The 144,179-nt window shown below is 42.7% G+C and overlaps 1 protein-coding gene and 1 long non-coding RNA gene across 3 annotated transcripts; one reads left to right on the forward strand and one right to left on the reverse strand.

Annotated features, from left to right (window-relative positions):
• Positions 1-3,135: 3,135 nt before the first annotated feature.
• CCDC3 (coiled-coil domain containing 3) lies at positions 3,136-87,404 on the reverse strand. Its single transcript, XM_019717470.3, has 3 exons — positions 86,659-87,404; positions 84,110-84,284; positions 3,136-5,333 (listed from the first exon to the last, which is right to left on the reverse strand). Exons 1-3 carry the CDS (start codon positions 87,030-87,032, stop codon positions 5,058-5,060), a joined length of 825 nt encoding a protein of 274 aa, XP_019573029.3. The 5' UTR covers positions 87,033-87,404; the 3' UTR covers positions 3,136-5,057.
• Positions 85,926-95,047, forward strand: LOC141570036 (uncharacterized). Of its 2 annotated transcripts, none has more exons than XR_012493779.2 (3): positions 85,926-86,515; positions 90,869-91,001; positions 92,221-95,047. It is a non-coding gene; the product is annotated as an uncharacterized LOC141570036 (long non-coding RNA). The 2 variants fall into 2 exon arrangements; XR_016022996.1 differs by having other exon boundaries at positions 86,328-86,515; positions 89,223-91,001.
• The last annotated feature ends 49,132 nt before the right edge of the window (positions 95,048-144,179 follow it).

Genomic DNA, 144,179 nt, shown 5'->3' on the forward strand with positions numbered 1-144,179 from the left:
GAGTTTCATCTTGTTCTTTGTTTAGAACATATTTCTTCATTTTTCCTTGAGTCTCTGTGCTGCTTTTTGTGCATTAAGCAGCCACCTCTCCCAGTCTGGACTGTGCTGTTGTGTAGGAGATAAACCTCACCCACCAGATCAACCTGGCTCATGCTCCTGGTTGTCTCTCTAACCTTTGTGACTGTCCAAGCCACCTACTTTCTTCCTAGTGGCTCCCAGTAGTAGCAGGCGTACCAAGACCTGTCATTGTCCATAAAGCAAAGATCACAATCATTAGCTACATGCAGGCTGGTTGGAAACTGCACCTTCAGGCACCAGCTGAAAAAGTATGTAGTTAGGCGTCGTTCAGGGAGAAACTGGGCAGTGGGCATCTTTGCCTGCTCCTTCTGCCCTGGGCCCCAGTATGGAGTTGCAGATGGTGCTCCTGAGCCTGCTAAGAACCTTTTCTTTGTTTGCTACATCCTGAGGGACTCATGAATGCGAGCCCCATTAACTGTCACAGCCAGGCAGTTCGGGGGCTTGTCCCTCAGGTGGCATCCATGAGAGCCGGGGCACCAGACATGTACAAGCTCCTTTCAGGGAGAAACCGGTGACTTGGAGCAGACTAGTGGGAGACGGCAGGGGAGGTGTATGACGGTTTCCCTGTCTTCGGGGAGGAATGCAGTCAGCCTCCAGATGCATGCTAAATTAGAAGGCAGCAGCTTGTGAGCAATGTGAATCAGGAGACTGGGAGATGGGCATTTCTGTTGGCTCCCTCTGCACTGGGCCCTGGGATGGGGAGAACTTACTAAGAGCGTCTTTGCTACAGTCCTGTGGGACTCCTGAGTGGGAGCCCCATTGGCTATCAGAGTCAGGTGATCTGGGGACCCGTCTGAGTCACAGATGTTTGTACAAGTTCCTTCCAGGGAGATACTGGTAACTTGGAGCTGTCTAGAGGGAGACGGCAGGGAGATGCCCACTGGCTCCTAGATGTGTGCAAAATTAGAAGCCTGGCCCTTGGGCAGCAGCTGCTAAAGTATGCTCACAGACCCCATTCGGGGAACGACAGAGATGGTTGTATTCAGCCTGCTCCCTGGGCACTGGTCCTGGGGTGACAGCCAAAGTGAATGCTGTGCCCCTTCATAACTGCTTCATGGTTTGCTGTATAGTCCTGTGGTCTAGGTATGGGGTCCAAACCCTTCACTCCATGGATGCGGTTGATGGCAAGTGTGTGTCTCAGTCTTTCCTGCTCGTTTTGGTGTGGGTATATTCTTGTTCGCCAATGTATGAGAGTCACTCAGCTCGTTTCTGGATTTCTTTCAGAAAACTGCCCCATGTAGCTGTTCAGTTGGTGTGTCTGTGTTCAGGAGCCTTCTTTGTCACCGTCTGTAAAGACCACCTCAAAATACTTCCTATAAACTATGTTTGTTCTTTTTTTCCTGGGATGGTTCAATCTGAACATGACTGGGGGATAAGGGCAGTAGTGCCCAACAAAGAAAATGTTTATGAGGGGAACCTTGGCGGAGGCAGTTTTCGAGAGGAGTGATATGAACTCAAGATAACAGGGAAAAGGTTTGACCTTGGGCGGCAGGGATGTCCCTTCCTCTGAGTGGGGAGGAAGGAGACGAGGCTGGGCAAAACCAGACAGTGCAATGACAGACACGCTAGGAAGCTGAGCAAGCACATTTCTGATGGACTACATATTCTCCATAACTCGGGAGGAATAAATTACTGATTGTGAAAGAAAAGGAGGTGGCTCAGAAATAAGGGACATGAGAAAGAGCTGGGATGGGAATGCTGTCTGGTGACTGGAAGAGGCAAAAGTTAAAGGTAAAGATTAACAAGAAAATTATATAGAATCTCACCAGATATTCTCTTATTTCTGACATGTGTTGGGCCTTTCTGGTGAGCATTTATGATAAAAATTATTACTGTAAGCAATATCTGTTGAGTGCTTGTGGAGTGTCAGGCACCATGCTAAGCATTTACATGAATAATTTTGTTCGATCCTCTTAATAGTTTTTGAGGTAGGAGAGATAATTACCTTCATTTTACAGACGACCAGGTTTGAACGGAAGCAAAGTTGGAGTTGAATCCTTGATTGGCCTAGTTATGTACATTGGACAATTTACTTAATTTCTTGAAGCCCCAGATTCCTCTTGGAGAATGAGGATCAAGAGAACTATTTTATAACATTATTAGGAATATTAAATGAGAGAATACGAGAGAAAGAGCCTAATACATGTTGGGTGCTTGATTGTTTTTAAACCATCACAGAATGTGGACTGTTGCTGAGCCGACAGCTGAGCAGACATTGTGGTCTGAGTTCGTGTTCTCTCTCGCTAAAGGGAGATGGGGTTTTGTACCACAGCAGAGAGGATCCCTGTTAACTTTTGCTGCCATACATACGTGACACATCCTGGTGTTAAAAAATAAAACACAGGAAGCTATAGCAATAGAGATGGTGGCCCAAACTGAAGTCAGCAAAGGTGTTCGCAGTCAAACACAACGTGGCAACCCAAGAAACCTCTTCCCACCCGGGGCGTGGCCCTCCCACTAGCAGCCTGTGACTCCTGGGGACTGTACTGAGAGTGTAGATTGTATCTGCCTCTTGCTTATTATGTGGCTTTGGATAAGTCACTTGACCTCCTGGAAGCACAAAGTGGAACGAAACAATGGCCTGCATTCAGAAGTAGTGCTCGAACAGGTTGGCTAACGTGTCACGTTCCGGTGAGCATTTATAATTGCAGTTTTCCTGCATAAAAAATTCCCACTAGGACAATAAGCAGGTGGTAAGGGCTATGGTAAGATGACAGCACAGCAGATAATAGGGACCCGGGGCATTCCCTTTGGCCACAGATTCGAGTGTATGTTTGAAGACATTGATTAATGAAGCTGCTTGCCCCTCAGGAGAAGGCCAGGATGACTGCTTTTCTGCAGACGCCTTGAAAAGGTTTCTTGGGAATGCTGGGAGAGACAGGGTTAGGCCACATCCCAGCGGGAAGGCAGAGGGAGACTTGAGCTCAGTGTCCTCAATGGCGCAGGTGTTGCCCACACACGCTTTCCCCACAGGATCTAAATTGCTTTTCCAGGCCAAAGCTGGAAATCTTGAAATCCCCCTGACCCCAAAGAAATGCATCGCTTTACTGTTGTGGCTGAAATATTGCTCATATTTATTGAAAAGGCAGAACATAAGGCATCTGTAGAGACCGAGCTTCCACAATTCTTCAAACACTGGCTGTAAATCACCCTTAGGCTTGTCATTCCCTTGGGTAGAAGCAAAACTGCTCTAAGGAAATGTCCCAGGAAGAATAAACTAGAAGAGGCACTTTCTACTACTGTACCCCACATACAGCGAATAAAGTGGTGGCAGAAGTGGGAAAATGAAGTGCCCTTGAGCAAAAAGGTCCAATGTCATCCAGTCCCGGCCATAGAGTTCTCCCCTGAGGCCACTGACACGCAAGTGACGCAAGGTTCAGCCCCCACACTGGCTGCCAGTGGAATGGAAATCTGACAGTAACTGCCATTTCCTATGGCAAAGGCAGCATACTCAGGCCCTGCAGTGTCTTGGGTGGTCTATGGTCGGCAGATCCCCTAGGGAGGGGCCAGAAGCTTCTATATGAAATAGCAGGGGAGGGAAACTTAATTCCATCAGCAGAAGATAACCAAGAGATGGGCACTCAACCGACTTAATAATACAACTGGGACTTGATCCAATGTGCCTAAGTCAAGAGCTCAAGTGTCAGGTATAGTGAATACTCCACTCTTTACTTGTAGTGCTGTCTTTAAAGGTTTCTTTTCAAAGCAGAGGAAATGTTTTGCTTGCATACAGGTGTTTTGCTTGCATACAGGTGCGTTCCTGACACGTGGGCAGATATGCAAACATTACCCTAGGGCAAGGTCAGTCCTCGTGGGGGAAAGCATTTGCATAAAATGGAAAGCAGCGGAGAGTGGAACAGCTAGAACAAGCTGTTTGGGAGCCTACATAGGAATGAGGTAAGGTCCCTGATCCCAATTGGTAAGGAGGTGTCTTTAAAGAACAGAAGTCCACGGCGTACTGGGGCAGCTCACCTTGAATTTGGAAAAGTTGCAATACGTGACTTGCCAAACAAGAAGTTAGAATTTAGCAATGGCTGAGATATTGCTCGGGGTTTTCCAACTTAGGACCATGGTGTGATGAATTAGGATGGGCCCATAAAGGCCATGCCCCACTTGATTACAGTGACCGTGGGTATCACGTTCAGCTCTGGGGAGCTGGTGCTGGAAATCAGGTGTAATTTATCTTTTGAATGACCTGCCCCCCAACTCAATTCCCTTACCTGTGATGAGCTCATTAAGTCCTAATATGCCTCAGCTGTGAGGAAATGCGGGCCAGAGTAGGGACACCCTGCGCATGTTTACTGACAGGCGTCCTTGGTGGCTTTGCAAGGCCACCATCCTCCTTCCAAAGGTCTGGAAAACAAGACCCCGAAGGTTGCGTGACTTGGTTCAGATCACTTCTCCCAACTAGCAAGTTGTTCCAGAGCACGAGCTGAGGCCACACTGCCCCCCTTTTGAGATCAAGGCGTCTTACAGCTGGAGTCTAAGGCAGGGGTGTCCAAACTGCGGCCAACTGCAGCCCGCAATCCATTGTTAATTGGCCTGCAGCAAATTCCAAAAATATATTTAGTTTACTTAAATAAACCAGGTGAGACAATACATACTTCACCTCGAGTGAGTGGCCCGGCTGCTTGTGTATTTTACCGCATGTGGCGCTTGGTGAAAAACGTTGAAAAAAGTTTGGACACCCCTGGTCTAAGGTGTTCTTTGCCCAGTCTGTGCACTTTGCAGGCCACCCCGGAAGCTGAGGACAGGCCCTCCGGGATGCTGCTGCCTCTGGGCTCCGAGCGCTGTGTGGACCAGGCCAGGAGGGGACAGCAGGGACCCTTCAAACCAGCCAGACGCTACCACCAAACGCATAGGAAAAATATCTTTGACAAGACGTGAACTATGGCATGTCCAACTACGCCCCCACTTGCCCTTCCCGGGGAGCGGCAACGCACCCCTGCGGTGCAGGGTGAGGTGCCCTGGGGTGCCCGCTACCCCCGCAGGTAGGTGCTGCCTGCGGGCTCCCGCCCCAGGGCGTTGATGTGCGAGACGGCTCCTGCTGTGGCCGCCAGCTTCTCACTGAGCTTCTGGTTCACCAGTTCCAGGTGGCGGCCGTTTTTCCGCGCCTGCCGCAGCGACCTTTTGACCTTCTTCACGCGATCGCGGAGCTGCCTGTTCCGCTTCTCGAGGGTGGCCACCTTCCGCTGCAGCTTCTTGACATGGTCCTCCTCCTCAAACAGGGCCTTCTGCACCGAGGAGCACATGAGCTGCGGACAGAGGTAGGTGAGGTTCACAAAACTGGCCAGGTGAGCGTCCCTGCGCGCTGCTCAGCGACACAGACGCCCCTCATGAGCGCTCATCACTTTCACCCTGTGCGTGACCCCCGACCTCAAACAGACACGCAGCCCCTCTTGTGCTTTCTCTAGTTGGGTTCCTTGGATGATTTCAAAAGATATTCTAAATATATCACTCCTGTCTAAAAGGAAAGAGCTCCAGTGAATCAAGAAATAGAGAACCAAAACCTGGGACAGAAAACTGCACAAAGAATATGGGTAGTTCACAGGAGATGTAAAGTAAATCTCTCTTACACATAGGAAAAGCTCAGCCTGACTCCTAGTAAGATAAATACAAACTAGAGCCCCAGTGGATTGCAACGTTTCACAGGTCAGTAAAATGACCTGTCGGGATGTGGGGAGACAGGCATTCTCCTCTACTGTAGGTGGAGTGTAAACTGCTGTAAAGAGTAATAGATCGTATCTATCAAAATGAAAGTTTCATCGACCCTTTGATCTAGTCTCTCTGGGGCTTTTTCTCATAGAAATACTCCCACACATGCAGACTGCCACCTGCACAAACATGACGGTATTGTTATAGAGACAAGACTGAAAGGGATGTTAGCATCACGGTGACCTAAGTCCTCCCTCGGTTTTGTCCTGCCCTCCAACAAAAACTTGGCATCCATCCATGAACAACAGTGCCTTTATGGCACTATGAGATCCAGCGGCCATAGCAAGGGACCCAGGGGGAGTCTCGCCCACCCGTACATCAGACAGACCTCGATCCCCTACTTGTGGTCCATGAACTGGCTCCAGCCCCTCTCAGGACCTTATAGGAAACACACAGGTAGCCAACAGGTACACAAAAATATATGTGATATCACTAGTCATTAGGGACATGCAAATGAAAACCACGGTGAGGTAACACCTCACAACTATCAGAATGGCTGTCATCAAAAAGATGAGAGACAGGGTCAGGGTGCAAGAAGGTGATGGGAGATTCCTGAATTTACCTCCTTTCACAGACACACCAAATCTACAGCTACATACAGAACAGTTTCCTATGCAAGAAACCCAATAACTAGATGAGTGAGTCCGACACGTGAGGCAAATGAGAAAAAAAAAACCCACATCGAAATGGGAAAGAGGCCAAGACATACGCTTGCCATAAATTCCCTGGTGTGATGACCCACAAGCGGGAGGGAACGCATACTCCCAGCTTCTTCCTGAGGAATGAAGGGTTTGAACCACATGCTGGGGACTCCCAGCATTTAAGGCCTGGACCTGAGAGATGAAGACCCAAAGGAAGCCATCAGGGCTTGTGTCCACAAGGCTCTACTAAACCAAGAAACAGGTCTTAAAGGCTGGCACACATGGACGCACCCACACGAGGGCCCAGCACCGAGGAAACAGACTGAAAAACATCCTGTCTTTCTGTGAAGAGGCCTATTTGCTTATCTTAAAGCATCACCCTGATGGGGCTTCTAATTGAAATACACATCTGGAGGCCTACTGCAATACACTCCAAAGACCCAACTCAGCCTTGGCCTTGCTCCAGGTCATGGGTATTATCCAGAAAGGGTGTGGGCATAAAAACAAAGACACAGATCAATGGAACAGAAGAGAAAGTTCAGAAATAAACCCATGCACGTAAGGTCAAATTATTTATGATAAAGGAGCCAAGAATATACAATGGGGAAAGGAGCATCTCTTCAATAACTGGTGTTGGATAACTGGCCAACCACATGCAAAAGAATGAAACAGGACCACTATTATATACCATACATAAAAATCAGTTCAAAATGGATTGAAGATTTGAATGTAAGACCTGAAACCATAAAACTCCTAGGAGCAGTAAGCTCCTCGACATTCAGTCATGGTGATGATTTTTTGGACTTGGCAATAGAAGAAAAAAATCAGCATTTGGATTACATCAAACTTAAAAGCTGCACAGCAAAGGAAACCATCAAGTGACAAGACAATGTATGGAATAGAAAAAGATATTTGTAAGCTGTATATCTGATAAGGCATTAATATTTAAAACCTATAAAAAGAACTCCGACAACTCAATAGCAAAAACCCCAAAATAACCCAATTAACAAATGGACAAAACCTGAATAAACATTTCTCCAAAGAAGAAATATGAAAAGCCAACAGCTACACAAAAAGATGCTCAACATCACTACTTATTAGGGAAATGCAAATCAAAACCACAGTGAATTATCACCTCACACCTGTCAGAATGGCCATTATCAAAAAGACAAGAGATAACAAGTGTTGATGAGGACGTGGAGAAAAGGGAACCCTCATGTACTGTTGGTGGGAGTGTAAATTGGTGCCGCCACTGTGGAAAATAGTATGAAGGGTCCTCAAAAAATTAAAAATAGAACTACTATAAGACCCAGCAATCCCACTCCTGGGTATTTATCCAAAAGAAAAGAAAACAGGATCTCAAAGAGATACTGCATTTCCACATTCATTGCATAGCCAAGCTATGGAAACAACCTTAGTGTCTGTCAACAGAAGAATGGATAAAGGAGATGTGGAATATATGGACAATGGATTGTTATTCAACCATGAGAAAGAAGGAAATCCTGTCGTTTGAGATGCAACAACATGGATGGAGCTTGAGGGCACTATGCTAATGAAATAACTCTTACAGAGAAAGACAAGTACTGTCTCATTTATATGTACAATCTGAAAAAGCCAAACTCAGTAAACGGAGTAGAATAATGGTTGCCAGGACGTGGGAGAAATGGGGAAATGTTGGTCAAAGTTACAAACTATGAGTTATAAGATGAAAAGTCCTGGGGATCTGATGTACAACATGGTGACTATAGTTAACAATATTGTAGTGTATACTTGGACATTTCTAAGAGTAAATCATAAATGTTCTCACTGCTAAAAAAGAAACGGTAATTAAGTGACGTGATGGAAGTGTTAGCTAACGCTGTGGTGGTAATCACTTTGCAGTAGATAAATGAATCAAATCAACACACTGTATACCTTAAACTTATACAAGGTTATATGCCAGTTATCTCTCAATAAAGCTAGGGGGGAAAGATTGAAAACAATCTAAAAATGCTCATCAAGACAGGTTTGGTTCAATAAATTATAGTAAATTCTCATAGTGAAGACATCTGCCATCTTTAAAAGAACTGGGCAGTTTCATCTAAATGGCACTGTAGCAATATCTAAGTCAGGTTGTTAGTGTGAAATCAAGGTGAAGCAAGGTGAGATACGAGAGTGTAAAAATGTAGATTCCATGTCTATCTAGGTTGAAATATGCATATACTGTCTTGGAAGAATATATAAAAAAACTGGGAAGGATGACTGTGACCAGGGAGCAGAGGGGACAAGGGTGAGAAGATTTATTTTCACTACGTACCCTTCTGTATTTTCTAAATTTTGAACTATATGCTAGTATTACCTTTATTTTTTTTTTTTTAAATCTCACCTCCCATCTGTCTCCTCTCTCACCCATTCTACTTTAGAAACATCAAGAGTGATGTTTCTAAAGTAAGGTTTGAGCTGCACGTTGCCTCTACTTAGAAACGTCTGTGGATCCCTACAACATACACTGTAATGGGGTGACATAGTGAAACTGCCTTGCTTTCAAGTCTTGCACTGAGGAACAGATGACCTTGGCAAGCCTGCTAAGCTCAGGGTAGTGGGATCTGGGCTGCACCTGCCGGAACCCCCTTAGGACTAAAGGAGTCGTCCCCCAGCTTCTTGGCATGCTGTCAACCCTCCGCTGAGTCTCTCTCCAGACACTGGCCCTGACTTGAGAGCTGTCCATCCCCAGGGGCACCCACATCCAAGGACTGGTATGAAAGCCAGGACTCGGAATCTCTCTGAAGGGCCCTCCCAGCCTCAGAGCGCCCCTGAGGTAGGCTGCAGTCTTTGCTGATACTGCATGGCAGTCCAGCTTCTCCCTCAGCCTAGTCCTGCTCGCCCCTCTGCTTCCCTTCCCTCCCTCAGGTGTTGAACCCAGAAGCACTCTCAAAACAACAACAACAACAACAACAAAACCAACTTCATCTCATTCGGCTATCCAGAGAACCAACCTGTAATATTCAGTGTCCTGTGTGCAGTGGAAGAATCATGGTACCCATCTTACAGGGTTGTTTCAAGGATTTAATGATTTTTACTTGTAAAATGCTCAGAACCATACCCTGTGCTGGTGTCTGAACGTTTGTGTCCCTCCAAAATCCATTTGTTAAAATCCTAATGCCCAGTGTGATGGGATTAGGAGGTGGGGCCTCTGGGGTGATTAGGTCCTGAGGGCTGAATCCTCACGAATGGGATTGAGATCTGGATAAAAGAGACCCCAGAGAGCTCCCTCCCCTTCTGCCACGTGAAGATGTGAAGTCTGAGACCTGGAGGAAAGCCCTTACCCAACCATGCTGGCACCCTGAGCTCAGACTTCCGGCCTCTAGCACTGTGAGAAAATCAATTCTGTTGTTTATAAGACAGTTTGTGGAATTTTGCCCTGGCAGCCCAAATGGACTAAGACAACCTGGTATACAGTAAATGTTCACTAAATGTTAGTCATTATTATGGGATCTTCTAAAACCCGTAGCCTTAGTGATTGGACCTGGCCTAATCTCCAATCTTATTTTTCAACCTTCTGTTCAAACACTTTAGGCCCAAAGCAACCTGACTCTTAGCGTCCTGGCTTCTCTTTCAGGATGTATGCAGGCCTCTGCCATGCTCTTCTTCTTTCTTCCTGGAGGACTGTCTCCCCGACCTCTGTCTGGGAATCCTAGAACCATTCTGTGGGTCCCACTCCATGACACTTTCCACAGGGTCTCCAGCTGTCCATGTTTCCTGCTCCCGCGTCTCCAGAGTGCCCTTACGGTCACGTGCTAACTCCTGAAAGCCTCCTCTGCCTTGGTCTTTGTAGACTTGTTGCCCTGGTCATTTTAGGCATACAACACAAAAATCTGAGTCACGTGACCTTTTCCAAAAATACCTGTCATTTAATTAAGAGCTTTGGTCTTCTGGGGCCACCACTGTTCTGGGCAAGACAATGCGCACAACACTGCCCTCTTCTGGCCAAAATGAGCACCCGAGAAGAGAAGGTGGGCACCGGAGACTGGAGGACTCACTGCAGTGGACCCTTGAACATCACGGGGGGCTACAGGTGCTGATATGTGTGCAGTTGAAAATCTGCATATAACTTTTGATTCCCCTAAAACTTAGTTGTCCCTAGTATCTATGGGGTATTGGTTCTAGGACGCCTGCTGATACCAAAATCCAAAAATGCTCAAGTCCCCTCTATAAAATGATATAGATCAATGCATACAGTTGGCCCTCTGCATTTGTGGACTCCCACTCATGGAACACAAATAGTACAGGTAATTACTTTTTTAAAATCAGCATATAAGAGGACCCACATAATTCAAACCCATGTTGTTCAGGGGTCAATTGTATTTATATTTATTTATATGACCAAATATTGTCTATGTAACTGAGGGTTCAATACAGCCAAGTTCTAGGCTATGCACTTGGTAGCCACTCTCATTAAATCACTGCCTTTCTAAGAATTATAGTAGATTCTTCATCAAGAACAGGATGCAAGAATCCCAGCAAAGTCTATTAAAACAAGAGGACTGGGTTTTTTCATGGCTATTTGTTCAGTTTGAAAGGACCGTATGCTGGAACATCGCATCGAAGAGAAGGCTGTCATGTTTGGTGACGCTCTTCAAAAGCAGTATTTTAAGATGATAAGAGCAAAGAGTGGGCTGCGACAATGTCTGTACTCTTGGTGGGACTTCAGTGATCATTTCTAATCCATCAACGCTGTTCAGAAGCATCCCTTAGACCAAGGGGACCGCTGGTCCCCAATCGAGAGAGGCTAAAGGCAGAGGAACAGCACCTTAATGATGGCCTGAAGAAACCACCATGGAACCAGGGAACACCTGGAGTGTGTGTGTGTGGGGGTGGGGGGGGCGGCTAATAATAAGATGGGATGGATGATATGATGAGTTCCTTAGTGAATATTTCATTTGTGATCCTCACAGTCTCTCTTTGACATGGGTAGGGTTGGAATAGCAGCAGAAAGACACAGAAGGACTCAGTGTAACTTGTCCAATGTCAGCAGCAGCACAGCTTTGACTCAAGGACCCCTAACCAAGGACAAGATCTGCATCTCAGTGGAAAAGTGGGGAGTGTCTCCAAGAAGGGAGACCCTTGACCCTAGGAATAGAGGCTAACCCCATATAATAATGAAGCCACTGCCAATAGTACCTCAAGGAGGCCTCCTGAATCCTGGCCATCACCTCAAAATGAAATTCCTTTTCTTTATCAGAAAAAAAGCAGGAATTTCCCAGTGTTCATTGCAGCTTTATTTACAGTGGCCAAGAAACCAAAGTGTCCTTCAATAGATGATTGGATAAAGAAGATGTGAGATATATATATATATATATATATATATATATATATATATATATATTATATAATATATTATACAATGCAATACTACTCTGCCATAAGAAAAGATTAAATCGTGCCATTTGCGACAACATGGATGGACCTTGAGATTATTATGCTAAGCAAAAATGTCACACAGAAAAAGTCGAGAACCATATGATTTCACTGATATGTGGGATATAAAAGTGAAAGCAACAAAGGAATAAGACAAACAAATAAACAAAAATTCATAGATACAGACAAAAGTTCAGTGGTTACCAGAGGGTAAGTGGGGAGGGGGGTGGTAGATGAGGGTAAAGGGCGTCAAATATATTGTGATGAAAGGAGAACCGACTGTGTGTGGTGAACACACAATGTGATATATAGATGATGTATTACAGAAGTGTACACCTGAAACCTACATAATTTTACTATCCATTATCACCTCAGTAAACTTAAAGAAAGAAAGAAAGAAAGAAAGAAAGAAAGAAAGAAAGAAAGAAGGAAAGAAAGGAAAGAAAGGAAAGAAAGGAAAGAAAAGAAAGAAAAGAAAGAAAAGAAAGAAAAGAAAGAAAAGAAAGAAAGAAAGAAAAGAAAGAAAGAAAGAAAGAGAAAGAAAGAAAAAGAAAGAAAGAAAGAAAGAAAGAAAGAAAGAAAGAAAGAAAGAAAGAAAGAAAGAAAGAAAGAAAAAAAAAAAAATTTCTACACAAGAGCTGTGCTTTCAAATATGTGTGCTCCTCTAAGAAACTGTCCCTTCTCTGGAATACTCTTCAAAGAACATAAGTATCTTTAGAAAACGGCTTTAAAAAGATATATTTATAAAAGGTCAAGACATACCACTTGTTCATTTAGCTTTGTGGTATTTTTTTGGTAAGCTGAGGAGGCAGAAAAGCCAGGCCAAGCTGAAACAAGTAGTGTGCCATTTTCTTTGAAGGAGAACCACATGCAGCCCCTGCCTCAGGCCCAAGTTACACGAGTTCTGACTGCTAAGGAGGAGAACGCACTTGCCCAGCAGATGTCTGAGCATCCCCAGGGCAGGATTCTTTTTCTCTGGCAAGCTCCACATGGCCGAAGAGGGGCTTGCTGCAGATTGGATGAAAAGATTGTCACAGGGGAGCCTGCTGTTTTATATGCAATGAGACAAAAGGCAGACTGGCATACCCATTCTTTATCTTTTTAAATTAAGCCATTTTAAAACTGGAAAAGCCAGACATGTTTATTATGGAAAAACTAGAATTATGGGACAGAAAAAGGACAATTAAAGTCATCTACTTCTGTTGCAGAGAGATAGGCACAGTGGGCATTTTGACATATTTCTTCCTAGGATTGTGTCTATGGGTATAGATAAATAGGTAAGTATTTTAAACAGTTGGGATCATACCGTTATTAGATTTTCTGTTCTACTGTTTTCCCGTTGACATTTTATCATGACCATTTTCCAGACTTCCGTTCATACACTTCCATTGAGCTGGAAGCTGGGGGAGGCCGAGTCAGGTGGCTGTGCCGGGCCAGCACAGACTGCAAGACTGGGGCCCTGCTGTCAGTCCTCCTCTCTCCTTCTCACCACGAGCCGATGGGGGAGGACGCTTGTATCTGTGAGGCTGAGTGATCGTAGTGTGGTCTTTCGGAGGGATGGGGGTCACATGTCTCAGTGACAGGACAAACCTGTGGAGAGTGTCAACCCTGTGCCTTTACCTAAAACCTTCCTGTGTGTTCCCTGGTCTCCCCAGGAAGCTCAGGTGCTGTGGGAAGCTTCCACAATCAAGATCATGAAAGGTAAAGTCTACTATGTGTTACTATATAGACTCACCTCTAAACCATATAGAATCCAGATACCATAAGCACATACCATAGAGAATCACTAAACAGTTTCGGCTTCCATATGTTCACTCATTCCAGCAAGAAGCATTTATTATTCCATGCCTGGGACTGTAGGGTGCAGAAAATTTTCCTGAATTATTCTGCAGTATGCCAGTAATCTCTATATCTACTGTGTTTCCCCGAAAATAAGACCTAGCCAGACCATGAGCTCTAATACATCTTTTGGTGCAAAAATTAATATAAGACCCGGTCTTATATTAAAATAATATAATATTTATAATATAATATAATACAATATAATATAATATATTTATATAATATAATATTTATTTTAATATAATACTGGGTATAATATAATATAATATAATACCGGGTCTTATATTAATTTTTGTTCCAAAAGATGCATTAGAGCTGATGGTCCGGCTAGGTCTTATTTTCGGGGAAACATGGTAGCTAAACAAAAAGTGTATTAAAGTTTACTACTTTAAATGCTCACTGAGAGGATTCTTGCCTTCACAGCTGCTTTCAATTTAAATAACCATCTGTAAAGACAAGACAAAGTGGATTTTCTGAAATGTTAAAAATGAGGCAATGCGAGTCCAAAAGCAACGACACAAACAGCTTGCCTTTTTAACATTTTGTTCCTATTCTTGGGATTCAAAACAGAAAAGGAAAAAAACAAAATCTAAAGCAGGGGTCAGGCAACTATGGCCAAATCCGGCCCACCACCTGCTTTTGCAAATAAAGTTTTATTGGAGCACCACCATGTTCATTTGTTTACACATTGTCTATGGCTACTTCCATGCCACAGGGGCAGAGTTTGAGTGGTTGTGACAGGCTGATGCAAAAGGCCTGAAATACTTACTGCCTAGCACTTTACAGGAAAGAATTCCCAGACCTTAATCTTAAGAGGTGCTCAAGGCAAATGGAGAAGCAAAGGTAACAGCTGACAACTGGATGAGTTCGGAGGGAAACGGTGACAGCCAAGTAATGAAGGGAGGGCAAAGCAATAGGAAAAGTACCCCGGGACCCTCACTGGCCATACCTCACCTTTTGCACACTTTGGAAACACTGGTTTGTGATTAGCGCTTGGGCGGCCACGTCTTAGCTCAGGTTCTCAGCAAGGGCCCTTTTGACTGCATCTGCACATACTGCTGCCAACTCCAACCCTCCACACGGAAATGAACAATTAGCTCTTTCCAGAATGATGAGCCAACTGTTTCTAACATGCTTCCCCAGCGACACTGGAAAGATAAGCTTTCTAGAACCTACAAATGTGTACTCCTCACAACAGCAGTGTGGCGATCGGGGATTCCTCTGCTCACGCAGCTTGTCAGTTCAGAAGTGTTTATACTGCACCTGTTTCCTGACCCAGCTGAGGGCAGAGGCCAGGATTCCTCCACTCTGTGTGATTTAGGGACCCGTGGGGAGTTGGTGGTCAGCGCGCGGGCCTCAGCCCAAGTGCTCTACGGCTCTCGGTTCCACCATTGTTTCCAAACCCTTAGAGACAGATGTGTGAGGAGGTGGGCAGCAGAATGAAGTCAGTGCAGAATGGTGTCCTGACTGACTGGACACGAACAGGCTGGATGACACCCAGAGCGACCAAAGAAGCTTCCCTAATGCAGCAGTGACAAAAGGATGGCTCTTCTTAGGACTCTCTGGAGAAATTCCTATGACAAGTTTCCTATGACTGTGTTTGACTTGGTAGCTGGTTCTCTGCTCCACCAAAAGTCAAGTGTGGGGACAGAGCCAGGAGTGCAGTTTCCAGGCTCTCGGCCTCACGTGGAAAGGTGCTGGCTCAGGTAGTAAATGGCTATTAACTGTGATTGGATGGCCATCAGCTGTGGCTAGTTGGCCGTCAGCTGTTAACCAGTGAGCCATTGGCCACTAATATAACGGCCGTGGCTATGCTAGCAGAAAATGGGGGCTAGCAAGGGCGGATTGTGGATTGTGGATTCTAGAGAGGCGGATGCCACCAGCGAGAATACAGTGATATGATTCCCCTACCTATGGCTCCGTGGGTGTTCCTTTTTGACCTCACCATGTCCTGTGTTCTTATGTGGGGAGCGGGACCAGAGACCCTACGTTACACCCTGCATGACATCAAGAGAGTTCTTTTGCTGTGCCAGGGGCCATGCAGAAGGGAAAGCAAGTGTCTCAGACCAGCTGTGGTGGGAAGGTGAGGGGCATGAGAATGGGAGAGCAGGCCTGGGGTAGGCGGGAAGTCCGGAGGGAGCGGGGCCAGGACTGCCCCCCCTCCCACCCCCCGGGCAGCACTGGCTTCACAGCGCCCCTCCCACCACTTGGCCCAGGCAACCAGGAGGCTGTCTAGCATCTGGGGTGGGACCATGGGCAAAACCGTTAGGAATCGGGCCATGCAATTCTATCCTGGCTCCCCCAGTATCTGACAGTGGGTTCTTGCTTAACACGTTGCGTACAGATCATGAGAATCTTTGTTTTTTTCTGAGCCATGCGTTAAGGACGGATAACGAGAATTCTCGTTTTTACTGTTGACTCTTTTTACTTTGCACATTTTATTGAATTATTTGTGTTTTGTTAATAACAAAGGAAGCTGCTTTCTGCAGTATCACACCAGGAGGGATTACTAACATCATAGGTGAGTAAATCCTAAAAAATTCCATAGAAAAATAATAAATGACATAGAAGTATTTACGCTTTAAAGAGAAGAGTGCATTTTAAAGTAGTTTCTTTGAAAAACCTGCCGGAACAGAGGGGTATGAGGGATTTAAACCCCGCCGTATGCAACGTGTTAAGTCACTGAAGCTGCCTTGGCTCTGTCTCCTCATTTATACAGTGGGGAGAAACATGCCTCCGCCAGAGGTCTGCTTTGAAGAGTAAATCAGATAATGTACCTGATGTACTTGACATAGCACCTGGCATAGAGTAAACAAGAAGTGGAGCTTTCATTACTATTATTTGTCCTGAGTTTCGGCTTTCCCCATCAGTTTGCTCCTCCCCGACCACACTAAGCTCTCTCAAATGGCTGCACCTTTGCATGTGTAGTTAATTCCTTCTGCTTTGGAAATCTCCACCGACCCATACTCCTCATGCATTTACCCAAGTCATGAAATTCTACTTGTTCTCCAAATCTCAGGTCAAGGGTCGCCTCCTCTGAGGCCTTCCCTGAGTCCTCCAAGCAGAACCGTGTTGACCATTCCCTTGATTCCAGCGTCAGGTTTAATGCATCATGTTCCAACTGTTGGCAAGTCTCACTCTCTCCTACACTATAAGCCCCTCAAGTACAAGGGCTCTGTCTTTTCATCTTTGTACCAAGCACCCAGCAGACAGGAGGCACTTAATAAATGAAGGGAGGGATGCAGGTGGAAACAAACAAGTTCAATGACTTCAAAAGGGGCCACAAACGGAGAAGCAGGAGCTACTTGGAAAGTGAGTGCTGGGTGCAGCATGCTCTTTGTGAAGTCCTGCTTCCCCAGAAGAAAGTCAGTGTTGACTCCCATTCTGGGGAGATCAGGAACTGATGTCGGCTGTAAAGGTTGCTGACATTAGTGTAGTCTCCTTTCCTCTGACTCGCCCTGCGTCACGATGACTGGGTTAGTTTGTATTTCCCAAAACCAAATCCCACAAAATGTGCCGGCGATGGTGGAGATGAGAAGAGACAGCGAATTTTAGAGAGGAGATGCCAGATTATAGAAAACAGGTACATTTAGGAGATGGGATCACACTTCAGAAGTGGCCTCCAGAAAGCAGGGAGGAAAGGGACAGGACCTTAGATGGCCAAAACTTAAATCCTGAACTGACCGCGATTAAAAGCAAGTAGGAAAGACGGTGCTGCCTTGCGTCACTACCCGCCACCGTGGAATGGAAGTTTATTGGTTAACTTCAGTTACAGAGACATAAATCCATATCTTCAGAGAAATCCACTGCAGAGTGTCACCTAAAGTGGGGTCTCCATAGCTCTCATCTCATAAGATGGCAATAAAAGGGTTTTGTTGGTCCCAGTTCAGAAATGCTGTGTATTGTGTCTCCCTCTTTGATGTAACACTCATTAACATACCAGCTGTGTACATGAGTCCTGCGTGAACTACCCTCTGTAACCGCGTTTTACCCCGAACCTCATTTAATGATGGCAGAGCCTCCAACAGACAACAGGAGTTGACTACGAGCGTGCAGACAGTTTGATCATCTCAGTCTCAGAGTCACCCAGACCCCTGGCCAGTGCATTCAGCGCTAAGCAGCTTGCTGCATTCTCCCTGGGGATTTTTTTTCAATGTCCATTACAAAATCTTTTCCTGTTATGGTTGAAAATGGCGTAATGAGTCTAGGAGACTAGTAACTTTTAAAATAGATAATTTTCAAGATAATATTTTGATCACCACTCGTCTGTAAAATGAATGAGTTTCTCATTGCATCCAGCTGTTCTCTCTCTATTGTACTGTATGCACATGAACCTCACTGACGGAAACTGAACTTGTCCCGTTCTGTGACATTTCAGTCTAGGTTCTAAGCTTCTTGTGGGTGAATCTGTAGCTCCCCAAGGAGTTTTGCAAACATCCTTTCCCATTGGCTATGATGTAAAGACTGGCAAGTGAATGCAAGGCCATGGAATGCTGGATTCCAACCCCATTGCTTTTCTAGACCTACTGAGGGGAGGCAATACTGAAACACAGAACCTTGGGTACTCGGTCCCCTGGCAGCTCTCATTCAGTGCTCAGCACTTCCCATTTTGCAGTGGACAAAAGATCCCCTCCTCCCCAATAAAGTGGGAAGGAGGATGTTTTATTTTTTTAGGTTCTCAGAAATTCCCACCAGAAAATCAGCATCACAGTAGATGGCCCCTCCACTAGTCCACATCCTCCCACCTCTTGAGTTAGTGACTGCTGAGTCGTGGGCCTCTCTGAGCCGCATTCACAGGCTCTGACAGACACGTTCCAACTCCTGATGCCTCTGAAGATTGCTCAAAGCCCCCTTGGGCATCTCAGTCCCAGCTGGACAGTCACAGCCAGGACTGGGAGACCCTCCCATGAAAACAGCAGGCAGGAATCAGGCCTGCTACAGACTTGCTGATGTGGGAATTCCCGTGGGAGGGATGGGGGTTCTATGTGGTCAGTGGAATCTCAGGGTTTTGTGAAGATCTGACCACTGGCATCTGGTATGTGTGTGCTCAGCCTCCAGGGTATCTCAGGCTATGGGAAAGGAAAAATGAAAAGGCTGATAAAGGAGCCTCCTACCCCAAACCCAGTAGTTGACAGATGTGCTACTGTTGGGGTTGGAGGCCAAGTTCATTCCTGCCTCTGAGTGTGCCAACCAGCCAACCACTGCTGAGGGAGGTGTGCTGAGCCACTGACTGCCTCTTTAAGCTCCATGCCTCAGGTCACTGCTGCTGCCCCAGGGAACAGTAGTCATTAGCCAAGTGGAAGCTTCTACCTGGCGCTGTGGACCTCTGAACTCGGTCCAGGGGAATCTCAAGGCAGTCTTCTCTGATCTCAGTGCACAGCCAGTGAGGCTGCTGAGCGGGAAGGCTGGACCATGGAACACTGAGTCCACCGAGGAGGGGAAGCCTGGAGGAGAAACTGGTCCAGAACCAAGGCTGGCCTGCTCCGCCCCTGCTCTCTCCCCGACAACACTGTCAGCCTGACCCCTCTCTGATCTGATGTCCATTTCACTGGGGCCGTTCACAGTCATGTGTTCCAAAGTATGTGGGGTTCAGACTCCAGCCCTTCTCCTGCAAAGGGCAGTTAAGGACCAGGCGCTACTTTTCCTCCTGGTGGCGGGTGTGTTTTCCTGGCACCATCACTACTGGCTGAAAACCCCAAAGGGCTCCTGCCACCCGCCCTACTGGGGAATGTGACAGAGATTTATGAGCTGTGAGCATACTCCTATTTACTTCCCAGGGACTGATGAGTTGTCCAGTGGCTACATCCAGGGCCTGACTCAGCTGAAATTCTGAGTTTTTCAAACCCAGACACTGGCTTTTCTGCTACTGAGTCAAGACAGTGGCCCTGTATAGGCAAAAGAACGACACTAGACTGCTTTTTGACACCCCATACAAAAATAAACTCAAAATGGATTAAAGACTTAAATATAAGACCTGAAACAATAAAATATATAGAAGAAAACAGGTACTAAACTTAAAGCTCCAAAGAGGCTTTTGTGAACTTGACCACAAAGGCAAGAGAAGTAAAAGAAAAAATAAACCGGACTATATCAAACTAAAATGCTTCTGCACAGCAAAAGAAACTAACCTAATGAGAGAAGATATTTGCAATAAATAACCTCTGATAAGGGGCTAATATCCAAAATATATAAAGAACTCATATAACTCAACAACAAAAAACCAAACAATCCAATTAAAAAATGGGCAAAGGACCTGAACAGACACTTCTCTCAAGAAGACATACAAACGGCCAACAGATATATGAAAAACTGCTCAACTTCACTATTAGGGAAATGCAAATCAAAACCACAATGAGGTTTCACCTCACCCCAGTCAGAATGGCTATCATCAACAAGACAAGCAATAACAAGTGTTGGAGAGGCTGTGGAGAAAAAGGAACCCTCATACACTGTTGGTTGGTGGGAATGCAGACTGGTGCAGCTGTTATGGAAGGCGGTGTGGAGGTTCCTCAAAAAATACAAATAGAATTACCATATGACCCAGCAATCCCTCTCCAGGGTATCAACCCAGAAAATCTGAAAACATTTATCCATAAAGACATGTGTGCTCCCATGTTCACTGCAGCTTCATTTATGATGGCCAAGACATGGAAACAACCAAAGTTTCATTCTTCACTTAACCTATAAAAGCTGGATGGATGACTAGATAAAGAAGATGTGGTATATATGCACAATGGAACATTACTCCACCATAAAAAAGATGAAATACTGCCATTTGTGACAACATGGATGGGTTTTGAGATTATCATGCTAAGCAAAATAAGTCAGACAGAAAAAGACAAAAACCATATGATTTCACTCACATGTGGGATAGAAAACTGAAAGCAACACATGAACAAACAACACAAACGAATTCATAGACATAGGTAACAGTATGGTGGTTACCAGAGGGGAGAAAGGGCGGGGGAGGATGAGAAGGATTAGAGGGGTCAAATATAAGGTGATGGACAGAGACTTGACTTTGGGTGGTGAGCATGCTGAGCACACAATGCAATATACATATGACGTATTATTGAATTGTACACTTGAAACTTATATAATTTTATTAACCAATGTAACTCCAATAAACTTAAAAAATTGGAGCTGTCTCTCAGAGTGGAGAGCTGGGGGTGGGATTCAGTGGGACCCTGCTTCAAACCTGGCTCTGCCACTTGCTGGCTAAGCAGCTGTTTCCCTTCTTTCATAAAGTAAAGATACTGATAATATTGTTCAGAATATGCAAAGTCCTTTGGAGCCTTAAAGCCACTAAATGTTGACTGTTATTCATACATACTCCTGGGCTCTGTCAATAACATCATGTCCCAGAATCAATTCTCAGTCAATATTTTATTAAGTAAAAATACTGTTGAAAAACCTTTAAACAACAGATGACAAATGGAGACTAAAGCATAGTGATGTGTTTCTGCCAACTTGCAAAGGCTGTCCTTTCTGGCTTGGTCTCTGGCACAAGTCCTTGCAAACTTGAAACTTTCAATGACATGGTCAGGGCAAAATTTACATGTGAAAGGCATTAGATTATAGAATCCTTGCCAGCACACAAGGTTATGACCACACTCGGCGACAAATGAAAAATGGATATTAGCTGTGAGAAGAAGTTTTAAATATGCCTTAATTGTTCCAATATACAAACAACCTACATTACTCTTAGCCACCTCATCAACAAGTTGCTGTTCCATTTTTCTGGGATGCTATTCGATGACTGCATGGCAGATTCATTCTCATCCTTCTGTTTCCTGTGGCATCTCCTTTCCTTACCGACCTGTGAGTGGCTTCCCCTTATGACTACCTCAGTACCCTGCTTGTGTTCCTAATTGCATCATCAGGCTTACTTATTAACGGTTGTCTTTCTTCCACTATACCGTAAAACAGGTACTTTATCTCATTGTTACTGCTATCGCCTTACCACATAATACAGTGCCTGAAATACAGTAAGTGCTCAAAAGTGTCACTGTTGAATGAAATAATGAATTATAAAACTAGCATATGCTAGTTATTTTAAAAATTGGAAACTACCAAAAAACTAGAAAAAATAAAAAGTCACCCATTTCATTCAAAGAAAGACAACCATCATTTCTTTTTTTACTGTTTTAAACTGCCTATAAACACCCTGCATTTTCAGTTTTGCTATTTTAAGCTTACATCTCATAAAAACCTTATAATCCAAGAATTTCATTATTGTACTGGCTGCAATTATTTCATTATAAGATTTTTCTTTAATTTACTTAGCTATACTCCATTTGGTGGGCACCCAGGCTGTTTCTAAATGTACAATTTTAAATAATGTTAAAGAAAATAAGATATCACAGTTTTCCTTATCAGGATTATTTCTTTAGGGTTGACACTTGGAAGTGAGATGATCAGATTATTAGAAGTAATAAACATTTCTAAGAATTTTGCTTTATGTTACCAAATTGTTTTCTAAAAGTATTATACTGATTTAAGGTTTAATTTTTCATATTTACTTCTTTAATTTAGTAGAATTTATTTGGAAATATGGTGTAAGTATATAAGTTTTTTCCAAATAGTAAGTCAATTATTCCCCCACATTTTATTAAATACCCCTCCCTTCCGCCCAGATTACATTACCTCCCTCCCGAATCTTCTGAGTTATACTGAAGTCTGACTGGACCTACTTCATCTGGTTTAGCTGTGAGTTAGTGTACCAATCCCAGGTGGCTTTTTATTAAATTAGTTTTAATAGGTGATGGGATATTCCTCTTTTTCAAAAAATTTTGGCCAAATTTTTAAAACCCAGAAGGATTCTATAAAAATAAAAAAAACCTATAGACTAATATTTGATTATTATATAATTTTAAAAATGAGCTTGAAGTATTATATATATTATATATTATATGTGTTGTTCTGATCCATTTCCCTGCCCATTTCTTTTTCTTAAATATATTCTTGATTCTATATCAGTCTTATTCCTAGTCAGGGAATAAAGCCATAAAATTTTATGTTTCATTCTTCACTTAACCTATAAAAGCTGTATTTTCCGCTCTTCTCATTACTCATCTAGGAAAATATGCACAGATGTTCCTAATGTGGACAAACAAGAATGGTCACTGCAGAATTGTTTGTAAGACTCAAAAAGGAAGGACAGCTTTCATGCCCGGCAATAAGGAATCCAGCTAAATAAACTACAGCTCGTTCACCCTATGAAAGACTATGCAGAATTAAAAGATGAGGGGAAAGATCTCCTATATACTTTATCAAGTAAAAAAAAAAAAAAAGAAAACCGCCAAGTGTTACAACCATTCATATAGCATATCATTTATGCACCCCCCCCCAAAAAAAAAAAGTCCACGAAACAATTTTTAAGTCCACGTACTGATGTATGTATATAAAGCTTGGGTCAGAGCTAGAAGGATTTTCCTGTCAGCACAGTCGCCTCTGGGGAGGGGCCTGAGACTGAGCATGCAGGAGCTGTGCTTGTATTTGTAATGCTTCCATTTTTATATGGATAATACATATATTCATGTCTGTTTGCTGTGCCATTAGAAATTAGTAAATCGTTTCAAAGTCATTCTCTTTGACGGGATGATCAGCCCTGGGGTGGCACTTCTCTCGCATACACCTGGGTGCCACAGGGCCAGGCGGTTCCTTCAGTGGGTGCTGAGTGCAAAGTTGTCCCACAGAGCCCGCTGCAGTGGCGACGGCACTCGGCCCCCAGGGAGATGTGCTGTACCGACCTATGTCCTGGCCCTGCAGAAACCACAGGGACTCTGCAGATGCCATTTTAGGTAAGAAAAGCCAAGCTTGGGGAAGAGGGGGTGCTTGACCAGGGACTGGCAGTGACTTGCAGCCCAGGCATGAGCGGAATCCAGGTTTCGCCTCACAAAGGAGCGGTTGCTAAGTATGCCGACGGCCTGGGGGCATCCAAAGTGGACCCACCGGGATCAGAGCTGGTTCACAGTTGTGGGGAGGGCTAGTCATTTACCCAGGGTGGTCAAGACCCCCTAATCTTCACTATATTGTGGCACTGGAGAAGGAACAACAACTACTGCAACTGAGCATTTACTATGTGGCAGGCTCTATACTACGCACTTTAGACACTTCCTCTTCTTACAGTCTGACATTCAAGCCACATGGTAGGTTGTACTATGTTCCCCATTTTGGAGGTTTTACAAATGAAGCTCAGAGAGCTGAGAAATAACTTGCCTGTGGCCCCATGTATGCCATGGACTTTGGACTTAAAATCAGCCATCTGTCTTAAAAGGTCACCACCCCCATGCTCTTAAGCTCTGTGATAGACTGCTGAGGACTTCCAATCAGGAGATTTCATTTGCAGTAGCTCCAGTGTTGGTGTTGCGGGCCTCAGCTTGCCTCTCTCAGCCCTTCTTTACCCCCGACAGCACACACGGCATTCTCCCCACAGAAAAACCCCCTCCGTCTACTCTGGAGAACGACCTGGGCAAACCACAATTGGTGCTATTTGTGGTTTGGGTTACCCAATGGTTTTCGTTACCAAAGAATAAAACTTAAAACCGCCATTCCAGATGACTGCCTTTTCATCCCCTTCCATAATCCCACTTGCGAGCAGTCTGGACATTCAATTGAAAATGAATTAAGGAGGCAACTTTAAGTGAGGAAGGACAGCAGGCCCAGCTTTTAAAAACTCACAGCCAATGAACATCAAATTCCACTCTGGTTCCTGAGAAAGTGACCTTTCGACTCATAAATTTTATACATCCTCTGTGGCCAGAGACACCTCTGTGCCACGATCCTGTCCCCAAGGCTGGGTACGTCTGCTGTGAGGTCAGCCCAAAGCCCAGGGCGGGCAGCTGGCCCCCCCATTTGCCCCAACAGGGCCCTCAGATTGAATTTGAAGCCAGGAAGCCCTGCTCACTGATAGACTTCACTGACCAGTGGAAAAGCCAGGCCTTATTTGTTTTTAATGATTTTTTAAAATTGTGATAGAATACACTGAACAGAAAACTAACCATTTGAACCATTTTTATGTGCACAGTTTGGTGGCATTCAGCACATTCGCACTGTCGTGCAGCTATCACCACTGTCCGTCTCAGGCCTTACCTTTGGACTCCCTGTGTGTTTCCACCCCACCCCGACTCCTTTCATGGCTTCCATTTCTGCCCTTACAAACGGACACCTACTTCTCCAGATGGTTCTCTGCATTCTGCCATGTTTTTGAAGAAAGCCTGCAGCATGACCACTCTGCACGGGCTCCTTAGTGGGCCCCACTCTGATGGCATCCTGGGTCTCCCTTCCAGGACTTAGGATCCAACACCTCTTCCTGGCCAGGCCCCACATCCAGCCTCCCTCCTCCTCCAGGCTTCTCCGTCAGGAGATAGTTTGAAACCACAGCTCTGGGTAACAACCTGGCACCTCTTTACCCACTACATGGGCATGAGCAGTTGACCAAATCTCAAGGAGCCTATTCAGCCCCCACAAAATGGGGCCACCAATCTTTAACTGCTGGGTGGCTATGAAGACAGAATATGAGGCTTGTCAGGGACCTGGGGCCTGGAAGGCCATGCCATATGCTGCTAAGTGACGCGCTCTGTCTGAGACTGTCCTGACCTGCTGTTCCCTTCCCAGCATCCCCCCTCTCCATCACTCCTTCTATCTACAACATCCGCTTTCACCCACCCTCCACACTCTGCCTTCTGTGGGAACCCAAAATGCACATTATCCCAGGAGGTGGTAGAAAGTAAGAGTCTGGTTCTCTGTTTTCTGAACCCCAACAAGTTTCTGTTTCTCCCCTCTTCCCTTGGCTGAGTCTGGCAGAAAATGCCCACTTAGATATCACAGCTCATAGTAGGGTGTTTATAAAAGGAAGACTCACTGAACACCAGTTTACAGCCTACAAGGGGAGCCCAGAGTTTGGAAAACATGCCCTGTTCTGATACTTGCCAAATGTTCAACAGACAAACGTATGATGTCCTTTCTTTTCCTCCCCCTTTGGGGAGTGAGATAAGAAAGACAACCCTTGCCAGGTTGGAAGAATAAATCACTTATTTTTAAAAGTCAGTCAGGGAAAGGAGACCATCTGGAGGCTTTGAAAATGTCAGAACACAGGAAAGAAACTGAGTAGACGAAACCAGATTGAAATGGCCTTCTCCAGACATCCCATGGCCCCTGTCTGCAACTTTAATCTTCTAGAAAGGAAAGGACTCTCCAGGGGATGTCCCCTGCTTGGGGAACACATGCCGGCACACACTTGCATTATGTCATTTCTCTGCTCAGAAACCTTCAAAGGCAGCCAGAGCCCCAGGAGAGGGTCCTCCCTTTGCTTCCTGATGTGATCTCATTGCTATTGCACAAGCACTGTATTATAGGCACCCTGCACTAGTCTCACTGTTCCCTGAACATACCCAAGCATCAATTCTGAGTCTTTGTTTCAGATGCTTCCTCCACTTGGCACAGTTCCCACCCCCAATCCTTAAACAGCCCCTCTCCAGGGCCAATCTGATGCCACCTTCACCAAGGTTGCCCTGGATCCCTGGACTGCATGGAGTCCATCCCCTCGGGACTCCCATGGTGCTTGGAGCCTCCCGTTTTGCATTTGTCTTGCATGGGCAAGCATTAAAACCAATTCTGTTTTGTTAGAAGGTACACAGATATTTACCTTTGGGGCACACATCACGGTCATGTACAGGCTTGTCTTCACCTCTGCGCTTGATGATAAGCTCTTTGAAGGCCACATGTGTATCTGCCCCCTGGCCTCCATCGCTCACCACCCTCTCTGTATGTCTGGAACTTGCTGGAACTCAATAAGTGTTCATCTGTTAAGCTTTACAAGTCTGAGCACACAGTCTGTGGACACAACTTCCTCTGCCACATGTATCTTTGCAATCGTTAATAAAGGACCTGAACTCAGCAATGCACACATCCCCCTGGAAGGACTGCCCTTTGCAGTGGAACCGGGACACAGTGCAGTGTCCTCCCTTTGAGAGACTGTAGAAACACCAGGTCTGGTGTGGCTTTCATTTGTGAGCTCAGTTTCTTGCCTTGAAGGAGACTGGTTTCGGATGCTATGGAATCGTCACAGCCTCCGTTTCTGCTTTAATTGTCGGGTATCATTAGCTGGCTATGCAAACTTCTAGATGGTGCTCTGAGTTTTTAGAGCCCTTCCCAATTTCCAAGAAAGCTGTCAAGAAGCGAAAGAGCTGGACATTTCATATTTCCCATCCTGTCTTTAAACCACCTTGCCATGCAGTGTGGCTTAAGACACAAAAAGCATTACACTGGGAGGTTGCAAAGCCTTTTGAGCAGAAATGTGCTTGTTATATAGTCTTCTGTTATGTTTTAGGAAATCCTATGCCTGTGGGTTGAAGTAGAAATCCTAGAATACCTTCCAAAATGAAAATTTGTTGCCAAAATGGAATTTATAACTGTGTTGCTATGGCAGCCAATCTGTCACGTTTCACTCAGTCTAAGAATATCTAAACCCTGATGATTCTGAGAATAAGCTAAATGAAACAGCCAGGTGTGACTTCCACAAGGGGCCTGGGTTAATACCCATTTTTCTTCTCTCAATACACTGCCTTTCTGGGGATCTCTACGAATCTCTGACATCGTCTTCTGAATGTCATTGTGCGGACCCAAGCTTTCAAACTGCAGTATCCGGGCTGAAAGTCCTACGTTGCTCTCACATCCTGTGTGTATATATGTATGTGTGTGAGACTCCAAAACACACGGTCAACTGGGGTCTCAAGAGTGTGGGAGACTGTGGAGAAGAATGGAGGACAATGTAGAGACAGTGGTTAGAGAAGTCTTCAAGGAAGACTTGCAGTTGTGGAAAGTGAGAACCAGGTGTGACCGTGGTGAGAAGCTCTCAGGTAATACTGAGTACAGGTGTAGAGGACGGAGTTAGCCTGAAGTTCTAGAAGCTTCTGTGTACTGAAAGAGAGGGAGCCACCCAAACTGTTCAGGGGAGAAGCCAGGTTTGGGAGGCAGAGATGATCTGAATAAAACACATGGTCCCAGGAGAGCTCAACTGGGGAGCAACAAACCTAGGTCAGACCAGTGGGTCTCCATCAGGAAGCAGGGAGGTGGGAAGGAGGGTCCAGAGAGAGAATAAGAAACAAAGCCTGCAGAGAGGCCTCAAGGCGCTGAGAAATCCAGCCAGTGGGAAGGCTGTTCAGGGCCTCAAAACGGGGTGTACTCTTTGCCTCTTTGGCTTACATTCAATAGGTAACTGGTTCTAGTCAAGGATCATCAAGGTCTACTCTTTCCTACTATTCATGAAGAACAATTTCAAAATCCAGCCCCACTGAATCACGTTTCGAGAGGCCACCTCTCACCCAGGAAAGGCAAACCCTCAGCAACTCCTCTGACAAGTGGCCAGTCGGCCTCCATGGAAAGACATGCCACCCACTGCCTGGCACCCAACTCTACTGTTTTGGTTATTTTTTCCTAGCACAACTACCTATCCCAAAAGGTTAATATACCGAGGTACCTTATAACACAATATAACATAAATGGTTTTAGTTCTTGCTTCTGAAATCACACAAAGTAAAGCCATCTTGTTTTTTTCAAGGTAGCATGCCAAAGGTTTGTACACAGTATCATGTCTTGTCTAAGCTTCTCTATCCCAGGGTAAATATTCCAGCTCCCTGGACCACTTCTCACATTACATTTTCCAAGACTCCTCGTGGTCTGACCTCTCCAGTCTTCATGGTCTGGAATCCTCCAATCCATCCACCTTAATGTAGTGCCCAGAGCTGAGGGCTGTGCGTTAGGGTTGGTCTGACCAGGGCCATTAAAGCTCAGAGCTTATGTATGAGGCAAGAAGGAGTCAGGAGCGGAAGAGCTGGAAAGTCCCATAAGGCCAGCTCACTAGGCGGGAGAGGGCTTGGGAGGCCTTACTGCGCTGCAGGGGGAACATCTGCAGGTATAGTGGGTATTTGAGGTGCTGTGCCAAAGAGTGGTTGGGCAGGAGCACAGAAGGACAGCTCGGCACCTGGTAACACACTTGGAGTGCAGGACAGTGTTCCAGTCCTGGGTGGGGACTAGGATACTGGGTGGGGTGGACACGGGTGGACAGTCAGGAGCAGAAACCCAAACAAGAACATCAGCCCATGCTATGGCCTGGAGAACATAGGTGGAGTGAAGACAGCTGTGATTTAGTGATGATAAGCTCGTCTCTACTCCATGCACAGAGCTGTGTGTAACAGTAGTGAATTCTGAGCCTAAAAACTGACACAACCCTAAGCTCCACCACTGAAGCCATGTATTGAAAGCATTGTATTTATTGAAGAGGCTGTCTTTGCTCCATTGTATGTTTTTAGCTTCTTTGTAAAAAATTATCTGTCCATATTTATGTGGTTTTATTTCTGGATTCTCAATTCTAGTCCATTGGTCTATGTGTCTGTTTTTCTGCCAATACCATGCTGTTTTGATTATTGTAGCCCTGTAGTACAAGCCAAAGTCAGGAAGTGTGATACCTCCATTATAGTTCTTTTTTCTTAAGATTGCTTTGGCTATTCGGGGTCTTTTGTGGTTCCAAACAAATCTGATGATTTTTTTGTTCTATTTCTTTAAAATATGCCATTGGGATTTTGATGGGGATTGCATTGAATCTATATATTGCTTTGGGTAATATGGCCATTTTAACTATGTTGATTCTTATAGATGATGTAATACAGAATTGTACACCTGAAATCTATGTAATTTTACTAACAATTGTCGCCTCAATAAATTTAATAAAAGAAAAGAAAAGCATTGTATTTATTGCCACTAATATGTTTCTCAAGTGGGCTAAGAAGTGTGGCTACATGAAACCTAAGGATGGCAGGCAGCTGTGGCCTTCGCTGTGAGGTCCAGTAAAAGGCAGGTGGCTGACACAATGCCGTGCTATAGGGTGCCTCGTTCTCGGTGTACCGGAACTGTGCTCCAGGAGCACACTTCTCAGAGAGTGTGATATGCACGATGCCGCCTGGAATTCAGCATCTGCCCATAGGGAAACGGCTGACTTTTGTTTGCTGCACAGCCCATCTTTCTATTAAGGTGGGAATGACGGTCTTATCACGGTAGGACTAATAGGAAGCAACAGCAAGATGGTGGACTTAAAACCAGTCATTAAATATGAATAGACTGAACACTAATTAAAAAGAGAGGACCAAATTGGACAGAAAAGCAAGACCCAACTATATGTTATCTACAAGAAATGGACTTTGAATACACAGATGCAAACAGACTGAAAGTAAAAGGATAGAAAAGATATACAGCTATATCGTGGAAACATCCAGCATAAGAAAGCAAGTATGTCTATGCTGACATCAAGCAAAGGAGACTTCAGGACATGGAATATTACTCAAAATAGAAGAGGACATTTTATCAAGTCAACTCATCATGAAGACCTTATAACCGTAAATGTTTTTACCCTTAAAAACTCAGGGAACGTTTATTTAGCACTGAGATATTCAAAAGGTGAAACATAGTCACTTCTCCAAAACAACTTCCATCTTGTAAAAAAAAAAAAAAAAGTAAAGATTTTCAGAATAGAGTATTAGCATCAAAGAAAGATACCCCAACATCCTGGTCTTTTTCTTATCAGCTGATGTGATGTTTGCAATATACTGTTTTCCATCTCCAACCAGAAAAGGAATCTTTTTAAAAAGATCCTTTTTTAATTATGGAAATTTCCAAACACAGTTAAAAGTGGAGAGATTAGTACAGTGAACCTCCATATCCTCATCACCACCCACCTTCAATAAACCCCAGCATTTTGCTTCTCTTGTTTCATTTATCCACTAGACTTCCCCAATTTTTTGAAACAGTATTTTAGAGGAAATCCCAGATTCACATCATCTAGGCTATAAATGCTTTCATCTGGCTTCTCTAGCTATAAGGACACTTTAAAAAAGCATAACCACCATACCCTTATCACATGTAACAAAATTAATAATAATTCTTTGATATTAGCTAATACCCAGTACAAATGCCTCACAGATTTTTTTTTAAATTTGGTTTATTCAAATCATGATCCAAATAAGGCCCTCAGTTTACATTTGGTTGTTATAGCTCACAAGTCTCTTTTACGCTATAATAATCTTTCCTTTGTTTTTTAACCCATTGATTTAAGAGAAACTGGGTCATTTATGCTACAAAATAACAAAAAAAAGCTCTTTCTGACCTAAAGACCTATTTTAGAGATGATTATTACCACCATATAAGTAAAGAATAATGTGGAAGTTCAGAAGTGACTTCTCTAATATACACGTATACTCTTTGTTTCAAACTTTCCAAAGAGATTGCTTCTCATTGCCCAAAGAATTCACAGAACCTCTTTAAACCAGTGTGAGCCCCATTAGAATCCCAGGGACCCCATTAGAATCATCAGGAACAGACACTTATTTCAATTCAACTTCAAGTGAAATTCAATCTACATTTTGAAAGCACTAACAAGACAATACAGTCTATCAATGTCAAAGGACAGGAACAATCCAGAAAAGGAACTGAAATGGAGAAAAGAGGGCCCTGAGGTCTGGAGGCCCTGAGGTCTGCCAAGTCCTAAGGAACTGACTTTTTTCCCTAACCTCACGGCCTGTTGGGGCCTTTGAGAGCCATCAAGGAACGCAGGTGTGCACACCTGGGGCCTCTGCATGTTCAAACACAGCCAAGCTAATGACATCGCCACACTGTTCACATACAACTTAATACAGACTTAGTCAGAGCTTGGAGGAAGTGCTTGTGAGGAGGGTGGCTGGAGGCACATGAGGTGAGTCAGCCAGTACCACTGGGAACCGTCTCCAACCCTTGCCCACAGCACACCCAAACTTTGCTTTTTTAGAGAACTCGGAAAGCCAAAATCTTGGGAACAAAAGTTTGAAAAACCCCAGGCACAGAAGAGAATACAATGAAACGTACAACAAAAGAAAGAGGAAGTGGGATATGATTGCCCTTTCTCAGCAATTTTCTGCTAAATCTCCCTCCAGTCCTTTTAGGAACGGCCATGCTTGCCATCCTCGGTCCAAGACGTCAGAAGTGAACCAGTACCAGCTTCTTATTAGCAATCCGTCTTCCCACCCCTCGGCAGCACTGCACTTTCCCATCACATAGAAAGTTACCTCTTCTCTAAGGGGGGTCGAATAACCTCAGTAAACTCCATCTGGAACTCCTTTTGGGGTTGTAAAATTTATACCAGCAGCCGGGTCTTAACATCTGGCCTGGAAGGACACCACCAGCTTTCCTCCAGCTTGCAGACTGAGCGACCCAATCTCTCATGAGACGTCTTTCCATATTTCTATATTCAGAAATATAGACATTTTTAGAAATGTCGAATTTAGAAATATTTTTATTTCTTTCTCTGGAGACCCTATATGGAGAACACTAATGAAGCAAGGACCCAGCCCCCCAAAAGTTGACTCTGAAGTTCAACAGGAGGATGTTGCCTAAACAAGACCCCTGCCCAACTCAGTTTTATTTTTGTGCCCTGTCATGTTAGACAAACAATTCAACTTGCCTCTGCTTTTTCTTAAGGTCACTGATTGAGTTGCAAGAGCTGTGAGGGGCTGTGTGAAGGACTGTCACAGAAACAGAGCTTGTGAGCACAAGGTGAGGCAGCTGCCTCTGCTTTAGTGGCTCTATCATTTTCTGTCATTTTCCCCATGAAGCCCAAGTCCTGGCAATGATGGGTGACACCCACATGTCCAGGTGATGGTTAAAGTCCATAGGGATTAGAGCCCACTCTGCCCCTCAGCCACCGATTTTCTCTATCACTGTCAACCATAGGGCACTGGACATCACGGGGACCCCCTCACCCTTCATGGCACCCCACTTCTGGTTTTTACCCCTTCTCCACAGGTCCATAAGACCAACATGCCTCAACACTGACCCTGTTCAGACAACCCACCACCGTTGGATCCTGAGCTGGTAACCTTTTCCTCCTGAGGCTGTTTCTTTATGTTTACAATGAAAAATAATGCTGCCAGTCTGACAGAGTTTGGGGGAATATCAAACATGAACGTGTATATGGGAGGTCTTTGAAAACTGTAAAATTATATAAAAAAGCAAGCTGAGAAATCAAAGTGGGAGGGAGTAAGGTAAATATTCTGCAGGGCACAATCAGAAAAGCTAGAATGAGAAAGAAATTTGTTTTTGAGCTGGCCACTGAAATTTATTCTTGTAATGAGTAGGTGAAAGATGGAGAGTATTAAAAAGTAGTCTGCAAATATAATATGGGAAGGTAATGATGAATAATAGTTATGTCTCATTTTCAAATAAAATTACTGTTCACATGTCTATTAATATGGGAGCAAGTTATAATGATGATTTTCTTAGTTTTCCATCATTGCACAGTTAGAATTCTGATGTCACCAAGTTTATGCTCTAAGCGGAAATTCAGCCTAATCATTTTCATCAAATAGGTCTCTAATCCTCTTAGAAAGCTTTCCAGGAGAAGAGATTGTAAATTTCTCTATGAAATGGTTTAACATTTTTCAGGTTTCTTTCTATTCAGTGATAATAGGTCATGTATTTCCAGTGTGCCCTCAGGAAGCTTATATGTCACAAAGGCAGTTTGCAGACATTTAACAGAGTGATGAGTATAACCAGATGTTACTGAAGGAAAGCATCACCTAATTTCTGATGACAAATATTGTGACAAATGGAAAACGTTCTTTTCCCATGACTGGAATGAGCATTCCCCTCGGTTTGTGAACGTCTCTCTGTATTATTAGTAAGAGGTTCATTAGTAATATGACATTAAGGGGGTGGGTGTCATTCTGATATGTGCAGATGGTCTACTTGTGTAACTGACCACTGCCTTAGCAGACAGCGGCTGCAGCAATTGGGCAAACAGCTGAAACCATATTCTAGATTAATTCTAGATTCTCAAATGGGGGTCTGTATCTCCCCAGGGGACGTCTGGCAGTATTTGGAGACATTTTTTATTTGTCACGACTTAAGGGATATCCTACTGCCATCAGTGGACAGACATCAGGGATGCCGCTAAAAATCCCACAATGCACAGGACACAGAACAACAAAGAATTCTCCATCCCCAAATGTCAATAGTGCTAATGTTGAGAAAGCCCATTCTAGAAGGAGATCTGGAGCACAGCGGCAAGGAGGCGCTTGTGAGGATGGGCTTCAGTGAGAACTCCTATGACGTGTGTGTCACATGCTCCAGTCCAAATCAAACTCTACCCAGGGAGGGACACAAGTTGATATAAAGCTCTGACAAGTATACTGTATTCACAAACTTTTATGAATGAGGCCCACCCCAAATGCAGCAGTTAGCAACTTTATTGACCTCTAACTAATTATTGACAATGCCTGGCAGATATGGTGGAATGGGAAAAGCTAGAAATCCTGTATCGCCTGCATATCAAGAATTAGGTCCCACACGTGTGTTTTCTCTCTGCAGGGGTTCTTAATCTGGGGTCCCCACCACCCAGAGGGTCTGTGAGTAGAATTCAGATGCTATGTGGATTTGAGTGGGAAAATATGACATATTTCTTTTCACTAATCTCTAACTGAAAAATAGCATTTCTCTCTATTATACATATGATCAACTAGCCACAGCAGTAATAGAAGTACCTGACATTCTGTCACCTATAGAAATCACAGATAATTTCATCTCATGTTGTATCTCAATGTATTATTTATGCTCATCATTACTTTGAAATGTTATTATTAGACCTGCTGCTAGGCCTTATTTTATAATCTATTAATCATATAATGTGGTTATAATGCATTAATAATAGCGGGTGTGTATTTCCATATCACAATTTTTTAATATTCTCATAACCTATGTAAATATAATTGGTTTCCTTTGTAATTCTGAACATTTTATCTTATGCATTTAAACATATTATTGTGAAAAGGAGTCCACAAGCTTCATGAGACTGTCAAAGAGCTCTATGGCACAGAAAAGGTTAAAAAGCCCTGTTGGGTGGGGACAGAGTGTGACTCAGAAGAAGCCCACTGATAGCTTGTTGTAGCTTGTTGCTGTCACTAAGGAAAGTGCAGTCTTGTGGGAAGCATATTCATTGGAAGGCTTACCTGGTGCCCGTGGACAACGGCCACTACCTGGGGCCTTGGCTTGCACGGAGGTCCATGCAACTTTATATTGGGGCTCTACAGGTAACCTCCAGGGGAAATTGAAGGCAAATGGTCCACCCATGTCTCAGTTATCACCCAAAATGTTGGCCCCTTCAATTCCACCCCATCCTACTCTCATTCCAATTTCCTCTATGTTTCTATGCCTTTGATCCAGGGACCCCAAATCTCCTCCCTCCCAAATCCCTGGAACTCTGGAGTATAGAAAATAAATCTCCAAACATCGTCAACTCACATGGAGAATTCTCCTTCCATTTCCCTGCTTAGCTGAAACCTGGCTCTTTCCCAATAACACAGCTTCTTAGTCCCTTAGGCTTCAGGCTTGGGAGGAGGGGTGAGTATTTTCCTCCTCCAACAATAGCACTATTCCTCCTCCACTCACATATATTATAATAATCCTGGGGCTTTGGGACACATGCCATCTGATTGTAACACCATCACCATTTTCACCTCTTCATTTTGTCATCTACTGTCCTTCTAATCACCAGCCCATACTCATGAATACTTTTCACCCCCAGCCCACTGCCTTCTCTCCCTCCAGTCTTGTCATTCCAGATGTGACACGAGTAATCACATAGATAATGCACTCATCCGTCTTGCCTCTAGTGATCTTCACCCATTTGGCTTTAGCTACTTTCCCCATTCTAATATCCCTATTCCAATAGAAAAGATATCCTCCTTTTGAGTAAGGCAGATGAATTCCTACTCCAGGGCTCAATTTCTATCCAGCCTATCCAACCTGTAGCACTTTTTTTTTCTTTTTTAAACATCACAGACAGATTTTATCTGTCACTGTGAAAAGTCTGAATTTTAAACAGATTCTTGGACTGGGGGCTCATATCCTTCAGTCCATCCAACTTTAGCACCTGTCTCATGACCAGTAGCTTTTCTAAAACCATGAAGCTCCATGGATTTTCCCAATTCAAACTTGGGTTTCTTCAGCATTTTGAATTTTCTAACAAAAACATCATGGAGCAGAGAGATAGATTGGCAGGCCTTTTCGACATCTTTTTCAGTGCTACCTAGAATCAATGTATTGACCATTTCTTTCAAAGTCATTTGTCTGTACCTCTCAGGTCATGATTTCCATCATCTTCTTCCAGATTTGGTGGACCTATTGATGCTGAGCATTCAGAGGTCTTCCGAATCTGATTGTTGCATTTTTTAGTAAAACCAACAGAGAACAGACAAAGCAAATAACCATCGGAGGTTGTGACATCAATATGCGCTTCAATCATGGTTGGCGATTTTTTGACCATGGTGCACATTTTGTCACAGGTAAGATCCACACCATGGAAATTAGTCAGGTAGTTTTTCCCCCGACATCCTCAGTGATTAACTTGAATTTTCTAAATGCAACTTCATTATTCTGCAGATCAGCTGGGCTCACTTCAAAAACACAACCCTTAAGGCCATCAGATACAATTTTGGTTTCTTGAGTTCTCGTGACAAGTGTTTTCCCAATATTTCTTATATTGACATAGCTGGTGCTTTCCCATCATACCAATTTTTCTTAGAAAATGGGTCAGCCACATTTTTCTTTGCTTCCCTCTTGCTACCTTCTGTAAGGGGCTTATTCTTGCCAACCACCATGGTGCTGCTCAGAGAGCCGAAAAGGCCCGACCTGTAGCACTTTTAAGCTGCATGAGAAAGATGCTTTATATTTTATAATGAAGATTATTAATTCACAATAAATGGTAGTAGTAGATCAAGTCTGTCCAGATATCAACTGGCCTCTAAGAATTAGGCACTTTGAGAAGGTCAGTCTCTCACATGGGAGCCATGCAAAAAAATGATTACATGACATAATAGAGATTCTGACCAAAGCATAATAATTACCTAAAAGGCTGATGAAATCAAAGCCTGGTCAATGCCAGTAAGAGTGACCAAGTACAGAGGGTGCCAAAAAAATATAATACATTATAAGAAAGGAAAAAACTATTAAAATTATTAAAACTATTACAATTATTAAAATTGTAATACTCAATATATACTGACAACAAAAGATGAATACAAGTCACGTTTGACTTCTGCAATTACAAGAGGTGCTCAAAGTAGTTACCATCAGTATAATTTAAATACAGTTTTTTCCTTTCTTAAAATGTGTATACATTTTTTGGTACCGTGTGTGTGTGTGTGTGTGTGTGTGTGTGTGTGTGTATGTATATGTGTGTGTGTGTGTGTGTGTATGTGTATAGTATGCGGTACCCACAAACCAAAAATTTACAAAAGATATATAAGAAGAGAAAGGAATCCAAACACAACACTACCAAAGTAATCAACATATAAGAGAAGAGAGCAAGAGAATAAGGAACAGAGCAAAACTTCAAAAACAATTAATAAAATGGCAACGACTACATGCCTATTTATAATTACTTTAAATGTAAATGGATTAAGTGCTCTAATCAAAAAACGAATGGATAAAGATGATGTACATATGCAGTGGAATATTACTTGGCCATAAAAAAGAATGAAATCTTAACATTTGTGACAACATGGATGGATCTAGAGGGTATTATAATAAGTGAAATAAGTCAGAGAAAGAAATACCATATGGCTTCACTTATATGTGGAATCTAGAAAACAAAATGAACAAACAAAACAGAAACAAACTCATAGATACAGAGAACAAATTGATGGTTGCCAGATGAGAAGGGAATTTGGGGAGCTGGGTGAAAAAGGTGAAGTAATTAAGAAGTACAAATTGGCAGTTAAAAAACAGTCATGGAGATGTAAAGTACAGCTTAGAGAATATAGTCAATAATGTTGTAATAACTATATATGGTATTGGTGAGTGCAAGACTTATCAAGGAATCAATGACATAACATCTTAAGTTATATAAATGTCTAACCATTATGTTGTATACCCAAAACTATATAAGCTTGAATTTCAACTGTAATTGAAAAATGGAAAAAAAATGTTTTTAAAGAGTGACCAAAATATAACTTTATATAGCCAATGATTTAATAAAAATATTAATGAATTGGCTGGTCCTATGAATTTCCTGAACATAGGTCAGTAGACAGCAGCATAGTTCATCAAAGAAGTTTGGAAGACTAAAAATAGGATAGACCTGGCCAAGATAGGTGAACTGCCCATTCCAGGGCCTCTACTGTCTAATTTTACTTCTATGTTAACATATCAGACCTAAATGTCTGAAAACGTGCTGATTTGTCTGACAATGCACAGGACCCTGTTGGCAGATGTTTTACATGGAAAAGGAAATATCTCAGAATACATCAGACTATTCAGTTACAGAAGCAACAATGCAAAAAGAGAAATAAGGCATCTGGAAAAGAGTAATTGAAATAGTCCTTTTCCTAAGGCAAGTCACAGTTTGGTGTTTCTCCTGGGAAAGAGAGTTTATAATTGGGAAATGTGATAGGGAGATAATGGCTTCATTTCAAATACATGACTGGTACTCAGGAAACTGCAATGAACTGGTCTATAAGGACTTCAAAATCACATGACCCTTTGGGAGTACACTAATAAAATCCACAAAATGAATGCACTTAGATGTCTGCAGAAGTTACCACAGGATTCGGGTGATTCCCTAGTCAAAAGGGGGAAAGCAGGGTGAGGCCTCTGATACAGCAAACATAACAGAAGGTCGGGGGTCAGGCTCATCCGAGTTTGAATCCTACTCACCCACTAACAAGTCGCATCCCTGTCCAATCACTTAACATTTGAGATCCTCAGCTTAGCACATAATCACACTGACTTCCTCTACTGGTGGTGAGGATTCAGCTAAGTAAGAATATGAATCAAGGGTACAGATGAGGTGGACAGTTTACTCCTGTCATTTGTCTCCTGCCCCTAAATCGAAACAAGGAAGAATTGAAGAATAAAGAGCCTGCAGTCTAACCTTTGGCATTACCAGTTCTGAAGAAACATGTGATCAACAACAGGGAGGAGTGATGGAATTCTGGAAAGGGAATCCATGAACATGACAGGGTTTTATCCATTGCTGTTCAGTGAGAGGACAGGGAGATGCTGCATTTAGGAAGCACTGGCCTCTGATCCCTGAGCAGGAATTATTCATCTCTGACCCCTGGTGTGCTGTGAGTGGGCTTCAGACAATGAATAAAAGTGTAGTGTATACATAAGTGTATTTTTCTGGGAGAGGGTTCATTGCTTGTACCAAATTCTCAAAGGATTCTGTGAAAAAACACAGGAAAAGCAGTGGATCAACCAACTATAAAGGTAGTACAAAAGTTAAAAGGCAAAAGGAGGAAGATCATGTGTAATTACAACAATAAATTGAGGGATACAAAAAACACACATACAAAAGAAGTAAAAAATGATGACAAAAACAAACGTGGAGGGGTTGAATAAAAACTGTAGTGATCTTAGAATGTGCTCAAACTTAAGCAACCGTCAACTTAAAATAGACTGCTATAAACATAGCTTGGTATATATAAAGCACATGGTAACCATAAACCAAAAATGTACAAGAGATATACAAGGAATAAAGAAAAACGAATCCAAACACAACACTACAAAAGTCATCAACTTATAAGAGAAGACAGCAAGAGAGTAAGAAAGGAACAGAGAAGAACTACAAAACAATCAGAAAATAATCAATAAAATGGCAAGGACTACATACCTATCAATAATTACTTTAAATGTAAATGGGTTAAATGCTCCAATCAAAGACATATGGAGGCTAAATGGATAAGAAAACAAGACTCATACATATGCTGCCTACAAAAGACCCATTTCAGCTTGAAATACAGACACAGAATAAAAGTAAAGGGATGGAAAAAAATATTTCATGCAAATGGAAATGAACAAAAATGATGGAGTAGTGATACTTATCAGACAAAATACACTTTAAAACAAGGGCTGTAACAAGAGAAAAAAGAAGGGCATTTCATAATGATAAAGGGATTAATCCAACAAGAGGATATAACTCTTGTAAACATCTACACACCTGATGTTGGAGCACCTAAATATACAAAGCAAATACTGACTGGTGTAAAAGGAGAGATTGACAGTAATATAGTAATAGTAGGAAATGTTAACACCCCCATTAACATCAATGGATAGCTCATCCAGCCAGAAAATCAACAAGGAAGTAGTGGCCTTACATGACACATTCTAGCAAATGGGCTTAGTTGAAATTTTTAGGGCATTTCACCCCAAAGCAGAAGAATATATGAGGTGTGATCAAACAATATGGTGAATGTGTAAATAAAAAAAAATGTATTACAGTAAAAGATACATTGCCATTAATCTCCCTCAGAATATTCCTTTCGCTTAGAACACACTTATCCCCTCATTCTTGCCACTTTCTGAAGCAGTTCTGGAAGTCCTCTTTTGTGAGTGTCTTTAGTTGTGCTGTCATGGCTGCCTCGATGTCCTGAATCATTTTGACTTTGGGGAAGAGCCAGAAGTTTACACAGTGCCAGATCTGGTGAATAAGGTGGCTGAGGACACACTGCAATGTTTTTATTTGACAGAAATTGCTGTGCCAGAAGTGATGTGTGGCACGGAGCACTGTCATGATGGAGGAGGATTTGAAGCACACTTTAAAACACACCTTCTCTCAACCGTAGCTCACACCCGACTGACTGCACTGCACAAGTTGAAACCTGTCACACACTGTTACTAAGGTTCAATGCGCCACTTCTCATATTGAAGATCCCTGCCTTTCCGTTAGATGGCACTCAGTAGCAGCATTCACTGTATTTTATGATCACAATGGCAAGATTCCATGTCACACATTGCTTCTCGTACAGCAATTTCTGTCAAATAAAAACATTACCGTGTGTCCTCATCCACCTTATTCACCAGATCTGGCAGCATGCGACTTCTGGCTCTTCCTCAAAGTCAAAATGACTATGAAAGGTAACACGTTTTGAATTGATTCAGGACATTGAGGCAGCCACAACAGCACAACTAAAGACACTTATATAAGAGGACTTGCAGAACTGCTTCAGAAAGTGGCAAGAATGGTGGGATAAGTGTGTCTGAAGTGAGGAGGAGTACTTTTAAGGGGGTTAATAGCAACGTGTCTTTTATTGTAATGATTTTTTTAAATTTAAAAATTCACCGTATTTTCTGATCACACCTCGTACATTCTTTTCAAGTGCACCTGGAACCTTTCCCAGGATAGACCACATGTTAGGCCACAAAACAAGTCTCAATAAATTTAAGAAGACTGAAATCATATCAAGCATCTTCTCTGATCACAATGGCATGAAACTAGAAATCAATTACAATAAGACAACTGAAACAGATACAAATATATGGAGGTTAAATAACAAGCTACTACACAATGAGTTGGTTAACAATGAGATCAAGAAACAATGAAATCAAAAGATACCTTGAGACAAATGAACATGAAAACACAGCAACCCAAAATCTGTAAAACAAAGCCAAAGGAATTCTAAGAGGGAAATTTATAGCAATACCAGCATAACTCAAGAAACAAGAAAATCTCAAATAATCTGACCTTGTACCTAAAGGAACTAGAAAAAGAACAAACAAAGTCCAAAGTAAGAGGGAGGAACTAATAAATATCAGGGTGGAAACAAACAATATAGAGTCTAAATGAAACAATGGAAAAGATCAGTGAAAGAGCTGGTTCTTTGAAAAGATAAATAAAATTGATAAACCTTTAACCAGATTCATCAAGAAAAAAACAGAAGTGCCCAAATAAATAAAATCAGAAATGAAAGAGAAGTGATAACTGACACCATGGAAATACAAAGGATTATAAGGAAATACTACGAATAATTACATGCCAACAAATTGGAGAACATGGAAGAAATAGATAAATTCCTAGAAACATACAATTTTCCAAGGCTGAATCAGGAAGAAACAGAAAAAATGAACAGACCAATAACTACTAACGAAATTGAACCAGTAATTGAAAAACTCCCAACAAACAAAAGCCCTGGACCAGATGACTTCACAGGTCAATTTTACCAAACATTCAAAGAAGAATTAATACCTATGATTCCCAAACTATTCCAAAAATTGAAGAGGAGGGGAGGCTTCCAACCTCATTTTACAAGGACAGCATTACCTGATGCCAAAACCAGACAAAGACACTACAAACAAGAAAATTATAGGCCAATATCCCTGATGAACACAGATGCAAAAATCCTCAACAAATATTAGCAAATCAAATTCAGCAATGCATGAAAAAGATCATATACCTTGATCAAGTAGGATTTATTGCTGGGATGTAAGGCTGGTTCAATATCCACAAGTCAGTTAATGTGATACACCACATAAACAAAATGAAGGATAAAAATAATATGATCATATAAATAGATAAGGAAAAAGCATTTGACAAAACTCAACATCCATTTATGATCAAAATTCTCAGTAAAATGGGGATATAGGGAACATACCTCAACATAATCAAGGCCATATATGACAAACCCACAGTTAACATCATACTCAACTGTGAAAACCTGAAAGCTTTTTCTTTAAGATGGGGACCAAGACAAGGATGTCGACTTTCACCACTTTTATTCAACATAGTACTGGAAGTTCCAGACACAGGAACCAGACAAGGAAAACAAATAAAAGTCATTCAGATTGGAAAGAAAGAAGTAAAACTGTCATTATTTAAAGATGACATACTATATATAGAGAACCCTAAAGAATCTACCAAAAACCTATTAGAATAAATGAATTCAGTCAAGAAACAGGAAACAAACTTAATGTTCAGAGATCGGTTGCATTTTGATGCACAAATAACTATTAGAAAGAGAAATTAAGAAAATAATCCCATTCACAGTTGCATCAAAAAGCATACGATACGTAGGAATACATTTAATCAAGGAGGTGTAAGACTTGTACTCAGAAAACTACAAGACACTGAAGAAAGAATTTGAAGAAGATACAAATAAATGGAAAGATATACAATGCTCATAGACAGGAAGAATTAGCATCATTAAAATGTCCATACTACCCAAAGCAATCTGCTGTTTCAATGCAATCCCTTTCAAAATACCAATGGCATTTTTCACAGAACTAAAACAAATAATACTAGAATTTATATGGAACCACCAAAGACCCCAGATAGGCAAAGCAATCTTAAGAAGAACAAAGTTGGAGGTCTCACACTACCTGATACCAAGCTATATAACAAGGCTATAGTAATCAAAACAGCATGGTACTGGCATGAAAATAGACATAGATCAACTAAACAGAATAGTGAACCCAGAAATAAACACATGCCTATTTGGTCAATTAATCTATGACAAAGAAAGCAAGAATATACAATGAGGTAAATACAGTCTTTTCAAAAAATGGTATTGGGAAAACTGGACAGACACATGCAAAAGAATGAAACTGAATCACTTTCTTACACCACATATAAGAACAAACTCAAAATCGATTAAAGACTTAAATGGAAGACACCAAAACCATAAAACTCCTAGAAGAAAACATAAGCAGTAAACTCTTTGACATTGCTCTTGGTAATAGTTTTTTTTGGATATGTCCTCTCGGGCAAGGGAAACAAAAGGAAAAATAAACATATGGGACTACATCAAACTAAAAAGGTTTTGCACAGCAAAGGAAACTTTCAACAGAATGAAAAGACAACCCACTGAATGGGAGAAGATATTCACCAATGACACATTCTAAGGGGTTAATATCCAAAGTACATAAGGAACTCATACAAGTTAACACCAAAAAAATCCAATAAAAAATGGGCAGAGGACGTAAATAGACATTTTGCCAAAGAGGACATACAGATGGCCAACAGACACATGAAAAAAATGTTCAACATCATTAATCATGAGATTAATCAGAAAAATGCAAATAAAAAGCACAATGAGATATCACCTCACCAATAAAACAACATACAAGGGTTGGCGAGGATGTGGAGAAAAGGCAACACTTGTGCACTGTTTGTGCACAAGTGTTGCACTGTGCACAGAGGACACTGTAAACTGGTACAGCTGCTGTGGAAAAAAGTATGGAGATGCCTCAAAATAAATGGAAAGATATACCTTATGACCCAACAATTCCACTCATGGGTATTTATCCAAAGAAATCCAAAACACTAATTCAAAAAAACATACGCACTCCTATGTTCACTACAGCATTATTTACAATAGCCAAGATACGGAAGTAACCTAAGTGTCCACTGAGAGACAAATGGATAAAGAGGTGGTATATACATACAGTGAATATTACTCTGCCATACAAATAGGGAAATCTTACCATTTGCAACAACATGAACGGACAGAGAAAGTCAGAGAAAGAAAAAGACCACATGATTTCACTTACATGTGGAATCTAAGAAAACAAAATAAATAAACAAACAAAACAGAAACAAACTCTTAGTTACAGAGGACAAATTGATGGTCACCAGATGGGAGGGGGGTTGAGAGGATGGGGGGAAAAGGGGAACAGACTGAAATGTTTAAATTGCCAGTTCTAAAAACAGTCATGGGGATGTAAAGTACAGCATAGAGATGACAGTTGATAATATTACAATAACTATGTATCCTGTCAGGTGGGTACTAGACTTGTTGGGGTGATCACTTAGTAAATTATATAAATGTCTACCACTATGCTGTCCACCTGAAAATAATATATTATTGTATGTGAACTCCAATTGAAAAACAGAGTTGTAGTCTGGCCCAGAAAGCACTAATCTGCTTTCACATATAGTACTACTCAAAAAAGACCTTTCCCACTTCCTTCAAATCCCTTGTACTCCAACTCTGGAGGATCAAACTTCCACTTAGTGAACTATGGGAGAAGAAAAGAATACTATGGAAAGAATAAACTAAGCATGATCAATAGAGCCTCGGGCCTGAGATTTCAAGCAAACAGAAAACTCTCTCGAAGGCACCCCAGAAGCCCCAAAACAGTATACGAGTATATTTAAGAGAAAGAGAGAATCAACCTGAGGAGTCACCAACCCCTTTTGCCCAAGGCATTGTTTCAATTGCAAATAAAGAAGGGACACCGCTCTGCTGGAATCCTAAGCAAGAATATAAAGGAAGGGATTCCTCAAACCTATGTAACTTTACTAACAATTGTCACCCCAATAAACTTTCATTAAAACAATAATGAATAAATAAATAAATAAATAAATAAATAAATAAATAAATAAAAGATCCAGCTTTCATGACTGAGATCAGCTCAGGGGCAAACAGCAGAACGAGGTGACGTGCTCTCTGTCAAAAACAAACATGAAATGCTTTAACATGTTGGTGCTGGTGAACCCCAGAAAAATGTGTATTTGATTGTCATTGTTCCCCCTCATCCTGGGTTTTCTGGCTAAATCTCCTGTATGAGATTGGAACGGAGAAGACAAACATTCCTAAACTTCCTACCAACTCACCCACATCAGAAACCCTGAGCCCATGCACCGCAACCAGGTTGACTGCACAAGCTCAGACCTGTGGTCCTCCCTGGGGAAAGGCGTCATGTCACAATTATTTATTCAGAGCTGACAGCAAGACCCTCTGAAAGGAAGGGGAGGGGAGCAGGGCCGGCTTCTCACCCACCACATCTGACTTCATTCAATGCCTAACTGGAATAATCACGACAAGGCCGCTTGGGTGAGCTCAAAGGGGGCAGAGTGCATCATGGGCACGTGTGACTGGTGTTCCTGCTATAGAGACTGAGTGATCTTTGCAATGTTGTGTGTGCACAGTGGCTTGGGTTAGAAAAGGCCAAGTAGAAGACAATCCATCAACAAGTACTTAGCGAGAACAGGAGAAATGAAGACAGTTTAAAACCCTGCCCACAAGGAATGTTCAACTTAAGGCAGCATTTCTTAGCCTGGAGGCCGCGATCCAGGTGCACTGGGCTGTGAAATCACTGTAGCAGGTCCCTACCAGCATTTGTAAATAAAGCAGGATAGAACAGAAAAGGTACCAGGGCACCACTTTCATAACTTTGTGAAACTTCTGTTTGGGTTCTAAAATGTTATTTGTGTGAGCCACAGCGAAAAATCTTTGGAGGCTACCGACTGAATAAAGGATAGATAGTTCGTGTTCCCACTGGAACATCTCTTGAATTCAACCCCCATCTGTACAATGTCTGATTCACTCTTCTGGTGTTTTCACCAAAGATGGCCATGATTATACTCATTTGACAGATAAGGAAATGCAGGTGCAAAATAGGAAACAACTTCTTGTGGCCACACAGAGAACAGAGCCAAAATGATTGTGCTAAAATCTAGTAAGACCCCAAAACAGGCCTGTGCGGTTCTTCTCCAGTCTTCTCTGTAGCCAAACAAAGTTCAGCCACAAGCAGTGAGTGGGCACCAGTTAGATTTCCAGGAGGGAAAGGCTTTGTTCAGCTCATTCCTCAGTTTCTAGAACAGTCCCCAGCCCAAAGTAGGCCCTTAATAAATATTAGTTGAATGAATAATTTAACAAAGGAATGAATTAGCACAATCCCCAAACTCAAAAAATAATTATTTATTGACACAGACATTTAGCTAACCCGATGAAGAAATCGTCTTTCCCTGAGGTGCCCTCAGCTAGACTTAAGAGAACTAGCGAGAAACAGAACCAAGGTTATTTTCTCCAGTTTTAAATGTTTTGATGGCATCCTCAACTGGCCCATGGTATCTCTTCATGCCCGAGTTCCCACCTACCTTTTAAGCTACACCTTCTTCTTCCCTCTCACCTTATCTTGAAATGTATTCTTTAGCAATAATGAACTTATGTAAATTCTCTAAATGCATGAGAGTGTTTTATGACTTGGTGCCACTATACCTTCAGTGCCCTTTGCCTGAAAAGCCAGTCCCCCTTGAGAGCCCAGCCAAATCGTACCATCCAGCTCAAGTGTGACCTCCTCAGAGCCATCCCTGGTCACGTGCTCTTAACCCCGACCTCTGCAGAGTAAACCAAGTTCCCCTCCATGCTACCCCTGCACTGTGTGCATATCCTTTGTGGTATTTCTGACATCCTGCTGTGATTTACCTGGGTATGCATTTTACTCTCCCATGGATTGGAGCTCCCTGAGAGCTACAATGAATCTTATCCAATAAATATTTATCAAAAGTATGAATGAACGAATGAATGAATGAACGAATGAATGAATAATCCAGTCAGTCCTCCTGGACGCCGTGGACCTCTGCCCCTCTCATTATATACCCATAAATTATACATGTGGGGGATACTGAGGAAATTAAATAAAAAGATTACAATATATACATGCAAATAAAATACTGATATGTCCTGAAGTGAAAACAAAATAGGGAGTAAGTGGTTGGTCACATTTTCACAGGTAGGCCATGGAGAATTTATCAGTCTGCTCCTCAGGCACCAACTGTTCAAACGTGGGCAGGGAAAACTCTCCCCAGCCTCCCTGCTATCTTGCTGAGGGACAAACGCTCAGGGTACAGCTCACTCAGGTTCAAACCCTGTGGAACTGTGACTGAAGAGCCTCAGGGAGCTCACAGGCGCCCAGCCCTAGTCCCTAGCGACTGCTCAGAAGGCTGGGCCCCAAGAGAAAGGACCTCTTATGTGGGAAGAATAGAATAACAAGTCATTGAAAGGGTCTAGTGCAGGGGTCGGCAAACGTTTTTGTAAAGGGCCTGTTAGTAAATATTTTCAGCTTTGTATGCTGCATGGCCTGTGACAATACTTATCACGGGCCACTGTAGCACAGACACAGCCACACACAATACCTAATGACCGCCCAAGGCTGTAAGCTGAGAAAGCCTTTTTTATACACACTGAAATTGGAATTTCACACAATTCTCCTGAATTGCAAAATACCTTTTTTTTCACATTTAAAATGTAAAATCCATCCTCAGCTCAGGCACCATACAAAAATAGGCAGTGGGCTGAATGTGAGTAGCTGGCAAGATAGTCTGTGGTCTACTGTGGAGAAATCACGCTATGTAATAATGTCTGAAAATCTTCACTCAGAAAACAAATGTGGTAGTAGTTTACCCAGAATGCCATTGCTGACCTAAAATACCAGTATTTCCAGCATTTGGCTATTTCTGATCCAAACAAACAAAATGTTCATAAAAGACTTCATTCAACCCAAGCGTTTTTGATTTTGAATGATCTTATGCTTCTTTTCATGCTACAGATTGAGTGGGATATATAATATATATTTGCCCAATTATAATCCAACACTCCAAAATGACTGATATAAGTGAAAACACATAAGGGACCCAGTCTTGATGCGTGTATCACCTGCGAGATTGCCATGGTAGCCCGGCAAACGTCCATTACCATCTGCCTCTCCATGTTTAGCATGTAAACTGTCCACCTAGATAGCACTACTTGTCACTCACAGCCCAATACTTTCCACAATCACCACATCCCACCCACAAAGCAAACTGTGCTTTTTTTTTTTTATGAATTATCATTATAAAAATGTTTAGAATAATTCTATTAATGTTCAGACATTTCTTGCATTTAGACTCCTTGGTATACCAAATGGAGTTAGGAGCCACCAAAATTGTTTACTTCCATTTCCATAAAGAGTCACTATAAGATTCCTTTAAATACCAAGCTCTCCTAATGCAAATAAAATATAATTAACTCTTCAAAGCTATATCTGTTAGGCAACCTGTAGTGTTTCACTGAAGAAAACTGTAGTACCCATTCTCTGATTAGGATTCCCTCCTCATTCTACTCCACCACTTGGGTTCTGATTCTTGTCTGAAAATACCACCCTTCTGAGGCAAAACCGAGTTATTTCTAGGCCTGTTGACCGTTATTACATGGCAGGAAGTTGGGAGTAAAGACAGGAGGGTAAGTTCAAGCTGAGCCCTGCGTACCATCTGGTTTGTAACTAAGCCCCGAATTCAGTAACTTCATCCTTGTTTCAGTGACTTCTGACCACTACCTTGCTGTTCTGCCAAACCACTATCACCGCAGTCAAAAATAAAAAGAGAAACTTTCTTATCCCATCATTCCATGCCTTTCAAGATATACTGGGCTGTCCCTGAGGGAACTGAGCAAATTATACTCTTCAGCCCAACCTTCCTCTATCGAGCATTTCTAAGGAGCAGGACTATGGTTAGTACAGCAGTGGACCCTCTACCATCACAGCTGGGGGTCCGCACACAGATGGGGTGGTAGACCCAAAAGCCACTCCTCATCCCCTTCTTCCTGTTCATGGAACCCTGATTTTGTTACCCTCCTCCTGGTCTTGGGCTCAGAGAAAAGGCCCTTCCCAGCTCCAGAAGGTGAATCTTGATGACTCAGCTTAGACGCTACACTAATAACAGAAATTACATTTCTTTTGCTTGGAGCTTTGGTAGCTTGGTTTATCATGGGCTGAAAATGCAATTGTGGCCAAGGAAATGAAAGGGGCTCTCTCCTTGACCAAACTTCAGCCACGCTCCTCTGAGCTCTCTTCCCAACGGGGCCGCAACCTTGGCCTATAAGAACTATGACTTTTGGCATGAACAATTCTGTCCACCCCACCACACTAGGAGACTTGAACAAACTCTAGCATTGCTTCTAGTAGCCTAAGGTCGTGTCCCTGAGACAACCAAGACTCCTTGAGTTCCTGTCTGAAAAAAACTCAAGGCTGTCAAAAGAATTTACAGTTTGCTCCAGCCAACAACCTCAGGGGCCCCAAACTTCCTTTTCTTAAAGCATTTATTTAAAAAAAATTACAATTGTGAGGAAGGCCCTCTGTCCTTTTCAGAGGCATACACATCTCCTATAACCCAGGGATGTCTTTCCCAAGGCCCTGAAAGTCATTCCTTGGAAATGTCATCATCAGGAAGGACGGGACTCCAGTCTCCCAGTCTCCATGGGATGGTAGGAGCCTCATTTCAATAAGCACCAGTGAGCAAACCCAGATGACCTAATCACACCGAGCAACATACCTGCATTTTGCAAGTTTCCATTTCTCTGTCTCTATTGGAGGCCCTACTCATTCCTCTAAATTCTCCCTTTAACATGTCAGGTCCTCTCTATATGGATCAGAGTTAAGCCCAGTTCCATAGATCCTTAAGTTTCTTTCTCCTCCTGCAATAGTACTGAATGAAATCTGTCTTTAACTACTGGTAGACTTTGTTTTTCTTTAACAGAAACACAGAGGCAATTCTGCTAAAGGGCTGCTAGCAGAATTTTTTTCCTCTCTGATCAAAAACAAAAAACGAAAAGAACAAAAGAGCCCCAAGAAACCAACACTATGAAGGAATTTGGGGAGAAATTTCCATTTGGGATATTTCAGTCATGTGAGGAGGCAATTTCTAGAGCTGTCACTTTGTACCATGAGGGGACAAAGCAAACCAGCGGGACCCTGACAACCTGAGCCTCTGGTGACACTAAATACCAATCCTGGACCCACGCTGCCCCAGGCTTGTTAGAGGAGACTGAGAAGCACCCCACTAGGTAAGCTGCTTTGGGTGTGGTCCTAAAAGTCAAATGCATCCTCACTGGTTAAAGGGCTGCTCAGAGGATGTGGCAGAAAGACAGTAGTGCCCCAAGAGTCGTGCTGACTGGGACTCAATTGCAGGTGACAGAAACTCAATCCAAAACTTCAGTAGAGAAAAAGGAATAGTATACTGGTCTACATAACTAACAAGTCCTGGCCTTGTTTTAGGTTCTGGCAGAGTTGGACTCACATGTGCTGACAATGTCACCAGAAGCCCCTCTCTGCTCTGTTCTGCTTTCCTCAGTGTCAACTTCATTCTCAGCAGGTCCGTCCCATGTCGTGGTGAAAATGGCTGCCAGCAGCATCAGGCATACATTTCTCCTGCTTGGCGACCCCCATGGGAACAGGAAGCCTCCGTCCCTGCAGTTTCAGCAAAAGCCTGATTGGCCTGGCTTACATTTCTGCCCAGTTCTCAACCACTGACCATGGCAAGGGGACGTGAGTTCTACTTGGCCAGGCCTAGATCATAGGGATGTGATCAACACAGCAGGGAAGGGTGGAGACAGCAAAGTTGGGGTGCCATTGCCAAGAGCAAGAGGCAGACAGAAACAGCAGATATCCACAAATGGGGAAATGAAGATTTAAATCTTAGACTTTAACTGACAGACTACTACAACTGCCCTACCTCACTGTAAAGTAGAGATGGCTACCACTCCCATCTCATCCACCCGCATCACTTTACAAGCTACAAAGAGAAAAAGATGCTTTATGGTTATAAGCCAGCACAATGGCTGGCTTATAATAGACACTCAAATACTAATTACCCACGTGTTCTACCATTTGCACATAGGAGGACACGGGGAGGGGGAGGGCCAAGGATCAGCCCACTTTATGGAAACCATCCTTATGCATACACTATCTCCTCTGTGCAAACAACACAATGTCAGTGCTAAAGGGTGCCTTATAAATCATCTAGTCCAAACCCCTAGACATGGTTAGTGGCATGGCCCAGATCTCAGGGCTGGTTAGGGTCAAAGACAGGGCTGGAGCCTCTTCCCAGCCCAAGCTTACTACTGTGTCATGTGGCACCCAGAATGCTTATATGTGAGACCCAAGGAAAATGAACGTTTTCTCTCCTTTCGTAAGGGCTTCCTCAGTATAACTGTGCTGTCCTTGAACGGAAAAACAATGAAAAGAATAGACATATGTCTTTTGAATATCTGTTGTTTTTGTCCTTCAGCTCTACAGACCTCTCTATTATTGTGTTGTTGTTTAGTGTTTCTTTTGTGTGTGTGTTTGAGAAGAGGAGAGGAGAAGAGCCAGAACGGAGAAAGAGCAGGACGGAGAGGTCATGGGGAGCCAGAAAGATGTGTCTGGGTCCTTGTCTCAGAGGGTGGCAGTGCCCCATCCCTGGGTTCAAGGCTCATCTGCTTATTGGCCCAGAGAAGGCAGCTGCCAGGCACTGAGGTTTATTATGGTGCCTTCCAGCCCTGATCTATGTGGAATAAGCAGACCAAAGCCCATAATGCTCAGTGTATGTCCAGTGCTTTTGTACCAGGCTCAAGAAGCTTTCCCAGCACAATGATAAACTGTGCAGAATCGAAACACGAGGTATGGCGGGGCAATTCGACAGTGGGGAGAGGTGAGAAATGTGGGAAATGGCCAGGAGGCCCTGAAGGGGTCAGGACTGCACACCCCTTCCCTAGAGCCAAGCACTTGGAAAAGTCAACACAGATCCAGAATAACTCTGCTGCCCAAGCTCCGCCCACAGACCACAAGTGTGGGCCTTCTGACCTACCACCCAGAAGGAGCCCTACTGACCAAACCGAGGAGGACAGCAAATGGGAAGGCATCGTGTAGGGTATAAAGCGCTCTGTACCAACACAAGGGAGTTTGGGGTAACCTTCTGACTTTCTTACCTGCTACAGTTTGAGTTGGTATTCTTAGAATATGGTATCTCAGTGGGAGCGAAGTGGGCAGAAGAAGGAACAGAAGTGCCAAACAGCAGGGGAGGAACCTAGAAATACACCCTCCACTTCCCGAAGTGGATACCCTGGAAGGAGTTGGCCGAGAGCACCACCATGCAGAGTCAGCTCTGTGTGGTGCTACGTACAAGCATGGGCTTGGAATACCACAGACCCACTCCCCAGCCCAGCTTCTGCCCTCATTCAGTGTCTTAGACAAGTGGTTTAACTCCACATCTTTTTCCACATTTGTGACACGAGTATAATAACAGTGTACACATTACAGAGCTGTTGTGAAAATCTAGTGTCCCGAGAACCTGCCAAGTGCCTGCTACCCACTGTTCCTGCGATTCCCAAGAATGTGCCAGGAAAGAAAACAGCAGGTGAAAACTTTCCTTGAAAGTCCAATAATAAGAATGATGAAACCAATAGCATGGAAAGTGGAGAAGGAAAAAGTCTCCATCAGTCTTAAAGTATCCTAACTACAGTCTATGCAACAAATCCATGAATAGAAATTGTCATTGTGAGCCTTTGAAAAGATGTTGGCATACATAATTTTGGGGTATTTATTCTGTTGCTTCTCCCCGAAGGCTCTGGGACCACTGCATAAACATATCTGAGTACCACTCAGTGTTTGCTCTCAAGCCTGGAGAAACTCAGGACAGCTGGTGAAGTCCATTAGATGGACATCCAAGGGAAGACTTTGCATTAAGAAGTTAATGGAGCTTAAGCTCATAGCACCAGGAAAGCAGAAAGGGTCTCCCACCCCCAAATAATCAGCCAAAATCAGTACAGCTTCTATTTCAACCCTCTCCTTGGGGATCCAGAACGAGCTGCAGTCTCAAGTTCAAAGACAATACTCTGGGCGTACAGAGCAATACCCTTCTGACCCCTTTTGGAAGGGGTATGAGTGGGAAGAAGTATACGCTGCTGATAAAGGACGAAAGGATCATCTGGACTTTAGAACTGGCAAACATCAGGTTATGAAGCTGATTATAAACAACGCGATGTTGCTTTGAGAAGATTGAAAGTAAAATTTGACAAACGGCCAAGAAGAATGAAAACATCAATGCTGTACGCCAGACTCAAAGCTCCAAGATGCCTCTGTGCTTTCTTTGGCTTCCCTGAAGGGGGAGGATTTGATATGACAGGTTCTCCTGTCAGATGGACACCCACTCTTTAAAGTAATTTGCTTTGCATTTAAGAAAAATACATAATCAGCAACACACTCCCCCAAGTCTCTTCAAGGCTATAAAAATAGAACTTGATGCATTAACGTGAAATAGACTTTTACCTGTAGAACTGCTTCTTCCTTTTTTTCTTTTAGAGACATGCACGGGAGTTTCACAGTTGTCATCTATCACGTTTAAAATGCCACATCAAGTGGCCAGCACAAAAGCCTGTCCCATATGGTATAAAATGCCATCAGATACAACGTGGACCTTCTTAAAGCCACACAGACTGAAAATGAACTCTAAAATCATTCAGGACACAGAGTCAATTTCTTCTTGAAAGATGTTTCAAATATGGGCTAGGAAGATTATTTTTAGTTATAGCTGAAAGCTTCAAGAAGCCAGTTTTCTTGGTTCCTTTTTCTTGGCTAGAATTGCTACAGCTTTTAGAGAGTTTCTTACAAGTGTATGTGTGTGCTTTTCAAAGATATTTAAATTTACACACATAGATACACAATGTATGATTTTCCACCTCCATTCTCCCTACCCCCCACCCCATCAATAGTAATAAAATTTAAACTTTTTATTCGGTTAAGAGACCTCCGGCTGTTTTAAAAATACTTTGGCAGTTAAATACCACTTTCAACTCGTGAAAGAAAATAGCTGTGGGAAAGAAGAGACTATTGGGGCTGGAATTCATTAACACGCAGGGCAACAGTAGTTTTCCTTTATTTAGAAGGCTGTCGTAACTCCTCCCAGTGTAAAGACTATGACCAAATATGGGCCCACTGCTCACTCTAGCTCCTTTTTGCTTCTGAGCATCAGCTAGACTTCCTCTCTTATTTACCTTTGGCATCCATCCATTTCCTTTTATCTAATAAAACAACAGTCAGAACACTATTTGTATTAGTATGGAACGCTGAGACTTATCAAACACATATATGACAATAAACAAACACGTATATAGCGCTTCACACATCCTAAGCACTGTTTGAAGAGTTTTATATGTGTTCACTCCTCAAACCATATGTTATACTGTCTACTCCTCATAATAATCCTATAGAGTTTCTTATGTCGGTTGCTTAAACCTTTCTTCCGTTCCTAACAAGCCATGATTTTGTTCAAGTTCCACCCTTTTCCACATGGCCATTACTTCAGGAGGGGCTGTCCTGGGAGGTGGGCCCTTATTGGCCTAAGCTAAGTAAGGAGGCCCACGAGGTCCAGGCGTGTGACACACCTCTAGCCAATGATATGTGCTGAGATAGGAAGCCTGCAGGTTTGGGGGAGGGGTAGTTGTTCACAAGAGTACTTTTGTTGTTGTTGTTAATAAAAGCCACACAGGAAGAGAGAATGTCTCCCTCTTTTGGATCTGGTTGGGTCTGGAGTTGATGCCTAGAACTGCTGCAGCCTTCTTGCACCCACGAGGGAAGCCAGTCTGAGGACAGCGGCATCACAGAGAGAATACAAAGCCCAGAGAGTCACCCAGAGGGGACCCAGAGCCCTGATTCTGTGTCTGGAGCTGGTGGAGCTTTTGCTTTCTTGTGGCATGCGATAATATAGTTCCTCATTTTTTTAAATGAGCTGAATCCAGCTTTCTCTCTTACTTACAGCCAAAGCCATTCCTAATGATATAATTAACTCTACAGATGAAGAAAAAGACGAAGAGGGTAAGTGCCTTACCTACCATCACACTGCTAGTAAATGTACTAAGAACATGCAGGCATTAGGGTCTAAAGTTCATACATTAAATTAAAAAGGACTGCTAAGAGACGGATGTTAAACACCAATATTTTACACACTATACATACATATACTTTCATAATCACACACATACTCTAACATCACAACTAATCTTAAAATAATGATTAGAAAGTTCATTACCTAGAGCTCAATATATATTTCTGATTTCTACTCCCAAAGACTGTTAGATTTTGATTCTGTGTATGTGAGATTATAGATGTGAGTCACTGAGAGTGTCATAAGGCAAATGGAAAGGCAAATATATTATCATTTTTTACTAAACTCTAATGGTTTTGATACAAAAGTTCATCTTAGTAAAATCAAGTAATTAGCCATGATAGTCAAAGTATATAAATGCAGCAGAAAGCTGTGAACTGTTGATGCTTCTTTTCTCATGTGATCATGAATTATTAACTTGTGGACGCTAGCAGTGTGGGGTTTCAGCTATTAGGAGACATTATGCAAAACAGAACCCAGAGATGGCTCACCCCACAAGAGAAGGCTTCATTACTCTACATGAGCTGCAAAATGACATGTGAAGAAAGTACACCCCACCCAGTGGGACTCAGAATATAATTCACTTTGGATGAGAAATTGTTGTGTTCTATGCAAATGAATAAAGAGTTCCTTTTTAGTGACACACATCATTAAGTCTCCAGCATAGAAAGAGAATCCTCCATCCGAGCATCTTGCTTATGTGTTCTCTTTGCCAACATTTCCCCAGCTGTTCCTAAGGCAATGTCTCAATATATGTCACGGTCTGTGGAGAAGAAGCATCTGGGAGTGATGCAAATGGGATTTAAGGAATTCAAAGCCCACAGCATCAGCTCTTGGGGGCTGAGTTACTTCAAATGGTGGTAGTATCTGTTGGGAGGAATCGCCTTCCCTGACATTTAGTTTCTGTGCAATGAGTCCTTCATTAAGAGTACATTTCTGGTCTCTCCAGGGCCCCTCACTCACACCTCCTGAGGACAGAAGGCGAATCCGAATAGGTGTATTGGGAACAGGAAATGCGCATGCCTCAGTTACCCTCTCCCCTCATCCTTTTGGGAGCTAGTTAACCACAGGGTCAATCTGCTCAAAGCCGAAAATGTGCAAGCCCCAGGGCCCAAGGACCCAAGCTGTGGTTTTGCAGGGCCACCTGTGCCTGCCTGGATGGGCAAGTCCATCGAATCCTGAGTTTGGGAAACAGCACTCTCACCAGCAGAGAACAACCACATTTTCCAATACCATCTTGATCAGTTTTGAAAAAAAAGTGCAGTTAAATCAGAACATGGGTGACAAAGCTAGTGGTTATTTACTGAGCTCGCTCAAACCCCAACATTTTCTAAAATTGGGGCGGCTTCGCCACACTTTCTTATATAGTGCTTGACGGCATTCAAAGTTCTCTCCCATAGCCTATCTCTTTGGGTCTTCTCATCAAACCTGAGAGGAAACCAGGGTTTATTATCCTAAATGGACACCAATATGGAAACTGAGACCCAGAAATTTTAAGTGATCTGACCAGGGTACCAGCCCCGTACAATGTTCTAGATCTCTAGCTCCCACTCTTCTGTTCATTCTAGAATACCTTTCCCCCCTGACTTCCTTCACACTTTGACTCCAGTGAGCTGAACGACTTACATAAGATGGGGCAGGGCGTGGAACCTGCCTCTCCACCCCCCACACATAGCAGTTCTGCCTTTTAAAGGCTGCATTAGTACACTACACGACTTGTTGGCTTTGGTGCCATCTAATAAATAGCCTAATTTACTGGAAGCCCCAACTTGAATTTTTCCGAGCTTCAGAGGCTTCTGCCAGGCAAATAAGATAATTATATTGATTCTTTGTTACCCTAATGACCTATTTTTCATGCTTAAACAGTACGTCTGTACCCAAATTAGAGACTCTTTGAAAGTTCTTTAAAAGTCATTCCACAAACTAATAAACTAAGCAATTAAAAAGCACTTTGCAAAGTCAGACAATTCATTAAAGCTTTCTACTTCTCAAGTTTTCAGTGTCTATAGTTTAAATAGGGAATCTGTCTACTTAGTAGTGTAGTATCAATGCTAATTACTCCAATATATAAATCTACCCAGTTATCGTATTTTCAAGGGAAAAAAAGTCCTTGCCTGTCATCATGTGCAATCAGATCCCAAGCCACCTGCTGCCCTCGGATGCCTGCCTGCCACCCTGGCCCCAGGGCCTTGTAGACTACATTTACACCATGGAGTAAAACTCTAACTCTCTGTAATGAACAGGAACGGCACCACTGTGGTCACTGGAACCAATCACTGGGGAGAAAAGGCAAGTGGCTGCCGTCCGTTCTAAAACGAACTAGGACATTTTCTTGCCTTAACTGCTCCTGTGCAATGAACACAACTTACTCTCTGAGTCGCCAGATCACTCAGAGCAGAACTTCTCATCATAGATTTTTGTAGGTGGCGATGTAGAAAAGTAGGAACGTGCCCCCTGGGGTCCTCGATGACCTCTTTCACGACAAATCGAGGGTCCTTTCTGCTCCTTGAATATCAGCTCTTGGCACTGCTGCCCTCTCCCTCCTGGCTATCCCCGCACATGGGTCCCACCACACGGAGGTCTCCTGCCCATTTTTCCCATGGCTCCCTCTCTGCCTGCTGGGCTGAGCCTTATCCGTCCTTCCAACCCCAAGTTCAGCCAAGCCCCCAAGGCTGGTTCTCAACCTCTGTTCTCTCCTGTCTCCTCCAAGATGGACTCATTCTGGCCTATGGCTGCAACCATCACTTCCCAGGCTGAGGGTATTATCTTCTTCCCACCTCTCACCCCGCTGCCTGCAGGACAGTAACCCTCACTGTCAGACTGTCATCTCACATCATCTACAAACCCAGAACACAGTCATTGTTCCTCCCCCAGGACCTCGAATGCAACCCTTCTCCCAACTTGTGGTTTTGTTTTGCTTATTTGGTTTTTGTCATAGTACTGGCAGCCAAGCAGGCTTAGACTCGAAGAATGCATAGTGTACTGGGGCTTCATGTAACTTCACCCCCAGTTTCTAAAGCTGGTTGGAGGCAAGGGCCCCCTAATCTCTGCCACGGGTCCAGTTGGTGTCCACCTTGTTTTCCAGCCTGGCATTCTGGCTTTCCTGCTGGACCTGCCTCCCTCACCTAAGCCACGTCCCATTCTAAGCTGCAGCCCTCACACGTTTCTACTTCTTGCCAAGTATCTGCAAAATGCAATAAGATGAGGTATGCCTGCACTTTGGGCTTCTGGGTACACCTGACCCAGGTCTCATACCCCCAAGGCCTCTTGTACATGACCCCAGCTTTTCCCCAAGTAGCAAGATGGCACTAGACTAGATAGTGGGGACCTGAATTTTTCCCTTTAGTTGCTTAACAATCTCTGTGACCTTGAGTGGGTCACTCACCTCTGTGTTCTTATCTGTAATCACATCTGTGGTTAGGAAAATCAAACAAGAAGAGAAATGAAAGGACCCTGAGAACCAGGCAGCATTGCAGAAAGGTCCAAGATGGTTGAAGGCATGGTCAATAGCCTCTCTACTGGTGGGAGATAAGGAGCAATGGGTAGAGAATCCCAAGCACCTGAGGCCATGTCGTGCGGGAGACCCTGCTCGCTGCGCCATTTGTCGTGCGGGAGACCCTGCTCGCTGCGCCATTTGTCGTGCGGGAGACCCTGCTCGCTGCGCTATTTGTCGTGCGGGAGACCCTGCTCGCTGCGCCATTTGTCGTGCGGGAGACCCTGCTCGCTGCGCCATTTGTCGTGCGGGAGATCCTGCTCGCTGCGCCATTTGTCGGGCGGGGCGGCCTGCGGGGTCTCTGGTCCCGCTCCCCACATAAGAACGCAGGATATGGTGAGGCCAAAAAGGAACACCCACGGAGCCATAGGTAGGGGAGTCATACCACTATGGTCTCACTGGAGGCTGGGCCCACCGGACGCGCGACCTGCCGTCCGCCTTTCCGCCAACCGACCGACGACTCTCCTCCACTCTCTCTCGACTCTGTTCGGCTCCTCGGCTCTCCTTGGCTCTGCTCGGCTCCTCGGCAGTCCTTCGTAGCCGCAGCAGTTATACCAGTGGCCAATCGGCTAACCGGCCACAGCCGACGGCCAATCAGCCACAGCCGACGGCCATCCACCACCCGAGCCAGCACCCTTCCACGTGAGGCCGAGAGCCTGTAAACTACTTTCTGGGGGCTCTGTCCCCACAGGCCACCAAAATGAAATACGTTAGATAGGAAAAGCCTGCTGGGTACAGTGAGAAAAATCTCTTCCAAGGCAGAAATCAGGGCCAGGTTTCCAAACTTCCTGTCTGGAGTTTCCATTTGTGAGACAGGCTGCTTTCTGAACCTGGGCCAAGCCGGTCAGCACGTCCCACGTGAGGCGTCATCAATAGAGCATAAGAACAGAGCATAAGCACAAGCCAGAGGTTTCCACTGCCACCAAAATGACTGTCTTGCTGGTCGGAGCTGGCCCCATGCCTCTCTTCCTGGTTTTCTCTCAAAGTGTGTTTTTATAGTTGTTATCTCCATCGGCAGAGGGGATGGAGCTGCCTGGTGGCAGATTGATACATTTCAGTGATATCAAATGTATGCAGTTGGGAAATCTTGTATGTGGCCATTTTATCCACCTAAACTCGGCCTTATAATATCTTTCAGAAGGCACGGGGTGGGGCGAGGGGGAGGGTTGGAGAATTATGACCTGAAAGCAGAGGGCAGGGGGCAGGGCAGTGAGCTGCAGTTATGAGTCATAGAGGAGACAGGGGCTGAGCTCATAGTCAGGAAGACCCAAGCTGGGCTGTACCCCAAGGCCAACAGGACACCCCCATCTTTCTAGGAGAAAGGAAGAGCGGGTGAGAGGGTTAAGAAGAGGTCTAGATTTTTCTAGTGATAGGATTTCCCCCTTGAATCCCACAGGAGGAAGTGGCAGCATGTTTTATGAGAGTTTCCCTGAGGCCCCGGGAGGCCCTATACACACGTGACCTGATGTTCTGCTCACTTCCTCCTTGTCCCCGAGGCCCATCCCTCAAGGGGGGATGAGGACACTCTCTTGCCAGGTCCTACAATAGTAGGAACCAACCATATGGAGAACAAGATCTGATTGGTGCCAGGCACACGGGAAGAAAATTGCACTGACTCAGTGTGTCAGAAGAGAGGCGGGCAGGTGGGAGTGGGGGCAGGATGGACACAGCTTCCATGAGACAGTCCCAACTATCCCCTCCTCTTTCTGGAAACTTCTTGGAACCCAAACTGAAGGTAGGGGGAGAAGAAGGTAGAGGACAGAATAGTCACAGTAACAACAGCAACAATATTTATTGGGCCCATAATAAAAGTGTGTTAAATAATCAACATGAGTTTCTACAGTTAACCCTAACAATCCTATCAAGTTCTATTATTGTCTCATTTTTCATGAAGAAATTGATCCCACAGCTGGAATTACTGAGGTTCATGTTCCTGCTGCATGTTTGAAAAATGCCCCAGAGGCCTCCAGGACACAGTTAACTGTCACTCTAAGTAGCCAATTAGAAAAGGGAAGCCAGCACGTCTGGAAAATGCCAATCCATGTGGCAAAATGGGGGCTTGACATCCTGCTGTTGAGAGCTTCTGTGACAGTGTCAGGAAGGAGAGATGACACGGCCCTAGGGGGCCCCTGGATACCCTATGGTGCTGAGCCACCAGCGGAGGCATTCACCTTTCCAAGCAGTATGGTAGCTTTCCATCACCCGAGGTCACTGCCTAACTGGAGGGCAACCTATGTGCCTTTGGTCCTTCACCATCTTAAATGGATCTTACCATACTGAGGTCTGACAATGAAGTCTGCGAACTTATGCTAGAAAAAGTGCTGCATACCTCATTACTGAATATCACTATGGCCACCTTTGAAGTACTCCCCTTGGGAAGCTATGCACCGACACCAGCACCTAGTCCACCCTTCAAAGCAATGTCAGAGCTCTTGTTTTGGAATGTCATCAGAGCTGTTGTTGTATTACCCTCGATGTCTTGAATGTCATCAAAATATCTTCCTTTCAATATTTCCTTTATCTTCGGGTAAAGAAAGAAGTCATTGGGGCCAGATTAGTTGAGTAGGGAGGGTGTTCCAATAACAGTTATTTGTTTACTGGCTAAACACTCCCTCACAGACAGTGCCGTGTGAGCTGGTGCATTGCCGTGATGTAAGAGCCATGAATTGTTGGCGAAAAATTCAGGTCATTTTCATCAACTTTTTCACGCAGCCTTTTCAGCACTTCCAAATAGTCAACTTGGTTAACTGACCAGTTGGTACAAATTCTTAATGAATAATCCCTCTGATAGCAAAAAAAGGTTAGCAACATTGTTGCAACAAGTTCAGGGAACTAATTGTCAGACCTCATATAGCACATGGCCCAACCATATCCTTGAAAGTATTGTCATGCCTATTGTGTATGTCTCATGACAAATGCATAGCATGAGGCTTCTGTGGTTAAGCTATTCCCAACGGTCAAACGGCTGGCAAGGCCAGGAGTCAAGTTGTCATGCGGGAGACCCTGCTCGCTCCGCCATTTGTCGGGCGGGGCGGCCTGCGGGGTCTCTGCTCCCGCTCCCCACATAAGAACGCAGGATATGGTGAGGCCAAAAAGGAACACCCACAGAGCCATAGGTAGGGGAGTCATACCACTATGGTCTCACTGGAGGCTGGGCCCACCGGACGCGCAACCTGCCGGTCGCCTTTCCACCAACCGACCGACCGACGACTCTCCTCCACTCTCTTCCGCTCTCTAGTCTCTGCTCGGCTCCTCGGCAGTCCTCCGTAGCCGCAGCAGTTATGCCGGCGGCCAATCGGCTAGCTGGCCACAGCTGACAGCCAATCAGCCATAGCCGAGGGCCATCCACCACCCGAGCCAGCATCCTTCCACGTGAGGCCGAGAGCCTGTAAACTACTTTCTGTGGCTCTGTCCCCACACAAGTCCGTGCCTAACTGACTGCCCTAGTCATCATGGGCTTCTCTGGTCAGTCCCAGTCTTAGGTTTAAATTGTCTTAGGTGCTATGGGCTTTGACTCACACCTTCTTTCCAAGCCCCTGACCCAGCAGGGGCCATCCCCCCTCGTAAATGTCCTCCGTGCAGGGTCTTCCAGTCCTCTGCCCATCTCATCTCAGAGGGCTCAGTGAGGAAGAGGCTCACTGGCCCTCCCATCCGCCCCCGACGCGCGCGCACACACACACGCACTCCAGGCCTCCCCAGACCTGCCAATAGAAATGAACCAAGGTTCATTTTGCACTTAGCCCCCAGCCCAAGTTCTGAACAGAATAAACCTTCCGATGTTTCGCTCAGTTCTAACTCCTCCTGCTAGGCGTTCGTTCAGCCTTAGAAAGGAATAACAATACAATGGGTAGCAGCAGCCTTTGCAAAGAAAGGCTTAAAGAGAAAACACCACATCAATTTACCCCTCTTTGCTTTTCAACTAGAGGAAGGAGGGGCAAATAGATACTGAACCACCACTCCCAGGGTCCTGGGACTCACCAGCCTCCCTTTGTGCAGATGGCCTGGCCTGCGGCAGGGCACTGGGAACAGACACATACCAGTGGCCGGGCATCAGGTGGGAGAGTCCTGCTCACAGTCCTTCTGTGGCCAGCGCCCTCTGCCACACAGAGGGGTGCCCCTGGCAGTTGGCAGAAGAAGTGGACACACTCTGTAATTAACCGGCAATTCTTACAGAAAGGCTTCAAAGCAGTTCACTCTTACCACCTCTTTTCATGTTACCAAGGGTGACACAGTTAACCCAATTCCTATTTGCACATGAAAATTGGATTCCCTTGGAATTCAATGAGTTGAAATGAGCCATCCTAGAACTTGAGGACACAGTACAGTCATGGGCCCCTGGGTCCCCAAACACACCCTTCCACACTGCATCCTACTGCCCGAAAGACAGGAGATGAGAATGCCTTCATGGGTAAGAGTCCTCTCATTTGCACGAAGCCCCCATGTCTTCCCAGATGGGGTCCAGACACTGGAGCTGTGCCGTCTCAAACGGCTTACACTCATCCTTACTCTGCTCAAAGGCATGAGCTCAGAAGCAGCCTGTGCATGGCTCCGGAGCCCTCAGCCTCTGCCTGTTTCTCTCAGATGGATAAGTAGAAAGATGGGCAGGGGCAGCAGCACAAGTGAGAGCAGCATAGCCTGTGGTCAGTGGAAGGTCATAGAACAACATCAATGAAAGGAAGTGGGCTTTTAGGAGCCGGTAGCCCAACATGCGCTGAGCACCTGCTGTGTGCTAAGCTCCAGGATACAAAGATGAAGAGGACACGGTCCCTGCCCTGAGAGGACCTCGTATACACAACAAGGAGCAGGGGGTGATGAGTGGCAGGGATGGGGAGCAGGAGGGATCCAGAATTCTAAGGCCGAGAATTCACCACACAAGGTTGACTTGGCCAGGTAATAATCCACAGCCACAAAGAAATGAATTTATTTTTGTACATCTGAACTTACGTTTACTCATGGTCTTATGAGGCAAATAGATAAAAAACAGACCCGTGGACCTCTAACTATACCCTGTCTGATATGCAAAATAATGTAATTCTGACTTAAAAACCAGTAAGACTAGAGGGGAGGGAGGAATGGATAGGGGGAGCATATGGGAATCTTAGGGCAGTGAAACTGCTCTGTATGATGCTATATTGGTGGGTACATGTTACTACACATTTGTCAAAACCCACAGAATGTACAACACAAGAGTGAGCCCTGATGTCAACTATGGTTCTGGGTGATGATGATGTGTGAATCAAGGTAGGTTCATCGCCTGTAACAAATGCCCCATTCTGATGGGGAACATAATAATGAGGGAGGGCTATGGACATGTGGGGGCAAGAGGTATATGTAAAATCTCTGTATCTTCCACTCAGTTTTGCTGTGAACATAAAACTGCTCTACAAAATAAAGTCTATTTTAAAAAAATCCAATCACACCACTGGAATGGAATATTTACAGGTGTCTTAGTCCATGCCACTTATCGGAACAAAATGCTATAGACAGGGTGGCTTATAAACAACCGAAATTTACTTCTCCCAGTCCCAGAGTCTAGAAGTCCAGGATGAAGGTGCTGGCCGCTTCAGTGTCTGGTGAGGGTCTGATTCTGGTTCACAGACAGCCACCTTTTCACTGTCTTCACATGGCTGAAGGGCTGAGGGAGCTCTCCGGGATCTCTTTTATAAACACACTAATCCCACTCATGAGGACTCCAGCCTCATGACCTGTTCACCTCCCAACTGTCATCAGAGGTTAGATTTCAACATATGAGTGGGGAGAGGGAACACAAACATTCAGTCTACGGCAACACAAGTCCTGGGCATCCAGCCAGCCTCCTTGCCCTGAGCAGTCTCTCCGCGCAGGGCTCTCTCCATAGCAGCAATCAAACCTGTCCTCTCGCCTGGAGGGAGACTCACACGTGCCAAAATGGGACGTTTCACAGCATGCCAGGCATTTGAGCTTCCATACCCATCTTCTGGGGTCCAAGATACAAAGAGATGTCTAGTTGGAAGCCCAAATTTCTTGATTGGAAAGCTGTATCCCCTCCACCCACCCCTGCCAACACTATTCTGAGATGGCAATTAAATGGTCAAAATGCACTTTGAGGATTTACCAAATTATAGAGCTCCCATTCACCAGCTGGCCACCTCTCACTCTGTGCCAGGTTCTTTGCATGAATGTCTCATTTTAATCTCAAAATAGCCCTGTGAAAACAGATCATTACCCCAGTTTTAAAGAAAAGCTGGAGGGTCAGAGAAGTTGAATGACTTGCCTACTGTCACAGAATTCATTTGGAGCGGTACTAGGATTCAACCATGGGTCTGCCCCAGTCCAACGTGCGAAACACTCTCCACCACTCCTAAGTGTCCACAAGAGAGCAAGTGGTGCCTTCTATGTTTTTCCTTGGCATCCCTAAATGCCTGTCGATACCAGCGCTGACATAGCTTCTCAAGGGAAGAGAGCAAACTCAGCGGCCCGTAGAGTAGCTGACTGCAGTGCTGACTGTGACAGCACCTGGCACTAATGCCCTCGGATCGGTCTCTCCAGTAAGCGTGCAATGCCAGCTGCAAGAAAAGCATATTTGCAACATGAATTGCCTAGAGGGGGAAGAAATGACCTTCCCCAGAGGCTTTCAATTAGTGTTTCTCATGACACAAAAGCCAAGCCCCCACAGGACATTTCCAATAAGGCTTTAGAAGCAGTTTCAAACACTAAGAAAGACTTATTGCCTGACTCCTTCTGCCATATTAATATTTCGTCATTGACATATTAAGTTCCCATTATTCATGAAAAGAATTGGATTTAAAAGATAGGAGTCCTTTTCATTAGTACCTTATGACCTAATTATAGACAGATACTCATAAAAGACACACCTGGAGTAAATGTGGGTTTCATCTTCCTTAGGACAACAGGACAGAGGAAGGACTCCACCTGGGCTCGTGTGTGCATGGGGGAGGGCTGGAATGACTCAACGTATGGTCCAGAAAAGAAAAACTATTTCCCCCTCTTGCTGTTCCACATATATATGTGTGTGTGTGTGTGTGTGTGTGTGTGTGTGTGTGTGTGTGTGTGTGTGTGTGTGGTGTGTGTGTGTGTGTGTATGAAGCTGGAGGGTCAGAGAAGTTGAATGACTTGCTTACTGTCACAGAATTCATTTGGAGCGGTACTAGGATTCACCCATGGGGTCTGCCCCAGTCCAACGTGCGAGACACTCTCCACCACTCCTAAGTGTCCACAAGGCAGCAACTAAATATATATATATATATATATATATATATATATATATATATATATATATATATATATATAATTTAGGGATCAAAAGCTTTCATATGAAAACTTGCCACGCAGCAGCCTAACCATCTGTCTCTGTGTACCTGCCCCTAAAGAAAGCAGAGTCTGTGAGATGGATCCTTTCAGGGACTTTGCTTCACCTTTGTGCTTGCACCTTATGTCTCCCTGTTTGGCCCCAGAAAGATGGCTGGTCAGCCAATGATGAGTAAGATTCCCCACGGGGGAGGGGGGGCAACTCAAGCCAGGCGCAGTAGAGTGGGGACCAACAGGTGAACCCCCAGGGTTCATAGAGGTGGGCACAGCCCCCCACCTTCCCCTGGCTAAGGAGAGCCTCTGCCTCTGTGGCCGCATTCCTTCCACAACCTGCAGGGGAAGAGATTCGATGATGTGCTCTCCATCTATTCATATGCATAAATGTTTTGTCCCTTGGGGAGGTACATACTTCCTGAGACTTACGGTTCTGCTGCCTGCAGGCAAGGGTGATTGGCTTGAATCAGTTTCCTATTATAATGTATAGGATTCACAGATCTTGAGATTGACAAGCTTTATTTTCTTTACTTCCCCACCTAACTAATAAAAGCTAATGCATAGGCCCAATTCGGGGTGTCCAGTCCTGGAGACTGGGGTCCCTTGGCCCTGTTTGCACTCTATTCATGGCTACTGTCTTTTCTTAACCCTGCATCTCCCTCCTCGCTCCCTACAACTCTCATCGTGTGGGACACGACAGAAAAAGTTTATGGAAAGGTAATAAACAATGCCACTTCTACTCATTACCACTTTAACTTGAATTACTCTCTGAGAGCAGCTGAGATCAGCTTCCGCTGTCTAGCAGAGCCTTGGGTTACGTGACACAGGTCAGCAAATATTGGTGGGCAGAAGAAATCTGTAGAGCGTGGGGAATGAGACACTAAGAAAGAGACAGGGTGGGAAGCCATTGGGCATCAGACACCAGTTCAACGTGGGGTCCGCCAGGAGAACCCAGAGAGGAAAACACACAGAAAGACAAACAGACAGATATGCAGACAACACAGAGGCACCAACCTTGGCCCAGGCACAACTACAACCATTTCCCAGAAAAATGAGAAATTGCTACTTCTCTCCAGCCACAGGATAATAAAAAAAGGACCTTCTTCTCAGAGTAAGTAAATCAACAGAAATAACTTAAAAAGCACGTACAGAGTAACCATCTGATGCAGTGTGAGAAGGTGCTGTCCTTACTTTTCATGTATGTATGTATCTATCTGTGCACATACTCGTAGGTACTATGTGCTGGTTCACTTCCTTTGACTTTCGTTATGACCATTTTGCTTTGACAAAGGTGTACACACTTTTGGAACCCTATGCTAGTTCCTACTAATATTTTAAACAGTTTTATCATTGAAATGATGATAATTGTATTTAAAGTCAAAACAGTATCACTAGGCCATGTGCTAATGGAGCTGTGGGTGAGTCTTTGTTTTCCTAGAAAATTATGTTGTGATGTTACATTAAGGAGTTGAACTAGATGACTTCTTAGCTCCCTTCTAGGCCTGACATTCTTTCTCCTGTGTCTGTGCAAAGTAAATGGACTGGCTTTGGGTGCATTCTGTGGACAATGGCCCTGGAACATGCTGGCAGCATCTAGGTTTGCTTAGGCCCCCAGGGAAAGCAGGGCTCTACCAGGTGTCACAGCTGATTTAGCTGAAGGATGAGAACCAGTCAGGGAACTGAAGCTTGACAGTGTCCCCAAGGGTCTAATGAGAGCCAGAGCAGAGTGGGGGAGGCAGGAGGTGATCTCCTCGGGCCCACTACTCACAGGCAGAGCTTGTTGTAACAACCGCGACCAACGCCCAGTAATGCCCCCGCCTGTCTGCAAAGCCACAGTGCATGCTGAGAAAGGTCAGAGCTGAAGCTGCCGGTCCAAGGGACAGGATGGTGCAGAAGTGAAGGGCCTCCAGGGAGGGGTGTGGGAAGAAGGAAGCAGCAGGGCAAAGACACTTTTCCCCTTCCCAAGAGACATTTGCATGAGCTAAGATGTCCATAGGGAGAGCTCAGATGGTGGCAGATTTTCTGCTTCCAAGACAAAAAGGAGAGACATGATCATCATTTCTTATTTAACACCACAGCTTGATGGCCAGAGATCTTACAAACCTCTCCTGCCTCCCTGCAAAGCCCCTGCAAGGACAGTCACCACATTCAGCCTCCCCATCCACATGGGGACAGTGAAACATGGAGAAAGAAGGAGGAAAGCAACCACAGGAGACTTTGGGAACAAAAGTCAGAACTTCTATTTTATTTTTCTTTATTTTATTTCTTTAATTAAAGCTTATTGGGGTGACAATTGTTAGTAAAGGCTTCAGGTGTACAACTCTGTTTTCTAGGCTGCAACACTCTCAGATGCTTAATTTCATTTCCTTCTAGTACTGGAGCATGTTTCCATAGTAACTGTCTGGGAATTGGGTGCCTTGTGAGGCCAGGCAGAGGCTAGCTGGAGGGCCTTCCCCTTTGGGAACAGAGAAGACCCTTGGTGGAGGACCAGACTTCATTTTGATGCCCTCCTTTTCCATCTTGGTATATATGTACTGAAGCACGCTGGAAAGGCTCCAGAATTGAACATCATTATGCAAGAAAAGAAATAAAATTAAGGAAGAAATGAGGCCACTCAGTGAGTTCTCTTCAACAAACCAGGATGAGAAGTTTCTCCTGTTGACTTCTGACTTTTTGTCATAGATGTTCTAACTGACGGCATCTATGACACAAATCATAGGACTCCTGCACTATTTACAAAGCTCTGAGCTTGTTTACTCCCAAGTTCTGTACCATAATGAACTGTTATCCACTTTGCTGATATAGAAACTGATTCATGGCGAAACCACATGATTAGCAATGAGGTAAAACTGAAAGCGACCTAAAATGAATCCAAATCGATTGCTATGGTCATGTTACAACATGGGTGAATGCTAAAGACATCATGCTAAGTGAAATATGGCAGTCACAGAAGGACAAATACATATGATTCCACTTACGTAGGTGTCTAAAATAGACAAACTCAGAAGCAAAAAGTCGAATTGTGGATGCCAAAGTCTGGAAGATGGGGGGAATGGGGAGTTGCTATTCGATGGGTCCAGAGTTTCAGTCAAGCAAAGTGAAAGTTATGAGAGATCTGCTGTATGACAACATGCATACAGTTAACAATACCGTAGTGTACATGCAAAATTTTGTTAAGAGGGTGGATTTCATGTTATGCGTTTTGTTTTTGTTTTTGTTTTTTATCACAATAAAAACATTGTGATAAATGTTTTATCACATAGCATCTATAGCTATGAGTAGCTTAACATGTCTCTGATCCTTCCTAGTGCTGTTGCAAGAAAGAGTTTGAAGACTTTTTAACTTATACCACAAAGGGAAATGTCTACAGCCATAGCTCTATAAGAAGAGATACCAAACATGGGCAAAAGACATGAACAGACATTTCACCAAAGAAGCCATACAGATAGTATCCATGCTCCACAAAATGGAAGAAAATTATGCAAATCATATATCTGATAAGGGCCTAGTATCCAAAATATATAAGAACCGACTACAACTCAACAATAGAAAGAAAACCCAATTAAAAACTGGGCAAAAGACACGAAGAGCCATTTCTCCAAAGAAGACACACAACTGACCAGTAAGTCCATGAGAAGATGCTCAAGATCCTTAGCTATCAGGGAAATGCAAATCCAAACCATAACATGATACTACTTCATTTCCACTAGGATGGTTAGAATCAGTCAGAGAGAAAATAACAAGTACTGGCAAAGACGTGAAGAAATTGGAACCCTTATACATTGCCGGTGGGAATATAAAATGGGGCAGTTGCTTGCTTGGAAAAACAGTTTGGCAGCTCCTTAAAAAGCTAAACAGAGAGTTACCACATGACCCCAGCAATTCCACTCCAAGAGAAATGAAAACATCCACACAAAAACTTATACATGAACACTGATAGCAGCATTATTTATAATAGGCAAAAGTGAAAACAACCTAAATGTCCATTAACAAATGAATAGATAAGCAAAATGTGGTCTATCCATGCAATGGAATATTACTCAGCCATCATGCATGAAGTACCGATTCATATTAAAACAGGGATGAACCTTGAAAACATGCTAGGTGAAAGTAGCCAGACACAAAAGGCCACATAATATAAGATTTCATTTATATGAAATGTCCAGAATCGGCAAATCCACTAGGTTGCCAGGGGCTGGAGAGAGGGCAAGAATGTGAGTGACTAATAATTGGTGCTTTTCCTTTTGGCGGGAGGGATGAAAATGCTTTGGAAATAGATAATGATGCACATCTGTAAATATACCAAACATCACTGAATTGTGTACTTTAAAAGGTATGTGAATCATATCTCAATGAAAAAAATTTTAAACCACAATGGGATAGTACTACATGCCTATCAGAATGGCTAAAATAAAAAATAGTGATAATACCAAATGCTGGCCAGCAATGCAGAAAACTGGATCACTCATGCATTGTTGGTGGGAATGTAAATGATTTAGCCACTTTGGAAAATAGTTTGGAAGCTTCTTTTAAAATGAAAATGGACTTACTATATGTCCCAGCAATGACACTTTGGGCATTTACTGCAGAGAAATGAAAACTTACGTCACCACAAAAATAATGTATGAATATGCAGAGTAGCTTTATTCATAATAACTAATAACTAGAAACTACCCTAAGTCCTTCAGTGAGTGAATGGCTTAATAAATGATGGTACATCCATAATAGGAAATAGTACACAGCAATAAGAAGAAATACAACAACTTGGATCCACCTCAGGGAAATTATCCCGAGTGAAGAAGACAGTCTCAAAAAGTTACGTACTGTAAGGTTCTACTCATATAACACTTGAAATAACAAAATTCTAGAGAGAGAGAGAACAGGGTAGTGGCTGCCAGGGTGTAGAATGGGCCTGGGAGACAGTGTGGCTACGAAGGGGTAGCACGAGGGAGTTTGGGGTGGTGGGACAGTCCTGTATGCTGACTGTGGCGGTAGTGACAGGAAGCTACACATGTGACCAACTTGTCTAGAGTGATACCCAGGCACACAAAGCAGTGCGTGTATAACTGGTGACATCGGAATCAGCTCTGTGGACTTAATGTCATCACCTGGGCTTGCTACTGTACTGCAGTTAGACAGTAAGCTCACTGTAGGCGGCAGTGGGTGAGGGGCACCAACGACCGCTCGCCATTTCTCTGTAGCTGCCTGTGAATCTATATTTATTCCAAAATAAGAAGTTTTTAAAATGTAACTATATAGTGATAGCATTAGTCAATGTTGAAGAGGATTGACTGTTTCAACAAAACTCAAAAGTAAAGAAGAAATGACAGCTGTCATCGTACAGCCACAAACATCACCTCTCATATAGGAGGGAGTCCCCCTCTTACTGTGAATGCCCATACTGGAAAACAGGTCAGGAATGTCCATTGTGGACCCATCACTTGTGTGTCCTCATTTCCCTTCACTCCCCCGCATGCAGCTCTAGTGTCCCTAATGAACCGTCATTCTCGTCTCTGGGCCTTTGTTCTTGCTCTGCTCCCCTCAACCTTCCCACGTCCTTCCCATCTCTTAAGTCCCAGCAGCAGGATCCATCTTTCCAGGTCGGCTAATTGTATCTCTGCGAGTAGATACCGGAGTTCAGACACCAGGTCATCTTCTACTAATTCTCCACAATACAGGACACAGCGCTAAGAACATGGGGGGCGCTCAGAAATCCTTTCTGATGGAATAGAAGCTTGTCTGCCTTCAGATCTTTTATTCTCACTCTTGTGAGATATGTGATGAAGGAGAGTGGGTATGTATGCAGGTGTAAGAGCCACGACATAACATTTCACACGTAACCGGTACTTTGTCCTTTTAAATATGTCACCTCGGTTGTTTTTTCTTATGAGAGAACTATGAGTAAAACATAGATGTAATTAGACCCATTTTTCAGGGAAGGAAACTGAGTCAGAGTGGTTCAGTAAAATTTGAAGTCATGGTTGGTACTGAGTCAAGGTTGGAACCCAAGACTCAGTCAAAGGCCCTATCGAGATGCAAATTGCCACTTTACAACTTTATTTTTAAGGTTAATTATTAGTTAATTCAGATTTAAATCTTCCCAGAAGGAAGTATAACATTTTGCAACACAAAATGTAGTGTTTAGCCAATACTTTGGGGGAGGCAGAGGCCCTGTAGGAAAAGGACCCAGAACAAATGTCTTTAGAAAGTGGGGATAGAGGAGTGGATTGTGATCAAGGACAAACTGGGAGAACACAGGAAGCGTCCACTTCCAAATGTAGTGGAATCCACTCAGTTCTCCCAGCACCAACACTACGCCCTACACCAAGCCTCCCTTACTCAGATCGTACCACTCCATTCAATGGCTTCCCAAGGCACAAAGTCCTAAACTCCTTACACTTACTTAAAAGGCTCTGAAAGATCTGGCTCCTGCTCACCTCTCCAAACTCACCCGGTCCCATTCTTCCCCACCAACAATGCTGTGCATATCCTTCTCCAAAGGAGAAGCATGCCAAACAGGCTCTGCCTTGGCCAGTATCACCGACTTTTTCTTCTACCTGGAATGCTTTTCTGCCTGATCTTTGTTTGGCTGGCCCTGTGTCATTCAGCTTTCAGTGTGTTATCCCCTCAACCTATAGTAATCAGTTCCCCTCTATCATATAACCTTCTTTTAATTCTTTGAGAAACACCTATTGCTATATGACGTTTTTCTCATTGACTGATGTACTCGTAGTGATTGACGTGTCGACTGTCTCTCCCTCATCCCACTGCAATGTAAGCTCCAGGAGAAATGGAAGAGCTTTTCTCTCATTCTCTTTTGTATTCCCAGTGCCTGACACACAGTAGGAGTTCAATAAATACGTGTAGAATAAAAAGTATGAATGGAAGGAAGGGAGATGACAGGGGTGGAAGGAAAGAGGAAGGAAGGGAGAGAGAAAGAGGGGTGAAAAGGGGAAGAAAAGGAAGGGAGGGAAGGGGAGAAAGACAGAAAGAAAGGAAGGGAAGAAGGAAGGGAATGGAGGGAAGAGAGAAAAGGGGAAAAAAGGAGAGAAAGGGAGGAAGGAAGGAAGGAAAGAAGGGAGAAAGGAAGAGAGGAAAAAAAGAAGGAAAGAAGGCCTTCACCCTACCTACTTCACAGTTCTGGCTCTATCCGGCCAAACAAATGGCCTGGTAGTAACAATCAGAAAACAGGGTAATAGCCTTCACCTAAGGGGTAAATGAGTTGCATGATCCTCGTTACATCAAAAGCACTTTGAGAACAGTATATTGTGGGTCACCTACAAGGTCCAGATCAAGCCCCCCCTCTTCTCTGAGATCTTCCCGGACTACCCAAGGCCTCTCTGATACCTCCCTTCTCAGACTTTCCACAGCTTTAGTGCCCACACCACTCATGTGATATTTAATAATCCCCTTACTCACATCGGTATGAGTACCTACTACGTGAGGGGATCGTGCTAGATCCTTGGAACACAACAATGAATTAGAAGGAGTTCATATGGAATTTGCACCCTGGTTGGGGGACATAGATATTAAACCAATCTTTGCACAAACTATTACTAATTATTTTTGTGATAAGTGCCACAGAAAAAAGTGTGTGCTCCCAGCATAATTGAAGGACAAAACCAGACCAGCTGGGTAAAGGCAGGAAGGCAGGTAGGAAGTGGGTGGAAGAAGTAAGAGTTACTCTGTGAGCAGAAAGCGTGTCCAGTATGGGAGGCAGCAGACCAGTGAGCAGGCAAAACGGAGAACAAAATGGCATGGACCTGAAGTCAGGAGACCGCGGCTTCCCTTCCAGCGGTCACTGCCTGCCTACATTCCACTGGACTTACCAGGCCTCAGTTGACTCAACTACATATAAAGAACAGAATCAATGTTTAGTGTTAAAAAAAACAACCCAGAGAACTAAAATATAACCACTTGATTTCTCAGAGGTGAAACAATTTAATTTCGATGAACGAAAAATGTATTGAGCATGTACTAATTATGAGCACAAAGATCCATAAAGGTAAATGGATTTCCTTAAGATTAATGTGTGAGTGAAAGCAGTCCAGATTAGAATCCAGATCTGCTGAATCTCAGCTCTGGATTCATTCCAAAGGTATCCACAGCCCTCCACAATCTGATCCAACCCTAACTGTGCAACTTCCCGCTCTTCTCAATGCTAGAAGCCCAACGGCAGAAGTCATTCCAAGCTCATCGTTTCCTCCAGGTCTTCTGAAATTCCGAGCCCCGTGGTAAGGTCACACATGCCCCCTGCACAGCTCAGACTGTAAAACGGCCCCCATCCCTGAGCACTCGGCTCACATAACACCCCCTCCTCTACCATTCTCCCATCCCCGAGTTTGTCTGCTGCAGTGGTTCACAGTCTGCATATTTCTGGGGGGATCCCAGGATGCTTTCATGGGGGTCCATGAGATCAAAACTATTTTCAGAATAATACTAAAACCTCTTTTCCACTGTGTTGACATTTGCATTGTTGGTGCAAACTCAAAGGTGAGTATAACTACTGGCACCTGGCGCAGTGACACCAAATTATACTAACAGTCATGTTCTTCAGTGCTTGTGCGGGCAGACAAAGAAAAGGCAGTTCAACTGAAGAATGTCCCTGATGAAGCAGTAAAAGTCATTAAATCAATCCCAACCCTTGGGTACCCATGCTTTGAACACTCTGCAAAGGAATGAGAAGCACACAGAAAGCACCTCGGCTGCTTATCAAAGCACAATGGTAGAGTCAAGGAAAAGCACTATGAGACAGTTCTGAGCTGAACTAGTGGCTTTCTTTGTGAAACACTATTTTTACTTGAAAGAATGAATGACAGGTAAACTACAGTTATTCACATTTGTGTGTTTGATTGACATTTTCTTGAACATGGATAAAATGAGCCTGTCATGTCAAGGAAAACAACTAATAGTACTTGTTTCCAGTGGTAAAATTAAAGCTTTCAAGCGAAAATTAGAATTTTAGAAAACTTTCCACTGTGTGCTTGACATTTTTCCCAATGCTTAAAGCCGTTCCTGATTAGATCGACAGTGTATTAATGAATAGGATTTTTAAATACTGCATAATTAAAAGTCTCAGCATATGCAGGGTCTGTATAACTCTGCATTTTCCAAATGGTCAATTTATTATGTTACAAAATCATGCACGGGAAAAATAATCCATTCCAAGTGCAAGGGTCTGATGGATTTTCATGTAGGAATACAAAAAAGTTCATTGATGAGGTTTCAGATTCTGCACTGCAACTAACTTTTAAGAAACTATCACCTTTTGGAATATTGATGTGGTTATCAAAGAAGAATACAGGAAAAGAGACACTCAAATACCTGTTAAACTGAAGTTATGCTCCTCTACCCCTAAGGGGTCTCTTTGTTCTTCAACAAATAATCTGGTGAACTGGACTTTCTCAGCAAACTTCCAGTGATATTTTAAACCAAATACTACTAGGGCTTAATGGAAGATCTGAATAAATTGAGTTCCGATTTTCTTGATCCATTTGGGGCTCAAACCTCACTGTAAGAACTACAGATCATTTTTGCTTTTGATAATCAGAAATGAAACACTGTCCTTTTTCTCTCTGTAGTAGGTTCTACCCAAACTTGACCAGGTGTTCTTAATGGGCCAATCAAAAGGAAACACCAGCTTCCAGTGCCGGTCAAGAAGAAGGAAGCTGAACACAGTCTATGACTCCTACTGATTACAATTAAAACCTCTGCACATAATACAAAAAGCAACTATCTGGGGACTCTGAAAACTCCACAATTACAAGCAAAGGGACCTGAATCAAAGGGGATTATGGAACTGAATGATGGAGTTATGCAGAATAAAGGGAGATGTCTTTATTCCTATCCAGAAGAACCAGAAAGGAGGCCCCCGTGTACGGAGAGTATGGAGGCAGTCCTTGGTTGTCTTCCTTTTTCCTTCTCTTTTTTCTCACCCAGCCTTGCCCTAAGGCCAACCCTAGTTTCAGTCTGCACTGCCACAGTGGCACAGGCAAGAAACAGATAACCTGAATTGTTCTTTCTACTAAAGAAATTGAATTGTTTGCAGATGTCATGATCTTATAAGTATAAAACCATAAAGACTATACAAAATATTGTTATAACTAATACACAAATCCAGGAAAGTTGTAGAATACAAAAATCAACACACAAAAATCACTTACATTTCTTTACGTCATAGTATTGGAAGTTCAAGCCAGAGGAATTGGGCAAGAAAAATAAATAAAAGGCTTCCAAATCAGAAAGGAAGAAATAAATCTGTCTCTATTTGCAGATGACATGATATTATATATAGAAAACCCTAAAAATTACACACATACACACACACACATAAACCTGTTAGAAATCAAAAATGAGTTCAACAAAGTTGCAGGATACAAAATCAATATACAAAAATCAGTTGCATTTCTATATGCTAACAACAATCTATGAGAAAGAGAAAATAAGAAAGTAATCCTATTTAAAATTGCATCAAAAAGAATATAATACCCAGGACTAAATTTCACAAAGGAGATGAAAGACATATACATTGAAAATTATAACACGTTGATGAAAGAAATTTAAGAAGACAAAAATAAATGAAAAATATTCCACACTCAGGGATTAGAAGAATTAACATTGTTAAAATTCCCATACTACCCAAAGCAATCTAGAGAGTCAATGCAATCCCTATCAAACTTCCAATGGCGTTTTTCACAAAAATAGAACAAGCAATCCTAAAAAAAAGAACAAAAGACCCTGAATAACCAAAGCAATCTTAAAAATTAAGAATAAAACAGAGGCATCATGATTCCTCTATATTACAAAGCTACAATAATCAAAACAACATGGTATTGGCATAAAAAGAGACACACAGAACAATGGAAGAGAAAAGAGAGCCCAGAATCAAAACCACATATATGTGGAGAATTAATTTACAACAAAGTAGTCAAAAATATACAATGGGGAAAAAACAGTCTCTTCAACAAATGGTGTTGGGAAAACTGAACAGCCACTTGCAAAAGAATGAAACTGGACCACTATCTTAAATCATACACACCCAAAAATATCAACTCTAAATAGATTAAAGACTTCAACATAAGACCTGAAACAATAAAGTTCCTAGAAAAAAATCTGAGAGTGAGCTCCTTGACATCAGTCTTGACAATGATTTTTTTTTATTTGACACCAAATGTAAAATCAATAAAAGCAAAAATAAACAAGTGGGCTACATCAAACTAAAATGCTGCTGTGCAGCAAAGGAAACCATCAGCAAAATGAAAAGGCAACCCACAAGATGAGAAAAAAATATTTGCAAATCATGTATCTGGTAATGGGTTAATATCCAAAATATAAGAAACTCATATAATTCAATAGCAAAAAACAAAACAAAACCAAAAAAACAAAAAACACCAATTTAAAAATGGCAGATCTGAATAGACATTTTTCCAAAGAAGATATACAGATAGCCGTCTAATCATCAGGAAAATGCAAACCAAACCCACAGTGAGCTATCACCTCACACCTATTAGGATGCCTATTATTCAAAAAATAAAAGATAACATGGGGTGGCAAAGATGTGGAGAAAAGGGAACCCCTGTACACTGTTGATGGGAATGGAAATTGGTATAGCCACTATGGAAAACAGTATGGAGTGCCTCAAAAAATTTTAAAAGGAAAACAATAAGATCTAGCAATCCCTCTTCTGGATACATATCCAGAGGAAATAAAATCAGTACCTTGAACAGATATCTGCCCTCCCACGTTCATTGCATCATTATTCACAACAGCCAAGATACGGAAAAAACCTAAGTTTCCGTTGACAGATAAAGAAATTGTGGTATATAGACACAATGAAATACTATTCAGCCTTTTCAAAGAAGACGATCCTTCCATTTATAACATGGATGGACCTTTAGGGCATTATGCTAAGTGAAAGAAATCAGAAAAAGACAAATACCACATGATCTCACTTATATGTGGAATCTTAAAAAAAAGATACCACCACACACCCATTAGAATGTGTGTGTGTGTGTGTGTGTGTGTGTGTGTTTACCTAATACTAAATACCGATGAGGATGCAGACCTGGAGCTCTCATACATTGCTAATGTGAATGCAAAATGGTACAGCAAGTCTCAAAAACAGTTTTTGCAGTTTCTTATAAAGTTAAACATACACTTACCTTACAATTCAGCAAACCTACCCTAGGTATTTACCTGAGAAGCCAAAATTTATGTTCACACAAAAACCTATACGTGCATGTTTATAGAAGCTCCAGTAGCCTGAAACTCTCAGCTGGTGAATAGATAAATAAACCTGTGGTACACCCCTATAATGGAATATGTATTGGCAATTAAAGGGAATGAACTACTGACACACATGACATGGATGAATCACAAGCACATTCTGCTAAGTTTAAAAAAAAAAAGCCAAACTGAAAAATGCAACATACTGTATGATTGACTCCATTCATATGACATTCTGGAAAATGCAAATCGTGATTCAGAACAAAAGTGTGGTTCCCGGGAGTTGCGGTTGGGGAGGGTCTGACTATAAAAGAGCACAGATGAGGTTTTCTGCGGTGATGGAATTTCTGTGTTGTGGTTGTAGTTGTGAACATACAACTACATGCCTCTGTTAAAACCCATAACTGTCCATGTAAAAGAGTGAATTTTACTGTCTGTGGATTTTCAATATTAACTGAGAAAATGAGAGGGGAGGAGAGAAGGTAGGAAAAGGACAGAGAAGACCTTTGCTTAGGCCTCAGAGATCTCCAGATGAGAGACTGTTCGTTTTACAATTGTGTAAGATACCATAAAACGTGCACCAGATACACAACAGTAAACAAAACAGACATCCCAGCCCTGGAGTAGTTTAGTCCACTTGGGCAGACAGTGTCTGAAGAGTGGGAAAACAAGGACCGAGATGGTTTGAACAGGATGGCTGCCATCTTTAAATATAACAAAACCCCTCCCTCTCCAGTTCTGCCCCCTTCACCGGCAACCTTATATGTATTAAACCATTCACAGCCAAACTGCATGACGAAGTTGTCCACCCTCACTGTCTCCATGTCCTCTTGTCCACCCACACTCCTCACACCCTCAGTCTCCTCCCTCACTATATGGAAACTGTCCTCGTTCAGGCCACCAAAGTTGAGTGGTTTTTACTCCTCATCTTACTTGACTTCTGAACAGCTTTTCGCTCTGTCCATCACTCATTCTCCTGGAAACATGCTGTGCCATGGACTCTCCTAGTTTCCTTCTACCTCTGTCTGCTCCATCTTGACCAAGCATAGAATTCCATGAGTCTCAGCCAACCCAAGGTCCTCTGCTCTTCTTTCTCTATGCCCTCTCCCTTGGAAATCTCATTCAGATCCAGTTTTAACTGACATCTAATTATTGCTCAGACACAAAGGTATATTTTCCTCTGAGAGTTCTAAACTTATAAATCCAACTGCCTACCTATTCAAGGTCTCATGTGGATGGCTCGAAGACACCTCAACTCAGTAGGTCCAACACTAGTCTCATGAGTTCCCCTACCAAACCTGTCCTATTCACATTTCTTAGCATTGGTTCTGGCGTGCAGTGTACATGTTAGAAACACCGGAGTTCTCTTTGACCCCCCACCACCTTCTTTACCACCCAAATCTAAACCGTCATTAACACCTACTGACTTTATTTGCTAAATATTTCTCAACTTTGCCTACTTCACTCCACCCCACGCCTCCACCCTAGTCCAGCATCAATCTGGTAGCTTTATAACAACCCATACCTGCTCTCACCACATCACTTACATCCTCTCCAATCCAACTGGCTTTTTCAAAATGTAAATCTGATCTTATCCCTCCTTGTTTTCAAAACGTTCAAGGTTTCCCATTACTGTGAGGACAAAGCCCAAACTCTCTTCAGGATCTATCAGTCCCTGCATGGTCTGGTCCTGCCTAATGCTCTTGCCTCATCCTTCTCACTCACTCCCTTTGCTCCATTTCCTCAACAGCACTGTGTACCTTGCTACCACAGGGCCTTTGCACAGACTGTCCTTCTCTGGACTGCTCTCATCTCCCCATGATGCCTCTTCATCCAGCAGATCTTAGCTCCAGTATCAATGCAACACAGAAGGCTTTCTTTACCTCTAAGACTACTAAGACTCTGATTATTTCCTTTCTTTCCTTTGGAGCATTTTTTCCCATTCGGAATTATAAAGTCATTAATGTGGTCTTTTGATCATGTCAATCACCAACTCTAGGACTATAAGCTTTATGAGATCAGAGACTTTGTATTTTGCTAAACATTGAAACTCTAGTGTCTAACATAGTAGCTGCCTCACAGTAGTTACTCAGTAAATATATGCTCAAGACTGACTCAGCAATCCCACAAAATGAGGTATATATAATGTTGTACGTGTTCACACTCTTTGTAATAGCAATGTATTGGAAACAATCTAACTACCTATCAATAGGGGACTTGATTAAATATATAGTGACACATGCATACAATGGAATACTATGCAGCTATTCATGACAACTTTGTATGCATTGATATGGAAAAATCTTCAAGACATCCTTGTGAATAAAGCAAGGCAATAAAAGCACGCATAGTGTGCTGCCATTTGTGTCAAAGAAGAGGGTAAATAATACATTTGTATTATTTGTTGGATGAAAGTACTCACTGAATGTTTATAAGAAACTAACAATGGCAAGTACCTGTTTGGAGAGTGGGTGAGAGCTGGGTGGATAGGTGTCAGAGATGGGAGAGAAACTGCACTCACTACCACTTTATACTTCCAGATATGGGAACCCATGGGAATATGTTACCTATTTATAATTCAGTAGACACATTTTTAAGTGCCCCCTGCATGGAACACAATAAATTCCACTGAATGAATGAAAGCACACATGATGGCTTGCCTATCATCTGTTCCCATTTCTAACACATATCCCCATCACCTCCATTGCCACCACTTGGCCCCTCCCCTGGGAAGTAGCAGGGAGGTCTTTAAATTTAAAAAACTATGTCATTTTTAAAGTCATACTTTCAAACGATCAATTTACAATAATACACCCTTGTATCACCCTTTACAGTTTACGAAGTAATTTCAAACATGCTTTAATTAATTAGGTCCTTAACAACAACCTTAGATAGTTTATGTTATCTTTAGCCCCATTTTATAGATGAGAAAACTGATGCTGTGAGAAATTAAGGGCCCTGCCTAAGTTCATTCCTGTGGAAATGGCGGAGCCAATCTAGACCTTAGGATTACAAGTTTACATTCCGTTTAAAGCTGCTTCAAGAATAACTCCCATCATCCCTCCCAAGTCCAAAAATGGAAAAAAGAAAAAAAAAAAAAAAAAAAAGATGGCAGAAGGACTTTCACAAACTTTATTTCAATCCCATGACATTCTGTGACAGACTGATATGAGCATGGGTCAGTCTGGGTGTTGGTCCTAGGGGACCAAGAGGGGAAAATATCCAACTTCTGTTTTGACGGTTACACTCACCCAACAGGATAGAAAAGAAGGAAAAAAAATGTTGCTGGCTGGTGTAGAGAGAATTGTTCCAGTAAATCTGGTGGATGCTCCAAACTTGCCAGAGGCATCCCCCAAGGGCCTGTTAACACCATGACAGTGAACTGAGCAGTACTGAACACTTAGCAACACTGCTGACCTCCTGGCAACATTTGAAAGCAAGATTGTGTTTCTGCTCATTAAGGCATGGGTCGGACATCTGAAGATGGAACTAGAGAGTAGGAGCATTTTGCTGCTGAGGACGGGGTGAGTGGGGAGAATGTCAGCCTGGGTGTGTATTGCGGACATTTCCTTGCATAAGATTTTCTTCCTTTTCCATTTCATAACCTCCGAATTGACTCTAGATTTCCAGATTCATGGGGTCCTCCAAGACCAAGTGAGAACCATCAGTGAAGAGAATGAAATACGCCTCTCACCACCACAGTCTCAGAGCCACTGTTCACACTGACAGGAAGCTGAGAGCCACAGAATAAACAGTGTGAAGTCCGAGAACTCACCAATCTTGACCTCTAAGATATGACATGTGAGTGATACCGGAAAGGCGTGTAGCAGCAATGTCCGGGGCCATTTATAATGGTCTCAGAACATGCGAAGGATTCGTGTGTTCCGATTTTTCAAAGCATCCTCATACCTACTCCTCCTGCAATAAAAAGGGGACCGGAGCACCTCTTCTGATCCCTCCCATGATGACGACCACCATAGGAAAAATATAGACTGCTTCTGATATAACAGGATGTACTTATCTGAGTAGGATACACAATGTGATACGCCCCTTCCCACAGAAAAGGCGGAGAACTTTTAGCTTTTTTTCCTCCCCGAAGAAAGGAACAAGTAATTGTCAATAATTCTTCATCTACCCCTGAGATTGTCAATTCACAACCACTTTAATCACTCCAGAGTACATAAACATTTCTCAAGGAGCACCATAAAATGTAAATCATAAAGTTGACTCAAAAAGCAAATTTAATTTTAAACTCTATGCGAGCTAATTTAACGTAGCGCTAATGTGCTACCTTTCAAATTGGGCAAGGGATTAAAAATGGAAGGGGTTCAACAGGTGTTGAAAAGCACAAGGTACATCAGCTCTAACTTCTAAATTTGGCAACACAGGAGCTCAGGAGTCTGGAACAATTATTTTCCTCTCCTAAAACTCCTGAAGCTTCCTCAGAGCTGCACAGCACACGCTCCCTTCGGTATCTAAGCGGCCAGGGTGATTAGAGGGAAAGGGAAAGAATTCTCCCAATGAACATCTGACCACCAGAAACAGGACTGTTTTCACACTGAAACAATTCTCCATGGTCCCATTGTTCTGTTCTGTTTTGTTTTGTTTGTCAAATGATGGAAAATCTAATTCCAGGAAAATGCTTAACGGCATCATTACGTGACCATAGGGCTAATAAGTTATGTAGCTGAAGAGTTTGGAGGCTAAGCTACTAAGATATTTTTGGAATAATATCTGATCTCTTGATATAAATATATTGTTACCCAGGATCTAGGAGTATATACAAAGTTCCCACAAAACGGAGAACCAAAGGGCTGAGGCTAAAAGGATTTCATTTGGAACATGCTAAGGTGTGACTCAGGCTGGGGATACCCAGGCTCACACTTGCCAGATCTTGTTCAGTATGGAGTGGGGGCTGGTGCAGATTGGTGGGGGAAGCGCTTGGAACCGTGTTGGGAGCAAACTATAGGACAAATGTTCCGAAAATTCTGGCAAACCATGAAGGAGGGGTTAGAGGAGTCTAGATTGCTGTCAATAGGGTAGGCCTAAGGTGGAACCTCTTGATAAAATGTTAAGGAAATAAGAATAAACCATTTTCCTTAGTCAGACATACTTGTCCATCATGCAAACAGTATTTGGGCAAGAGCACGAAGAAGGCCTCCAGGTGCCTGGGAGCCCTGGGCAGAAGATACGGAAATTTGGAAGAGAACTATGCAGCTCCCCTAGGCCAACCCACCAGACGAGAGAAGAGCATTCGCCCAAACCCATCACATAAGGGTGGAAGGAAGCTGCCCAACACATGCAATTGCTCATTAACCCACAAAGGAGTCCTTGTTGCACGAGACAGCCATATCTACACAGCAGAACTCTCTCAGCAGTCTGTCACATTGCCCTAAAAATGTCTCAGACAAGGGCCTGGGAGTGGTGGAACGCCACCTGGATGCCCTGGTCCCACCGTCATCCCATCTCCACTGTGGCAATGCCACTGCTTTGGAAAAGTGACTTTCCTCAAAATTTCCCCCAACTCTGGCATCTGTCCCAGAATGGAAGATCCCTTTTACATTTTAGTCCCCCCAAATAATACTGACCCTCACATTCCACAACCAGCTTGGCCACCCTGTACCTCTACGTCTTAACAACCATATTTACGAATCATGGAAGTGTTAACTCTGATAATGTTTTCACTTCATTTCCTTGAGGACATTTTTCTTTCCTCTTAGAAAATTTCTTAGAGCGCCCTGCTATCAATCGCAACAACGATACTCCCGATGTGTCACGTGTGTAAAACGCTGACTCTGGCAAGCACTATGCTTTGCATATTTACATATTTTGCACAGTGAGGTCATACTACATCAGCTCTTTAATGTAGAAGCTACTATTGTCTCCATTATACAGAAGAAGAAACTGAGGCACAATGTGCCAACCTTCGTCTCATCTTATCCTTTCTCTTAGTGAGGAACCCTTTGCCAAATAGTAAGGCCATGGGAATCCAAAGTTTATGAGCAGTGTTTTTAACTGCTGGCAGGGAGGGAGAAGGAAGGTTAAGATGCTTTGTTCTGGGCTTTTGGAAGAGTATTCTTGACCCTTTGGTCACAAAACTCATACAAGAGGTAGCTATTCTATTATTTTGCTGCTGCACAGGGAATGGCCAATTCTTACCCTGTTATCTTCCTGGATCTCCCAGTCACTGGAGAAAGTTGCCAGTTGCTGCCCTTGGGAACAGTTCGAAAACTGGAAAAGGCTGGAAAACATCCTTCTGTTCTCTTGAGTGTCTGGAAAGATGGCATCTTGGAAATTGACTCCATGAGGCAAAAGGTTATAATTTTCATCCATCCTAATGGGAAAGAGAAAAAAAAAAAAAAAAGCAGAGATGTAGACTGGTCGGTCACCTATGGGGTGTGCCATCTTTAATTAAGAATCAGAGAAGACTGAGACGATCTTGCCAGTTATACAACAATGTCTCCTGTGTCTGTCATCAGAGTTACTGTTTCTAATTGTTTTTCTGTCTCACACTATGTGCATCTATCCTTAAGGTTTTCAAAGTGATGACTGCCTAAAAAGCGGGAAAGTTTGTGCTTGCATATCTGTCTATTTGTATATCTCCCAAGAGGACTTCCTTCTCATAGAGAGTGTTTCTCGCTTCTTGGTGAAAGAAGACCAATTGTAATGACCTGGGTTCAAATCTTCCCCTTGCTACTTACCTTCAATCTGACATGAAATGGATTTTTTTTTAATTCTCTAAGTTTCAGTATTCCAATCTGTAAAAAGAGGATAAAGGCACCTGACTTCTTGGTGGCAGTATAAGGGTTGCATTAAAAAATGTACATAAATAAAGTATTTGGCACAGAGTGAGTGCAGTATAAATGTTAGTTAACATTTTTATAGAGCCTAAATAGTCTGTTGGAAACAAAGAAGTCATGAAAAGGAAAAGGAGAGATGGACATTAAACTCCAGCTCACCAGGGAGTTTCCACTGCCTGTGACACTGACCAGAATCCGTTTCAGTGGGTCCTCGAAAAACAGAGGAGGAATGATTTGTATGCAGCTTTAACGCACTGAAGAACACAGCCCTGTGAAATGGAAATCTGTCAGACTACTGTTTGACTCTGTATTTCTGCCCTAACTTTTTATAAATATGTCACAGCAAAAGATGAAAGAGTTGGCTGACCACCACAGAGCCAGTGGACAAAATTGTATTTCGTGATAAAGTCAGGAAAAAACAACAACAGTGTCTACATAAACACTCTCGCTCTTTTTTCTTTGGAAAATAAAGTTTCATTGTTGAATAGTTTTATAGCTGGGTTCTCAGCATTTATCCTAAATAAAAACATGAGAACTCTGAGTCAAGTTTCTCTGTACAAGAAAGGTACAGTCTCAGTCCTTGCTAATTTTATTTAGAAACTATACTTTCCCAGCAATGAAAAAAATTGAACTGAAGCTAGCTAAACCACTCAAGCCAAAACAAAGCACATAATGCATTCTAAACTTAGATATTCTGGCTTCAATATGGAAAATGTGTTGCCATGGGCTTATGGACGCCCACTGGGGAACTTACTGCTTTCTTTCTCAGATAAATATGAAATCTCAAGTGCTCAAAGCAAATCTGCAGACCCAGGTCACAGTCATTCAAATATCCTTATTGCAACTTTACCCACTGGGCAGACTGGAACTATTACTAAGCACAGCTTGGATTAATTCACTATCTGGATATAGATGTGAGATTCCATTCTGATGTTGCTTGTAGTTGCTCTGTATCACTCTCCTATTTCAACTGCAGACAACCAATGCATTTAGGCTTCTACCTGCTGCTCTGTTTTACACTTCAGTAGAACACATTGACTGAATTTTTACGCATACATTCCATCATGACCACAGGCTAACTTTCATGGAACATCACACGATTCCAGGAGTCTCCAATCAGAGAGAGCCTCCTGCCTGATTCACTTCTATCCTCTTGGAAGCACTGTGACCCAGGGTCTTACACCCAGGAGCAACCTCCCCCCACACACCCCATCCCAACTCAAGCCTTGGCTATTTTAAATAGCCTGGCATTGAGGTCTGTGGGCAGCTGATATGAGACTGCTATCAGCTGGTATGAGTGAAACAAGAGGACAGCTGGGCTGCATTCCATCCCATTCACATCCTGGCATTTAAGCAGGTGGGCAGAAGAGCTGCATCAGGTGTCTGCCTGACTTACTGTGTTTTAGTCTCCATCAGCCTTGCTTCTCACATTACTAAGGTGAGGATAGCGAGGTTCTTGAGGTCAGTAACGTGCTCAAAATCAGTTAGGAAGGAGCAGAACCAGAATCCCAACAGTGTGACTTCAAAGGTTTTTTTTGTTGTTGTTGTTTTGTTTTTTTCCTCACCATCCAAGCTACTCCCACTGAATCCAGTTTTTTAAAAAAAGGAAAAAAAAAAAGTTCAGTCAAATGGAGTGTTGGAAACAACCTTGAGCGTTTGCCTGAAACACTCTTCTTTGATGATGCACAGAAATCGTCCGTGTTTTTTCACCACCCTTAGCCAGAGGGACCCGGACCTTTGTAGAGATGTCGGACGTACCTAGCAGGTGAGAATAAAGAGTAAGGCATTTTCTAAAATGGCACAGACAGGATTCCGTGGGAGTCCTGACCTGGCTCCAGATAACGGTGGCTTGGGGAGGCCACACAGCTAGGTGAAGGAGGTGGTATGGGCATGCGGTGCGGGGCTCACCTGAGGAAGAAGAAATAGGAGTACCCCTGGACCACGGTGTGGGAGTGGCAGGAGAAGTAGCCCAGGCCGGTGAGGTTGAGCCTGGAGCCGGCGGGGACCTCGAGCATGCTGCCCCATGCCTGGTCGCACAGCATCTCGATCTCGGCGGAGTAGAAGAGCCCCGCCCCGCCGGCCTCGTACTGCCAGGGCAGGTAGTTGTAGAGGCCAGGCACGTCCTGGTGCAGCGCCAGCACCTTGGCGTACACGATAATCTCGGCCAGCTCCGCGCGGCAGCCCTCGCTCAGGGGTCTCCACTCGGACGGCAGCTGGCAGCCGCCGGCAGGCGCGAGCCGGCCGGCCAAGCAGAGCGCGGCGAGCAGCAGCGGGCGCAGCATGCCGGCGGCAGGAGCGGGCGGCTGGGCGGCCCCAGTGGGCGCTGCGCTCCGGGTGCACTAGCCAGGGCGCATGGTCGGGCCTCCCGGGGCGAGCAGGGATGAGCCGGGAGGCGCCGCCGCGGGGCGCAGGAGGTGTCGGGGAGTCCGGCGCGCTCGCTCCAGCCCGGGAAGGGCAGTCCTGGGCGCTGGGCTCCTCGCGCTGCTCCCGGAGCTCGGCGCTCAACTCTCCCCGCCGCCAGGTTCACAGTGCCCGGCCCTCGCCCCGGACGCTTTAAAGGTCTTGGGGCGGGCGGGCCGCCGCCTCCTGCCCTGCCCCCCGCGACGGGGGCGTGGGCGGCGGCGCGGGAAGGCGGGGAGGCCGCCTGGCGGAGTTGGGACGCGAGGCAGGGGCGCGCGGGACGCTCGGGAACCGCGGGGGCCGCAGTCCCCCTGCGAGGAGCGGTGTTTAGGGGAGTACGAGGCGCCCCGAGAAAGGTCACTGGTGGGAGTGGTCTCCAAGTCCTCTGCGCCCTACTGATGCACTGGGGCAACGCTTCCCAAGGGTAAAGAGTGTTTCAAACGCGTGCCATCCTGAACAGCTTTTCACAAGTCATTGTTAATTTGCATGATTACTCTGCGTGAGTTTTTATATTTTCTGTGTATTTCGTTCTGAGTCGAAACACAATAGAAATGTGAAGGTGACTTTACCTTCACAGGTGTTAGCTACGAAAATCAGTGTGAACTAATGAACTTTTTGCGTTTCTCTCTGCTTATTATTTAGTCATGATCTTAAGAAAGGCGCTGTGCGATGTCAGAGGGATAGTGGATGGGGGGAGGGGGATCACACAGTGTGAGGGATATAAATGATAAACGTCTAAGTATTGCTTTGTCTTGTGCACCTGAAACTAATAAAAATTTTTAAAAAAGGCTTAATAAAAGATTTGAAAAGCCATTTTGCCCTGATTTTTCTAAAGCTACGGGATTTACATAATTCCTACTTCCAAGTGCTAAACACCCTACACCCAAGAAATATATTCTGACGTCAATTCCAAACAACTTTTCAAAAGTCACTGAGTGAATCTGGGGAGACCCAGACTCAGCAGTTCTATCTTTCTCTCTAAATTCAGCAGTTCCTTTTATCTCTAAATTGTCTTAATTGTTCCTAATGTAGTAAGAAGAAAAAAGAGATGCTTGTTATTTATAAATATATTTATAATATGTATATCATATATAAAATGTGCATATACAATATACATATCGTACGTATATCATACATATTACATGATATTTATTTATAATTTTTTAAGGAAAACTGACTTGAAATGGAAGGCCCTTTGTTCTGCAAGCATCTTACAAACTAGAGTTTCTGTAGGTTTGAGCCTTGGAACTCGAATGACTCCTTCTATGTACTGCAGGGTAAAGTATTCTTGGGAAATTATGGAAGGAAAGATAAGCAGAAAAGAGGATGGAGAAGAATGCAAGGCTGGGCCTCACCTCCGGTGACTCCCAAGTCTCCTTCCTGTGATCTCTCAACCTTCAGTTAGGACCACTAAATTCATACATGCTTGTTGTGACCGTACTTTTTGAAAGGTGACCCTGGGGTACAATCCAGCCCATCGGGACAGGAGGAAGAGGCCATGGGAAGGATGGCCTCAGGGGCTTCAAAGACATCTGAGGGCGTCCCCAGAAGTGGAATGATAAGGACTCCAGCCAACACTGTCCAGCTCCTGAGGGAAAGGAACACCACAGCTGACATGAGGTCACACTAGTCCAGAATCTGATCAGTGACTCAATCGACCACATTCTTATTCTTACAAAACCCTCTGGGATGAGCCTAAAATCAGAAAGAAGTAAGAGTGAGAGCTCCTCACAGGTAATAACAAATCCCTGCATTTGTGGGAGTCAGTTTAGGGCCTCAATACATTTTGCTGAAAAAAAAACCCTAAATTGTTATCCTGAGAGGGATTCAAGTGGGCAGCAGTCAAGATGGCATATGACTCCCTGCTGTGACGCCCACACCCACACCCCGGTAGATACCAGACTTTCACACAACAGGGAAATGATATTCAAGGATAACATCAGACATTGTGTCAGCACTGTTCATTTGTCTCATTTAATATGAGAATTAGGAAACTTCTTAATGTCATTGTCTTAGTTTGCTAGGGCAGCCATAACAAAATACCTAAACAACAGACATTTATTTTCTCACAGTTCCGAAGGCTGAAGTCCAAGATCAAGGTGCCGTCATGGTTGGTTTCTGGCGTGATCTCTCTTCCAGGCTTGAAGACAGTCACCTTCCCACTGCATCCTCATATGGAGAAGAGAGAGAGAGGAGAGGAGAGAGAGGAAAAAGAGGAGAGGAGAAGAGGAAGAGGAAGAGGAAGGGTGATAAGAAGGGATAGAGGAAGGGGGAGGTGGACCTGGGGTCTTCCTGTTCTTATCAGCCCTGTCAGATTAGGGCACCACCCTTTTGACCTCATTTAACCCTAATTACCTCCCCTAATGGCCCTATCTCTAAATACAGTCTCATTGGGGGTTAGGGCTTCAACATTTGAATGGGGGTGGGGGTGCAAAATTCAGTCCATAACAGTTTTCCTGCAGATTTGCTAGAGAAAGAGAGATGAAGGATATAAAATGGTTTATATTCCTGGCAAGCAAACTTATAGCAAGCATTGCCAAATTATCATATTAACAATTGGCTAACATTAATTCATTGCTTACTATGGGCCAAGCACTGTTGTAAGGACTTTGCATATGTTACGTTAATGAATTCTCCAAATAACACTCCCAGGCAGATACCACTATCATCCTCATTTTATAGATAAGGAAATTCAGGCAGAGAGTTCAATTGACTTACCCAAGATCTCGGAGCTAGAAAGTGACTAAGCCAGGATTCAAACCCCAGCCGTATTGCTTCTCAGCTTTTTCACTAAGATCAAGTGCAAACCCCAGCCTCAGACTCCTCAGAGCCCATGTGCTTAACTACACACTAGAATATGGACAGAATAGGTGATCTTTAAAAGGCACAAGTGCATCCTTTATCTAGAATTAACAGAGGATATGAATAGTGATAACCTTGGCATAATCACCAGTGATGGCTAAGGGAGTGTGTAAAGGAATTAACATTAATTCTGGATGAAGCAGCAGCCCTGCTCTATTTTAGTCCTGTGATATAACTTATGCAGACAAGATAGTAAGAAAGTTTTTCTTTTTAATTGCACCTTCAAGTGCCTCAGAGACCTGGAAAAGATTTGTCCACTTCTACAGACCTTAAAATCGTTACTTTTCTTTCCATTTAGATGAGCAAATAAATAAAAATCAGTATGCATGGCTGTTTTCTCTCTTCTTGTATAAACTTAGAATCAAATCTCTTCCAGTACTACCCGGAATGTATTTTCCAGAAGTGAGCCCGGTTGAGAAATTGTCCTTTGCCCAGATTCTTCACAGACACATCAGTCATGCTTTTCTTCTCCGTAAGGTCTGGCAGAGTGCCTCTCTGACTGGGGTTCTTTACCTGGATCATGGGTTGTCCCCTGGTGAGCCCCTCCTCTCTGGGGACTAAGAACACCAAACAAGCAGAGCTCAAGGTAGCCAGGATAGCAAGCAAAATTCTATGAGTGAATTTTTTGGCTTGATACTGAGACGAGCTGCTTCCATTCCTTGATTTCAAAACCCGTATTATCTGGCTATGGGGGGAGAGAGCACCACATATTGTTCTGTTTCAAAGAATATGCAGTCTCCTTTAAGATAACACCTCATCCTAAAGGTGCTGACTCCCAACTGACACAATAACTGAGTCTTCAGTAAGCCATTCCATTCCATTAGTAAGCTTTCAAAATTTGCCCTGTTGCTTCTAGGCGACGGAGTACGTGGTAGAACCAGTTAATTTCATGGCCAAGAGCCCACTGCTGATTCCTTTTGCTGTAAAAGAAGAGATGCCATGAAAATCATTGATCAGAAGCAATGCTATGGGAAATACCACGATGGCGGGTAAGGGGTTCTGTGAGCTCATAGATAGTGCTACTGGCACAAGCAATGTGGGGCAGGGAAAGCATAGCCATATCCATAATTGGTTATTCCAGTGAAGACAAATCTCTGCCCACTCCAAGATGAAAGAGGTCCAGTTGTAATCAGCCTACTACTAGGTGGCTGGCTGGTTACCCCAGTGAATGGGACCATATTAGGGGATCAACGTTGGTCTCGGTTGTTGATACAGTAGGACCTCATCCGTGGTGTTCCTAGGTCGGCCTTGGTGAGGGTAAGTCCATGTTGTCCGGTCAATGCATAGCCTCTATCCCTACTATGCATGGCCACTTTTCTCATGGGCCAATTGAACAAGCACTGTGGTGGCTTGGTAAAGAGACTGACATCCACAGAGTACGTGATTTGTTCACTTAGTTACTAGAAGCTTCTTGTCAGTGAATGCCCATCATTTACATGGGACACAAATACGAGTATCTTCACACTCTGACCATTCCAAGAGGTCCACCCATATGCTTCCTCTCCAGATGCCCTTGTCACCAATTTTCTCATCCTATTTCTTTTAAGTTCCTAGACATCTGTGATGATTAATTTTATGTGTCAGCTTGAGTGGGCGGCAGAATACCCAAATTAAACATTACTTCTGGGTGTGTCTATGAGGGTGTATCTAGATAAGATTAGCATTTGACTCAGTAAAATGGATTACCCTCCCCCGTGTGGGTGGGCATCATTTAGTCCATTGAGGGCCTGAATAGAGCAACAGGTAGAGGAAGATGGAATTTCCCCCCTTTTTTTTCTGCCTCACTGGATTAGCTGGAACATCTCATCTCACCTCTTGCCCTCAGACTGGGCTTTATACTATCAGCTCCCCTGGTTCTCAGGCCTTTGGATTCAGACTGAATTATACCACTGACTTTCCCGAGTCTCCAGCTTACAGATGGCAGATCATGTTCCCTTTCATTCTCCATAACTATGTAAGCCAATTGATCTCCATATATAGGAATACAAACTATATAGATATAGATATAGATGATATAGATACAGACATAGAAATATACTGTTTTTCTAGTGAACCCTAATACGCCATCCAACCAAACCACTATAACTGCCCAGGAGTTAGTGTCCGTCTGTACCACTGGCCATCTCTCAGTCTAGACATAGTATACAACTAAATGTGCTGCCCAAAGTTCTACTACTGGGATAATTTTCTTTCACTGGTGTCTTTCAGGGTCAACCCTGAGTGGTGCTACAAGATACTCACTTATAATACAGAACAATCTGTAAACCTGGCTTGAATGATCTCTTCCTCCGTCAACCAGTCATCGGGAACATGACCAAGAGGACTTAGACCATGGAGAGGGAAGAGACAATGCACCTTCAGAGTCAGAGGAGTCTAAGCCACTTGCTCATGCCATCTACTTGTACCTTCTGGACCTGCTCAAGTTTGGGCTCTTAGAAACCACTGCCATTTGATAATAGATTGCTGCTGCACACACATGGCCTTATGGCTGGTTGGGTTAGACAACACCCAGTTGAAAAGGTGAAGCTAAGGTCACATCAATGTCATCACAGTATTAGTTGTAATAGCCCAAACTGGAAACAACTCAAATGTTCATCCACAGATCAATGGATAAACAAACGGATTCCTTTTTATTACTCGGCAATAAAAAGGAATGAACTATTAAACACACCAAAACATGGATGAATCTCAAAGTAATTATGCTAAGTGAAAGAATACAGATTTTTTAAAAAGCATATATACTGTATGGTTTCCTTTACATAAAATGCTAGGAAATGCAAACTAATATATAATAACAGAAATAAGATCAGGAGTTGCCTGCGAAGGAGACGTGAGAAGAATGAGACATGAAGAAACTTTTGGGGATACGTTAGTTATTTTTATTGTGATCATGTTTTCCTGAGTGTATTTGTATGTCAAAACTTACTAAATTGTACACTTTAAGATGTATAGTTTACTGTGTCTATGATAGTTAAATAAAATAATATTTTAAATTCAACATAATTACTATAGTGTGCAGTTCATCATTCTAGTAAATTCTCAAATTTTGTAAAACTTTCATCAGTTGCTACTCAGTGACATAAAAACTTTCAGTTATAATTCTAGTCTTCAGATCATCCCCCAAATGAGGGTTTTTTAAGACTTTCATTGGTTTTGCCTTTTTATTGAGATATAATCAGTGTTTCATGAAGTCCATCCTTTTTAAGTATACAATTTTGTGGGTTTTAGTACATTTGTAAGGTTGTGTAACCATTACCACTACATATTTCCAGAACATTTTCATCACCCCAAAATGAAATCCTGTATTCATTACCAGTCACTACCAATTTCCCCCTGCTCTCAACTCCCCCAACTACTAATCTACTTTCTGTCTCTATAGATTTTCCTATTCTGGACCATTCTTATAAATGGAATCATACAATATGTGTCCTTTTGTGTTAAGCCACTTTCATTTTGCATAATGCTTATAAGGTTCATCCCTGTTGTAATATGAATCAGTACTCCATTCCTTTCTGTGGTTGAATAACATTCTGGATAGATCACATTCTGTTTATCCATTCATCAGCTGTTGAACATTTGGGTTGTTTCCATTTATGCCTATTATGAATAATGATACTATGATTATTCATTGACAAGTTTTCATACGGACATATCTTTTCTATTCTCTGGGGTAAAATACCGATGAGCAGAATTGCTGGGTCATATAACAAATCTATGTTTATGTTTTGAGGAATTGCAAAATTGTTTTCCAAAGCAATAACACCACTTTACAATCCCACCATCAATGTATGAGGGTTCAAATTTTTCCTCATCCTCAACGACGCATCTCTGTTCTTTATTCTAGCCATCATGTGTTGAACCAACCTTGCATTCCTGGGATGAATCTGTAGTTCAGTCTGGAAAGTATTGCCATATTAAATCTTTTAATCAATGAACATGGCATTTCTTTCCATTCATTTGGGCCTTTTGAAATTTTTTTCAATGATGTTTTGTAGTTTTCAACATACAAGACTTGCAATTGTTTGGTCAAATTTATTCCTATGCATTTTATTCTTTTTTGATATTATTTGTAAATGTAATTGTTTTCCTAATTTCATTTTGGGGTTGCTCTGCTATTGTGTAGAAATACAACTGGTTTTCATATCCTGCAACCTTGATGATGTCATTATTTGCTCCAATAGTTTTTTTTTTTTTTTTTCAATTTCTTTGGATTTTCTCTGTAAATTATCATGTAATTGGCAAATAGATAGTTTTGCTTCTTTTTCAATCCTTATGCCTTTTATTTCTTTTTAATGCCTAATTACCCTGGTTAGAATTTCCAATATAATGTTGAATAGAATTGGCAAGAGCAAAATTCTTGTCTTTTTTCTGATCTTAGAGGAAAAGCTTTCAGTCTTTCACCATTAAGTATGATGTTAGCTGTAGGTTTGTTACAGATGCCCTTTATCACATTGAGAATGTTCCCTTCTATTTCTAATTTCTAATACATTGAATGCTTTTCCATAAAGGGTGTTGGATTTTGTCAAATGTTTGGTTTTTTTTTCTATTAATACAATCGTGATTTTTGTCCTTTACATCTATTAATATAGTATATTGATTTTCATGTGTTAAGCAAATCATGCAGTCCTGGGATAAATACCACCTGGCTATGGTGTATGATTCTTTTCATATGTTGCTGGATTCAGTTTGCTAATTTCTTTCTTTTCTTTTTTTTGAGGACTTTTACCATAAAAGATTTTGGCCTATATTTTCATTTCTTGTGATGTCTATTTTTGGTTTTGGTATCAGGGTAATACTAGCCTCATAGAATGAGTGGAGGAGTACCCTTTTTAATTTTTTTGGAAGAATCTGTGATTTATTGGTGTTAATTCTTCTACCAAATGTGTGGTAGAATATATCAGTGAAACATGTTTTCCTCAGCTTTTCTTTGTGAAAAGCTTTTTGAGTATTGATGCAATCGCTTTACTTGTCATAGATCCATTCAGATTTTCTTTCTTTTTTTTTTTTTTTTTGAGTCAGTTTTTGTAGTTTGTACTCTAGGATTTCGCCCATTTCATCTAAGTTATCTAATTTGTTGGAAGAATGGTGCTTTGATGCATACATGACAGTTTTGATGTGATCCCACAAGAAAAAAATCTAATGGAGATGGATCAGGTGAAGAGTTGGCCAAGCAAGAGAACCTCCTCTGTCAATTCACTGGTCTCAGAAATGCTTATCCATAACACTGTCACAAACAAAACCTTAAAATTAAAAAACATATTATTCAAAATTATCAAAACTAAGTGTAAAGAAATGTAAATAAACCTCCCAATGATATTTTTGTGGATTTATAGCATTCGTACTTCCGAAGTTCTTAAAGTCTAAAACTGCAATAAGACTTTTGGGATACCCTGATAGACACACATACTTTCCCTGGCTCTGTCCACTGAGAGGGCCTAGGAGCAGTTACACTCCAGTAGCAATGAGAGCACCTCACACCCAGATCTGGGTTTTTAAATATCATTCTCCACTAAAAGGAACCAGGGTTCCTTGGAGAATTAGCTGATATCAGCGACTAATTGAGGAAGTGGACATACAATTTCTCCAATGAGTCAGGAATATTGCTGTGCCAAAAAGTGAAGAAGTGCTCAAAAAAACAATTGGAACATGTCAAACACACACACACACACACACACACACACACACACACTCCTTAAGGGGCTCCCATTAATCAATTAAAGTTAATAACGATATTAATTGCTTATAAGCCATAGAATAAATAGGAAATCATGAAGTCATACTAGTAAATACATGGATGATTAAAAAGAACATTTTAAGGATATGTACATAGTTATAAATAGCTCTCAACAAAATATTTATGCATTACAAAGGGAAAAAGAACAACTTTACAGTTGGAGAAGCCTGAAAGATACCACCTTAACTAAAGTAAACATCCTGAGTAATGCAACACATTGAAATCATTTGCCACCTGATAAAATGCAACGAGAAGCACAGTGTCACTTTTATGATATTCCTTCTGAAGATGTATTAACATAAATAAAATCATGAAGAAATATCAAACACAAATTGAGGAATATTGTAAAAAATAACTGGTCTATAACCTTTCTGTCAAGTTCACAAAAATCAATAAAAGACCCAGAAGCTTTTCCAGATTGAAGGAGATATAAACAAAATGCAAAAGACTAAATTCAACACATGACTCTGAACTGGATCCTTTTGCTATAAAGGATATTTTTGGAACAAGTGGCAAAATGTGAATGGGATCTGAAGTTTCGATGATGTTAATGTATCAAGGCTAATTTTCAATTTCTATACTCTTGATTGCAGGAAATACACACTAACATTTTTTCAGATGATCGGACATAATGGACCAACTTATTCTCCAATGGTCTGGGAAGAAAATTTGTTGGAACTAGACCTGTAACTATTCTATAAATTTGAGAACTTTTAGAATAAAAAAAATAAATTTCAGAATAAAAAAAGAGAAGAAAAATTAATGAATAAGTGGGATAGCTAAGAAGTTTTCGAAAGAGGATTGTACAGCTACAGTGCTTGAAACGGTGTGGTAATTGTGCAGGAAGCAACAGGCACACCGAGACAACAAAACAGATCTGTATTTATAATAACTTAATAAATTGTAGCACAGTCATATGTTCAAATAATTTATCACAATTAAACATATTTTTAAACATTCTAAATATCGTGCACATGATATAATGTTAAGTGGAAGAGTACAAATGACTGAGTGGCACATGGTAGGCTCTTGGGGTGTTGGCAATGGTCCATGTCTTGACCTTGGTGGTAGTTGTATGGTCATTCACTTTGTTTCATAAGTATGTTTTATGTATTTTCCTGATGTATGTTACAGTAAAAGATTTTTAAAGGACATCTAGTACCGTTCATCATACTGCGCTATATTCTAGACATTGAACTGCTAAATAGATCAAATGTTATCACCCTCTTGTATAGATGAGGAAGCAAGTTCCAAAAAAGTGAAACCATTGCTCTCCAGGAGTTGAGAAGTACCAAGGCCAGGATACAAACCCATTCATGCTTTGGCCACCACACTGACCTGTGTCCCCAGCATGAGTGGTGAGAGAGCTAACCGTTGTCACAACAGTTGTGATTGTGTGCCCCACAGGCGTGTCAGACGGTGTGCTGGGCACTTTATACATATCACTCATCTAACTCTCACAACAGTCCCACAAAGATGGTGTTATTACTCCCAATTTACAATTAAGGAAAAGGGGCACAAAACTAGGAAAGACTGAAGCTGCATTCAGATCCTAGTTAATTCATTCATTAGATACACACAAACTAAGTAGCAGCTATATGTCAGACACTGGAAATGTACTGAATATATAAGACACATAAGACAAAATTCCTACCCTCCAGGAGCTGACCATCTGATGAACTTTAAATTTCAGCTGCTTCATCTATGCCTACAGCTGTTCTCCAGTAGGAGGAGTGCTTATCTGTTGTTATCTAACCCTTTTGTTGCAACGGTTGGATATATCTGAATGAATATTTCTATCTGCTTACTGGTGTTCTAGTTTACTCCACAAGCTCAAAAAAACCTTTTCCCTGTACTGCAGAGTTCGAGTATATTCTCAGGCACTTGCATCCAGCGACAGAAGTCCGTGAGTGCTGCTGTCAATGCGCAAGAACAGGAAACACCTAAGGCGTTGGTAGCCATTGGAATTGGGATGGGTTGGTATGCAAGCCAGTTAGAGTCATGCTTTCAGGGCACAATTGGCTGACTCAAACTCCTGGTTTTAACACTGTTTTGAGAAGGGATGACTATCAACTAATTAGGTCCTTCCTTCATTTTTCCAAGACTGATGATGAATCATCAAAGACTGATCGGCTTGCAAAAATCAAGCCCATAATAGATTTAGTGAAGGATACATATATTTCTGCCTATAATAGCAATATGGAATTGTGTGTGGATGAGTCCATGTTGAAATTCAAAGGGCGCCTATTTTTCAAGCAATATCTTCCCAGTAAACCAAGTACAAAGTGGGGCATAAAGATTTTGGTCACTCTGTGATTCACGAACAGGATTTCTGTTGCAGTTTGATGTGTATACATGCAAAGATTCATCTCAAGGTAGGAAAGCTGGGTTGGGAACAGGGTGGTGTCCAGCTTGCTGAATGGATTGATACATATACAGGTAAAGATTCATTCCAAGACAGGAAAGTTGGGTTGGGAGCAGGGTGGTGTCCAGCTTGCTGAATGGATTGATACATATACAGGTAAAGATTCATTCCAAGACAGGAAAGTTGGGTTGGGAGCAAGGGTGGTGTCCAGCGTGTTGAATGGATTTGAAGGTAAGGGACATGCAGTTTGTACAGACAATTTTTATCCAAGTGTAGAACTTATTGAGAGTCTAAGATTGAAAAACATTGGAGCATGTGGTACAGTGTGTGCCAATAGGAGAGGACTACCGTCAGACGTGAGGATTGGCACGCTGAAGCATGGTGACTTCCCAGTGATGTGGGAAAATCACGATCGCTCAATGCTTGCTTGCACTTGGCAGGAGACAGGGCGAGTTAACAAGATCTCCACTGTGGGGAATGGTGGTGTCAGGGAAGTGCATGTAAGATCAAAAATGGGAATGAGAACTGTATGGAAACCAAATATTCAAATTCTGTACAGTGCATTTATGGGTGGAGTTGCTTGATTTGATCAACTCTGTGCCACGTACCCTTTTGATAGGAAGTCTAAGAAGTGGTATCAAAGCAGATGGCATTTTCTCACTGAATTGGCTCTAGTAAATGGCTGTATATGTTACAACATTCAAAACCCAAACAATAAATTGAGGCAGTGGAAATTCAGGGAAAAAATGATAGAGGGCTTATTAGATGGATTTTCAAGAAAAGATGGAAATAAGGGGGGGGTTGCAGGATGTCTCCACCAAAAAAAATTAAGCTGACAAAGCGCCATTTCCCCAGGCAATTTGAGGACAAGAAAAAGCAACCTAATTGCTGCATGGGCAGCACTATGCCCTCACAATGTGCAAAAACAGGAAAGGTGTTTGCAAATGAAACCAAAACACATATTATTGTGCTATGTGTCCTGGAAACCCAGCAATGTGTGTTGTTCCTTATTTTGAGAATTATCACTCAAAAGCAAAATATAAAAAATGGTGTCAATATTTCAGAAAGGAAGTTTAGGAAAGCAGATGTACATTTTTCTATATTTTTGTGTTTTTCAATAATGAATAACAATAGGACATTTTTATACATAAAAATGTCATTTATATACAAAGCAGCTCAAATTGCTATTATTAAATGCATAAAATAGTCAAAATATCAACTTTTTGTTTTTTGTGGATTTCTGACACATTTTGGGGAAAAAACCTTGAAATCAATTAATGCAATGAAAGAGCTAAATGCAGTCCAAAGTCAGATACTTCTCTAGCAGCAACCAAGTTACCTCCCCCACATAGTTCTTTCCCGCAAAGTTAAATAATGGACAAACAACAACAAAAAACCCAGCAGCTATAATTTGGTTATCCTACCTGAATTAGATTCAGAACTTTCTGACACTTGCCTTTTATTTTAATACTGGATAAAAGGAACAGGCCCAGCAAGCCTGGCCAGAGACCAACAAATTAAAAACAAAAGACATTTTTCCTGTTATATCACAGTTTCTACTCATGTGGTATGTTTCTTGGAGGTTCCCAATGTGCTATGTAAATGTTAACTCATTCTTCCTTCTGGTATCCTTGGGAGGCAGGAAGCCAATGCTATTTCATAGATAAAGAAGCTAAAGGGTCAGGAGGTTAAGTGCCTTTTGCAGGGTCACATAACTACAGGCAGTTGGGGATGCTGGGAACGGGGTTTGGGGTGAGGAATCCCTGCCTATGGTCCCCTGGTTCCCAAATGGGGCCCCCTTCTTATGAGATAACTTTGTATATTAAAACTCTGTTGGAGACTTGTTCTATAAAAGGAATGTTCTGGGACTGCTGAGAGACAACTGCATTTTTCTTCCCCTGCACATTCACACATGCTACATTTTCAGAAGTCAGGTTTAGGACATGTAGCCATTGTCTATAATAGTTTCAAATTCACCCAATTTGGGGACTAATCTTTAGCCTAAATGACTCTGCCAATGATATGAGTCCATGACAATTCTGTTTTGTTAGAAAAGAAAAGAAACCAGTGGCCTGAACTGTTGATAGACATCTTAGTCTATGCCATTTTAAGCAGCTGCATTTCAGAGAAAGAATGAACTAAATTTGGGGTTGACAAGCACCCCACAGAAATGTATTGCTCTTTGTCAGGTGTTATGAGCACTTTGGCTAAGCCCTCTTCTTGCTTCCTCCCTCTATTGTCATTGTGAAGACACTGCCAATAGCACCTTGCACAGCTGGCAAAAATGGAAACAAGGAGATTAATTGATTTTTCAAGTAACTGAGATGAGGCTCTAAGAACTCCTGTTGTAATTTTAAGGCCATCAGACCAAATTCCCAACATCCTCTTGTGCAATTTTTTAGATACTGAACGGAAATACCAGGCATGGCTTGAGCATTTTGACATTTTATAGCTATCATTCAACATTTACATTTCAACAAACAACTTTCAACATTCACCATTCAATTACTAGGTGCCCGGTATGATTCTAGGGCTTGCATAGAGAGCAGCAAACAAAACAGAGACCTGCCTTCTTGGAATGCACATCTACCAATGCTCAAGTTGGTACAATTGGGTACGTTGGGGAGAGAAAAACCTGCTTTTGAAGATATAACTTTTACCTGGGAAAGAATGGCTTGACAATCTTCTTGTTCAACATCCTTTGAATACTTACATTTAAATGTCTGTGTAACTGACAAGGTTAAGATTAAGCACATGGGTCTTCGGTCTCTAAGAAGCCAAGCTTCCCTTTACATGTTAGAGCATAACCAACCCTCAGACTGAGAGCAAGGTGGGTTTCATTGACCTTCTTTTCACATCAATGTCCTTGGACTGAATAAACAACAACAAAAAAATAAGCTACAGTTTGGGACAAGTGGAGAGAGGGAATATGTGTGAATATCGTAAAGCGGCTCCAAGTGTTCCTGACGTGTTGTCAGTACATAGCTGTTTCCCATAGGAAGTGAAGTCTCCTGGGGAGGTGACAAAAGTCATGGCGGGGTAAGTGGAACAAAGTTCTTAAAAGGCAAGACCCCTCTTGCTGAAGGGGAGACCCATAGCTGGGCCCGCTCAATAGACTAGAAATTCACAAACTGTGCACACCAGACCAATTTTCACTGCTGAGCAGTTGCCTGATAGCTCAGTTCACCAGTATCTGCTCAGGGAATGTGTAAAGCCGATAGAATCACACGTGTGGGAAAGTTTATAAAGACTCCAAGTATACATACCACTGTGTGTTTTCAATTTGCTTGTTCGGTGTTCTTGCCAGCTGCATAGATGAGTTAAAATCCTGTTGAAAAGCATGCTGAAGAAATGGCCTCTTACTCCGGAGGAAGGTTCTCACAGAATTCTCTGCTTGGTAGGACATGGCGGTGAGTGCTGAGAAATGAATGGAAAGTATGGAACAAGTTTGGGTCTTCTTACATTTATGATGAAAGCACTTCATTAAAAGGGTTGATACAGATTGCTCTGAAATGTAAATAAAACTAGATATTGCTAGGAAAAGTCCAAAGACATCACAATTAGACTATTTTTTCACTTGCTCTCTGCATTTATTAACCTTTCTATCTGTGCTCTCATTGTGAAGGCCTAATGTGGTCAGCATTTCAGCAACTTCTACCCCTAAGGGAAAGTACTTTGTAGAAGAATATCTGCTTTTTCAAAATTTTCCATTATTGACTTTGTTCTGTTTAAAAATATGATGACTTAGTGCCAAGGACCCCACTTTACACATTATAACTTTAAAACGTTTTCCAAACCTGTGTTAATAATATGAACGCTAGATATAATGACTGGCACTGAGCAGGCTCTCAGTATTTTTTGAATGAATGAATGAATGAATGAATGAATGAATGAAAATGTCCCATACCTAAAAATGTACTTCTTCAGCTTTCTGGAAGTTTATTCAACACTAAAACTGTTTATTCAACTTAAATGTTTTCTTATCATGTGTTTACACTCAAAAGTGTGGGCTTTGAGGGTAAATTATAGCTTCAATATTATCCAACTATAAATGTTCTACTCTTTATTTTAAAAAATGTAGTTCTTGGTGGAAATAACAAAGAATAATATTTACCAATAAAAGCAGATAACTCTTCTGGAATAACTTTTTGAATAAACCAATTCAAGATACTACCGGTTCCTTTCCATCTTTCTTCTCTTACCAATCATTTCCATTTTGCACTGATCTCCTGATCGTCACTTAAGAGCTTTTCACTCCACTTCAATCTTCCCTTGGAGTCAGCTCCCTTCTAGTTCTACAAACTTTGGGAAAACTTGGCTTTAAAGAAATCTTACAGCTCTTTTTAGCAGTAAGTTCTGAGAACTTCAATTCAGATAAAACCACATTCCTGTGACTAGCTTCTCTTAGTCTGTTGCTAAAACAATTCTCCTCAGGGGTGTCGTTTCCTTTGCTCAGTTCTCTTCAATCCTTTCCACTGGGAAGACTGAAGAGAGAAACACAGTGACATGCCCTGAGAGTACAATACCCACCCTCTTGTGACTTCCCAACTTCACCCTATGGGTAGATCCTCCGATAAGATAGATACTGTGAGACCAATGGGATACCTCAGTCCTCTTTTCCTACTTACGGATTTCGCCACCTTTTCCTTCCTCCATCCTCCCACTAAATATAAAGATTTACTAATTTTATTGATGAGAGCCCGAGGCATTCATTGTTTGAACTATATGAAAGCCAATAATAAATGTGGTTATGGCACAATTTGACCAGTTAACAATTGAAGAAGAAAAAATAAACAAGGATGACATAAAAGATACTTAAAAAAATAAAGAAATTCATATATCAAAGCATTGACAAAGCACTTGAGAAAAACTAAATAAAATCCTTGAATATTTTTGCAAAAACAGCCCTTTTTGTGATCATATGGCAAAAGTCAAATACAAAGTAAAAGATATTTTATCCTGCTATTATACAATCTTATCTAAAAATTATTTATCCTGTCTGGTTCATCTATTGTGGCATAACAAACCACAGATACATTTAATGATTTTGCACAATTCTATTGGCTGATCTGATAGTTCCGTTTCACATGTTATTAGCTGGGATGCTGGAATGACAAGAAAGTCCAATATGGCTTCATTCACGTGACCACAAGTTGGTACTAGCCATTGGCTGGAAACTTACCTTAAGTGTTTGCTGGGGCCTCAGTTTTCCTCCACATGGTTTCCTGGGCTTTCATATAGCTTAGTGTCCAGGTTTCCAGGAGAATTGCTCCAAGAGAATAAGCCCCAATGTGCATGTGTTTATCAAGTCTCCAGTTGTATCATGCTTGCTATAGTTCCATTGTCCAAAGCCCAGAGTCAGTGAAGGAGGGAAGGATGCAAAGGTCTGCATATCAGGAGATAAGGTCCTCTGAAAGCCACCAAAGTACAGTCTACCACAGCACCCTCTGGCCTCAAGTAGATCATGTCCTTCCCACATGCAAAATATAGTTACCCTCTCCAAAGCTCCCAAGGTATTATCCCATGATGGCATCAGGTATAGAATCTCACGACCCAAATCAGGTACTGATGCAACCAAAGTCTCGGGTGCAGCTGCTCTTGATCTGAAGAAGTGTGAACAAAAGGGACACGTTTTCTAACCCTTACACAACCAACATACAATGAAAATGCAAGAACAGGAAAACTGCACTCACTTAAAATGGTTGAAAATGGAAGTCATGCAGCAGTTCCTGGTCCATAGCAGTTTTGAAATATAGCACAGGGAGCCAGTTTCTTGACTATGACCCAGTTCTGGAGTGATTCTCGATGGCTCTTCTTTCTACCTTCTGTGCTCTATGCTCTGTTCTCTGAGATATAATTCTTTTTCCAAGAGAGATATCCAGGTTTACAGCTGAGTTTCTTTCTTAGTTTGCTTCCTTCCCATAGGAGTTTGGGGGTTTTGAGGCATTTTCCATTTTGTAACATCTCTGTCTTTTTAATCTAGGCTAGTATAACTTCATTGAACATTTTGTAATTTTCTATGTATCAAATTATTATCCACTCTATTAAAGAAAACCACACTCACAAATCTCTTCAAGACAGTCCTCTCTCTGTTTGGGGCTGCAAATCAGAGTGCCATGGGAAAATACCCTTAAGATTCTTCTTGTCTAGCTGAGAGGATCTTTGAGATACCCCTTAAATCTTTCTGATGGCTTAAAGAGTCCTGGACCCTGAGGCCATATTTTACTGCCAGAACCCTGACTTTTATCTTCAAACCAAAGCTAATTCTTACTTTCATAATTTTTTTCTTGGAGAGACTGGGGATAAAAAACAATTTTATTATTAAACCCACAAGTTCTAGCTCTCTTTCAGTCCTTCTAACTTCTGCTTTAAATCTGAGTATTTCCTTCTTTAAGCTCAACTTTCTCCTCCTATACTTTACCATTGGTAGCTGAAAGAAACCAGACAGTACTTTCAGCATCCTGCCTGGGAATTTCCTTAGCCAGATCCACAAGTTCATTAGGTGCTCTTCTTGTTTCCTGTATTTCCATAGGCAAACAGTTTTGCTACTTGTTCTGCCAATACATAACTCAAGGTCTCTTTTCTTCAGCTTCCAATAGGAACTTCCTCCTTGCCCTCCCAGCTTCCACTAATGATCCCGTTGTCATTCCTCCAATTTGTCCATTTCTTCTACCAGACTCAAAACCAATGCCACATGTTATGGTAGGACTCTATTTTCAGGTAACAGTTTCTGTTTTAGTCAGCTATTGCTGAATAACAAATCATCCCAAAATGCAATGGCTTATAACAGTTTATTATTACCTCTTACAAATCTGTGGGTTGAACAGGAGGTTATTATGCTTCACATGTTGTTGGCTTGGAGGTGGGATGTGTAGAAGATGTAAAATGGACTCACATACATGGCTGGAACTTAGTACTGGCTGCTGGCTGGGAGCTCAGCTAGAGTGGGCGAGGGGGCCTCAGTTCTTCTCCACGTGGGTTCCTACACAGTACTGCTTATATTTTCTCATAGTATGGCAGGTGGGTTCCAAAAAGACACCTTCGAAACAGACAAGGCCTGATGTACCAGGACTTACCAAGCCTTTACCGGCATCACTCTTGCTGTGCCCCATTGGCCAAAGCTAGTCACATGGCCAAGCCCAGAATCAGTGAGCAAGGGGATTTATAAGGGTACAAATAGAAAGAAGCAGAGTTCATTGAGGGCCACCAAAGTAATAGTCTATCACATCCTTCAACATTTGATTTATTTTTGATGACGCAAATGATTTAGTGTACAATTGTCATTATAAAAATCATTTTGTTAATTGTAAGACAACCTAAACTCCCTTTTGTCAATTTCATTTTATTTTTCAAAAATCATACCTATCAAACTTGTTTTACATTGTCTACTATGACATTTTGGTCCCCACTTTAAGTGGATTCCATTTGAGTGGCCTTTTTCTAGTATCAATTATCCTCAGATATAAAGAGGTCATGTATGGTGTTTCCCATTTAGCTTTTGCACCTAGAGTGTCACTCTCAGGTCAAGAACTCTTTGCAGAGCAGGGATGAGTCACAAAACATAATTTGGGCCTTGCTAAGCCCTGGAAATAATACCATCATAATAGCACCACCACATCATCCCTCATCCTGATATATATTCTTTTACTTTACTAATAAAGAATTAATGGTCACTTTCCCACCAGTTTTCTAACTATACACTGATAACTTCAAGGCTTGAAATGACCTGCAGTGGACTTTCCTCGTCAAGCCTTAATAACCTACAGCTTTTACAAATCATTTATGCATGAGGGTTCTATAGAAATTAGTTCTGAAAGCCCTGTAGTCTTTACAAAGAACATTCTGGAACAAAGGTGCACTTTTTAAATAGAGGATTAATTTTGTTCTCTGCTGCATGCTTCCTTTTTTCAAGGAAACTTTAAAGAATAAGAGTACTTCATGTTTTATAATGCTGTATGGTCAGTCTACCTTTGGCATTGAATTCCTGGGATATGTCTTCTCTACATAGTGAGAGAAAAAATCTGAAGTGACTGAACTCACTGAAAATTAAGAAACACTCTATATTCTTATTAATCCTTGATGACACTGGGTAATTTTTTTTAAAAAAAGAGATTTAAATTCCAAGCAAGAAGCATATATGCTAATCATTTTTTCTCCCCAGAAATTCTAAATTTAATCCCATAATAGTCATTGTAACTTAAGCTTTTCTTTTTCTTTTTTTTTTAACCCCAGCATGAATCTGAGAGGTAGTGTAACTAAAACTCTCTAATCAAAACACTTCCACAGAGCCAATGATGTCAACAGTGCTGGGTTGGGCCTCCCCAAGGGTGTTGTTACCTATTCTTTCATTTCCTTCTCTTGAACAGATCTATCAATTTACCAGACCTGAACTTTCAGTTCCTTTCATATATCTTCATAAGCAATTAAGCAAAGGATGCACCCCTTGGAGTTTGGTGATTTTGCCTTTAGTTTCCATGGCAATCTTGGTAGTTTTTTTTAAATACCTACTATAAACACAGTTTCAATTTGCTTCTGTCAAACTTGAAAACAAAACTGCAGAAGGCCAGTGAACTGGTTTCTCAGCAAGCTGAAAGGTAGGTCCATTGCTACTCATGAGTAGGCTGCCAAGCCATTTCTTAAGCATTGAACACCCTAGACTTCTAAAGGGGCATCCTTGGATCTCAGGGACACTCTGCACTGCCCCATTTCGTGAAACTGGTGGGCGTACATTATAACCTGAGTGTCCACACTACCCTATTCCTCCCCTGGATCCAGATAGAGGAATGCAACTAAAAACGCAGACCCCTAAGAAACGGCTTTGTCCAAGGGAGGTCTTTAATAGGTTTCAATGGAGAGCTGGAGGATCAGAGTAGTGTTCCCACAATTCAGTGACCAGAAGCAGCCTGGGGCTGTGTAAGGGCTCTGCTGGGAAGAACAAAAGTTGATTGTTTCAGAAAAACCAAACCAAACCAAACCAAAACAAAAAAACAGCATTTATGTTCCAGAAGAGGAAGCTCCTATCACAGACAAATACATAGGCCTTGCTGAGGCTTAGAAGCAGAGGTTTACTGTCCCTTGTGGAAAAGCATGCAGCAAGCAGCAGCCTGGGGTGCTTAGATACATTTGCGTCCATCTACCCAGCCCCATTCCTTTCTTCGTGTTTTCAGACACAGAGCCCAGGATCTGCAGATTAGAAAGGATCATAAGGCTGATGATTGTGGGGCATCTTGTTCCAGGCAGCTGGGAGTACGTGGCAGGCAGCGTCTCGCTGCAGCTGCTAGAGCTTGTGGGGGAGGGATGTACCAGCCGGCAAGAGGACCTGTTCTGTGCACCCCACCTGGCACCAACTGCATGTTTGGACTGCAGCCCGCATGTGTTCTCGTTCAATCAGGGCTAGTTTTGAGGGTCCAGTTTGCTCACTACAATCAATCCAGGGAACCTGAACAGGAGCCCCTGTAGTAATTAGAAATGAAACTCCAAGAGCTATCTTTTGACAACCTGTCTGGGAGAGCAGCTCAAATGCAAACAGGCCTGTGCTTCATTCAGCTGCAATTGAAAACGAGCCAACTGTCACCTTCGTGCCAGGTTTGGTGTTCAGCATGGGTGTGTAAAGAGAATATTCCAGACCTGCCCTCCCGGAGCTATCAGTCTGGGCACACTTCTGTTCTCCTGTCTACTTCTGACCTTTTCTTTTGAAAATACTTCCAGGATGGATTATACGGTGGTACCTCGGTTTTCGAACATAAACTGTTCCGGAACACCGTTTGAGTTCTGAAATATTCGAAAACCGAGGCACAGTTTCCCCATAGAAAGTAATGCAAAATGGATTTATCCATTTCAGACCTTTAAAATCAACCCCTAAAATTGCAAATTTAGCATGAATTTTACTATCTAATGATACCATCGATCCATAAAATTTACGGCGTTCATAAACTGAAATGTTCGTCAATGGAGACGTTTGAAAACCGAGGTACCACTGTAATTAATTTTTCAATAATTTATACTCCTGATAGTGCCTTGAGCTATAAATAGACAATAAATGATTTGGGGTGGTTATTCAGTGTCTTTTGCCTAGGACTTTAAAGTATTTCACAAATACTGGCCACAAATAGTAAATTAATCAGTTAAGTTAATTTCTACTTTACAGGAAGTAGCAGGAGGGTGCTTAAAGTCTAGAGGCACCAGAGCAAAATTCTGAGTTCATTAATAATTTGTATTATGACTTCAGGCAAGCCAGTTGCCTCCCAGTTTACAGGTGCCCTCCCTATAAACAGCATTGTCAACTGAATGTGTGTGACTGTCTGTTTCTCTCCCCCAGTATTTGGAAATGTGGGAGAGGTGATTGTCATTTGTCAAAAGAATGGTGATGGATGCATTATTGATATGTAGGGGGCCAGAATGCTGTTTTCCCTGCTCAGGAAAGTTTCCTAGAAAAAGGGTTTCCTGCCCCAAATGCCAATAGCACCCTGGGTGGTCATTTGCCCTGGTAAATGATCTCTAACTTCCTTTCCAGCGTGACAGTATAGGCATATCAGTCTCTAAAAGTTCAGTCAAAAAGAGATGAGGTTCTCTGTTCAGGTGGTCTGTGCCCTGCTCAGTGAGCATGATGAGGACATTGCAGAACTAGGAACTGACACAGAGACTGGCATGGAGGCTGCCATTGGCAAATTTTTCAGGATATACAGATTTTGCTTGGCAAAGGCCCCCACTGTTTCACTGAGATTTGCCTTTAAGTTCCAAGCAAGAATTTAATATCTGTAATGCTGTCAACTTTAATATCTGTAACACTGTGTTAAGGTGTTCACCCCCTCAAGACTGACTCTGAGCAGAGCAAACAGCTATCAGTGGAGCCAGACTAACCAGCAGGGTGCGTTGCATTCAGAAGTAAAAAGCTGGAGCCAACTAACAAGGACAGGTATAATAAGTTCCCGGGTGCTAAACTCCTGGCCACCTGCACTAGGGGCCTTCTAGGTGGGCTGTGAGGGTGACCTTGGGCTGTTTACAGTGCTGTCCTCCTTTTTAAAATAAGTTATTTCCTGTGCGCACTAAGTGGCCTAAAATTTGTATCCTACCTGTAGATTTACTCCTTTAAGACCTAAAGAATCAGTCACTTTTAGAAATCCCAGTTATCTTTATAATGTTCTTGAGGGCTCAGCCTCAGTGAAATACCTCACGCTAAGGAATAAAAAAATCAAGCCCCCAAAATAGAGTAATGATTTTTCCAATATGCATGTCTGGCATCCTGATGTACTTAAAAAACAAACAAACAAACAAACAAACAAAACCTCAAAAGTTTTCAAAACTAACACACAAAGCACAGTTAAAGTTGATTTATTCAGCCAGAAATACCTATTAATCTGGGCCCTTTGAGGTAAACTGAAACAGATTAAGTATTTCTTATTTTTCTCCTTGTTTCTAAAACTCTTTGTCTTTAAAAATCAAAACTAAAGTGAGATGACTGGTATTTTGACATCTGACCAAGTCTTATTCCAGTACAACTACTACACAGACTAAGACACCAGTCACGGCAAATCTCACACATTTTTATGTGAATGCTTGTTTATACTCATCTCATCTTGGCTCCACGCCATAATATCTTGTTCTGAGCTAAGAATGCGAACGTGTTGATTTCCCTCTTGGTCTTTGTGAATTCATTCCAGTGCCTGGTAGAGAATCTTCCAGGAGACCCCAGAGAGTTGGTCATCAGACAAAGAGGCTGTGTTAACACCCACCACCATCTCCCATCTCTCAGGGGAGGGCTTAGTAGGGGAACTGAGAAGTGGACCAGCCCAGACTCAGGAGATCCCAACTGGTCTGCTTTGGCCTGTGACTAAATCTGACCCCCGTGGGACAGTGGATGTCTTGGATAAAGCCTAGAGTTTGAAGAGAGATGATCTAGATCCAAACATTAACTCCGCCATTTCTTGCTATATAATCACAGGCAAAGCATTTCAATCCTCTGAGTCCCACTGTCTTCATCTATCACAGCAGGCTGTGTTAAGACATAAATGAGATAATATAGAGAGGGAAGCACTTTGGAAGCTTCCAATGTACAAATTAAGGCTAATTGTTGAGATGGTGATGGATGGACGAGACCTCAGGGAACAGAACTATCTTTGTCTTCCTACTATCTGAGGGTTTGTGGGATTTGGGGCAAGAAAGAGGTGGGGAGTATGGGACAGGGCCTTGCCCCTGGTTGGTTATCAAGTATGAAAGAAATCAGTGTTGTGTCTGGGAGGAGGAGCTTAGCGGTGATGTGGGACATGAAGTTGAAAGCTGAGGGCACCGAGACCTAGGTAGGCATGGATGACAGACTCAAAGGACTGCAGAGGGAGGAAGGATGAAGTGAGTGGAAGGCAGAACTCCCCAAAGCCTGACTTCGGCCAAATGTTTTCATTCTCCTTATGTGCTATTGGATGCAAGAACCTCAACTCCTTGCTCGATTACAACTTAAAATGATTTTTAAAAACTACATGTCTTCTCACGCCCATTTAAGTTAACATCTAAAACGTTTCGTCAAAAGTTTAAGTAGTTGCAAAAGATATAACTTCTGGTGCATTGGAAATATTGAACATTTAAAAATAAAACTCATATGACTTTTATAAATGTTTCCAATGAAATCTAATACCATAGCAATTTGGTATCCATTATAATTCATTCTAAATATACACCAACAAGTTGGTCTTCAATCAGCAAAAAATTATTTCATTCACTCCTTAAAGCTGTATTTCAGTTCCACTTTCCCCAAGTAATTTTATGTTAATGTGATATATTTTATGCCAAAAATCCTTTTATTGATCATCCATAATAATTAACTGCAGCAAGAATATCTGTATAATATGAAATTAATCCTGCACACTTTAATTAATTTGAAATTAATTTAAAATATTTCCTATGCCTGTACAGCTCTAGGTATCAAACATATTTCTGGATGGAATTATCGTTGTAGGCCCTATTCATTTGTAATTTATCAAAACAAAAATATAATTTTTATAAGTGATTATTAAACATAAAAAGTAAAATTTTATTGGAAAAACTACTCTTCGTCAGACTGCTTTCTAAAATACATGGGGCTCCTCATCAACATTATTCCCATTTTACAATTATTGTTGTTACAGTTATTGTAAGCACTACGAAAACTTTTTCATAAAAATAAGTAGATGAGAATGAAAGGAATTTTATCATACAGATGTCAATTACAGAGCTCCTTCTGATATGGTGACCTATCATCAAAATGATTTTTAATGATCTAATTCCCTGACAACTCAATTAGGTCTTCCCTCAGTTTTCATGAAAGCAAAGAATTAGAAATTACATGAGTTGCAAAAAGACTTATGACTAAATCAATAGATTCATTCACTTTTTAGAAGAACAGCATTTCCTGTGGCACCCTTGAGATTTGCCTCCGCTGGGGCAATGCACCATAGTAAGCTGAGGGGAGTGAGAGGAAACTCTTGCTTTTATGAAATGCATGTCATGAAGGAGGGACCAGAAAGGAGACCCCCCATTTCACTGCCATGGCTCACTGCCATGCAATTCTTGGCAGAGCAATGCAAGTGGTAGGCCTGGAATTAAACAAACAAACAAACAAACAAACAAACAAATCTATGTACTTATGTACGTCTGGTGAGCCTTCACGTACCCCCGAGGATGTGCATGCCCAAATGTAGAGTCCGCTGCCTCAGAACATCTCCACTGGCTGGGAACTGAGTTTCAATGGAACTGGTGACCCTGGACACCTGGGGTTCCTCTGACATCTCCAAATGACATTCTCCAAACTGGGTTTTGTGGGACATTTTGTGCCCTTTGACATGCTAGAGATTTCCAGTGAAGAAAGATTCCCAGTGAAGAAAGATCCCAGGTCAAAAAAGTCTGGGAACACCTTTCTATTGTTTCCATTTCTTAGAGATTCATAACAAAACCCGGATATTAAAAGCTAAAATAACCTGTTTCACTTTGTTTAATGGAGAATTCCCCAAACCAATTAGATCCCATTCTTCCCCTACTTTTATCCCTTAAAATATGTAGTTCTATGTAAGGGGATGTTAGTAATGTGCTCTGTTCCTGAGAGCTCCAAGCTGAGTGTCTTGCCTGTGTGGGCTGACCTCCTCATGGCACCTATGGACCTGTCTCAAACACTCCCGAGATCCTGCTAACAGTGCACAAGTGCTACCTTTCCGCCATAGCCTTGCCAACACATATTATTTGTTGACTTTTTGATATTAGTCATTCTGACTGGTGTGGGTTGATATTTTACTGTAGTTTTGATTTGCATTTCCCTGATGATTAGTAATATTGAGTACCTTTTCATATGTCTGTCAGACATTTGTATATGTACTATGGAAAACAGTATCGAGATTCCTCAAAAACACTAAATATAGATCTACCATGTGACCCAGCAATTCCATTTCTGGGTATTTATCTGAAGGAAGTGAAAACACTAATTTGAGAAGACGTATGCACCCCTACGTTCACTGCAGCATTATTTACAATAGCCAAGATAAAGAAGGAACCTAGGTTTCCATCGATAGATGAATGGATAAAGATGTGGTATATGTATACACAATGGAACATTACACAGCAACTGTATTGGAACACCCTCCCTATTCACCTGATCTGGCCCCCAGTGACTTCTTTCTTTACCCAAAGATCAGGAAAATATTGAAAGGAAGACATTTTGATGACATTCAGGACATTAAATGTAATACTACAACAGCTCTGATGGTCATTCCAGAAAAGGAGTTCCAAAATTGCTTTGAAGGGTGCACTAGGCACTGGAATCAGTGCATAGCTTCCCAAGGGGAGTACTTCAAAGGTGACCATAGTGATATTCAGCAATGAGGTATATAGTGGTTTTTCTAGGATGAGTTCATGCACTGAATTGTCCGAACTCGTATAACTAATGCAACACTGTGGTGCTTTCTAAGTATTATGCTCAACTCTCAAATAGCCTCAAGTAGTCAGCATGGGGCAATGCACCATAGTAAGCTGAGAGGAGCTTACTATGGTACTTCATCAGCTGTCCTTCTGGGTCCTCTGATCACTGACAGTATGGACCAAACCAAGAGGGATTAAAATCAGATTCAGAGTAAAGTAAAAATCCAAACATGTCTTTCTGTGTGTGTGTGTGTGTGTGTGTGTGTGTGTGTATGAAATACAGACTGTCTGACTACATGACTGTCTTTCATTACATCCAGAACCACATGGATTTTAGTAATCTGGTTTGAATTTTCTACCTTTTCTTTGCAAACCATGAAGGGTTGGGTATATAACAATGATGAGGCTGAGCATACTAAGGTCCAGTATCACAGTTGGGGAGAGAAGCCTCCTGAGATGTATGTTGCATAGGAATCAGGGTCAGGTGTCCTGACTCAGGTTATCCTTGTAGTTTGGGATGTCTTGGGCATTTGATCTCTCTAATCCACTGAAGATACACAAAATAGAGCCCCTGCTATCCTTTCCCTTCATTCACCAGGAAGACTACAAGTTACAAATGAGTCAATATTCTTTGCATAGGTCCTAAACAATTTGGTTAGAGTGGAGATCCAATCATGCATTCTTCACAGGACTCAAAATTCAAACAATCAGTTATAATCAGCTGGAAAAGAAGGTTGGAGGGCGAGCTTATAGAGCATCTTTATTCTTGAAATAGAAGAACCATGGAGCATTTCTGCCTGTCCATTCACTCTATGCACCTTCTCAGAACAAGTATGTTGGATGCATCCAAGGACGACGTGGGTCACTGGCCCTGTCTCAGCCAGAATCCGCTTTGCTCTTTGAAAAACTCTGATCTCACCTGTGAAACTAGAAAATAACTAATGCATTTTTATAAGCCTCCACAAACCCAGGAGAACAAAACCCTGAATAGCTGGAAGAAATGAGATAAAAAATCAAAACGAGCTTTTGATCTTAAAACCACTTGAGATTCCTTGGAGAATTATCTCCCATAAATCCCTTTTATAGAAAGACAAAGGCAGCAGAAATCAAACAATTTGCCCTCAGTATAAGAGGGAGTGCACCTCCAAAGTGTGACCGAGGTAAGATCACAGCACTGCAGGGCTCTGGTTCTAGGGGTTAAGTTTCAAAGAAAGCCACCCCTGAAGAGCCCAGGAGTAAACAACACTCAGCCACACCATCAGTTAGATGCTCATCTTGAGGGGAAATATAATTTCTAAACCCACTATCACCAATCTCTCCCCATCTTGGGGAGGGGGGTGGTGTAGTGTCATGCAGGGTCTCAGCACCCACTCCCCACAAAAGAATGCAGGATATGGTGAGGCCAAAAAGGAACACCCACGGAGCCATAAATAGGGGAGTTATACCACTATATTCTCGCTGACGGCTGGTCGAGACACAAAAGCAAACATTCACCAGTACCCCAACGAGGGATCTTCCTGCACCCCAATCTCGCTGGCAGCTGGGCAAGTGTCATGCAGGGGATACTGCCGACTACGCCATGTGTCGTGCGGGGCGGCCTGCGGGGTCTCTGCTCCCGCTCCCCACATAAGAACGCAAGATATGGTGAGGCCAAAAAGGAACACCCACGGAGCCATAGGTAGGGGAGTCATACCACTATATTCTCGCTGGCGGCTGGGTTGGAGACACAGGAAGCAGGAGACACACTGTTCGCAACCCTCCCTGCTCCGCTTGCAGGCTCAGCCACCGTCTTCTTGCTAGCCCCCATTTTTTCTCTTTCTGCTAGCGTAGCCACAGCAGTTATATTAGTGGCCAATGGCTCACTGGTTACAGCTGATGGCCAACTAGCCACAGCTGATGGCCAACAATTACAGTTGATGGCCATTTACTACCTGAGCCAGCACCTTTCTATGTGAGGCCGAGAGCCTGGAAACTACTTTCTGGGGATCTGCCCCACACTCCACCCCTACAGGGTCTCGCCTCACAATCTACGTGACAAGCATCTTCTGTGAGGGGCCTTGTGTGAGGAGCCTGGAGGTGAATGCAATATCCTGGACATAGCCAGGCTCTCTGGGCACAGCCAGGGTTTCTCAGGGCACCACCAGTGCTTCTGGGCACAGCCAGACTTCCTGGGCTTCTTAGGGTACCACTAGTTATCCCGGACACAGCCAGGGTTTCTCAGGGCACCACCAGTACTTCTGGGCACAGCCAGACTTCCTGGGCTTTTTAGGGTACCACTAGTTATCCCAGACACAGCCAGGGTTTCTCAGGGCACCACCAGTACTTCTGGGCATGGCCAGACTTCCTGGGCTTCTTAGGGTACCACCTGTCTTCCCGGACACAGCCAGGGTTTCTCAGCGCACCACCAGTGCTTCTGGGCACGGCCAGACTTCCTGGGCTTCTTAGGGTACCACTAGTTTCCCCGGGCACAGACAGGGTTTCTCAGGGCACTGCCACTCTCTCTGGGAACAGCCCAACTTCCTGGGCACAGCCAGGGCATCTCAGGGCACAGCCAGACTTCCTGGGCTCAGCCAGGGCTCTCAGGGCACTACCACTCTCTCTGGGCACAGCCACACTTCCTGGACACAGCCAGGGCTCTCAGGGCACTGCCACTCTCTCTGGGCCTCTCAGGGTACTGTGCTGGAACAACAGCGACTCACAATCAAGGTGCTTACATATTCTCGATGGCGGCCAGTCAAGACACAATAGCAAATATCCCCCAGTTCCACTACATGGTGGTGTGTTCCCAAACAAACAGTCAAGCGGTCCATTAAACTAGGGATGGAAGGTAATTCCCCACAGTCCATAGTCATTCACCAGGGCTGTCCTGGGAGTGAGGGACGACCTTGACCTCACCCTCATCTCCCATGGAGGACTCAGCAAGCCTTTCCTCCTGGGACAAGTCCTGCATCCGGGCTGCCTGAGCAGGAACTTCCCGGCCCACAGGGTTGCAACAACCTTTGCTTTCTCCGGCCTGTGCTGGTTGGGGAACCATCCACGTCTTTCCACCTCTCCATGGGGCTCCATCTCTCCAGCAGCTGCATGGCTTTCCCTGTGCTGGTGGGAGAACCGTCCACGTCCTCCAACCCCTCCACGGGGGTCCAGCTCTCCGGCAGCTGCTCCTCCTGGTCATCCTCAGACTGAGTGTTCATACACACAAACTGCTCCACCGCTCTTCGGGGAGCTTTGGCCGGCACCATACCCTGCTCGCTGCGCCACTTGTCAGGCGGGGAGGCCTGCGGAGTCTCTGCTCCCACTCCCCACACAAGAACGCAGGACATGGTGAGGCCAAAAAGGAACACCCATGGAGCCATAGGTAGGGGAGTCATACCACTATATTCTCGCTGGCGGCTGGGTTGGAGACACAGGAAGCAGGAGGCACACTGTTCGCAAACCTCACTGCTCCGCTTGCAGGCTCAGCCACCATCTTCTTGCTAGCCCCCATTTTTTTCTCTTTCTGCTAGCGTAGCCACAGCAGTTATATTAGTGACCAATGGCTCACTGGTTACAGCTGACGGCTAACTAGCCACAGATGATGGCCACACAATTACAGTTGATGGCCATTTACCACCTGAGCCAGCACCTTTCTATGTGAGGCCAAGAGCCTGGAAACTACATTCTGGGGCTCTGCCCCCACAGCAAGACACAGGAAGTAGGATCCACATGACTCGCAATCCGCCATCTGGGCTTGCTAACCCCACTTGCTAGCTGCAATCTGCTATCTGCTTCTCTGCCAACCAACCAACCCCCTAGCATAGCCATAGCAGTTATATTAGTGGCTAATGGCTAACTGGTAACAGCTGATGGCCATCCAGCCACAGCAGATGGACACCTGATTACAGCTGATGGCCATCTAATGACCAAGCCAGCACCTTTCCATGCGAGGCCGAGAGCCTGGAAACTCCTCTCTGGAACTCTGTGCCCACGTGTAGTCAAAGGCCTCCAGCCCCAATTTTGGAGGCCCATGTTTTATGTTTTGATTAAATGTTGCCAGGTGTGGAGAACAGCTGTACCAGATATCAAGGTGCCTCTGCCTATTTCCAAGGAAAAAAATAGATGTTTTCTTCTCTGTCGGCTTTTCCAGGTAGATATTGTCGTGAGGGGCGTCCGGCGGGGTCTCAGCTCCCGCTCCCCACAAGAGAACGCAGGACATGGTGAGGCTAAAAAGGAACATCCACGGAGCCATAGGTAGGGGAGTCATACCACTATACTCTCGCTGGCAGCTGGGTTGGAGAAACAGGAAACAGGAGCCACACAATTCTCAACCCTCATTGCTCCGCTTGCAGGCTCAGCCACCATCTTCTTGCTAGCCCCCAATTTGTCTGCTAGCATAGCCACGGCAGTTATATTAGTGGCCAATGAATCACTGGTTACAGCTGACGGCCAACTAGCCACAGCTGATGGCCATCCAATTACAGTTGACGGCCATTTACTACCTGAGCCAGCACCTTTCTATGTGAGGCCGAGAGCCTGGAAACTGCTTTCTGGGGCTCTGTCCCCACACTCCACCCCTACAGGCTCTCGCCTCACAATCTACGTGACAAGCATCTTCCGCGAGGGGACCTGTGCGAGGAGCCTGGAGGTGAACGCAACATCCTGGACACAGCCAGGCTCTCTGGCACAGCCAGAGTCTCTCAGGGCACCACCAGTACTTCTGGGCACAGCCAGACTTCCTGGGCTTCTTAGGGTACCACCAGTCTCCCCGGGCACAGCCAGGGCCTCTCAGGGCACCACCAGTACTTCTGGGCACAGCCAGACTTCCTGGGCTTCTTAGGGTACCACTAGTCTCCCCGGGCACAGCCAGGGCCTCTCAGGGCACTGCCACTCTCTCTGGGCACAGCCAGACTTCCTGGGCACAGCCAGGGTTCTCAGGGCACTGCCACTCTCCCTGGGCCTCTCAGGGTACCGTGCTGGAACAACAGTAACTCACAGTCAAGGTGCTTACATATTCTCGATGGTGGCCAGTCAAGACACAAAAACAAACATCCGCCAGTTCCACTACATAGTGGTATGTTCCCAAGCAAACAGTCAAGCGGTCCATTAAATTAGGGATGGAGGGCAATTCCCCATAGTCCATAGTCATTCACCAGGGCTGTCCTGGGGGTGAGGGACGACCTGGACCTCACCCACATCTCCCATGGAGGACTCAGTAAGCGTTTCCTCCTGGGACAAGTCCTGCATCCGGGCTTCCTGAGCAGGAACTTCCCGGCCCACAGGGCCGCAACGACCTTTGCTTTCTCCGGCCTGTGCTGGTTGGGGAACCGTCCACATCTTTCCACCTCTCCACAGGGCTCCATCTCTCCAGCAGCTGCATGGCTTTTCCTGTGCTGGTGGGAGAACCATCCACGCCCTCCCACCCCTCCATGGGGGTCCAGCTCTCTGGCAGCTGCTCCTCCTGGTCTTCTAGAGACTGAGCGTTCATACACACAAACTGCTCCACCACCCTTGGGAGAGCCTTGGCTGGCACCATATCCTGCCGACTACGCCATGTGTCGTGCGGGGCATCCGGTGGGATCTCAGCTCCCGCTCCCCACACAAGAACGCAGGACATGGTGAGGCCAAAAAGGAACACCCACGGAGCCATAGGTAGGGGAGTCATACCACTATACTCTCGCTGGCAGCTGGTCAAGACACAGGAAACAGGAGACACACTGTTCGCAAACCTCCCTGCTCCACTTGCAGGCTCAGCCACCATCTTCTTGCTAGCCCGCATTTTTTTCTCTTTCTGCTAGCGTAGCCACAGCAGTTATATTAGTGGCCAATGGCTCACTGGTTACAGCTGACGGCCAACTAGCCACAGCTGATGGCCATCCAATCACAGTTGACGGCCATTTACTACCTGAGCCAGCACCTTTCTATGTGAGGCCGAGAGCCTGGAAACTGCTTTCTGGGGCTCTGTCCCCACAGATATTAAGGGTGGGGAGAATCAGAAAATAAACGTGTTGCTCAAGGGCATTCTCTGATCCAATCCCACAGTGTTGTATAAATCTGTCATTTCGATTCCACTGCAGAGACCACAAACCAGAAAGGTGGAAAAGTGAAATGGGCCCAGGTGTTACCCTGTGAGAACAGTGGAGGAAAACAGTTTTGGTCATGGCCAGGGCTGCAATGTGCTTTGCGGGTGACATCTTATTCATATGCCATAAAAAAGCGGGGCAGCAGGCAGGCCAGGGTAGCCCTGAAGCCACGTTGTCTCCCTAAGTCACTTTGTAAAGCTGTCAGAATAGAGGAAATCAAACTGTGGGAGGCAGGTGTTTTTATTTAAATGCTTAAATAAGTGATATCTATAGAAGGGTGGAACCCCTGTGTGGGGGCAGAGCCCCAGAAAGTAGTTTCCAGGCTCTCGGCCTCACATGGACGGGTGCTGGCTCAGGTGGTGAATGGCCATCAACTGTGATTGCATGGCCATCAGCTGTGGCTAGTTGGCCGTCAGCTGTAACGAGTGAGCCATTGGCCACTAATATAACTGCTGTGGCTACGCTAGGAGAAGAGAGGAGAAACAATGGGGGCTAGCAAGAAGATGGCGGCTGGGCTGGCAAGCGTGGATGGCGGTTTGCGGACAGTGTGGATCCAGCCTCCAGTGAGAGTATAGTGCCGCCAGAGAGAATATAGTGATATGACTCCCCTGCCTATGGCTCCGTGGGTGTTCCTTTTTGGCCTCACCATATCCTGCGTTCTTGTGTGGGGAGCGGGAGCAGAGACCCCGCAGGTCTCCCGCATGACAAATGGCGCAGCAAGCAGGGTCTCCCGCATGACAAATGGTGCAGTGAGCAGGGTCTCCCGCATGACACCCTGGGTCATTTATAGGCCCTGGGCTTTCAGAAAAGTGATAATAGTAATATGTGGGTGTGGGGGCAGAGTCCCAGAAAGTAGTTTACAGGCTCTCGGCCTCACGTGGAGGGGTGCTGGCTCGGGTATTAGATGGCCATCAGCTGGGGCTGGTTGGCCGTCAGCTGTAGCCATTGAGCCATTAGCCACTAATATAGCTGCTGCGGCTACGAAGGAGAGCCGAGGAGAGTGGAGGAGAGTGAAAGAGAGTCGTCGGTGGGTTGCAGACAAAACGGACAGCAGGTCGCACGTCCAGTGAACCCAGCCTCCAGTGAGACCGTAGTGGTATGACTCCCCTACCTATGGCTCCGTGGGTGTTCCTTTTTGGCCTCACCATATCCTGCGTTATGTGGGGAGCGGGAGCAGAGACCCCGCAGGCCTCCCTGCACGACAGTGGGTTAGACAAAGCTCTAGATGTTCGAATTACTTTGAATTATAGTTCTGACTCTTCCCCAAATTAACCTCAAATATTTGCAACCAATTTATTTTGTCTGTTTTTCTTTCTTCCTATCTATCTATCTATCTATCTATCTATCATCTATCTATCTATCTATCTATCTATCTATCTATCTATCTATCATCATCATCATCATCTATCTATCTATCTATCATCTATCTATCTATCATCTCTCTCTCTCTCTCTCTCTCTCTCTCTCTCTCTCTCTCTCTCTCTCTCTCTCTATCTCTCTATCTCTCTACCTGTCTATCTATGTGTATCTGTAATGCAGGGGCTCAGTTCCCTGCAGGCGAACATAGGGTATGGTGAAGCCGAAAAGGAACAACACTGGAGCATGGATAGGGGGTTCATACCACCATATTATGGACAGCTGCTGGTCGAGACACAAGCCGCAAACAGTACCCCAACAAGGGGTCTTCCTGCATCACAGTCTCGATGGCGGCCGGGTGAGACACAGGAAGTAGGATGTGCAAGCACTGCGCTTGCTAATGTATCAGTTCTATAGCATACAGAACAGTAGAGGCTGACGGCCCACTGGTTGTAGGTGATGGTTACATAACTGCTTACACAGGGAATGTCCTGCGCATGCCAGAGACTGAGCCAGCACCTCCCCACGTGAGGCCGAGAGCCCGGGAACTGCTCTCTGGGAATCTGCCCCAACAGTGTCTATCATTTATCCACCTACAAATAGACTGCAAATTAAGACTGTTTGCTTGGGGAGGAAGGGCAGCAAGGCCATTCTAGTGAAGACTTGGCATTAATATAAATACATCCCTACCACTTGGGCCATGACAAGAAAAGCCATGGTGTGCGGCAGAAAGATTCAGGCTTTGGTGGCAGGTGGGAAGTTTGTATGCAAATTCCAACTCAGATATTTGTCTTAACCTCTCAGGCTCAATTGACCCGTCCCTGAAGTGAGGATAATGGCACCACCATCCACAGTTGTGAGCACTGGAGGTTACCATGAAAAGTACAGGGCACCTCACAGCCATAGAAATGGCAGCACTCAATATTGTTTTTATTGTGTTATTGACACTTTTTCAAAATCAGGGAAACACTGTGACCAAGGGGGACACTAGTCTATAAAAGACGAACTGTAGATATTAGCAGGGTCAGGCTGGGGTGAAAGGTGGAGGCTGATTGCTAGAGGAGCTGCTTGGGACAGGTGAGCATCGGTGCTCCAGCCCCACCAGGGAAGGGAGGGCTGGGGAGGACAGTGGAAGGGAAATGATGACATTATCAGATTGGGCAGAAAGTTCTCCACTGGGGAGGAGCAGACTTCAGAACTAAACGATTCTGCCTAAACAATTGGACTGGAGCCAAGGAATGTATTGCCAGGGAGGAGACAGGATGGGGCTCATTTCCCCAGGTTCCTCCTCAGCAGGTGTGTAGCTGCCTACCTGAAGGTAAGGATAGGAGGGCCCCGCTTATGGGACTTCAGACACGGACAACCAAGGTGGTAGAGTCTCCAAACTTTGTTCACTGTTGTGTAATTTGCTCAGGTACCTTCCATATACATATTTTTATTTATGAGTTATTCATCTGTATTGATGACATATGAAGTATGGTTTAGATGAAAAAAAAAACACAAAAAACAAAAAACAGAGATCTGCCATACAACATAGTTAATTAAATTAATAATACTGCATTAAGCACTTAAAAATTTGTCGAGAGGGTAGATCTCATGTTAAGTGTTCTTACCACAATAAATATAATAGAGTGCAAGTAGACATTTCTTTTGTTTTGTTTTGTAGTTTGGAGGGTTAAATTGGAAAGATAAAAACATTTGACAATTGATTTATGCAATAAAAGCACACAGAGCCCAAATTAATGCTTTTTAGAAAAATCAGAGGTGATAGAAACAGGATAACCACTTCTCCAAGTAGGAATGTTGATTCCTGATTCATTTTGTCACTTACAAACCTGAACCTGACATTTAATTTTTACACCACTCAGACCAAAATAAGCACTGCCTCATTTGCCCCTGGTAAGCTGTGTGGGCAGGTATGAAGGTTGTATAACTCAGGGTGTCATCTGGCATCATGTGGCACTGAGAACAGTTAGGCATCATAAGAGCAAGGTGACTATGCAAAGGTGGGCCTCACCTGGTGTGCCTGCCCTCAACCCCGCTACTGCAGATTGTGTCGTTTCCTCTGTTTACCAGGATTCACCCTTCCCTAGCTTTGTGTATGACTCCCCCTGCCTGGACTGCTTTTGCTCCACCCCCCCACCCCCCCACCCCGCAGTCACTATCAGCTACTCATCAATTCCTACTCCCCTTAAAAACTCAGCTTAAGTGTGTGTGTGTGTGTGTGTGTGTGTGTGTGTATGTTTATTTTTTTTTTTCAGTTACAGTTGACAATCAATATTATTTATATTAGTTTCAGGTATACAGCACAATGGTTAAATATTTATATTAACATAATATGCAGTGATCCCCTGATTAGTCTAGTACCTACATATAGTTGTTGTACATTACTGACTATATTTTCTAGGCTGCATTTGTCTGCTTAAGTTTTAAAGGAAGCATAGTTTTTTTTGTGTGTTTGTTTTGTCCCCTACACAATACAATTCCAGTAACTATCTGTTCACATTTCTGTATTCATCTGCTTTACTATGAGCTCTGTGAGGGCACGAATGGCATCTCAAGTGGTCTTTGGCTCCCCTTATCTAACACAGTTATAGGGGACTTCAGCATTTATTGCTGAATGTTTGTCTTTCATGCTTCACAGTGTTTTATCCCCTACCATCCAACTCTTGCTAAAGAGCATTTATCACTTATCTTGTGCTTTGGTTATCCATTGACACATGATAAACCACCTGAAAGCTCAGCGCCTAACATCATAGCTTATTATTTCTCATTACTCTGTGGGTTGGTTGAGTTTACATCAACAATTCCTGTTCTCAGTGTGGTGTAGATTGTGGTCACTTATGCACTTGCATAAGTCCAGTTGAGCTTCCTCACCACATGGCAGCTGGGTTCCAAGAGAGCAGAAGCTTCTCTATGTCCCAAACTGTCACCACATCACTTCTGCTGTGTTCTTTTGGCAAAAGCCCAAGCTAAAGTGGAGGGGAGACAGGATCCACCTCTTGTTGTAGGAGAAGCTGATGTATACAGGAACGGGAGAAATTGTTGGTGGCCAGCTTTTAAAGACAACCTCCCCACCCTGAGTGGTTTTTATTACAGTGCCTTTATTTCTATGAAGGATTTACTTCATTCTAATGTGCTTGGCAACTTGCTAGCTACGCCTTACTCATAAACAACGAACACAGGATATATTCTGTGTCTTTATCCTGAGCTAACTTGCATTCTCCCAGCTAGCTGCTTGCCTTCTGGTCTGCAGATCAAGTGCTTTGTTTTGCTGAAACAATTGGGGGTGGATAAACCTTTAAACCCTCTTTGACAGGGAACAGTGACTTCCTCTTTGGAGGCTAATGTGAAAAAAAAGACACCCGAATATGCAGAAATGTGGATGCTTCCTAAAACTATCATTAACATCTTCCCCAGGAGCACCACATGGAGCAGTAGGGTTTCATTAGTTAATTTTTATACCGATAAGGGTAATAGTCTAATCACTGCAACAACCAACCCCATAATTTCAGTAACTTAACATGTTAGAGTTTAATTCTTACTCATGTAATACCCCAATGTGAATCCAAGTCACTGGGGGTACTCGGCTCCATGCAGTCATTCAGGGATCCAGGGTGGTGCCGACTCTACTACTTCAACCCATGATTTCTAGGTTTCCAGGCCATTGGCATCCAGCTAGTAGAAGGGAAAAGGACCAGAGATTTTTATAGACCAGGCCTGGACATGGCACCGAACACTTCCTCTAACTCCTCTCACTTTCTCTCAGATCACTTCCATTGGTCATATCTCAGTCACATGGCACAGTCTAACTATGACCAGAAAACGCAGTCCAGCTGTGTGCCCAGGAAGAAGAGGAAGCAGCCTCTGCCACCATGTCCCAGCCCATATAAATCACACACACTGTATTACTTTTGTCTGTAAGTACACAGCTCACACTCATTGTGAGCTCTCAGACCCAGAAAGAGGAGGGCAGGCATGCCTATGAATTAAGGGAGCATTAAGCATATTTTTCCATCAACTTTCTCTGTGTATACAAAACATCTTTCCAGGCTTGTGCACAGTGCCATCTGCTGCTCAGAATAAAAAGTAGGAAAATACATTGCACTGGGCTTGAGGATCTGAGTAACCAGGCTAGAAGAATCAGAATTTAGTACATACTCTTGAAGTTAAGTGGTTGGTAACCATAGGAGACTAGAGGAAATTCATACTGCAGTCATTTTCATTGAAGAGACACCAACCAAAAATTGTGAGGATGAGAGAGAGCAGTTGTTTGGTTGGTTTGGGCTTAGTTTTCTTGTCTGTGAAGTGAAGCAAGGCAATAAACACAGGAACGAGACTTGAGAGGTACTCCTGTGAAGGTTCTTATATAGGCAGGCAGGTGAGTCTCTGGAGCACTTGATTGGAGGCAAAAAGCCTAATACCGAGTCCTACATTTGTCATTACCTGGGCTGTAGTTTCCTTTGTTTTAAAATGAGGGAACAAGAAGACTATTCAAATCCCTTCTAGCTGGGAGTTCTAACCCAGTCACATAGTCCATTATGACCCATTTTTAAGATGGCAGTTATACCCATAGGAATACATTGGAAATCCAGGGAGTGTGGCTTTTGTTCTCTTTTTCAAAAAATCCAACTCTATATGTTTTGGTTTTCATATCAGAAACATGTATTTAAAGAAATATAAATACGTATGTATTTTTTTATGTAAGTAGGACTTCCTGACTGATAGGGAATTGGTGATGAGGGAAAAGAGCTTCTCACCTGGTGCAACTTTGGTGGCTGATGAAATCCTGAAACTAATTAATAATAGTAATAGTTAACCAACTTTTGAGCATCAACTGTAAGTCTGGCACATTCTAATTGCTTTGCATAGATTATCTCAATTTTCACAATCCCTGTGCAGGGTACTGGTGTTGGCAAATTTTACCAAAGAGAAAACTAAGACACAGAATACTGGTAGAAGAACAAACTAGAAGTGGGGAGGAAGGGATAGTGTGACAGATGGCTAACTCTCTACCAAAAGTTGGTGCTATGCTCCTCTGCCACAGTGTAGACTTGTTGCTGGGATGTGAACACTTCCCCTTGCATCTAGGTGGGGCCACCTATGGAAACAAAAGTAATGTGACATTAAAACTTACATGTGTCCTTGCCACACTCTTCCTTGCTCCCCTCTCCTACTGGATGTTGCACCAAGGCAATTTTGGAAGTGACATATTGAAGATGGCAGAGCCTTTTTGAGTCTGGATCTCTGAATGATATTGTACAGTGGACTTCCTGTGTCCCCTTTCACCCACCACCTGATGACTGGGAATGTCTACCTTGGGCTGCTACACAGAAGAGAAATAAATTTTTATTGGTTGACCTACTAAAATTTGGCAGTATCTTTGTTACTGCAGTGATATAGTGTGGATACGTGGCTATTCCTGAAACTGAGTGGGAACTAAACATGGTAAATTAAATACTGGAAATGCTGAGTTTGAAATCTTATGAAACAACCAAATGAAAATGGCTAATAGGCACACGGTGAGAGTTTAGAGAGACACATGGACTCATCCTTCACATATGAGGTGTGATCAAAAACTGTGGTGAATGTTTAAATTAAAAAAAGAAATATTACAGGGGTGGTCAGTTAGCTGAGTTGGTTAGAGCGTGGAGCTAATAACACCAAGATTGATGGTTCAGTCTCCACATGGGCCACTGTGAGATGCTTCCTCCTTAAAATAAATAAATAAATAAATAAACAAAAGAAAAGGAATGAAAAACAATAAAAAATTGTTACAGTAAAAGACACATGCCATTAATCTCCGTTAAATATTACCTCTCACTGCCCACCCCCTACACGCTTGACAACTCATCCCATCATTCTTGCCACTTTCTAAGGCAGTTCTGGGACTCCTCTCTCTTGAGTGTCTTTAGTCACACTGTCATGGCTGCCTCGATATCCTGAATCATTTTGACTTTGGGGAAGAGCCAGAAGTCACACGGTGCCAGATCCAGTGAATAAGGTGGATGAGAACACACCATAATGCTTTTATTTGACAGAAATTGCCGAACCAGTAGCAATGTATGCCAAGGAGCGTTGTCATGATGGAGAATGAAGTAAAGACATGAAAGAGGACTTACAGAACTGTTTCAGAAAGTGGCAAGATGATGGGATAAGTATGTTTGAAGAAAGGGGGAATATTATAAGGGGTAATAGTGGCAATGTGTCTTTTACTGTAATAATATTTTTTAATTTAAACATTCACCATAATTTGTGATCACACCTCATACACGAATACACCTATGTGTGCTTAATCTTAAATTAATAAATAATGGAAAGAGGGGAAGAATTATTTAAATTTTTTCTTTCTGTCGTTTACCCCATGGCTGTCGGCTCTCAACTGACTGAAATGGGAAGTGAGAACATGCTCTTCCTCCAAATGGTCTCATTTTCCTTGTATGTCCTCATAATATGAACATCTCACTCCTCTGAGCATACCTCTGGTCTTTAAAGACACATTTTTCTCTATATAATGGCTTCAAATTTAAGTCAGCTATTTCATGTCTTTTTCAAATGGAAAAAACAATGAACAAATCTCATGATGGCAAACTGCTATTTTTACTTCAGACCAACCTTAGAACACAACCTCATACAAGATGTGACCCTGCTACGTAAGTTTGGGAATTCCTGTTTTCAAGATGGCAGCTGATTTCATGAGAGAAGATTGGGACATTGGGTCTCCTGGGGAAAATAAGTAGAGTGAGATGAGGAGAGGACCATAAAGATGGCACCCTGGGCAACTCCAATGTTTGCAAGGTGCGTGGAGAGGAGTTGCTCATAAGGCCATGAGCAGGAGTAGGGGAAGTAGGAAGAAGACCAACAGTAACGAGTGCCCCCAAAGCCAACGGAGAACATCGTGCCAAAGACTGAATTGTTTCAGTCTGTGTGTGTCTTTTGAGCTGAGGTGTGTCTCTTGTAGGCAGTATATACATCAGTCTTGTTTTCTTATCAATTCAGCTACCCTATGTCTTTTGATTAGAGCATTTAATCTATTTACATTTAAAGTTATTTTGGTATGTACATAGTTATTGCCATTTTATTATTCATATGCACGACCTTTGTTTTCTCCTTTCTCCTGCTCAAAAAATTCTTTAACATTTTTGTAATACTGACTTGATGGTAATGAATTCCTTAGTTTTTTCTTCGCTGGAAAACTCTTTATCTCTCCTTCACTTTTAAATGATAGCCTTGCTGTGTGGAGTACTTTTGGTTGTAGAACCTTGTTTTTCACTACTTTGAATATTTCCTGCCACTCCCTTCTTGCCTGCAAAGTTGCTGTTGAGATATCAGCTGATAGACTTATGGGAGCTCCCTTGTAAGTAACTGGTTGTCTTTCTCTTGCTGCTTTTCAGATTCTTTCTTTGTCTGTTACATTTGTCATTTTAATTATGATGTATCTTAGTGTGGACCTGTTTGATTCATCTTCTTTAGGATTCTCTATGCTTCCTGGCTTTGTAAGTCTATTTTCTTCACCAGGTTGGGGAAGTTTTCAGTCATTATTTCTTGACATAGGTTCGCAATCTTTTGCTCCCTGTTTTGTCCTTCTGGTACACTTATAATGTGAATATGTTTCACTTGATGTTGTCCCAGAGGTCCCTTAAACTATCTTTGTTTATTTGTTTTTGTTTTTTTCTTTTTTCTTTATGTTGCTCAGATTGGGTGTTTCTGCTACCTTTTTTTCTACATCTCTGATTCAATCCTCTATTTTCTCTAATAGACTGTTGTTTCCTTCTAGTGCATTCGTCATTTCAGTTATTGTATTCTTTATTTCTGACCGGTTCTTTATGTCTTCTTTATGTTTACTATCTCTGTTGAAATTCTAAGTTTCTTAAGCATTCTTATAAACAGTGTTTTCAATTCTGTCTCTGGTAGGTTGGTTGAATCCATTTCATTTAGTTTTATTTCTGGAGGTTTCTTGATTTCTTTTTATGGGATGCATTTCTTTGTTTCCTCATTCTGGCTGTCTCTGTGTGTTTGCTTCTATGTATTAAGTAGTTCTCCTATGTCTCTCAGTCTTTGCTGGGTGGCCTTATATAGTATATGCCCCATGTGGTCCAATGGCACCATTTCCCTGATCCCCTGTGCGTGTATTCCTGGATTGTCCCTTGAATGTGTTGTGTGTGTTTTCCTGTTGTAGTTGAGCCTTGATTACTTTTGATCATGAGTGGGTGGGATTGACTCCCTGGTTGACTGACTGTGAGGATTGGTTACACCCACAGTTTATGAGCTGCTGTATGAGGGCAGACCCTTCAGAGGGGGATTCCCATCTGTGGGCTCTTGTGCCTGTTCAGACGACACTTTGGGTGTGCCACTTCTGGGGCTAACGAGGCAGTATTTTGGTGTGGTCTGAAGCTGGCCTCTGGGTGTGTTGTTTCTGGAGTCCCTTGGCAGGGGCTCCCATGTAGGCCAATTTCAGCTTTGCCTGTGACTGGCTTGTGGCTATCCAGTAGGAGCTACAAAGCGGTTTGTGGATGTCTTCTGCCTGTGCTGATATTGGGAGGGGTGTGTTGGTAGCTGAGTGGATAAGAAAACAAGACTGATGTATATATTGCCTACAAGAGACCCACCTAAGCTCAAAAGACACACACAGACTGAAAGTAAAGGGGTGGGGGAAAGATATTTCACACTAATGGAAATGAGAGAAAAGCTACAGTGGCAGTACATATATCTGACAAAACAGAGCTTAAAGTAAAGATATACTAATAGACAAAGAAGGGTATTACATAATAATAAAGGGATCAATCCAACAAGAGGACATCAGCCAGTAAACATTTATGCACCTAACGTAGGCGCACCTAAATATGTAAAGCAAATGTTGACTGACCTAAAAGCGGAGATCAGTAGTAACACAATCATAGTAGGGACGTTAACACACCACTGACACCAATGGACAGATCTTCCAAACAGAAAATCAACATGGGAACAATGGCCTTAAATGACACATTACACCAGATAAATTTAGTTTGTATTTTTAGAGCATTTCACCCAAATCAGCAGAATATACATTCTTCTCAAGTGCACATGTAACATTTTCCAAGATAGACCACATGTTAGGTCGCAAAACAAGTCTCAATAAATTATGAAGACTGAAATCATATCAAGCGTCTTCTCTGACCACACTGGTATGAAACTAGAAGTCAATTACAAGAAAAAACTCAAAAGCACACAAACACATAGAGGCTAAATAACATGCTATTAAATAACGAATGGGTCCACAATGAGATCAAGAAATAAATCAAAAGATACCTTGAGACAAATGAAAATGAAAACACAACAACCTAGAGCGAAAACAGTCATAAGAGGGAAACTCATACCAATGCAGGCCTACCTTAAGAAACAAGAAAAATTTCAAATCAATGGTTTATCTTTACACCTAAGGGAACTGGGGAAAAAAAACAGCAAACAAAACCCAAAGTGAGTACAAGGAAGGAAATAACAAAGATCAGAACAGAAATAAACGAACTAGAGACTGAAAAACAATACAAAAGATCAATGAAACCAAGAGCTAATTTTTTGAAAAGATAAAGAAAATAACAAACCATTAACCAGACTCATCGAGGAAAAAAAGAGAGAGAACCCAAATAAATCAGAAATGAAGATAAGTAACAACAGATACCACAGAAATTAAAAAATATATATATATGTTAAGAAAATACTATGAGCAACTATACACCAACAAATTTGACAATATGGAAGAAATGGATAAATTCCTAGAAGCTTACAATCTTCCAAGGCTGAATGAAGAAAAAACAGAAACTCTGAACAGACCTATTACTACAAACGAATTCAAATCAGTAATCAACAAGCTCCCAACAAACAAAAGTCTTGGACCATATGGCACCACAAATGAATTTTACCAAACATTCAAAAAATAATTAACACCTATTCTCCTCAAACTGTTCTAAAAAGTCCAAGAGGAAGGAGAGCTCCCAAGCTCATTTTACAAGGAGGCCACCATTACTCTGATTCCAAAACCAGACAAAGACATTACCAAACAAGAAAAGAAAAAGAAAACTATCAGCCGAGAATTCTAAGAAACATAGATGTAAAAACCCTCAACAAAATATTAGCAAAGCATAGTCAGCAACACATTGAAAAGATTATGCACAACGATCAAGTGGGATTCATTCCTGGAATGCAAGGTTGGTTCAATATCCGCAAATCAATTAACGTGCTACACCACATAAACAAGATGAAAAATAAAAATCCTATGGTTATATCAATAGATGCAGGAAAAGCATTTGACAAAATCTAGTGTCCGTTTATGATAAAAACTCTCAGCAAAGTGGGAAGAGAGGGAACATATCTCAACGTAATCAAGGTCATATATGACAATCCCACATCTAGTATTATACTCAATGGGGAAAAGCTAAAAGCATTCTCCTTATGATCAGGAACAAGACAGGGTGTCCACTTTTATTCAACATTGTTCTGGAAGTCCTAGCCATAGCAATCAGAAAAGAAAAATAAATAACAGGAATCCAAATGGAAAAGTAGGAAGTAAAATTGTCATTATTTGCAGATGACATAGTACTGTATAGAGAAAACCCCAAAGATTCCAGCAAAACACTATTTTAACTGATAGATGAATTTAGTTAAGTAGCAGGACACAGAAGTAATATTCAGAAATTGGCTGCATTTTTGTACCCCAATAACAAAGTATCAGAAAGAGAAATAATTAAGAAAACAATCCTATTTACAAACTCATCAAAAAATAAAATGAAATACTTAGGAATAAATTTAACCAAGGAATTAAAACACCTGTACTGAGAAAATGATAAAACATTGATGAGAGAAATTAAAGGAGATACAAATAAGTGGAAACATATATCATGCTCATGGATAGGAAGAATTAGTATAGTTAAAATGTTCATTCGACCCAAAGCAACCTATAGATTCAAAGTAATCCCTGTCAAAATACCAATGGCATTTTTCACAGAACTAGAACAAATAATCCATATGGAATCATAAAAGACCACGAATAGCCATGGAAATCCTGAGTAAGAACAAAGCTGGAGGTATAATGTTACCTGATATCAAATTATGCTACAAGGCCGTAGTAATCAAAACAGCATGGTACTGGCATAAAAACAGACACATAGATCAATGGAACAGAATAGAGCCCAGAAATAAATCCATGCCTATGTGGTCATTTAATCTATGACAAAGGAAGCAAGAACTTACATTGGGGTAAAGACAGTCTATTCAATAAATGTTGCTGGGGAAACTGGATAGAGACATGCAAAAAATGAAATTGGACCACCTTCTTATGTCATATACAAGAATAAACTCAAAATGGATAAAAGACTTAAAAGTGAGACCCGAAGCCAAAAACTCCTAGAAGAAAATATAGGAAGTAAACTCTCAGACATTACCCTTAGTAATATTTTTACTGATATATTACCTTGGGCCAGGGAAGCAAAAGAAAAAAAATAAATAAATGGGACTACATAAAACTGAAAGTTTTTTCCACAGCAAAGAAAACCATCAACAAAACAAAAACACATCCTATTGAATGGGAGAAGACATTTGCCAATAATACGTCTGAAAAGGGGTCGATGTCCAAAATGTATAAAACAACTCATACAACTCAACACCAAATAAACAAACAATTCAATTAAAAATTGGGCAGAAGACCTGAATAGATATTTATCCAAAGAGGACATACAGATGGCCAATAGACATATGAAAAGATGTTCAAGGTCACTAATCATCAGAGAAATGCAAATAAAAATCACAATGGGATACCCCCTCACTCCTGTCAGAATACCTATCATCAATAAATCAACAAATAACAGGTACTGGTGAGGATGTGAAGAAAATGGAACCCTTTTGCACTGTTGGTGGGATTGCAAATTGGTGCAGCCACTATGGAAAACATTATGGAGGTTTCTCAAAAAATTAAAAATAGAGCTACCTTGTGACCCAGCAATTCCACTCCTAGTTATTTGTTCAAAGAAATCCAAAACACTAATTTGAAAAAATATATGTACCCCTATGTTTAGTGTAGCGCTCTTCACAATAGCTAACATATGGAAATAATCCAAATACCCATCATTAGACGATTGGATAAAGAAATTGTGGTACATTTATACAATGGAGTATTATTCTGCCATAAAAAAGAATGAAATCTTATCATTTGCAACAACATGGATGGACCTAGAGGTTATTATGCTAAATGAAATAAGTCAGACCTGTGGAAGGCAGATACCGTGTGATCTCACTTATATGTGGAATCTAAAAAACAGAATAAATAGACAAACAAAATAGGAATAGACTCATGGATACCGAGTACAAACTGATGGTTGCTAGATGGGAGGCAGTTGGGGGATGGGTGAGAAAGGGAATTAGCAAGTACAAATTTGTAGTCACAACATAGTCACGGGGATGTGAAATACAGTGTGGGGAATATAGTCAACAATGTTGTAAAGACTATGTAGGGTGTCAGATGGGTACTGGACTTATTGGGGGATCACTTCATAGATGATATAAATACCTAACCACTGAGCTATACACCTGAAACTAATATAAAATGATATTGAATGTCAACTATGATTTTTTACACATATATATACACACATACATCTCAGGCACTAGATATATTTGTATACTATATATGTAATGAAGCATTAGACGTATTATATACGTATATATCAGCCATTAGCTATAACATATATGTATATATATGCACACACAGTTGGCATTAGATATATGTATGTATGTAAATACAGATATAGATATATATCTATATATAGATATATAGATATATATCAGGCATTAGATATATGATACATGTGTGTATATATCAGGCATTGAAATATTACATATACACATATAAGGCATCAGATATATTTTATATCTATCAGGTAATATATATATGTACATATATCAGGCATTTTATGTATACATATATACATGATATATATATGTGTATATATATATATATCAGGCATCATACACACACACATATATATACATATCAGGCATTAGATATATGATATATATGTGTATATATCAGGCATTGAAATATTATATATATATATACACACACACATATAAGGCATCAGATATATTGTATATATATCAGGCAATAGATATATTATATATATATGTGTATATATACCAGGCACTGTATGTGTGTGTGTGTGTGTATACATATACATATACATATACATATACATATACATATACATATACATATACATATACATATATATTCAGGCATCATACACACACACATGTATGGATACACCCATATGCATGACAATACCAGGTGTTAAGAATTGAATACACAGTAGTGCTGCCAAGGAGAGTGTAGCAGGAGTTTAGAAGGAAGTCACGTCACTGTGAGCTGTGGCGGGTAGGACATGGCCAGGGCCCTGAATGACAAGCAGTGAGCAGGATGTTTAGATGACAGAGCAGCATTAGCGTCCTATCGTACTTACTAAGCTGGTATATTATTAATATCCATAAGCCTGCAGTACAGATAGCAGAGTGCCAAAGCATGACTGAGGATTAAAACTATAACCTTGTTAACTACCTTCAGAGGCGAAATAAGGGTGGAGAAAGCCAAATTTCCCAAATCAACAACACCATCTCCTTGTCTTTTCAATATTCTGATGCCAATTGGGCCATTTTTTAAATTTTGATTCATTGATAAAGAGTGGGAATGCTTGATATCATATATACACACACACACACATGTTCATATATATACACACACATATATCCGATTTTTCCTATAGGCCATATCTATATCATCCAACTGCTTTCAAAAAGTTAAAATTATGATCATAAGACACCTGCAGTGTATAGACAATTAGCACCCTACGAAGAAGATTAGGACTGTTTGAAAACGAGGGAGGAAGATTCGTCTAATTAAAAATCACTTCTTATTTAGAAAAAAGATCTGTATTCCTTAAGACTTAGGTATAGACATAGTTTTTAGCTACATTTTGCCTATCTCATTACAGGAAAGAAGTTTTATCTAGCTACTCTGTCTCTATCCCAGCTCTTCTTGCCAATATCCTACAAAGCCTCAAAAAGAAAATAGTTAAGCATTTCTATCCCAGAGTTTTCACTAAACATATAGAGGTCGTATTATTATACCGCCATGCTAGATGGGAAAGGTCCAGACTCTGGAGCCAGACAATTGGGTTTTTAATCTTAGATACATCATTTACTTTCTATGTGGCTGTCGTGAAGTTACTTAACCTTTATGTACCTCAGTGTTCTTATCTGTAAAGTGGACGGAAGTCGGGTTGTTATGATGACTAAATATAATCATACATATAAAGCATTAGGAGCAGCCAAGCCTGTAGTAAGGGCTCAATCAATGTTAGCTGTGGTCATGCGCTCTAGTGTGGAGAAAGGTACGCACATCAAGTTTCATGGGAATATGAAGACTGGAGAGGTATTATACTAACATAAAATTATTCAACACCCCCAAGAAAAGTTATTTGTATCTTTCCTTGTAACAGAAAACATTTATGACTGTTTATAGGACTGCATAGTATAAAATATGGCACAGATGTTAAATATGAGACTAGCAAGCATAGGGCCATGGAGAACTGGAGAAGAATCTAGTACAAAAACACATCGGTGGCATCTTAAGTACATGCAATGGTTGGGCCACACATTTGTCTCTAAGCTCTCTAGTAAGCATTGCAAAAAAGGGAAACCTGATCACTTACTCGGAAGAGCAAAAGAGGCCAATTGCTCAGCAGAAACACAATGACTTAAACAATTAAGAGCACAGAGGATACTCCTGACAGTCCTCTTGAGAATGAGGCTGTAATATAATAAAAACATCTTCAACATCTTTTCAGCAAATGAACCAAAGGATTTCCCAGGGCTGCTCCCATAACATTCTCAAATCATCACCCAAGTGCATGCCAGTAATAGCAGTTCTATGAGGTGAGGGAATTGCACGACCCAGGTGGCATGCTCTCTGTCAAGTCTGCTTTAGGGAGAGGAAGATTTTGGAATGTCTGGAACACCCATAAATTTCACTCATTTCTAGTTGTTTCGTTTCTTAAAACACAGTTATGAGTGTCTTCTCATTTCATCTGCAGAAACCTCTCTGAGGTAGAGATGATTAAATCCATTTTACAAATAAAGAAACTGAACCCAAGAATAGTTTTATAGCTAGGAAACTATGGGGTAGGATTTGATCTGCTGAGTCCTGAGTGCTGCCCAATCTCTGGCCAGGATTTCATTCCCAGATTTCTTAAAGACCTGTCACCTCTGCCTCAACTCTCATTTACTGTTTTGGCCATTAAAATCCGATTTTTATGTCTGCAACTCCATTAAAATTGCTCTGGTTGTGAATGATTTTATACTGTCAAATACAGTGACCCTTTTCTCAGTTTTTGGGTGGTTTTTTTTTTTTTTTTTTTTTTTTTTTTTTTTTTTTTTTTAACTTTGAAACAATTCAGTCTTTGGCACGATGTTCTCCGTTGGCTTTGGGGGCACTCGTTACTGTTGGTCTTCTTCCTACTTCCCCTACTCCTGCTCATGGCCTTATGAGCAACTCCTCTCCACGCACCTTGCAAACATTGGAGTTGCCCAGGGTGCCATCTTTATGGTCCTCTCCTCATCTCACTCTACTTATTTTCCCCAGGAGACCCAATGTCCCAATCTTCTCTCATGAAATCAGCTGCCATCTTGAAAACAGGAATTCCCAAACTTACGTAGCAGGGTCACATCTTGTATGAGGTTGTGTTCTAAGGTTGGTCTGAAGTAAAAATAGCAGTTTGCCATCATGAGATTTGTTCATTGTTTTTTCCATTTGAAAAAGACATGAAATAGCTGACTTAAATTTGAAGCCATTATATAGAGGAAAATGTGTCTTTAAAGACCAGAGGTATGCTCAGAGGAGTGAGATGTTCATATTATGAGGACATACAAGGAAAATGAGACCATTTGGAGGAAGAGCATGTTCTCACTTCCCATTTCAGTCAGTTGAGAGCCGACAGCCATGCGGTAAACGACAGAAAGAAAAAATTTAAATAATTCTTCCCCTCTTTCCATTATTTATTAATTTAAGATTAAGCACACATAGGTGTATTCGTGTATGAGGTGTGATCACAAATTATGGTGAATGTTTAAATTAAAAAATATTATTACAGTAAAAGACACATTGCCACTATTACCCCTTATAATATTCCCCCTTTCTTCAAACATACTTATCCCATCATCTTGCCACTTTCTGAAACAGTTCTGTAAGTCCTCTTTCATGTCTTTACTTCATCCTCCATCATGACAATGCTCCATGTCATACATCGCTTCTGGTTCGGCAATTTCTGTAAAATAAAAACATTACGGTGTGTCTTCATCCACCTTATTCACTGGGTCTTGCACTATGTGACTTCTGGCTCTTCTTCAAAATGACCATGAAAGGAAAATGTTTTGAATGAGTGCAGTTCATCGAGGCAGCCACAACAGCACAAATAAAAACACTCATGAAAGAGGACTTCCAGAATTGCCTTAGAAAGTGGCAAGAATGATGGGATGAGTTTTCAAGCACATGGGGGAGGGGAGGAGAGTATTTGGAGGAGGATTAAAGGCATGTGTCTTATACTGTAACACTTTTTTATTTTATTTATTAATTATTAGTTTTTAAGGAGGGTACAGCTCAGAGTGGCCCATGTGGGGATTGAACCGGCAATCTTGGTGTTATTAGCTCCAGGCTCTAACCAACTCAGCTAACTGACCACCCCTGTAATATTTCTTTTTTTAATTTAAACATTCACCACAGTTTTTGATCACACCTCATATGTGAAGGATGAGTCCATGTGTCTCTCTAAACTCTCACCGTGTGCCTATTAGCCATTTTCATTTGGTTGTTTCATAAGATTTCAAACTCAGCATCTCCAATATTTAATTTATCATGTTTAATTCCCACTCAGTTTCAGGTATAGCAAGGTACCCACTCTATATTATTGCAGTAACAAAGATACTACCATTTTTAGTAGCTTAACCAATGAAAATTTATTTTTCATCTGTGTAGCAGCCCAAGGTGGGCATTCCCAGTCAGCAGGTGGTGGTTGAAAGGGGACACAGGGAGTCCATTCCACAATATCATTCAGAGATCCAGACTCAAAAAAGCTCTGCCATCTTCAATATGTCACATCCAAAATTGCCTTGGTGTTATATACAGTCAGAGAAGGGAGCAGGGGAGAGGGTGGCAAGGACACACCTAAGTGTACTCACCTGCCTTCCTATATAAGAACCTTCACAGGAGTACCTCTCAAGTCTCGGTCCTGTGTTTATTGCCTTGCTTCACTTCACAGACAAGAAAACTAAGCCCAAACCAACCAAACAACGGCTCTCTCTCATCCTCACAATTTTTGGTTGGTGTCTCCTCAATGAAAATGACTGCAGTATGAATTTCCTCTAGTCTCCTATGGTTACCAAACCACTTAACTTCAAGAGTATGTACTAAATTCTGATTCTTCTAGCCTGGTTACTCAGATCCTCAAGCCCAGTGCAATGTATTTTCCTACTTTTTATTCTGAGCAGCAGATGGCACTGTGCACAAGCCTGGAAAGATGTTTTGTATACACAGAGAAAGTTGATGGAAAAATATGCTTAATGCTCCCTTAATTCATAGGCATGCCTGCCCTCCTCTTTCTGGGTCTGAGAGCTCACAATGAGTGTGAGCTGTGTACTTACAGACAAAAGTAATACAGTGTGTGTGATTTATATAGGCTGGGACATGGTGGCAGAGGCTGCTTTCTCTTCTTCCTGGGCACACAGCTGGACTGAGTTTTCTGGTCATAGTTAGACTGTGCCATGTGACTGAGATATGACCAATGGAAGTGATCTGAGAGAAAGTGAGAGGAGTTAGAGAAAGTGTTCGGTGCCATTTCCAGGCCTGGTCTATAAAAATCTCTGGTCCTTTTCCCTTCTACTAGCTGGATGTCAATGGCCTGGTAACCTAGAAATCATGGGTTGAAGGTAGTAGAGTCGGCACCACCCTGGATCCCTGAATGACTGCATGGAGCCGAGTACCCCCAGTGACTTGGATTCACATCGGGGTATTACATGAGTAAGAATTAAACTCTAACATGTTAAGTTACTGAAATTATGGGGTTGGTTGTTGCAGTGATTAGACTATTACCCTTATCGGTATAAAAATTAACTAATGAAACCCTACTGCTCCATGTGGTGCTCCTGGGGAAGATGTTAATGATAGTTTTAGGAAGCATCCACATTTCTGCATATTCGGGTGTCTTTTTTTTCACATTAGCCTCCAAAGAGGAAGTCACTGTTCCCTGTCAAAGAGGGTTTAAAGGTTTATCCACCCCCAATTGTTTCAGCAAAACAAAGCACTTGATCTGCAGACCAGAAGGCAAGCAGCTAGCTGGGAGAATGCAAGTTAGCTCAGGATAAAGACACAGAATATATCCTGTGTTCGTTGTTTATGAGTAAGGCGTAGCTAGCAAGTTGCCAAGCACATTAGAATGAAGTAAATCCTTCAGTAGAAATAAAGGCACTGTAATAAAAACCACTCAGGGTGGGGAGGTTGTCTTTAAAAGCTGGCCACCAACAATTTCTCCCGTTCCTGTATATATCAGCTTCTCCTACATCAAGAGGTGGATCCTGTCTCCCCTCCACTTTAGCTTGGGCTTTTGCCAAAAGAACACAGCAGAAGTGATGTGGTGACAGTTTTGGGCATAGAGAAGCTTCTGCTCTCTTGGAACCCAGCTGCCATGTGGTGAGGAAGCTCAACTGACCACAATCTACACCACACTGAGCAGAGGAATTGTTGATGTAAGCTCAACCAACCTACAGAATAATGAGAAATAATAAGTTATGATGTTAGGCACTGAGCTTTCATGTGGTTTATCATGTGGTAATGGATAAACGAAGCACAGGATAAGTGATAAATGCTCTTTAGCAAGAGGTGGATGGCAGGGGTAAAACATCGTGAAGCATAGAAGACAAACATACATTTAGCAATAAATGCTGAAGTCCCCTATGACTGTGTTAGGCCAGGGGACCCGAAGACCGCTTAGATGTCATTCCTGCCCTCACAGAACTCCTAGCAAAGTAGACGATTAACCTGACTCACACGTTTCTTTCCTTCTTGCCAAGTAATGCCATGATGTGTGGTGCACCTGAGTACTTCCTTTTTCTTTCCCGTTGCTTTTTGTCCTAGATGTTTTTCTAATATATTTCTTTAGATTTCGTTTTATGCAGTTTTCCATTGTGAGATATGTGGTAATAGGAAGTTTTGGGTCTGCCAAAAGCATCTGTTCTTGAAACAAACTTTGCCCACTTTCAACTTGTGAGGTTACATAATCCCTCCCAGAAGAAATCCTTCCACCAGACCAACCTTTAATATCACATCAGTCAATAGTATAGTCTTTGCTTCTACCTCTCTCTGATATAGTTCATCATTTCTGTGCCTTACTACAAATCCTAACCATGATTTCTCTGGCATGTTTTCCCAGGATACAGCCTACAATAAGTTGATCTCCTTAAAAGTCATTTACTAATTTTTGAGTTTTTACGCTGATCTGACCTGACCTCCTCTATGAAACATGGCCCGGTATTCTATAGCTAAGTCACACTGTTGTCCAAATACTTGATTGTAGAGTCCTCCGTGCTCTTCCTAGGGAGTCTTTCTGCAGCTTTCTGACACACCCTCTCAGGATAACTCTAGACTCTAGTCAGCTGAGATTCTGCCTCCCTTCCTGTCTAAATTTTTGGGGGCCTAGTCACTTTTTCTGATCTAGTGCCAAGAAAAACACAACCCCTTCCTAAAATCCTCTGCAAGAGCAGGGAGATCACCCACATGCGACTCTCCTGACCTATGGAGCCCAACTCTCCTTCACATTTGTTGAGTCTGACCTTCAAAATGTCAGCCTTTCTCATGAGGAAACCTTTGACTTCCTCCAGCAAAATCAGCCTGAAATTCTTTATTCTGTTATTATTCTATTGCACCTATTTTTATAGTAAGTTTGAAGCACACTTTTCAAACCATCATGGTTTCTCCTTGTCTTCCTAAGAAGAGCTAGTTCCTTGAGACTGAGCCTCCCAGGCTCAGGTTTTCTGAATTGCTTTTGGGGGCAATGGGCTCTTGCAGCTTTTTTGAGGTGATTTTCTACCTCTAACCAAGAATGTGCCACTCCCCCCCCCCCCCCACATATAATAAGGTCCCCATCTTCTTCTTTGTTGTTAATACGATAACCACCCTTCTATGGTCAAAACCATTGTATAGGTCTCAGCTGTCTAAAATCAAGATCAGAGTTTATCTAAATTAACAAATCCATGGCTAACTTCCAATTACAAAGAAGTGAATGACTCTTAAAAGCCTGTTTAAAAACCACATGTTTTCATGGTTTGGCCCCTCCATAGATTCCTTCTTTTCTTGTTACTTCAGTTGTAAACAACACCAAAAGAGAGGAACCTGTACAGACAACTTACAGCTTACTTACACACTACTTGTTAACCTCAGACATGGAATTTATTGCACTAAATGTTCAACCTGCAGAACACATTAAAAATTCAGATTGTAAAAGCAGAAAATAACTATCCCCACCCAAGATGCTCTTTTCCTCAGAAGTGAGTCCATGCCTCAGCTACACTCTTTCCTTAGGCCCAGATGGCCCACTGTTCTCAGAGACTCTGTGCGGCTTGTTAAATAGGAGTGCGATTCAAAAGAAAACTGTAGCCATCCAAATTCTAAAGCCAGCCCTGCTGGGCACCATGACCGAGCACCAGTAGGTAAGACCAGCATCTGGCTGCATAACAACCACTACTGCCCCGTGGTCAGTGTGGCCATAAATTACAGTGGTCACCAAAGTAAAAATCACATTGCCTGCGATGTAAAACATTGGCCAGGGGTCATGAGAGGTCAGAAAGAAAAGCAAAGTCTCCACAATCATATGGCACAAAATAGGCCGTTGCAAAGTTCTAAGGACACGAACCCTCATGCCTGATCCTACAAAAACCCCAGTCTCCGATATTCCTTTGTTCCTAATACATGAACCAGAAACATATCGTAAAACAATAAAAGTAACCAAGGATGTGGGGACAGGGATGGGGGACAGAAGAGATTTTGTTCAAAGAGGATCAGTTGGAGAAGCAACTGCTCATCAGCAATTATGAAAGCCAAAGAGCAGCAGAACGTCGTCTTCCATGTCATCAAAGACAACCTAGAATTCTCTATGCAGTGACAGTGTGTGCCAAGAATCAGAAGAAATAAAAACCTGTTTAAACAGAGATTCACGGCCAGGCAGTACTCATTGATGGAAATTCTCAAGGATGTCCACTACAAACAGAAGAAAAACTACCTGAGATGGAAGTTCTGATATGTAAGAAGAAAACAGAAGAAAGAGTTAAAATGTAGGTACATTTCAATGAACACTGACAGTATCATGTGAAACTTATAAGCATATCTAGTGTCTTTAAAAAATACAAGACAGTATCCAAATACAAAGCACCAATACACATATGTTTTGAGAAGAGTAAATGGAGTTAAAATATTAAAACTCCCTTGTATTGTCATTATCCATGAACAGAGATGAAAATGTCATCACTGAGATATTAGCATACTAAGAATAGCAATGTAGAAGAGAAACCACCAAGAAAATATCATAACCAAGTTTAGTTTACCTGAGAAACGCAAGATTGGTATAACATGAAGAAACAACATAATCCATATTAACCATTTTTAAAAAAGTCATCTCAATACATTCAAAATAAACATTGAGGAAAATTCAACATTCATTCATGATAAAACTCAGAAAACTACTATTATAAGAAAACTTCCTTAACACAAGTGTAGCACACCAAACCTGGGAGGAGCTCATAATATCTGCCTTTTTGTGTTCTATAATGCAGGGTCTCAGCTCCTGCTCCCCGCACAAGAACGCAGGGTATGGTGAGGCCAAAAAGGAACACCCACAGAGCCATAGATAGGCAAGTCATACCACCATATTCTCACTGGCAGCTGGGTTGGTGTCATGTGGGGCGGCCTGCGGGGTCTCTGCTCCCGCTCCCCACATAAGAACGCAGGATGTGGTGAAGCCAAAAAGGAACACCCACGGAGCCATAGGTAGGGGAGTCATACCACTATAGTCTCACTGGAGGCTGGATTCACATGACATGTGACCTGCTGTCTGCTTTTCTGCCAACCGACCGATGACTGCCCTCGACTCTCCTCGACTCTCCACGACTCGACTCCCCAACGTAGCTGCGGCAGTTATATTAGTGGCCAATGGCTCACTGGTTACAGCTGACGGCCAACTAGCCACAGCTGATGGCCATCCAATCGCAGTTGATAGCCATTTACTACCTGAGCCAGCAACTTTCCACGTGAGGCCGAGAGCCTGAAAACTGCACTCCTGGCTCTGTCCCCACAGTTGGAAACACAGGAAGCAGGAGCCACACGATATGCAATCTGCCTTCCATTTCTCTGCCAACCAACCATCCCCTAGCATAGCCACAGCAGTCATATCAGTGGCTAATGGCTAACTGGTAACAGCTGGTGGCCACCCAGCCACAGCAGATAGCCATCTGATTACAGCTGATGGCCATCTAATAACCGAGCCAGCACCTTTCCAAGTGAGGCCGAGAGCCTGGAAACTGCTCTCTGGGACTCTGTGCCCACATGTTCTCACTCATTATAATCCTTTTTCCTTGAGCATGGGCAGGCTCTGTTCCTTGCCTCTAACCATTAGAATACGGCCAATGTAAAAAATTTTAGCATATGTAAGTAATTCAGTTAATTTTGAGTTAATCAAAAGGGGAATTAATCTGGGTGGGCCTGATTTTATCAGATGCCAACTCTTACAGAAGACTGAGCCCTCCCTGAAGTGAGAGATTCTGCTGGCTGGCCTCGTGAAGTATCAGCCATACTGAGTGAGCGCACATGGCCACGAACCATGAAAGGCCTTGCCACAGACTGAATGCTCGTGTCCCCCTCAAATTCACATGTTATCCTAATGCCCCTTCTGATAGTATTTGGAAGTGAGGCCTTTGGGAGACGCTTAGACCATGAGGATGGAGCTCTCATGAATGGGAAGAGGGTGCTTATAAAAGATGCCTAAGAGAGATCCCTTTCCCCTCTGCCATGTGTCACAGCAAGAAGACCAGTGTCCTTAACCAGGAAGTGAGTCCTCACTAGACACTGAATCTCCCAGTGCCTTGACCTTGGACTTCCCAGCCTCCAGAACTCTGAGAAAGACATGTCTGTTGTTAATGAGTCTATGGTATTTCGTTGTCACAGCTCAACCCGACTAAGACAAGCCTCTTAGGAACTGTAGGCACCACTAGGGCCTGAGGGCAGCCTCCCACTGAGAGCCAGAAAATCGCTGGGAAGTAAATATATGGTCAAACAGTCACAGGGAAATTCTGCCAACAAACTAAAGGAGCTTCAAAGCAGCTTCTTCCCCAGTCCAGCCTCCTGATGACAATGCAGCCCAGCTGACACCCTGACTGCAGCCTGGGAGATCCTGAGCAAGGACCCAGCTGAGCCCAGACTCCTGTCCATCACATTGTGAAACAATAAGTGCGGGTGGTTATAAGGTACTATGATGGTTGTGATCTGTTATACAGCAGTGGGAAACTAAAGCATTAATAAAGGACATCTCTTTTATAAAATGCCACTATTGACATAATTATAGCATGTTTCTCCTTTACAATTTTAACAAGACGTAGGTACCCAGTATCCCCACTTCTATTCAACAACATGCTTAAAGTAAGAAAGAAAAAGAAACGAAAA

Source organism: Rhinolophus sinicus, chromosome 1, assembly GCF_057876585.1.
Source record: "Rhinolophus sinicus isolate RSI-liver-muscle chromosome 1, RSI-T2T, whole genome shotgun sequence".
In the NCBI taxonomy this organism is placed as follows: domain Eukaryota; kingdom Metazoa; phylum Chordata; class Mammalia; order Chiroptera; family Rhinolophidae; genus Rhinolophus; species Rhinolophus sinicus.

Coding starts and splice junctions, on each gene's coding strand:
- CCDC3 (XM_019717470.3), bottom strand. CDS start 87,032: ATGCTGCGCCCGCTGCTGCTCGCCGCGCTCTGCTTGGCCGGCCGGCTC. Junction 84,285..86,658: donor TCCTATTTCTTCTTCCTCAG/GTGAGCCCCGCA, acceptor CTTTCCCATTAG/GATGGATGAAAATTATAACC. Junction 5,334..84,109: donor AGATCCAGGAAGATAACAGG/GTAAGAATTGGC, acceptor CTCTGTCCGCAG/CTCATGTGCTCCTCGGTGCA.